Consider the following 144,179-nt stretch of genomic DNA (forward strand, 5'->3'; position numbering starts at 1 on the left):
CTCTGTAACAGACTCCAGGGTCTCTATAATGGGCTACGGGGTCTCTGTAACAGGCTCCGGGGTCTCTGTAACAGACTCCAGGGTCTCTATAATGGGCTACAGAGGCTCCAGGCCTCTGTAACAGCCTCTGGGGTCTATGTAATGAGCTCCGGGGTCTCTGTAACAGGCTCTGGGGTCTCTATAACAGGTTCTGGGATCTCTGTAACGGGCCCCACGATCTCTGTAATGGGCTCTGGGATCTCTGTAATGGGCCCCGCGGTCTCTGTAATAGGCTTCAGGGTCTCTGTAACAGCTTCTGGGGTCTCTGTAACAGGCTCTGGGGTCTCTGTGACAAGACCCGGGATCTCTGTAAAAGACTCCTGGGTCTCTATAACAGACTTTGGGGTCTCTATAACAGACTCCGGGGATTGTATAACAGACTCTGGGGTCTCTGCAACAGACTCCGGGATCTCTGTAACAGGCCCCAGGGTCTCAGTAACAGGCCCCGGGGTCTCTGTAACAGACTCTGGGGTCTCTGTAACAGACTCCTGGCTCTCTGTAACAGGCCCCGGGGTCTCTGTAACTGGCTCAGGGGTCTCTGTAACAGACTCCGGGGTCTCTGTAATGAGCCCCCAGGTCTCTGTAACAGGCCCAGGGGTCTCTGTAACAACTCCAGGGTCTCTGTAACACTCTCCGGAGTCTTTCTAATGGGCCCGGGGTCTCTGTAACAGGCCCCAGGGTCTGTGTAACAGGCTATGTGTTTTTTGTAACAGACTCCGGGCTCTCTATAACAGACTCCGGGGTCTCTGTAACATGCTCCGGGGTCTCAGCAACATGCTCCTGGGGTTACAGTAACATGTTCCGTGGTCTCTGTAACATGTTCCGGGGTCTCTGTAACAGGCTCCGGGGTCTCGGTAACATGCTCCTGGGGTCACAGTAACATGTTCCGGGTTCTCTGTAATGGACTCCAGGGCCTTGATTACGTGTCTCTGCTGCCACCCTCCTGCTACTGCTGCATCCGAACGGGAGCTGTGGACCTGGGGAGGCATGTGTTCCGTCCCTCCTATTCTCTATCCAACGCTCCTCCAGACATTCCTGCCAGTTCAATATCATTCCCTTTCACCAAAGTTCCCAATTGAAGTTCACACAGTTGACGAATCAATAGCCACCTTTGCATTGTAGGTACCATTACTCTCTGGTTCAAGATCTGGAAACCAGCTGACCAGAAAGCCAGTCGGAAGGAAAGATGACAAGAATAACTCTCTCACTCTGAGAGCTGCCATACAGCTATCAAAGGAAACAGATGAATTTCAACTAACTATAAAGTTGAACGATCAACATTTCACCAATCACACCTTCACAGGTTTTATTAGTTCTTATTTAGGGCTGAGATGAGGAAGCAATTCTTTTGGTCCTTCAGGTGCCCGGGCCTAGCTGCCGACCTGAAGCCTTGGCCCAGCCTGTGAGTCCAGGCAGGGGGAATCAGCCCGGGACCCGCTCCTTGCTGGTCAGGAGAGCCTGAGCTGGGGTGGAACCCTATCTGGCTCCTCCTGATATTCCTGCTGTTGGAGGCCTCCTCCACCACCCAATACTCTCCAGGCTTTAAAGAGAAGAAAACAAAGGAAAGAGAGAAACAAAATAGCAGAAGGTGAAAGAAGAAAAGGAGAAAGGATGAGCCCCAAGCTCAGCCCAGGTACTCCACCGCCATCTTGAATTAGTATGAAGGCAGGATGGCAATACGAGATGCAGGGAGGATGTTTCCTTTGGATGGGGGGAGCCTAGAACAAAGGGTTACAGCCTCAGGATAGGGAGTAGGCTATTTAGGACTGAAATGAGGAAGCAATTCTTTCAGACAGAGGGTGGTTAACCTGTAGAATACATGCCACAGGAGACCTTGGAGGCCAGGCCACTGAAAATATTCAAGAAAGAAATGTATAATGTCTTTACATATTGAAGAAGTTTAGAGTATGGAGAGAAATTAGGAATATGGTGTTCAGATAAAGGATCAGCCATGATCATATTGAATGCCAGATCAAGCTTAAAGGGCCGAATGGTCTATTCCTGCTCTTAGTTTCTACGTTTCTGTATTACTCAATGTTTAAAGTGATTCACTGCTTGAACTGGACAGAAGTGCATTGGGAGTGTTTCTGGACTGTTTCTGTCAGGGTTTCCTCAATGATTGTGCAACACTTGACCCTGAACATTTTCTGGAGGTGAAGTATTCCGAAAACAAGCACTGTGCCTTTCTAACCTGCTAGATATCTTGTAGAAGTCGTGATTTGGAGATGCTGGTGTTGGACTGAGGTATACAAAGTTAAAAATCACACAACACCAGGTTATAGTCCAACAGGTTTATTTGGAAGCACTAGCTTTCGCAGCTCTCCTCTTTCATCAGGTGTTTCAGTAAGAGAAAAGGCTTGCTTGATCATTGCTCAGAACTTCTTCTTAGTTTGGCGGAGGATGATGTGAGGTCAGGCAGAGTCATCATCTGTTGCTGTCAGAGAGAAGAACAAGAGGCTGATTGTAAGGCACTTTCTATCCTTACCCTGTACAGTCTAGCCCTCTTCACCTCGGACCTCCAATGCCCATATCTAAGAACATGTGTGCCCTCTTCCTTGTTTCAGTCTGCAGTGTACTACATATCCACCAGAGCAACTCTCACCTTCCACAGTCATTGGTGAGGGGCACTCATGTGCACAGTTACCAAAAAATTTCATTGAGGCAGTACTTGAGTGGTAAACCTGCCAGTTTCTGGGTGAGCACACCCAGGGCAAGGTCAAATCACAGTAATCAGCAATACAGAGCAAAACTGTGTGCTAAATTCAGAATTTCAAATAGGTTTGTCATATTATAGTGCAGTAACATTTAGTGCTTGCTTTCACCCTTTTCTCAAAAGAAATCCCTTAACTTTGTCAGACTTTGAACTGTTCATAAAACATTTAAGACACTTCTGCAAGGAATGTCAGTAAAAGCAGCAGAAAACAGACCGCTGTAATAAACACTGCACTGACACCTATTCAGAATTGATTATGGAGTTGAAGTCTGTGTGATTAATACATGTTCTGGTCAGCAGTCGAGAGTTGAAAGTGCGGACAAGGGATTCAGATTGATTGATTGTGCACTCATTGTGATTTTATTTAATCTATTCTTCTAATCAACCTGTTCGAAGATGTTATTACACACCTCTGGAGCAGCTGGGATTTGGGTCTCTTAGTTCATCGTCTGGGCACCACAAAAGGGCCCCCATACAATTACAGGTACACAATCCGTTATCCGAAATTCCGAAATCCAAAAAGCTCCGAAATTCGAAGATGATTTTGGGAAGGTTTTTTTTCTGCGTAACAAGGTTGTTTGGCGTGCGAACAGGTGACCCAACTCCACACCCACTCGACTCATGTCACTCAGATGTGATGTGGCCCAGCACTGGCAGGCATCAATTGTGTCTCAGTGCTCGTACTAGTCACACGTGGGTATGTTGCTTGGTAAGGCATTTTTAATTCACTGTGAAAATGCTATTTATTCTGAAATCCAAAAAAATTCCAAAATCCGATAAACAACTGGCCCAAGAATTTCAGATAAAGGGTTGTGTACCTGTACAATTTTGGATCCTTGCCATGATTAGAAACTACTTGCTGAAAATGTGTTGCTGGAAAAGCGCAGCAGGTCAGGCAGCATCCAAGGAACAGGAGAATCGACGTTTCGGGCATAAGCCCTTCAGGAATGCTTGCTGTCAATTTGTGTGCATGTATCTGTAATACTTGTGTGTTCTTGTAGGTCTCATTTGTTCTTATTTATTTAATCTCATCTCATTTTCAATAGTTGTTGACTCTCTCATTATATCTCATTAAACTGAAGTCAAGAATGGTCTGCTTGCATTTCTTCTGATGCAAGAGCAAAAGAGTTAATGAGAAATAATACAAACACATCCAATCAGATAACTCTCTATCAGGTAGGTACAGACCCTTGTCCCATATCCAGACAGATACAGTTCAGTGTAGCTCAGTTCAACACAACATTTGGAACTCTGCTCATGTTCCTCAGCCAGATACAATCCAACATATATCACGTGAAATAATTAACTACTTTGGTGGAGATGACTTCAAAAAGGGAGACCTAATTTATCCCTTCCCATTTTTCAATGGACTGTATTGAAGGCAGTAGTCTCATGGTGAATACATGTCATATCACAGGTATGATATTATATATTATACAGACTTTGTTTCAGATTTCCAGCGTTTGCAATATGTTGCTTTTCTCATATATGATTGACTGGGGTTTGCAAAGACTTGAAGCTCGTCTGACGGTAAGAGGGATGTTATAGAGTCATACAACACAGAAACAGACCCTTCAGTCCAACCAACCCATGCCGATCATAATCCCAAAATAAACAAGTCCAACCTGCCTGCTCCTAGCCCATATTCCTCCAAACCATTCCTATTCATGTATGTATCCAAGTGTCTTTTAAACCCACATCCACCATTTCCTCAGGAAGTTCATTCCACACGTGAGCCACCTTCTGTGGAAAGATTTGCCCCCATGTCTTTTTTATATCTAATTTTTGAAAAGACCATAAATGAAAAATAAAGGGGTCATTGTTCTGTTGGCAAGAAAGGTCTATTGTTTGAGAAAGAACAACATATTAGAATTATTGCAACCATGATGAGAGACAGATGGGGAGAAATTATTAATAGAGGAGCATCTTGGGCAAATTGTTCTAATAAATTTACTTAAACATGGAACAAAATGATCAATGAATTGTCTCATGATTAGAGTAAGACTGTGGATCTTAAAACACACTTGGGTGGCTATGATATTGGTCAGCGTGATTTTTAAAATATCTTGGTCGAGTCAACTCATGTCAGGAAGCTCTTCTGCACTATGAGTGTTGTTGGTCCTGTTATAGCAGGTTAATCACGAGGCAGGAGTGTGGGATTAAATCTAATTTTGACTTCACCCAACGATCTCGCAGTGTTTCTTTTCCCTCCTGCAAAGGTCTGTGAATCACAATGAAGGTTGGGTACAGTGCCCGGTTTCCTTATTCTTGAATGAAGCAGCATTTAGATACCAGCCTTGTGAGAAAGATTGATCCCGCACCAAATGCGGAGCTGCTTTTCAGCTGTGCAGTGCAGCTGATGGGATCCGATTTTTGGCAGATCACGGCAAGATTTGCCTCCATAGAGACTGGCATGATCGCCGGCAACTGAAGAGACCGATTCTTGAAGATTCCTTGCATCGGCAGCTTGGCGTCTGTTTTGTTTCAATATTGCGGGTTGCTTCCCTGGTCGTGGTGCATCAGCTCTCTCTGGCAGTTCCCTTCCTGTCGGTCAGAAAAAGACATTTTCTCAACTGGTCCTTAAAGTATTTGAGAAGGAGCTGTAATCTTGCTAATCAGAGCACAATTCACCAGAAACGTTGCTTTTGGCATTCTGGAATCCTTCCTCCGTGACAGGGTCTTGCCCGTTGCGACTGGTATTTTTATAGAATGCATTCAATGCTTGGCACATTGCTCTGATGAAGACTTGACTGTTCACACTGCCAGCTGATGTTTCCAATGGATTAAAGTCAACAATGATGGGAGCACTCCAGCAGTTGCAGTTATTTCTTGCAAAAGACCAAGGATTCAGACCCATATACTGACAACTGTTCTGTATACCTGATGTCTGGCAGAGATTCTTCTCAAATAATTCACTAGACACTCTTCGAAAGCAGCCAAAAGAACTATTGACTTTCATTAGTCAATTGTCAATGTCTTTGTTCATTAGGTAGATAGGTAAACTGTTCATTAAGAAATAATGTGTAAGTGCCACGGGCCACAAACTTTTAATTGAAACTCAATCAAGGTTTCTTTACTGACATGGAGGAGATAAAAACCTGAAAGAACAAGAAGGACAATAGACGTCTTGAAGGCACAATTTATTTTGCTGGGATCTCAGAGATATGGGGCCACATGTTAAGTAGTACAGCTTCTGCTTTGTTGACTTTTACAACAAACACAGCCATTTAAATTTTTAATTTGTTAAGTGTAGTTGGAATCTTTGTTTGCTGTTTGGGGAATTTTAACTTAATCACCTCAGCCTCTAGAAGAAAAATATTTTAAGGGACCACTTTTCAATTCTCAGTGGAAACCTGGCTGAAGGGGGCAAGATGACAGGGTGGGGCTCCTTGTCAGAGCTCTCATGAATGGCTCCAATAGCACGCTAATCACTCTGGGTGGGAAATGTTCACTAACTGTGGGAAATGTTCACATTCAGGTTTGGCAGACCAGAGGACATTGAAACTAAATGTTAAAGGGGAGGTTTTGGCCTGATGAGGCTTTAATTTACCTTGAGGGACACGGAGGAACAATATTAACCTGCTTTCATGATTCCTGGCAGCTTAGCCTGCTTGTTAGCTTCTTTGCTCAGTGGCTTCCTTGATCAGAGATTTGTTAAAATGTTATTAGGAAGTCATGTCTGTTCATTGTTGGTAGACATCTCAAAAGGCTGATGAGAAACCATAGCCAGGTAATTGTTGACAGAGAATTCCAGGAGAGAAGACTGGAATCAAATTTCAAAGTTAGGGAAATAATGGTGTAAAAGGTAAAATCACCATAATCCCATTGGGCTGCTCTCTGTTGTTGGGGGTCAGCGAGAGACAACTAGTGGTAGTTTAACCTGAGGATCAGCACTCCTCAGGTGAAAGGAAAGATTGAGAAGGAGAGCTGCTCATGGTGACCTCAGCCAGTGGTGGGAATTGAGCCAGGTGGTTAGCATCAGTTCATAATCACAAACTGGCCATCCAGTCACTTGAGCTAACAAAGCTAATGTTCTGGTTTGAGCCATGTCATGGCAGATAGTGAAATTATTATTCAATTTAAAAATAAAACTTTACTCACGATGTCCAAACTCAACCATCACCTCCCACTTATCAAAGGGAGGACACATTGCAGAAAGTTGTTTTACAATTTATACTCTTGGTCTCCTTCCTCATGCCCACTTGATGAAAGAGGCTCTAATTCTTCCTCTTTCCCTGAATAAAACAAACTGAGTCTTCTCTCCTTTTCTGCATTCTTTCTATCACCCTCACCCCCTCAGAATAAACTGGTACCTCTCTTCCTCAGCAGCCCCACTAGATCAAAGTGGTTCATTGTTCCCCAGCCCTGTTAGTCACCCACTTTTAATGACTTTCCTTCTCTCTAGCCCCCTAATCGAACCCCTGGCCCCATCTCTCAGTCCTCTCTGATGCAACGCCTCTAGCTCTTACAACCTCCATTGATGTAAATGACCTGGGTGCAGGCACAATCAAAAGTGTTTTTGAGATTTTGGAGAAGATTTGTAGCTCAGGTCATGGTTCAGGTTGTAAGTTTGCTCGCTGAGCTGGTGGATTTTCCTCAGACGTTTTGTCACCATGCAAGGTGAGATAATCAGTGAGCCTCCTTTGAAGCACTTGTATTGTGCCCTGCTTGCTATTTATCTGTCTGAGTCTGTTGTGGTGGGTGATAACAATTCCGGTTCTTTTTCTGACAGGTTGGTAAATGGGGTCCAAATCGATACGTTTATTGATGGAGTTCCGGTTTGAATGCTAGGTCTCTAGGAATTTCCGTGTGTGTCTTTGTTTAGCCTGACCCAGGATGGATGTGTTGTCCCAGTTGAACTGGTGTCCTTCTGTGTCTGTGTGTATGGATACCAGTGATAGTTGGTCATGTCTTTTGGTGGTTAGTTGGTGCTCATGTATCCTGGTGGTTAGTTTCCTGTCTGTTTGTCTAATGTAATGTTTGTTGCAGTCCTTATAGGATATTTTCTTTATGGCATTCGTTCTGCTGGTTGTTAGCACGCAGTCCTTTAAATTCATCAGCAGCTGTTCAGTGAGTGTGGCGGTAGGTTTGTGTACTACCATGATGCCTCGGGGCCGGAGAAGCCTGATCGTCATCCCTGAGATGTCTTGAATGTGTGGCAAGGTGGCTAGAGCCTCTGGGCATATTGTGTCTTCTTGCTTAGATCTGTTGTGTGAGAATTGGCAGACTATGCTTATTGGATACCTGTTGTTCCTGAATACTTCGTATAGGTGTTTTTCCTCAGCTTCTCGTAGTTCCTGGGTACATCAGTGTGTTGGAGCTCATTTAAATAATGTCCTGATGTGGCTCTGTTTGTGGATGTTGGGTTGATTGCTCCTGCAGTTGAGTACCTGGTCAATGTGTGTGTGTGGCTTTCCTAGCCAGTCTCCTTTCCAGTAGACACTGGTCTGCAGTTCTTCATTGGCTTTTGGTTCTGCTGTGACATCTAGGAAGGGGAGTCTGTTAATTATTCTCTTCCTCTTTGGAGGACTTTATACCAGTAAGGATGTTGTTTATGTGTTTGTGGGTTTCTTCGCATTTGTTGTGTTTCGTGATGACAAAGTTTGGGCTGGGTCATGGGAAGGGCTGTTTGTTCTAACCTCCTCATAACTGCTTCTGCTAAAAGTCCTGACATGAGTGATCCCATAGGCATCCCGTTGATTTGCTTGTAGTTCTTGTTGTTGGGGGTGAAGTAGATAGTGAGGCATAGGTCTATTAGTTTGAGGTTGTTGTCCTTGCTGATGGAGCTGGTACTATCAGGTGTTTGTGTCCTTAGTTTGTCTAGCAGTGAGGGCAGTGTTTCTTTGGCCAGGGTGATGTTTATTGATGTAAATAGGGTCATCACATCAGAGGAAACCATGATGGCATTGTCCTCTACCTTGGTGTCTTTGATGATGTTAAGGAATTCCTTGGTGGGTGGATGGAGTGGGTTCAGTCTTCTCCTAGGTGTTTCAGTTTGCATTGCAGTTCCTTTGCTAGTCTGTATGTCAGTGCACCGGAAGTGAGACTCTGCGTTTGAGGGAGGTCCCTTCTTTATGTACCTTTGGTAATCCATAGAAACGGGATGTGTTACGTCCTTCAGGTTTCTTTCTTTGGAGGTCTTGCTAATTTCATCTGTCTTGTGAAGTTTCCTCAGGGCATCCGTAATGCAGGTTTTTTTTAGCTGTGGAGTCAGATCCATCGCCACCTGTTGGTAGGTGTCGGTACCTGCAAGTAGTGTGTTTGCTTTTTCAATGTATTGTGTTCTGTTCAGGATTAATGTCATTTGCCCTTTGTCTGCTGGTAGGATTATGATATTTCTGTCTTTTCTGATTCTAGCCAAAGAAACAATGGCCTCACTGCTAGATGAACCAAGGGCACGAACGCTTGTCTGCACTAATTCCATCAACAAGGACAACATCATCAAACTAGAAGACCTGTGCCTCACCCCCACCTTCATTTACCTATCCCCTTCCAAGCTATATTTCCCCCAGCCCCATCCCCCTCCCGTTTATCTCTCAGCCCTGCCCCCACATTCCTGATGAAGAGCTTATGCCTGAAACATCAACTCTCCTGATCCTCGGATGCTGCCTGGCTGGCTGTGCTTTTCCAGCACCACACTTTTTGACTCTGATACCCAGCATCTGCTGTCCTCACTTTCTCCTGTGCCTCACAACTCACTTTACCTTCAATGAAAAGAACTAGAAACAAATCAATGGGATGCCTATGAGATCATCGAGGTCAGGACTTTCAGCAGAAACAATTATGCAGAGGTTAGAACAAACAGCCCTTCCTATAATCCAGCCCAAACTTTGGGTCTGCTATGTGGATGACAGCTTTGTCATCATGAAATGCAACAAATGAGAAGAAACCCACAAACACATGAACAACATCCTTACTAGTATAAAGTTCTCCAAAGAGGAGGAGAACAGTAACAGACTCCCCTTCCTAGACGCCACAGTCGAATGAAAAGCCAATGAAGAGCTGCAGACCGGAGTCTACAGGAAAGCCATACACACTGACCAGGTACTCAACTACAGGAGCAATTGTCCCAACACCCACAAATGGAGCTGCATCAGGACATTAGTTAAATGAGCCGCACCATATTGCAGCACCCAGGAACTATGAGAAGCCAAGGAAAAGCACCTATATGATGTGATGAAGAACAACAGGTACCCAATAAGGGCAGTCCGTCAATTCCTACACAAAGACCTAAACAAGAAGACACAACACGCCCAGAAACTACCCTGCCATACGTTAAAGACATTTCAGAGATGACGACAAGGCTACTCTGGCCCCTAGGCATCATGGTAGCTCACAAACCTACCACCACACTGAAACAGCTCCTGATGAATTTAAAGGACCCCGTACCAAATCTAGCAGAACAAACTTCATATGCAAAATACCCTCCAAGGACTGCAACAACCATTACATTGGACAAATGGACAGGAAACTAGCCACCAGGATACATGAGTACCAATTAGCCACCAAAAGACATGACCAACTATCATGAGTAACATTACACAGATGAAGAAGGGCACCAGTTCAACTGGGACAATACATCCATCCTGGGTCAGGCTAAACAAAGACATGCATGGGAATTCCTAGAGGCCGGGCGTTCAAACTGGAACCTCATTAACAAACAAATAGATTTGGACAGCATTTACCAACCTCTCAGAAACAGAACTGGGAATGATATCACCCACCACAGCAAACCGAGACAGAGAAATAGTAAGGGGATAGAATACCAACATTTCACCAGAGACTCACTGATGATGTTACTGAGCATGGTGAGGAAATGTCTGAGAACAAATCCACCAGCTCAGCGAGCAAACTTGCGACCTGAAACAAAAGGGTATTGCAATTTGCAGGGATCAAATTAAGGGAGGAGCAACTTACCACAGATGCTGGAATCTGTACTGAAAATAAAAGATGCTGGAAATCACAACAGGTCAGGCAGCATCCATGGAGAGAGAGCAAGCAAATGTTTTGGGTCTCGGTGAGTCTACATCAAACAAAGGGATCTAGCAAATGGTCTGAAAGAGGGAACAGAAGCTGAAGATTATTGAGGAAGCACGAAGGGAAAAGTAATTTTGTTCACACAGGTTTTTGTACTATGGAATACTTTATTTCATTAAGGATACACATGATGTGAATCACCCCAAACCTGTATCCCCATTCTAAGTGATTAAAGACTTAACAGCAATCTAGGTTTGTTCAATACATTGCATCAGTTGTATGACACTTGGATCTTTTCCTATAAATTCAGTGTCCTATGATCCTGCCCCACTAGCTACCTGATGAAGGAGCAGCGCTCCAAAAGCTTGTACTACCAAACAAACCTGTTGGATTATAACCTGTGATTTTTAACTTTATCATTGAGGTACCAATTATAATCTAATTGAAAAGGGAAAATATGAATGATGCACGCTCAACTGAATATTTCTCTAAACCAGCGGAAGTTGAGGGAGAGGTATTGGGGAGGGAGGCAAGTGGGCACAAACTTTACTCCATCTTAATTTTCAACTTTGCTCTCAGCTATGCAGATAGTGCCATCAGAACAGCAAGAGTTGATGTCAAGTGCTAATGATTGATAAGTCTGGAGATATTAAGGGCACAGTGGAACTGCTGGCAATCTTCAACAAAGCTCATTTTAAGTTGCACACAATTGGCACAAAGATGTGACGAAGGATCATTTGTCTTCAAATTTGATCAAAGTATCAGCATGGAATGGAATGCTGGCCCCTTGCCACTAGAGCTGAAAATGTGTTGCTGGAAAAGCGCAGCAGGTCAGGCAGCATCCAAGGAGCAGGAGAATCGACGTTTTGGGCATGAGCCCTTCTTCAGGAAGGGCTCTTCTCCTCTGCCCAGAAGCTCTTCATCCATCATCTCCTCTGCCCAGAAGCTCTTCAGCCATGAGTCCCTCTCTCACTGCACACCCCAGGTCATCTCCTCTGCACAGAAGCTCTCAGCCTGAGTCCCTCTCTCACTGCACACCCCAGGTCATCTCCTCTGCCCAGAAGCTCTTCAGTCATCATCTCCTCTGCCCAGAAGCTCTTCAGCCATGAGTCCCTCTCTCACTACACACCCCAGGTCATCTCTGCCCAGAAGCTCTTCAGCCTGAGTCCCTCTCTCACTGCACATCCCAAGTCATCTCCTCTGCACAGAAGCTCTCAGCCTGAGTCCCTCTCTCACTGCACACCCCAGGTCATCTCGTCTGCCCAGAAGCTCTCAGCCTGAGTCCCTCTCTCACTGCACACCCCAGGTCATCTCCTCTGCACAGAAGCTCTCAGCCTGAGTCCCTCTCTCACTGCACACCCTAGCTCATCTCCTCTGCACAGAAGCTCTCAGCCTGAGTCCCTCTCTCACTGCACACCCCAGGTCATCTCCTCTGCACAGAAGCTCTCAGCCTGAGTCCCTCTCTCACTGCACACCCCAGGTCATCTCCTCTGCCCAGAAGCTCTTCAGCCTGAGTTCCTCTCTCACTGCACACCCCAGGTCATCTCGTCTGCCCAGAAGCTCTTCAGCCCTCGAAGATTTTAACCTACTGCGAATCCTCTTGCAAGGATGCCTTCCTTGAAGAAGCTCTCTTCCTCCCTCTACAAGGATTTCAGTGAGTGCCTCTCTCACTGCACACCCCAGGTCATCTCCTCTGCCCAGAAGCTCTTCAGTCCTTGGATGCTGCCTGACCTGCTGCACTTTTCCAGCAACACATTTTCAGCTCTGATCTCCAGCATCTGCAGTCCTCACTTTCTCCTCTTGCCACTAGAGGCCAGCAGGAATTAAGAACTTACCACATTTCAGGCCTTGAAGACACACATTAATAACAGACATTTGTGTATCAGGAACTAAAGCAAGGAATGCAGCAGTGAGCAAAGCATTTTACCTGATTGTGAAGTCTGAAATGTAAATTTAAGCAAAAAAATTCAATAACACATGTTAAGAAAGAACCTGCTGTTCTATTAGTAGTTTTTAAAGTCTCGTGGCTTTAAAGAGAGATAAGAAAGGGATGATCACCTTATTGTGATTGTATTATAGAACCGCTAATAGTCAGAGGGAAATTGAGAAACAAATTTGTAAGGAGATCTCAGTTATTTGTAAGGATAATAGGGTGGTTATGGTAGGGAAATTTAACTTTCCAAACATAGACAGGGACTGCCATAGTGTTAAGGGTTTAGATGAAGAGGAATTTGTTAAGTGTGTATAAGAACATTTTCTGATTCAGTATGTGGATGTACGTACTGGAGAAGGTGCAAAACTTGACCTACTCTTGGGAAATAAGGCAGGGCAGGTGACTGAGGTGTCAGTGGGGGAGCACTTTGGGGCTATTTGATTTAAAATAGTGATGGAAAAGGATAAACTAGATCTAAAAGTTGAAGTTCTCAATTGGAGAAAGGCCAATTTTGACGGTATTAGGAAAGAACTTTAAAAAGCTGATTGGGGGCAGATGTTCGCAGGTAAAGAGAAGGCTGGAAAATGGGAAGCCTTCAGAAATGAGATAACAAGAGTGCAGAGTCAGTATATTCCTGTTAGGGTGAAAGGGAAAGCTGGATGATGAAAGAAATTGAGGGTTTGGTTAAGAAAAAGAAGGAAACATATGTCAGGTATAGACAGGATAGATCAATTGAATCCTTAGAAGAGTGTAAAGGCAGTAGGAGTATACTTAAGAGGGAAATCAGGAGGGGAAAAAGGAGACATGAGATAGCTTTGTCAAATAGAGTTAAGGAGAATCCAAAGGGTTTTAACAAATATATTAAGAACAAAAGGGTAACTAAGAATAGAACATAGCCCCTCAAAATCAGCAAGGCAGCCTTTGTGTGGAGCCGCAGGACATGGAGGAGATACTAAACGAGTATTTTGTATCAGTATTTACTGTGGGAAAGGATATGGAAGATATAGACTGTAGGGAAATAGATGGTGACATCTAGAAAAATGTACATATTACAGAGAAGGAATTGCTGGATGTCTTGGAACACTTAAAAGTGGATAAATACCCAGGACCTGATCAGATGTACCTGAGAACTCTATGGGAAGCTAGTGAGGTCATTGCTGGGCCTTTGTTGAGATATTTGTATCATCGATAGTCACAAATGAGGTGTTGGAAGACTGGAGGTTTGCTAACGTGGTGCCACTATTTAAAAAGGTGGTAAGGACAAGCCAGAGAACTATAGACCAGTGAGCCTGATGTCAGTGGTGGGCAAGTTGTTGGAGGAATCCTGCAGTACAGGATGTACATGTATTTGGAAATGCAAGGACTGATTATGGATAGTCAACATGGCTTTCTACGTGGGAAATCAGGTCTCAGAAACTTGATTAAGTTTTTTGAAGAAGTAACAAAGAGGATTGATGAGGACAGAGCCGTAGACGTGATTTATATGGACTTCACTAAGGCCTTCGACAAGATCCCCATGGGAGACTGATTAACAAGGTTAGATCTCATGGAATAGAGAGAGAACTAGCCATTTGGATACAGAACTGGCTCAAAGATAGAAGACAGAGGGTGGTGGTGGAGGGTGGTTTTTCAGACTGGAGGCCTGTGACCAGTGGAGTGTCACAAGGATCGATGCTGGGTCCACTACTTTTTGTGATGTATATAAATGATTAGGATGTGAGCTGAAGAGGTATTGTTAGTAAATTTATAGATGACACCAAAATTGGAGATGTAGTGGTTACCTCAGATTACCTCAGATTACATGGGTTCTTGACCAGATGGGCCAATGGGCTGAGGAGTGGCAGATGGAGTTTAATTTTGATAAATGCAAGGTGCTGCATTTTGGGAAAGCAAATCTTAGCAGGACTTATACACTTAATGGTAAGGTCCTAGGGGGTGTTGCTGAACAAAGAGACCTTAGAGTGCAGGTTCATAGCTCCTGGAAAGTGGAGTCGCAGGTAGATAGGATATTGAAGAAGGTGTTTGGTATGCTTTCTTTTATTGGTCAGAGCTTTGAGTACAGGAGTTGGGAGGTCATGTTGCGGCTGTACAGGACATTGGTTAGGCCACTGTTGGAATATTGCGTACAATTCTGGTCTCCTTCCTATCGGAAAGATGTTGTGAAACTTGAAAGGGTTCAGAAAAGATTTACAAGGATGTTGCCAGGGTTGGACGATCTGAGCTATAGGGAGAGGCTTAACAGGCTGGGGCTGTTTTCCCTGGAGCGTCGGATGCTGAGGGGTGACCTTCTAGAGGTTTATAAAATCTTGAGGGGCGTACATAGGGTACATAGACAAAGTCTTTTCCCTGAGTTGGGGAAGTTCAGAACTGGTGGGCACAGGTTTAGGGTGAGAGGGGAAAGATTTAAAAGAGACCTAAGGGGCAACTTTTTCACGCAGAGGGTGGTACCTGTATGGAATGAGCTGCCAGAGGAAGTGGTGGAGGCTAGTATGATTGCAACATTTAAAAGACATCTGGATGGGTATATGAATAGGAAGGGTTTGGAGGGATATGGGCTGGTTGCTGGCAGGTTGGATTGGGATATCTGGTCGACATGGACGGGTTAGACCGAAGGGTCTGTTTCTGTGCTGTACATCTCTATAACTCTATGACAGTTCTCAAAGTGCTCTCAACACACTATATATTCTAAAGCTGAATAACATTTATAATATAGGTGTTCCTCAAAAAGTATTAAAAGCGAAATAAAAATGTAAACAATATTAACAATCCAAGTGCAACTGGTTGCTGCAATGGCAGGTGAATGTGAGGACTGCAGATGCTGGAGATTACAATCAAGGGTGGGGTGCTGGAAAAGCACAGCAGGTCAAGTAGCATCCGAGGAGCAGGAGAATTGTCGTTTTGGACAAAAGCCCTTCATCAAGAATGAGGCTCTGAGCCTTGGGTTGGAGAGATAAATGGAAGTGGGGTAAGGTTGGGAGGAAGGTAGCTGACAGTCAAATAGGTGGAGGGAGGTGGGGGTAAAGGTGATAGGTTGGAGCGGATAGGTGGGAAGGAAGATTGACAGATGAGACAGGTCATGAGGACGGTGCTGAGCTGGAAAGTTGGAACATGGGTAAGATGGGGGGGTGGGAGGGGAAATGAGGAAACTGGTGAAATCCACATTACTGCCTTGGGGTTGGAGGGTCCTGAGGGCGGAAGATGAGGCGTTCTTCCTCTAGGCGTCGGGTAGTGATGGAGTGGCGGTGGAGGAGGCCCAGGCCTGCATGTTCTTGGAGGAGTGGGAGGGGAAGTTGACGTGTTTGGCCATGGGGCGGTGGGTTTGGTTGGTGCGGGTGTCCCGGAGATGATCTCTGAAGCACTCTGCTCACACCCTACTCCCTTACCACCCGACACCTGGAGGAAGAACGCCTCATCTTCCGGCGTCGGGACCCTCCAACCCCAGAGCATCAATGTGGATTTCACCAGTTTCCTCATTTCCCCTCCCCCCACCTTACCCCAGTTCCAACTTTCCAGCTCAGCACTGTCCTCATGACCTCTCCCACCTTCCTTCCCACCTATTCACTCCACCCTCCCCTCTGACCTATCACCATTACCCCAACCTCCATCCACTTATTGCACTCTCAGCTACATTCCCCCCAACCCTTGACCCCTCCCATTTATGTCTCCACCGCTAAGGCTCCCAGCCTCAGTCCTGATGAAGGGTTTTTGCCCGAAACATCGATTCTCCTGCTCCTTGGATGCTGCCTGACTTGCTGTGCTCTTCCAGCACCACACTCTTGGCTACAGTGGGAAGGTATGCTTAGTGATTGATGCTTCAGTAAAGAAGATGGATTTTGTTTTGTACTTGTCCAAGCTTTTCCAGAGACAAGTCATTTAAAATGCTTAACATGATGAAACATTCCAAGGTGCTTCGGGGACCATTATAAAGCACAGCATGAAGCTGAGCCACATAATAAAATATTATGCCAGATAAACAAAAGTTCAGTCGAAGAGGAAAAATAATTGCAGTTGAATGAACTGGTAATACTGGAAAGAGTGGAGCCATAATGGGATTTGAAATCAAGGATAAGCATTTTAAAATCAAGGCATTGCTTGGCCAGGTAATAATTCAGCTTATTGGATACAGGGATAATAAGAGAATAGGGTTTACTGTCAATTAGCAAGCAAAACAATACTTTTTTTCTGTATCCTGGTGCATGTGTCAATAATAAATCAAATCAAATCAGCCTCAGAGTTTTTGATGACCTCAAGTTTCTGGTGGATATAATGTGAGAAATCAGCCAGTGGTCTCTTCAAGTAAGGGTCAGTCTGCAGGTTAAACAAAGGCTTGAGTTAAGGTTTCAGTGGCTGATCAACTGGGGTAGGGGCTAAGACAGACAATCCTCCAGAAGTGGAAATAGGACTCAGTGGTATGATCCCTTCTTGAGCTCCTGGCTTGATGTTTGCTCATGGGACACTAAGGTTGTGAACAGGCTGACTTAAACTTATCCTGTTGCCAGGTGGAGAGAGATAGAGTTTTGAGGAATTTTCTGAAAACAATAGAATATTGCAGAACAATGGGTGGCTCAATGGTTAGCACTGCTGCCTCACAGCACTTGGGTCCTGGGTTTGATTCCAGCCTTGGGTGACTGTCTGTGGAGTTTACATATTCTCTCCATGTCTGCGTTTGCTCTGGTTTCCTCCCACAGTCCAAAGATGTGCAGGTTAGATGAATTGATCATATTAATTTTCCATACTGTTTAGGGATGTGCAGACTAGGTGGATTAGCCATGGGAAATGCAGGGTGCCAGAGGTAGGGTGGGTCTGGGTGTGATGCTCTTCATGGGCTGAATGGCCTGCTTCCACACTGTAGGGATTTTATATTGCAGTCAAAAAACCAATCATTCAGATTTGTCCTTGTAAGCTTGCACTGTTCTGTGATAAACTTAAAAAGTTTCTGAATGAAGTACTTAATTGGTTAAAATGAAAAGAAATGCAAAACCCAGGATAAGTTGTACATATTGCATAAAACATTAATTTGCTGGTTGTCCAGCCGTTCACGCATTATTCATTGTGTAACTGTGTGGCAGTCCTTTTTTTAAAAATGTATCAAAGGCTATTCACTGTGTAGCCAAGCAGTGTTCCTGAATATTCATCAGGGTAAATTTTATTCATTGTGCAGCTTGGAGTTTTTTGTTTATTCAACACTTTATGGAGTTCCTGTTTGTTCACCTGGGTAAGGGTGACAGACTGTGAAGCTGGGTTAAATTCCTGAAAAAGCAAGGTCCAGGACTTGGAACCGTGGCCTAAATCTCAGTTTTCTATCGACATTCTTCAGTTGGATGTTAATGATTTAATTGCACCACTTGAATAACAGGGGCTTGTCCTGATATCTCGACAACATTCCTCTCTCAACCAAAAAGGTGGCGGCTGCCTTATTCATCGCAGGGATACTTGAGGGATTTTGCTCTACATATGGTCAGATTTGTCAAAATTAAAATGAGACAGTGAGCAAAGGAATTCATCATACATGAAGCATTTTAACAAGCTTCAGTGACCTAATAACAGGTTCCAAAAGTGAAGTCTTCCTCTTATCTTGTTTATTTATTAGCGTATGGGTTATTGACTGCATAAAGTGTGCTTTTTATTTGGTTAAAGGTAAATCAAGAGGACAAACCAATTCATACACAAGGCTACTAGAAGGTGAAGTGTACAATCACAGAAGTTGCAGAGTGAACGGAAACAGGTGCTGGTGGGGAAAGGGTGTAGGCATTATCTATACACCAACTGGGTGATCAGCTTGTGGACAAATTTGGAACATGGATTGGGGGAGTTAGATTCAAGTGTGCTGATGCAGTGTGGGCAATGTAGTAATTAATTAGGCCCGTCAAGTGAAATAGCCTACCATTGTTGCTATGCATATTCTCTCCTCTATCACTTAGCATTGATTGTTGATCCTTCATAATCCTGCTTATCAATGAGGTAGCGTCAGATCCTGGTGTGGTAGGCTGGAGTCAGGACTCCTGGCTATCAGTGAGACAGCAGCAGATCCTGGTGTGGTAGGCCGGAGCCAGGACTCCTGGCTATCAGTGAGACAGCAGCAGATCCTGGTGTGGTAGGCCAGAGTCAGGACTCCTGGCTATCAGTGAGACAGCAGCAGATCCTGGTGTGGTAGGCCTGGAGATTGGGACTCCTGGCTATCAGTGTGACAGCAGCTGATCCTAGTGTGGTAGGCCTGGAGTCAGGACTCCTGGCTATCAGTGAGACAGCAGCAGACCATGGTGTGGTAGGCTTGGAGTCAGGGCTCCTGGTTATCGATAAGATGGCAGCAGACCCTGGTGTGGTAGGCTTGGAGTCAGGGCTCCTGGTTATCGGTAAGATGGCAGCAGATCCTGGGAGCAGAGTCGGGGACTCCTGGTTATCGATGAGGCGCTGGTAGCAGCAGAGCAGGGGTGAGTGTGGGTCCAGCATGTGAAGCCACATTGGTGCTGACGTTGGCGAGGTGGGCTCAATGATGAAGAGATGGCACCTAAGGAGTGGCAACTCTGACGTTAGAGGGTCTGGCACAGGCTGCAGTGAAGTTGTGGGGAGAGGTGGAGGCACAGGCGTCATTGGTGAGCCAACTCACGCCTTGGAGGAATGGGGATAGACTCTCTCTCAGTTATATCTCTTGAATCTTAATAGGACCGGATTGTGGTGACAGTTGAAGCTTTTCACTGTATCTTAGTGTGTCATTCCCTGTAACATACAAGTGGCAATAAATCATTCAGTTCAATGATTCTATCAATAAAAGTGCAACAGAGCCTGGAGTTCTGAGTGTAAACAGCCAGTGGCCATTATTATTAATTATCCTGGTGCTATGTAGCTTTATGAGGTTTCATTATTTGTTCATGGGATGTGCGCACCACTGACTAGGCCAGCATTTATTGTCCATCCTTAATAGCTCAGACGGAACTCAGGGAAGCGGTGGAGTACTGGTAGTGTCACTGGTAGTAATTCAAAGTACCAAGCTAATGTTCTGGGAGCCTGCATTTTGAATCCAACCAGGGCAGATAGTCAAACTTAGATTAAAAAAAAAGCAAAAATCAGCCTAATGGTGACCATGTGATTATTGTAGATTGTAACTACGAGCCCATCTGGTCCATTAATATCCTTTAGGGAATAAATAGATCTTAACCAATCCAGCCTACATGTAACTACAGACACATAGCAGTAAGGTTGACTTTTAACTGCTCTCTGGGTAATCAGGAATGACCAATAAATGTTGGCCCAGCTAGTGACACCTAAATTCGATGAACAAACAAAAAGAAGGAAGAGTTAGCCACATTGCTGTGGGTCTGGAGTCACATGTAGGCCAAATCAAATGGACATGCAGATTCATTTCCCTAAAGGTCACTAGAATGTAACCAATATTCATTCCTTGCTTTGCACTGAACTTTTATAAAAGTCCTTTATTGTTTTTGCAATCAGCAAGCCATTCATTCTACTGACGGGTGGATCCGGAGTTGGCACATCCTTTGCCTTTGGAATGGAGTCATTCCAAGCAGTGAAGCTGGGACAATGTCACCAGAACTGCTTTATACAGAGTGAGATGTTACACAAGTTTCTCTGCGACTTCAGTAAGGTTGTCATACAAAGCAAAATAATCCATCAGAGCCTTCCTTTGGTTTTAGAAAACGTGTGCGTGATGCCCTTATCATTTGAACTGAGCAGCCCATGGCACATTACAGAGGAACACACTGAGTCTTCCCCAAACACAAGATGGATCCTTCCAAACCACTTCTCAAGTCTGGGGAGATCACATTGAAACAGCGCCTGCTGTTGCACTAATAAATATTGACCACCAATGGCACACAGACAGCAAGATAAATGACTGGTATTGTTTGTGAGAGGATTCTTGGCCAGGATGATAACACAAACAGCAACAGCTTGCAATTGAGGACAGTCTCTAATGTTGAAAAGAAAAATATCCCAAGACATTGCACAGAAGTGTAATCAGTTTCTAGGTTGTAAGTTTGCTCGCTGAGCTGGTGGATTTGTCCTCAGATTTCCGTCACCATGCTCGGTAACATCATCAGTGAGTCTCCGGTGAAGCGCTGGTGTTCTGCACCGCCTGTTATTTATCTGTCTCGGTTTGCTGTGGTGGGTGATATCATTTCCGGTTCTGTTTCTGAGAGGTTGGTAAATGGGGTCCAAATCAAAATGTTTAATAATGGAGTGCCAGTTTGAATGTCGGGCCTCTAGGAATTCCCATGTATGTCTTTGTTTGCCTGTCCCAGGATGGATGTATTGTCCCAGTTGAACTGGTGTCTCTCTTCATCTGTGTGTATGGATACCAGTGATAGTTGGTCATGTCCTTTGGTGGCTAGTTGGTGCTCATGCATCCTGGTGGCTAGTTTCCTGCCCATTTGTCCAATATAGTGTTGCAGTCCTTGCAAGGTATTTTGTATATCTGTAATCAGTCAACAATCTCCATCAAACCAAGGAAGGAGATTTTAGAGGAGATACTCGGTGGAAGTGACAAGATTTAAAGGAGGCTGTTCTGCTAGAAACAAAAGAGTCCAGGGCCACAAACATCAGGCAGAACTAAAGCCAGACCCAAGGAAGTGGATACTGGAGAAGTTGGAGATTTTCAGAGTTTAGGATTTAAATGTGTTGAAGGGATGTGGTGGGGTATAGAAGTTCAACAAGGTCAACTAGAGGACAGAAGAATATAAAGAAACAGAAGGAGAAGTAACTCATTTGTCCCTCAATCCTGCTCTGTCCTCAGCTCCACATTCCTCACTATCCCTGATTCTTTCAACTTCGACATATTCATTGATGTCTGTCTTGAAGAATTTCAATAACTGAAAGCCCTCCTGGGGCAGAGTATTCTGAAAATTCACAATTCTTGACACAATCAAGTTTCTCCTCATCTTTCTTCTCCTTGGCTGTCACGTGACATCTTAATCTGTGATGGTGATCTGTATATTCCTCAGCTAGGAGAACCATCTCACTGTTGATTAATCAATCTTCATAAAACATGTTAATGTTCAATTACACTGTATCTCATGTCACTGATTTCTCGAATATGTATACCTAGCCAACTTGATTTCTGTGAAAGTGACAAGAAATCAGTCTGGTGAAGCTTCAAACTTCATTGAACTAACACCAAAGCGAGTATATCTGTGTGTACAGATAAGGAGTGAGTGAGTGGGTGAGTGTGTATATGTGTGTGTGCCATCTCCTCCACTGGTGTCCAACTGAAGCATTGGTTGGAAGATCAAGCTGGCTTCCTGCACCTAGTTCATGATCGGACCCATCTTGTGGGAGCAATGATAACTGTCTCAGGGTGAGAGTCGAGCTCCCATCTGGGATGGAAATGAGCTGCTGCCGATCTGTCGACTGCAGGAGTGCTAGACTTGTGTAGTGGCCACTGCTGACATTCCAAGCAGTCTCAAAGAAATAGAGGTGAGTCTGAAAGATCGGAGATGTGACCGAGATGGGGCCTAAATTTGAGAAAGTGGGTGTGGGTACAGAGGCTACGTTTAGAAGGGAGGTGGGTATAAACGTTTGGGGTGTCTATCCACAAAAGGAGATTTGCCTACCTACCTAATTTGCCCAAAATCACTTTGCCTGCCCAGTAAAAGCTGCTTGGCCTGGGCCTTTCCATACAGCAGCTGAAACAGTGACCGGGGACCAAGCGTATGCATCGATGTGGCCACTAATTGACTACTTAATAGATTGAAGGGATCCCTCACCCACCCTAAAATGAGTAAAAGATTGTGGTGGTGGTGGAGGGGGGGGGGGGAGGTGAGGCTAAGTTATACAATAACAAATTCAAAGACGACCAGGCTCCCAATCCTGCCTTTAAACATTTGTTGAAGCATGGGGTTTTGGGAGGCATAAGATCTCCCTGAGTGATGTGCTCAATTCAGCATTTGGACCACCTCCACTGAACCTTTGATCAAGGGTAAGAAGGTACTACCCAGCAGGCACCACCACATAACTGGTCAAGTGGAATTTCAAACTCTCCCCACCCATATTGATTATTAAAGTAATTAATAGCACATCCTGGTTAGAACGTGGAATTGTGGTCAGAAGGTGGAAGTTTTTCTCATCAGGCACAGTTGAGGTGGACAGAAGGGATAGTTTACAGGAAAAGCTGGATAAGGATGTGTAGGAGAAAGGAATCGAAGGAGATGGTGTGAGGCTTAGGTGACACGAGATGTGTTGAGGAGGTTTATGTGAAGCACGAGGGCCAGCATAGTTTATATGGGCTGTTTTAATGCTGCAAATACTATAAAATGAAGAGATTCTGCATCACTGTTTGGTACTGGAATTTTTTCAGGCATGCATTCATGAAGATTGATGTAGAAATTCATTTAACCTGTCTGCAATTTTCTGATCCTCTTTTGATATTTGTAGCAAACAAGTCCATTAAAGATCTCATAATTCAAACCTCTGCCTATACTGAGCAAAGCCAAACCAAAAAGAAGAAAATTCTTTTGATCCCTCGCACTGCTATCTCCAATCACACTTTCTAATTTTCTCCCTTCCTCCCATCTGTGGTGCTGCGTGCAATGTCCCCATTTCACAAATTTACATATTAATTTGCTAAAAATACTCACGCAGCATACTTAAGCTAACAGAACCCAAAGGAAATATTTCCTCAGTTATCATGAAAAATCTTTTGACCACAGTGACGTGTTATTGAAACTGTGCCCCTCTATGTGATTCCAATGAGTGAGGTGAGATCAAACAGCCGCCGATGGCAAATAGAGCTGATATTACTGGTATCACATATTTGTACGTATTTTCCGAAAGTGACACAGCATTGGGTAGAGTATCAGAACCATAGTCAGGTATAGTGATTCATACAATGTGCAGAGAATGAGCAGCACAGATGTACTGATAAATCCCCTCAATCATTCCATGCTATAACAAGTCCTACATGTTAATGACTCTGTGTAAAGGTGTTTCCCTGCCACATTAGCAATAGCAATGCCCTGACCCATTACAGCCTGATCTGAGTTGAATCAGTGAACGAGGAGTGGTAGTTAACAATTCCTGCTCTAGCTCTATGCCCATCATAGTCCAACAAATCAACAACTGCTTTTCAGGCTGTGTAAATTGTTGTTCCTTTTCCAAGTTTGGTTTCTTGCATTCCAGTCCTGAAGAGTGCAAAATGAAAATCTTCAAGTTCCTGTTACTTTTGATTTCCCAATTAAATATATTTATCAATATTACTTATTACCTTAGTATTGTTTGCACCCATAAGTGGAATTGTTTTCTATTTTTATCCTATTTTATTCTATTTTTACCATTTCATTGCCTTGAAAATCTTTAATAAATTGTCCTCTAACAGGAGTTGGGAGGTCATATTGTGGCTGTACAGGATGTTGGGTTAGGTCACTTATAGAACATAGCGTACAATTCTGGTCTCCCTGCTATATTTCTATTGTGAGGATATTGTGAGACTTGAAAGGGTACAGAAAGGATTTACAAGGATGTTGCTAGAGTTGGAGGGTTTGAGCTATAAGGTGAGGCTGAACAGGCTGGGGCTGTTTTCCCTGGAATGTCAGAGGTTGGGGGTGACCTTACCTTATCTTATTTAATAATCTAATATGTGGTAACATAGGCCTTCTGAAAATCCTAATATATTACACCCACTGCTTCCTCTTCAGCTATCTTGCTTTTTACTTGCTCACAAAATTCAAGTATGCTTGTCAGGCCTGATTTCCCCTTTGTGAAGCCATGCTGACTCTGCTTTATCATATTATGTACTTCTAGATGCTCTGCTATTAAATCTTTCATAATATACACTAACACTTTTTCAATAACCAGAGATTAAGCTAACTCGTCTACAGTTACCTTTTTTTGTCTCCTTCCCTTTTCAAATAAAGGCAATATTCCAAAACTCAGGAACTTCTGCAGAATTTAAGGATTCCTGGAAGATTACTATCAGTGCATTCATTGTCTGTGTCACTACTTCCTTCAGTATCTTAAGATGCATCCCCTCAGATCCTGTGAACACATCAGTCTTTAGCCTCATTTGTTTCCCTAGTACCTTTTTCTCTGGTGATACTTATTGTGTTTATTTCCTCTCCTTCTTTTGCTCTTTGATTATCTATTAATATTGGAATGTAATTAATGTCTTCTACTATGAAGACTGATACAACTCCTCTGCCATCTACTTTCCATTATTATTTTCTCAGCCTGTCAGGGTCTATGTTCAATTTGTCTTCTCTCTTCCTTTGTATATATTTAGAGAAGCTCTTGTTGTCCATCTTGATATTACTTACAGAAAAATCCATATTTGATCAGCTCACAGAATTCTTATGGTGGGGATGCAGGTCATTTGGCCCATCAGGATCACGCTGATCCTCTGACACTGTGGGCAATTTAACATGACCAATCTACCCAACTTGCACATCTTTGGACTGTGGGAGGAAACCAGAGCACCTGGAGGAAACCCACACAGACACGGGGAGAATGGACAAACTCCACACAGACAGTCGCCTGAGGGTAGATTCGAACCTGGGTCCCTGGCGCTGTGAAGCAGCAGTGCTAACCACTGAACCACCGTACCAAAAAATGCTTCATAATTTTCGATAGAGAGTAAGTCCACTGACACAAATTAAACTAGGGGTCATCTATTTGTGATAGTCACCGAGAAATGAATTAGAGAATGCAGTAGTAACCTTGGAATTTCTATCTCACTCTGCAGGCAATGGTTGATGTGAATTGTTGAGATGTATTTAAGTGGAAGATAAAGAGGTATGTAAACGGAGAAGGGAGTAGAGATTTATTCTGATAGAATTAAATGATGAAGGATAAGAACAGGTTGAAGTGAACAACAATGTTGCCAAGAACTGCTTGTATGTGCTTCTATGTTGTATATATACATTCAATACAAATCTGTGTATTAATTCCAAATAGGCACAGTAATGCAGGGTAGTATCAGATTGTTTTCCTATTTTAAAATACTGTTCTTAGTGAATTTACTCAGACTTATGGAAGCTGCAGTTACCATCTTTTCAAACCTTAATCTGTCCTACAATTCCTCCATTAGTGCTGTCAGCGCATTTGCTTGTCTTGTAACTACATTAAAGCACCTCGAGTTAAACCTACTATCCGCTGAGCTAGAATGCCTTAAATAAATTGACCTGTCCTTTTATTTTGTGGATGAATTATGAATCGAACACTAAGTCAGAGTCAATCTACAAACTCTACACAGTCAGTGCATGCAAACCAAGCAGGAGGCAAACAGCAGGACACCATAATGCACTTTGAAAAATATAACAAGCAAGTGCCAAGCCATAAAAATTAAAATAATTCACATGCTAATTCACTCACGGTGCACTTTCAAGCTCACAATCTATTGGCATCACTTGCAAAGGCTGATCCAATATACCTGAGACAGAGTGCCAGTCAAGTGACACTTCATCTCCAAAATACACTGTCAATATTTACATGCTGCATTCATTTATTTTAACTGAAATAAGCTATTCCTATAGCAAGCATCAGTCAGCACACAGTCATGGCCACAGATTTCTATCAAACATGCCAATAGTTATAAAGATAGCTGGTTTGCTTGCTTCCGTCTGTAGGAAAATAGGCACTGGCTCTGCTGTGGTTTGGCACTTGCTTATTATATTTTACAAAGTGCATTAAGGTTTCCTGCTGTTTGCCTCCTGCTAATCTTTGAGAATGACAGTGTTGGTACTAATGAACTTTTATTGTGTAACTTCTGATTATGTTTCATCTACGCACTGATATTTAGTAGCATGATACAGTGGAATTTACAAAATGTTTTATTGTAATGTTTTAGGAGTAGTGATGGAGATTTGTTCAGCTTATTTAAGTCAAACGCCAAAACTGACCCAGGAAGGTTAACTGCTGTCGAGTTCATGGATTCAATATTGTAACTGACAAATATAAATGTTGAGATAAAAACACTCTGGCGACCCAATATAACAGAGAGAGGACAGGGATTGCAATCTCATCTATCATAGAGAGATAGGATGGGGTCTGTAGTCTCATTTATATCGAGATAGGATAGTGATTACAATCTCACGTTGTAGAATTTAGACGTAGAATTAAGTTAGGTTCATGATCATAGTCTGGTGTAAAATGAAGAGAGAGCATAGGAGTCATTGGCTTAACATTTTCAAGATCTAAAGCAATAAAATTAGCTTTAATTTACTGTGGAAACCTTGATGTGCACATATAACTGCTGAAATTAGCTGGAAATGCGGATTTGTCTGTCCAAAGCACTACGTAAAGATCACTGACTCTTAGCTCAGATATAAAGGGCTTACTTGCATATTTACCCTGAAAAATGTCACACTGCTTCATACCTGGTCTAACTGAGAACTTAACCTATATAATAGCACTGAGCACTATAGCCAAACCCCTTGCACCATAATAACTGCTCCAATCCAAGCTGACCCTCTCTCCCCCAACAATCCTGATGAAACTAAATCTTAACTCCACTCTCTGAAGCAACTAATCCCCCAAATCGAATCTCGTCTGTCCCAACTAGCAGCTGTGCCGATAACTCCCCCATTACAGCTACTATGCTGACCTGACAAGGACTTTCCCAGCTTAACTACCCCTTGATCCACATTACCACTCCCAAACATTACCTGTCTCGATTATGCAGTCACTATTCAAGGAAACATTGGTTAAAAAGTAGTCACCATAGTCCTGGCGGATCATAGGGCTGCTCTGTCATTGCAGAGGGATGACTAACGGTTTTAACTGGGGTTGCCATGGCTTAGGTGAGGGACCAGGCTGAGGAGGTGGGGCCTTCACATTAACCTCCACCAGAACCTGCACTTCTGGTGTCACTCTACATTGCAAACCTGCCGTCCAGCCAACTGAGCTAACCAACCCCAAGGAGCATTAATAGAAACTGTGTAACAATGCTTTTTAATGTGGTGTATAGTTGGAGTGAAATATGGGATGAAATGAAACTGCACAATGCTGAAAATTTGGCTGGGTAGGAATCACACATGGTAGTTACTTACAAGACTGTCATTCTCACTGGGAGTTGCAGCATCTCTCTCCAGCAACATAACTAAAATAGCAGTCATATTACAAGAGAGTGGAGAATTAGTTGCCTCTCCTTAGGTAGTGTCTATTGTACCTCAGATTGGCAGTCATCGAATGGCTCATATGCCTGTTGATTGTGTTGTACTCCAGTCTGCCACTGGGTATCTATGTTCACGCAATTGATCCATCCCATTGTGTTGGGAGATAAGAAGATCCTATGTGGCCTCCATTACCCACCTTTAACCAGTTTCCTACTGATCCTCATTACTAACCTGCCTAATGAGAGCAGCTACCTCTCATAGGCTTTGAGTCCGTGTTGACAAAAATGAATGAAGTTGGGCACAAGGCCAGGAATCTGGCACATCCGCTGACTCTGTCGTTTTCTGGCCCCCATCGTTTTCGTTTTTATTAGGGGGTGGGGTGGGACAAAGGCACTGAAGAGTTTGTCAGAACTGCTCCAACATTTTCTTAAGTATAAAAGAGATAGCACATTGAGATAAAGGCACATATAGTGAAAGGGAAGTTGACCATTTGGATAAGGAGATGATTATGGGGTGGAAAACAAATGGGCAATGTAAAAAGAAATTTCTTGGACTGGAAAGAGGTGGTGATTGGGTTTCTAAAGGGGTCGCTGTTGGGACATTTTTATTTATGATATATAAGCAAAGACTCTAGCTTAGGAATTCAGGGAATAATATCAAATTGTGCTGAACATAATAAATTGTCGGCAGGTGTATGAAAAATTCTTATGAGAACTGTGAAAGATTACAGAAGGTCATGACTAGACTGGCAAAGGGCAGATAAATGGCAGGTGCGGTGAAATGTAAAAATATGTGAAACACCAGGATGTTATATATAGAAATGAAAGCACTAGAAAGAAACAGCTTAAAGAAGAAAATTGTAACTGGAACCTATAGACCTCGATTTTTGGAAATAGCGTTCATCAAATTTGAAAGTGTAATAAATAGGTGAGCTGAATTTTGTTTGTGGGTGCTCAGAATTCAAAATTACAATGGTTAATGTTGAGAGCTTGTGTTGCCCAGTGTTCTGCTAACCTACAAATCTGGCCTTCTGTGCTATCATTTCCAACCCTTCCGTTTCCAGCTTTGACTGCAATTCCATCCTTCAGCTCCTCTGTCTCTCTACTCTTCTTCAAACTGTCTTTGGAAAGCCATGACTGGAATCTTTGTGCCTCTCCTATGATCAGCCTGGCAGTGCTGAGTTATTCCAATAGGATGGAAGGTGATGATTAAGGATTCCAACTCCAACTCAATTACAGTCATGGTGGGAATGTTTCTGGGTGGCCATCTCATGTTGGCACTGGTTATGGTCCATTGGTTGTAGTTTAAGCCCACTTAAGGACATAACCTTGTGCTGCAGATATTAAGCCAGCACTGGGCAAGTGGGCAGGCATTGTGGATGTGGATAGTGAGGAAATCAACCCCATGTGCAATTAGTTACAAACTCCCAAAAGAGAGAGTCCTTCATCAAGAGGACTGATTGCCTTGACACCTTGACACAGAATGTGATGAATTAGCCCATTGACTGTTTTCTGTCTACAACAGAGGCATATACAATCAAATATGTTTGCAACTAATACGTTTACACTATTTGCATACAGTTTTATTTCAAAGGACCCACATTATTGCTTTACCAGTCTTGTCATATTAGTGCTGGAAAAGCACAGCAGGTCATTCCTGTTAGATGCTCATTCCTGATGAAGGCCCTTTGCCCGAAACATCGATTTTCCTGCTCCTCGGATGCTGCCTGACTCTAGTCTCCAGCATCTGCAGTACTCACTTTCACCTCGTCCTTGTCATATGTCTAACACAGTTCCAGTGAATTGAAAATGTAGCAGATTCAATCTCTCAGATGGGTATTATACAGGCAGCAGTCACTGCTTTCACGGTGGCTCAGCTGTTCAGTAGAATTGCTGCCTTTTGTTATGCCAACTGATTCTCGATGGGTCGAGCGTCCATCCCAAGGGGAAGGTCTGCCTCTGGCCTGTCAAAAATACCTGCTTGTGGTATATGGTGTGCCAGGCTTTCCTGAAAAGGGGTGGCGTCTACTTCCTCCCAACTCTCTGACAGATATCCAAGACCCTCGTCATCTCGAGAAGACATTGGCCCAATTTGGCCAATTGTTGTGATTTCCCTTCCAACACTTACCTCTTCACCTTGATACCCATTTTCTGCTTACTCCTCTCTGAAGAACCTTACACTGTTAATATAGAAATGCAAGTTGTTGTTGTAAGAGCAAATTGCTGCAGATGCTGAAAACTGTAATGAAAACAAAGAGTGCTGGAAATCTCAGTGGGTCAGGCAGCATCCATAAAGAGAAAGCAAGTGAACGTTTCGAGTCTAGATGACTCTTTGTCAGAGCTGATGTGAAGTGTGGAGGGGGCATCATTTATGCAGTAGTAGATGGATGGAGTGCTGGGGGAGGAAGGACGTTGACAGGTCAGATTAAATGTTCAGAATGTGAGAATGGCAGAACAATGGTATGTCTGACTGTCAGACTGGGAAGAACAGGTAGCCTCACTGGAGTGGTGGGGAGGGGACAGAGGACATGGTGAGAGTGAATGCAATAAGTAAAGCTAAAAGAGAGGGAAGGAATGGGAGAGGGTTCTCAACCTGAAGGTGTTAAATTCGATATTAAGTCAAGAAGGTTGTAAAATACTTATCTGAAGATGAGGTGTTGTTCCTCCAGTTTGTGCTGTAGTTCACTGGAGTATTATAGCATGTCAAGGACAGACGAGTGGGTATGCAGGCAAAACAGTTCTAAAATGATCAGCTATGGGAAGGTCCAGGTTGTGCTTGTGCACGGACTGGAGCTGTTCTGCAAAGCGGTCATCCAGTCTGCGTTAGTTTTCTCCAGTGTAGAGTAGGCCACATTGGGTGCAGCGAATGCATTCATTGTTGCTCGTCATAGTTACATGCCATATAATATGTTTGTCGATAATCCCATGATGCAGCAGCAATTTCTATATAAAGGCAACTGTTTGGAATTTGTATCTTTTCTAGAGTTACAAGCACCTCTTAAACATAACTGCTGAAATAGTATTGGTATTCAGTTACCCCCATTTACATCAAGCATTGTCAATATGAATTTCACACTTCTCCATTAGTGATTCATTAGAGTATTTCAGTTGCTTGATAAATCCACGTGGCCACACAGAAAGACGTTGCATTAGTGATTTGTGGGTAATATCAGGGAATCCAAGCTTGTTAAAACGGCAGAAAAAAAAAACCTGATGAACAATTTAGGCCACATTGCCTGAAAGAATTTTCATTATAAATACTGATGAGTTTCTTGACTATGTAAAAAGAGCTCCAAATGATATTACTTGGATTAGTCAAATGAATCGAAAGATGGGATCTAAAGAATAGCAGCACATGCAAACAACAGAATATCGTAAAAAAAATTGTAACTGGAGTAGGGAGTAAAGAAAATAAACTGCAGCCATTTCACAGGCAGGTAGACCAGAGAGATATGGATAGCTCATCATAGAAGATGTAGATAGCATAATCAACAATATATGTATGTGATAGGACATGAACTCGAGATGATTAAGAAATAGTAGTCAACCAGGAAAGAATCTGGTGTATTAGTTATTGCATTATACCAGAGCTGGATGCAATGCTTCTGAAAATACTGTAAGAATTGTTGGAAATAAACAGCTGGTGAAAAGTTATCTGAAAGAGAAGGTTAGCAATCCAAAACTTAAATGTGTCTTTATCTCTGCAGCATTTCACACAATTGAGAGTCTATTTTCCAGCCAAATTATTTGCCTTTTTGTGAGCCAGCATGTACAATGTTGTGCATCTCATCACAAATATCGTCTTCCTTCTGTCTGTTTCTAAATCAATATCCCTGGTCAAAAATAATTCAAATTGCTTGATGTTAGATGGGCTTTACTTGTCTTCACCCCCTCTTGAGACTATTGGTGTACTTCAACAGTTGAGAGGTGGGGAGTGTTTGGGGATTTGAAGCATGTGTCATCATTCTAAAAGACAGTGGTGAGGGTTTCCAATGAACATCAAATTTTAGTGAGTCACAAGTGATCAAAGTGGACTTTTTAAAAAAATGAACATTGGAGACCAAATTGGGTGGAGTGTCTTTATGAACAACTGAGGTAAGGAACAATTGAAGTGAAGTGTGTGTCGAACTGGGGCAGTGAGGTCCCCTTAAACCCTTCCTTTCAAGATGCTTGATTAATTTCTTCCCCAGCATCTACCAATATCCTCCAGCCTTTCTGGACACTCAGAAGAAAAATATTTATCAAACTTACTCTATTACGACATCCTTTCTCTGCTCAGAAAAAGGCAGGATTGAATCCATATCCTTTGAGAGAAAGGCTGATGCACGCTCTGATAGAAATTATTGAATTTTTCTGCTTTTGGAGACATTGTTAATTGGCAAGAAACTACAACAATAGTCCACACCTGACCTAGACCACAGTTGTGAATGAACCAAAGTTTCCCTGAGGTAAAGAAGTAGTATATCATCAATATAAAAGTGAGTGTTTTAGGAAATCCTAATAGAGTCATAGAGTCATAGAGATGTACAGCATGGAAACAGACCCTTCAGTCCAACCTGTCCATGCCGACCAGATATCCCAACCCAATCTAGTCCCACCTGTCAGCACCCAGCCCATATCCCTCCAAACCCTTCCTATTCATATACCCATCCAAATGCCTCTTAAATGTTGCAATTGTACCAGCCTCCACCACTTCCTCTGGCAGCTGATTCCACCCTCTGAGTGAAAAAGTTGCCCCTTAGTTTCTTTTATATCTTTCCTCTCTCACCCTAAACCTATGCCCTCTACATCTGGACTCCCCGACCCCAGGGAAAAGACTTTGCCTACTTACCCTATCTATGCCCCTCATAATTTTGTAAACCTCTATAAGGTCATCCCTCAGCCTCCGACGCTCCAGGAAAACAGCCCCAGCTTGTTCAGCCTCTCCCTATAGCTCAAATCCTCCAACCCTGGCAACATCCTTGTAAATCTTTTCTGAACCCTTTCAAGTTTCACAAACTCCTTCTGATAGGAAGGAGACCAGAATTGCATGCGATATTCCAACAGTGGCCTAACCAATGGCCTGTACAGCTGCAACATGACCTCCCAACTCCTGTACTCAATACTCTGACCAAAAAAGGAAAGCATACCAAACACCTTCTTCACTATCCTATCCACCTGTGACTCCACTTTCAAGGAGCTATGAACCTGCACTCCAAGGTCTCTTTGTTCAGCAACACCCCCTAGGACCTTATCATTAAGTGTATAAGTCCTGATAAGGTTGGCTTTCCTAAAATGCAGCACCTCACATTTATCTGAATTAAACTCCATCTACCACTTCTCAGCCCATTGGCCCATCTGGTCAAGATCTTGTTGTAATCTGAGGTAACCCTCTTCGCTGTTGACTACAGCTCCAATTTTGGTGTCATCTGCAAACTTACCTCTTATGCTCGCATCCAAATAATTTATATAAATAACATAAAGTAGAGGGCCCAGCACTGATCCTTGTGGCACTCCACTGGTCTACCTTTGAGCCAGTTCTCTAACCAAATGGCTAGTTCTCCCTGTATTCCATGAGCTCTAACCTTGCTAATCGGTCTCCCATGGGGAACCTTGTCGAACGCCTTACTAAAATCCATTTATATGACATCAACCACTCTCCCCTCATCAATCCTCTTTGTAACATCCCCAAAAAACTCAACACAAAACCATGTTGACTATCCCCAATCAGTCCTTGTCTTTCCAAGTACATGTACATTCTGTCCCTCAGGATTCTCTCCAACAACTTGCTCACCACCGAGGTCAGGCTCACTGGTCTATAGTTCCCTGGCTTGTCCTTACCACCTTCTTAAACAGTGGCACCACGTTTGCCAACCTCCAGTCTTCCGACACCTCACCTGTGACTATCGATGATACAAAAATCTCAGCAAGAGTCCCAGCAATCACTTCTCTAGCTTCTCACAGAGTTCTAAGGTACACCTGATCAGGTCCTGGGGATTTATCCACCTTTACCCGTTTCAAGACATCCAGCACTTCCTCCTCTGTAATATGGACATTTTGCAAGATGTCACCATCTATTTCCCTACAGTCTATGTCTTCCATATCCTTTTCCACAGTAAATACTGGTGCAAAATACTCATTTGGTATCTCCCCCATTTTCTGCGGCTCCACACAAAGGCCACCTTGCTGATCTTTGAGGGGTTCTGTCCTCTCCCTAGTTACCCTTTTGTCCTTAATGTACTTGTAAAAACTCTTTGGATTCTCCTTAATTCTATTTGCCAAAGCTATCTCATGTCCCCTTTTTGCCCTTCTGATTTCCCTCTTAAGTATAATCCTACTTCCTTTATAGTCTTCTAAGGATTCACTCGATTTATCCTGTCTATACCTGACATATGCTTCCTTCTTTTTCTTAACCAAACCCCCAATTTCTTTAGTCATCCAGCATTCCCTATGCCTACTAGCCTTTTCTTTCACCCTGACAGGAACATACTTTCTCTGGATTCTCGTTATCTCATTTCTGAAGGCTTCCCATTTTCCAGTCATCCCTTTACCTGAACATCTGCGCCCAGTCAGTTTTCAAAAGTTCTTGCCTAATACCATCAAAATTGGCCTTTCTCCAATTTAGGACTTCAACTTTTAGATCTGGTCTATCCTTTTCCATCATTATTTTAAATCTAATAAAATTATGGTCGCTGGCCCCAAAGTGCTCCCCCACTGACACAGGCAATTTCTGTTGCAGTACGTCAGTCTACACAGTCTCTCACTTAGCATTCCTACAGTGTGGAAACAGACCATTCAGCCCATTGATCCCACACAGACCCTTCAAAGAGCATTTCACCCAGAACCACCCCATCCCTGTAACCCTACAGTTCCCAGGGCTAATCCACCTCACGTGCACATCCCTGGACACTATGGGCAACTTAGTATGGCCAAATCACCTAAACTGCTCATCTTTGGACTGTGAGAGGAAACCGGAGCACCTGGAGGTAACCCTTGCAGACATGCGGCAATTGTGTGAACTCCTAGAATTGAACTCGTGTCCCTGACACAGTGAGGCAGCAGTGCCAGCCACTGAGGCACCATGCCACTGATCCTTGTGGCACTCCACTGAGCCAGTTCTCTAACCAAATGGCTAGTTCTCCCTGTATTCCATGAGCTCTAACCTTGCTAATCGGTCTCCCATGAGGAACCTTGTCGAATGCCTTACTGAAATCCATTTATATGACATCAACCACTCTCCCCTCATCAATTCTCTTTGTAACATCCCCAAAAAACTCAACACAAAACCATGTTGACTATCCCTAATTAGTCCTTGTCTTTCCAAGTACATGTACATCCTGAAGGTTGAAGGTTGCTGAAGCACTGAGCTCCATTGTTTGGCAGGGAGCTGAATTTTCCTCACTCTGTCCATCCTCTAATATCCACAATACCTATTTTCTAATGATTGTAATATTCTTCAGGTTTAATTTATAGGCACTCTGTGCATTCTAGGCTCAGGATTAAGTGATCAAAGTGGTGAAACAGTAAACATGGGGAAATGTTTTAATTGGAAAGATACAGAAGGTCAGTGGGAGATGTTTGTTAAATAATTTGAGGTGCTAAGTCAGCGTCATTCCATTTAGAAGAGATTGTGAAAATGCAGCAACAATCCACTCATGTGAGGAATTATAGGGCATTCAGGAATTTTTCAGACCATAATGTGTAGGAGCAGATTAAGCCATTCATCTCATCAACTCGGAATAAGTGAGGACTGCAGATACTGGAGAGTCCGAGTTGAAAAGTGTGGCTCTGGAAAAGCACAGCAGGTCAGGCAGCATTCGAGGAGCAGGAGAGTCGATGTTTCGGACATAAGCCCTTCATCTCATCAAGTCAGCTCTGCTAATTAGAGTCATAGAGTCATGGAGATGTACAGCATGGAAACAGACCCTTCGGTCCAACCCGTCCATGCCGACCAGATATCCCAATCCAATCTAGTTCTACCTGCCAGCACCCAGCCCATATCCCTCCAAACCCTCTTATTCATATACCCATTGGTATTGATTGTTTAAGTTCTATGCTTTCTCTCGCCTCTGATTTAACTGTTCCAATAGGAATGGTCCTACTGTCCTCTAACGTGAAAACTGAGGAAAAGTAATAATTTCGCAGCTCTGCTATTTCAGTATTCCCCCTATTAACTCATCGGCTTCAACTTCCAAGGGACCAACATTTACCTTAGTGACCCTGTCCCGTTCAGCATACTACTGGAAGCTTTTGCTATTCATTTTGATATTTTGTGCTAGGTTTCTTTCGTACTTTACCTTACCTACTCTTATTTATTTTATTAGTATCCCTTTGTTTATGTCTGAAAGTCTCCCAATGTTACTTGATGTGATTATGGCTGATTTGATAATCCTGAACTCCACTTTCCTAAGCCCACAGGACTGAAACAGGAAAACTAGAAAAAGAGATGCTTTACCTTGTGTCATACAGTCATACAACATCGAAACAGATCCTTCGGTCCCACCAGTCCATAATCCCAAACTAAACTAGCTACATCTGCCTGTGCTTGGCCTATAAACCCCCATCGAGTCCATAAAGACCCTCTGAAGAGCATCCCACTCAGACCCACACCTACCCTATCTTTGTAACCCTGCACTTACCATGGCTAATTCACCTAGCCTGCACATCCCCAGACATTATGTGCAATTTAGCACGGCCAATCCACCTAACCTCCACATCTTGGGACGGTGGGAGGAAACCGGAGCACCCAGAGGAAACCCACGCAGACAACATGCAAACTCCGCACAGGTAGTCCCCCAGGGATGGAATTGTACCCTGGTCCCTCGTGCTGTGAGGCAGCAGTGCTAACCACGGAGCCACTGTGGCACATAATGATAATCGTGAAACCATTGTTTAGATTAGATTAGATTACTTACAGTGTGGAAACAGGCCCTTCGGCCCAACAAGTCCACAGCGACCCACTGAAGCGCAACCCACCCAGACCCATTCCCCTACATTTACCCGTCACCTGACACTACGGGCAATTTAGCATGGCCAATTCACCTGACCTGCACATTTTTGGACTGTGGGAGGAAACCGGAGCACCAGGAGGAAACCCACGCAGACACGGGGAGAACGTGCAAACTCCACACAGTCAGCCGCCTGAGGCGGGAATTGAACCCAGGTCTCTGGCGCTGTGAGGCAGCAGTGCTAACCACTGAGCCACTGTGCCGCCCACAACATTGTTGATTGTTGAAAAAAGCTCCTGGTTCACGAAAGCCCATTGGAGAAGGACTTTTGCCATCCTTATCTCGTCTCCCTGCACGTGACTGCAGAACCCACAGCAGTGTGGTTGACCCGTATCTGCCCTTTTGGCAATTAAGGATGGGCAATAATTGCTGGCTGAGCCACATTCTGTGAGTGAATAAGTGAAAAAGAATGATATTGTCGCAGTGGGCAATATTGCCCACAGTGTCCTAGCTACCCCTTCAAACACTTGTACTTTGCAGGTCCATTCAGAATCTTATGAATCTTCAGTCATCTTGTACAGTGCATACAGTCATGCTGATTAGATATCCTAAAGCAATCTAGTCTTATTTGCCAGCAATTGGCCCACATTCCTGAAGAAGGGTTTATGGCCAAAACGTCAACTCTCCTGCTTCTCGGATGCTATTCTGGCCTGCTGTGCTTTTCCAGCGGCACACATTTCGACTCTAGTCTCTGGCATCTGCAGTCCTCACTTTCTTCATGTCCCACTAAACTTTTCCTATTGATGTACTCATCCAGATGCCTTTTCAATGTTGTAATTGTACCAGCCTCCACCACTTCCTCTGGCGGCTCATCCCATGCACGCAACACCCTCTGCATGAAAAGGTTGCCATTTAGATTCCTTTTAAATTTTTCCCCTCTCACCTTAAACCCACCAGTCCTCCAGTTTTGGACTCTTCTACCCTGGAAAAAAGACCTTGTCTATTTACCCTATCCATGCTCCTCATGATTTTATAAACCCCTGTCAGGTCACCCAGCAACCTCCAGCTCTCCAAGGAAAACAACCCTTGCCAATTCAGCCTCTCTATGGCTCAAACTGTCCAACTCTGGCAACATCCTTGTAAATCTTTCATGAATCCTTTCAAGTTTAACAACAGCTTCCTTAGAGTCATAGAGTTATAGAGATGTACAGCACGAAAACAGACCCTTTGGTCCAACTCGTCCATGCCGACCAGATATCCTAACCTAATCTAGTCCCATTTGCCAGCACTTGTCCCATATCCCTCTAAACCCTTCCTATTCATATACCCATCCAGATGCCTTTTAAATGCTGTAATTGTACCAGTCTCCATGACTTCACCTGATAGGTTATTCCATACATGCAACACCCTCTGTATGAAAAAGTTGCCCCTTAGTTACCCTCTCACCCTAAATCTATGCCCCCTAGTTCTGGACTCTCCCACCCCAGGGAAGATACTTTGTCTATTTATCCTATCCACGCCCCTCATAATTCTGTAAACCTCTATAAGGTGACCCCTCAGCCTCCGACACTCCAGGGAAAACAGCCCAGCATGTTCAGCCTCTCCCTGTAACACAAATCCTCCATCCCTGGCACATCCTTGTAAATCTTTTCTGAACCCTTTCAAGTTTCACAACATCCTTCCAATAGCAGGGAGACAAGAATTGAATGCAGTATTCCAAAAGTAGCCTAATCAATGTCCTGTCCAGTCACAATATGACATCCCAACTTGTGTACTCAATGAACTGACCAATAAAGACAAGTGTACCAAGCACCTTCAATAACCTGTCCACCTGTGGCTCCATCTTCAAGGAACTATGAACCTGCACCCCAAGATCTCTTTGTTTGGCAACACCCCCCAGGACCTTACCATTGAGTGTATAAGTCCCTGCCCTGATTTCCTTAGCAAAATGCAACACCTCACATTTATATAAATTTAATCATTTGCCACTCCTCGGCACATTGGTCTATCTGACCAAGGTCCTGTTGTACTCTGAGATAACCACCTTCACTGTCCACTATGCCTTTAATTTTGGTGTCAACCTCTTTGATGCAGCCGTGAGTGGCTGTGATGAAGACAATACGTGGAGATTTCACATGTACACTTGTACATGTCATCCTGTAGCCTACCATCTTGCCCAATTTAGTGGATTCCTTAGCATCCAGCCCATGGAGCGAGTAAGGATTCAGTCCTTTAAAAGTAAACTTGAAGAAATTTTCAAAACAATGCACACATTTTCTGCCTTCGTGAAGACGCTGGTTGCCAGTTGTCAGGGATTGAGAGCAGAGTGCCTTCCTGAATTGATAAAGATTTTTTATTATTTTCTGCCTCTCCCAGAGCTTTCTTTAGCGAGGAGATTAGTGAATTGTGGGCAGTATTACAAAGTGTATCGGCCTGATCAGTCTTTTATTGCTTGTATTCTATGTTTGTAACATGTACAGTGTAACCTTTCTACGCACCATCAATATATGCTAACATAATCACCATCCTCTGAATTTTCAACCCTTGCTCCATCCAGGTTTCAGACAGACCAGTCCACTCACCCTCTCCTGTTCCATGTCCTGAAATTATTTTTCAGTCTCAAAAGATAACTCATCTGCGCACAGCACCTCAGTTCTGCAAATCTCCTTACGTTCATCACTGACTTCCCCACCTGACTGCCTATGGGTTCTCAAAGCACCCTTGGTGTCACTGAAGCAATGATTTATCCCCTCTTTCCTCTGAGGTTTATCAATCCTACATTCTAAGCCTTGAGCCTACAGCTAATTTGGTTGGCTGAGAGGAATCACAAATTTGCATCGAAGGTTAAAGCCAGTGCAGTAGTTAATATTCTTTAATCATGGATTGATGAATATTTTTAATGGACTTTAATTGAAGTATGTGTATTGCCGATTCAAGGGTAGGTTGAAGTTGGAATTCCAATTAGAAATCAAATTGTGCTCCTTAATAACACATCTTCCTCTTTGGCAGAATTTGAAATGCAGTTCTCTAAGGCGAGAAGTATTATTTTTCATTACTTGGTCTCATCTGTTTGACACTCCGGGCAAACAGAGAGAAAGAAAATGCATCAGAAATCTTCATTGGTAAGAAAGCTGTTAGAACCTGAGTTATTGTGTTTGAAATGTGTTGCGGCAGGACTCCATGAGGAGGCTTTGTCTCAGCTGCTTCATTTGCGGGTGATTTTTCATCTTAAATAACTCAATCTACAAAGAAAGCTGAGGTGTAAATTTATGCCATTTTTTATTTCTCAGGACATAAATTTCTCTCTGGCACACTGTGTAAGTGGACTTGTTTCAGCTAATGGGATGTCACACTGTGTGAAATCTGACTCTCAATGTTTGTCATCATCTCATTTTTGCCTCGATCACTCTTTGGGATGAGCCAGGGTTGTCACTGTCCTCAAATGGTCCGATTAATTGACTGGGATTTCAAGCTAGTCAGTCCGTGTGATAACGTGTTTGTTTGCCAGCCTCAAACAGTGTGAGGAAAGAAAAAGCAGCCTGAGCATCAGTTACCTTCGCAATTGTACAAATAGCAAGGCACAGTCCGAGGTGTGACCACACACTGCCCAGTGCAGGCTGTGTTAGCCACCGCTGCTTGACATTACAGCATTCATTCATCCCTCTGTCTGTAAGTTGGATCAAAGTGTCAGTGTAACTTCAGTTGTCTGCTAGTACACTACGTGTGTTAAACTTACTGCATTGGCTTGTTTCATCTATTCTATCACACCGACACTGCCATTACTGTTCTGTGGCACTACGGCCATGTTATTCTTACTGTGCCCTGGATGTACATGACTTCTCCGTTCGATGCTGTTGTCATCTGTGACCCATTAGCTCGCTGGGCAGTCTTTAACTGTGAACACGAAAGCAAACAAAAATATGGCGGTTATTGGAAATCTGAACTGAAAATACAGAACGATGGGAGCACTCAGCAGGTCTGACACACATGTGGATTAATGTTTAGGTTTACCTGTTAATGTGACTTTTCATTTGTTTAGATATTCTGAGCAGGGTCAGAAACCCTGGGCTGAATCTTAGCTAAATGTCAGTATTGTCGAGCTCTGAGGAGGGTTTCTGTCCATGAGGCCAAGTGATTTTTTTGCCCATGTTTTACTAAACCTGTCTCACTAACCACTACCCCACCCTCTAGCCCTATTCTAGCCCCATTCAAATCCATCTTTTCTGGATATTTCCTGAGGGACCAGTATCCCTGGCACCGTGCTATCTCTAAAAAGCCACTGTGCACCTGGATAAACATTGGCAATCTGGCTTTGCCCTTCACTGGCAATGTCATGGCACAGTAGTCACAAAGCCATATTTCTCACGGCACATAACCAGCATGGCTGGCACTCCCTTACACGTACAATGCCAATCTCTCGCTCTAGTTGCTGTTTATCTCCTAGTCCACACAGCTCATTGCTCTTATCTACATCCTGTCTAATCAACCTCTCCGAGTCACCACTATCATGTCTTCAAAGCCCATTGGAGGCCCCACAACTTGTCATTTTCCATTAAGAGAGAGCCACAAATAGGTAAGCAATCAGAAAAAATCCAGTAAGTTCCATAAGCTTTGACTTAAAGTCAACAAAAGCAAACACAAATGATTCTTGCACTGCTTGGCTAGCCCATTTCTACCCATGCAGAAATATACCACATTTAACTTTGCCTCAAACCTTCCTCATTACTCCCAAGCCTTGAAATTACACTTCAATGATGCCCACTCTACCCTCTACTTTCCTGCTGTGGAGACCACTGTAGTAGTTGCACCAAATAAACCCTCGACTAATTAACTATGCCATCCAATGGTATCCAGAATACAGTCCCCCTTTATAACTTCAACTTTCCCTTCTTCAGTATTTTTTGTCTCCAGATCTACACATGCCTCTGCTTCACCCTCAGTTCCTTAGCATTCGACACAACACCTCATCGCCTGCTCCAATCATGCAGAACACAGCATGCCAAAATGTTTTGCACATTTTGTCTAAGTAACACTGGAAGGGCCTCTCTTTTGCTCCAGAAAGTAGAACCACATTTTCAGCAGCCCTCTGGCCTGCTCCACCACAGTTCTGGTCAAAACACAGACAGCATTGCACCTGCACGCTATACCCGTTCAGGTGTCATGAGCAATGGTGAGGGTCAGTTACCAACCCAGCAAGGCTCGTATCCCTCAAACTTGCCAGTTATATCTGAATGCTCCAGGATCTAGGTGTCCTGGCAGCTGCCAGAGTAGTGGGCACACACCTGTGGGAAGTGGGAACAGTGATGACTTACATGTTAATGGAGTGGGACCCCTCCCTATCGATGAACTCACTCAGTGTTGGGATACAACCCACTCAGTTGATGGCCCCCCCAGATACCTGCGGATGGCAATAATATTTCCAAAGGCAAAGGTGAGGACTGCAGATGCTGGAAACCAGAGTTTAGATCAGAGTGGTGCTGGAAAAGCACAGCAGGTCAGGCAGCATCTGAGGAGCAGGAAAATCTGAGGAGCAGCAAAAGCCCTTCATCAGGAATCAATAATATTTCTAAATCCTATTCCCTGGGCTGCAGTACTGGCCTTGTCATTGGGAAGTCAAATGAACCACAGATGGCATTGGTCACTATCCTGATGCAATTGAGTGTGTATGACTGGTCCCTGTTGCTCTCTGGAACGAGACGTTGTTGGAGTGCAGCTGACACCTTCACCAGAAGAGGGTGACCTCCCACTCCTGCAGCCCTCAGGTCCCACTGTAGTGAAGGGCCATTGTTCCGACACAGTGTCCTGGGACACTCACAATCCGCGCAGGCCCTGCACTCGCTCATCCCCAGCAAGTGGATCAGCGGCAAAATGCTGCGGCCCTCCCTGGTACATCATGAGGGACCCAAAAGGCTGCAGTCTCTACCAGGTCTGAGGGCTCTTTGGTCTCCAAAACGGCCCGCTGCTGCTTCTGCCATTGCTGTCAGCTGTGGTCCTCCCACATCTGCCTTCACCTTCCAGGCAAAGCAGGCACAGTGATCCCAAAACTACTCACCGGTGGCTGAGGATTTATATTTCTACAGGGTGCTGCATTGGATGATCATGTTGAATGGCGGAGCAAGCTTGAAGGGCTGAATGGCCTACATCTGCCCTTATTTTCTATGTCTCTATGTTTCTTTGGCAACAAGCCTGATGTACATAAGATCTACATTGGGGATATGGAAAAACACAGGTTCTCAGCTCTGAAAACAGTCAGTGGTGACATTCACTGCAGGTAATTTCTACACACACTTTTCCGTGTAATGAGACAGACAATGCCCCAGTAAACAGAGCCATACCTCCATGATTTATTCAACTTCAGCCTCAGCATGTGCACCAACTTAGTGAGGGTGCTACAATGGTTAAGTGTCCAACCACACTACATCAAAATAGCAGTGCTTGCTGTGCTTTAACCCACGCCTCACCATCCCAGATCAACACCAACCATTAAACTTAATATTGCATGCAGTAGAGTCCCATTGTAATGTACAGTGAAGCAATCATTCCTGCCTCCCACAGCACCCTCATGTCGTCTGTGACCAACATTTTCCTCTTCTTGAGTCATTGCTGCTCCCTGCTACATCACTGAGATACCAATATTCAATTTGCAGGGACCATGACATGGTGCAAATTGATTTTGACCAGCTTAACACATTCATTCTGCCTGTGCTGTGCATTGATGATGAAGTGAATGCAACATAAAAATAGCTGCATTTTGCAAGTACATGCATCATGTCCTTGCCTCTTCAATGTCCTTGTGTCCAGAACCCTGTGTTTTCATCTGTCACAATGATTCTGATCCTGTGCAGCCTGGGCATTGTCCCAGACTTTTCCAATTTTAGTTGTCATTTAGTAAACAGGAAGTGGTGGCAGGGAAAACAGCTCATGGTGGATATCCTCAACACTGGGCACTGTCCTTGCCCCCACTTTAACATGTGCCTCTGCGTTGTCCAAGCCTTGTTTGCTTCACCTCATTTTGGAAATGAGATGCCCCTTTGCTCTGACAGCCACCCACATCTTGTACCATCTCCACCACCTGACAGACTGGCCCCCATGACTGTATTCACTCCAGACTTCTGACTGAATTCAGCTAACAGCTGCAAGACATCATCGACCAGACCCCTGCAGCTCCTCAACTGACGATACATGGTTCTCCTGACTATGTCTGGTGACCTGACAGTACAGACCATTGCCTAATTACCTGAGTGCAGTTGGACTCTGTCTGTGCATTTCCCAAGTAGACAACTGACTGGAGCCAAGCCCTTGAACTCTGTGTGGATTGATTTGGGACCGATGATATTGGGCTTCCGTTATGGATGACAGCCTCCTTTGACTGGACTGAGGACTGGGACCCTGTGTATGCTTCGATGCGGTCATTCGGTTGAATTAACATAACTAGGTTTGCCATGCAGGCAGCTGGCATTTGTTGTGGATACAAGATTAACATCTTGTTGTGCTATACAACAAAATTTTCCTCCTCTGTTAACTGATATATCCCTATTGACAAACAGCTTCTCTGTATGTCTGTGCAAAAGGACTTTAATATGGCAGTATTTAGGCTTTCACTGAAGCACCAATGCACCAACAGGCATGGCATGAGATGGAAAGGCTGTGAGCATATAGGTAGTTACTCGGTGAGCAAGCGCTAAGAGTATAAGCGAGCAGCCCATTGATGCAATCTGGTCCAATCAGTGAGATGGGTGCCTGTCCCTGTCCACAAATGTCCTGACGGCAACCTTCTGATGCTACTTGCCTCTCTGTTCGGAAGTGCTGGGCTCAACTCCCTCCAGGGTCCTGCAGGTGGACCAGAGGTGCCATGAGGGGTTGGCAATTATCAGATGGCACTGGCTGTAGATGAGAGGTATTTGCAGCTGGTGCTCATCTATCATGCCTTGAGATGCTATCCTGCAATGAGCTTTTTGCAGCCAGTGGTGAGCTGAAGTCACCAGGTTCCGCTCTGATTTCCATCTTGAAAATTTTCAGTATCTAGATGCTTATTCAGGATGGGATGATGGAAAGTTGCATATTGATTAGACAAGGTGTGCAGTTTGCAATTTTGATGTCGCACAATAATCCACCTTTAACGGGCAACTTGCCATCCTCCAGTGAAAATCTCAGCCCAATGTCTGGACCTTAGTGAAAAGACCCAGTGAGTTGTCTCTGATGTTGACATAGGACGCAGCAGAATTCTCATGTGATTCTGCCATGTTTCCCACCATAGCCCACAGTGTTCAATGCCCTTCAAGTTTCCAATCCCCATTTCCACCCTGATCTGGTACCCACTTGCCTATCAATGTCATCTGTGTTGCAGACTTTTGTACAGTGGCCTTCTGATATAATCCTGTTCAGAAATCCTCAAATGCAATTGTGACAATCTTCATCGAAACCACACCCCCTTTTATCGCAGTAAGTCTGCCATCTTCTGTGATTTAATTGTCCAACAGCCATCTGACAGTTCCTGTGAAAGGGTAAATGTGTAAGTGGAGTGCCAAGGAGGTGAGAGAGGTAAGGTGTCAGGTGGGTAAGGTCAGCAATAATGCCAGGCAATTGGGTGCCAGAGTACCAGGTAAATGAATTAGTACTTAGGATAGGGAGGTGTCAAGTCCTTCTGCCAAAGGCCTTTTACACACCCTTTAAGGAAAGAAATCTGCCAGAAATGGCTGCTCTGGCCTCCACTTGACTCCAGATCCACAGGTGTGTTGTTGACTACGAACTGGCCTTAAGGATGGCACCAAATATTGGCCTTGTCAGTGATGCCCACATTGCAGGATAGGATAAACTATGATCCTTTCGAGGAGACGTTTTTAATTGAAGCCCTTTTCATACACAAGGACACCAACAGAAATATTCTAGAAGCTGACTACCGTCCTAATGTAATTAATAAATTGTTCTGTGCAATTTTCTGAAGTCATTTACAATTATTTAAAATTGTATTATTTGCACGTAGTTGGCTCGATGTCCTGATTAAAATGCTTATTTTTTTTAATGAATCCATCTTCAGCTGCATGAATAAAACTCTACCAGTTTATCAGTTAAATGCATCATGGGCTCTATATTTCTGCATAATTTAAAAAAAAAGCTTTCTGAAACGCCTTATGATTCTGTTGGCTCAGGATTGATTTTGAGTTGGATGCAATGCAAATGAGTTTGAACATATACTTGAGGAGAAAAAATACACTTCGGAAATGAATGTAATTTTGAGTGTAATTTGCTTACAGATCGCTGATTGTGTCCAAAGTGCAAACTCGTGGCTCATGTCTTTAAGTAAATTGTTTTAACTCCTTTGTGTGCTCGCACAGAGAGGCTAATAGCATGCAGTATCTTTGACAATACTCCTTCTGATATAATTCAACATTGGCTGGGCAGGATAATGGTCAACACGTATTTTAAAACATAGCAGAGGTTAAACCGCTCTATTTTATGCATTTACGTTCTGTACTGAGATGTGACAGCTGACATCCTGAGATAAAATAGGGACCTGCAGGCTTATTACATCCCAGACTTCGAAAGAATTTGCATTTGGCACAGTGTGATACTATGTGTAACTATAGAGAAGTTGATCTGGTGACTTCGAATCAGGAGAGATAAGAAATATTGGAAAGTGAAGAGAAATTGTGTTGTGAGACGACACTATCTAGTCATCTTCACAAATTGCATTCGACGGTTTAAATTTTCCCATTGGTTTGTACATGCACACTAGCTTGGAGAGATACTTGCCTAAGAAGGAGAGGTAGCTGGCTGATTTGTACTCAAGAAAGCTGTGTAAAGCAGAAACCTTTGGATTTGAATATGAATACTACTCGATAAACATCTTTTCCTCAGCTAAGCTATCTTGTTACATTTAGTTGTAAGCTTATCACTTTATTTGGAACATTGAATGTTGAAGAAATGATACTTTCATTTGGGAACATAGTGTCCTATTATTACTGAACAAACTCTCAGAATGTTGTCTGGTTAACAATAGCATAAAACCCAATATATCTTATGCCACATTCTCATCTCGGATCTCTTACAATGTATCATATCAGAAACCATGTCATGCACCAATACTATAATCACACTCATGCTTTCACTGGAAAAAATGCCATACCACATCCATATCACACTCTTATCGATTAAGGCTTGATTTTCTGAGGTTTACATTGCACAGGTAGACAATACAAATGAGGAAAATATGCTACAGCTGGCGCAAGCTTGACGAAGAGTGTATTAGTGTTCAAAAAAAGTCCACCTTAAGGTTTTATAGAAACAAACAAACCTGTTGGCCCACCATGCCCATACTAACGAACAAACATCTAACTACACTAATCCCATGACCTGCACTTGGTCCATCGACTACAAGGCCCTGGCATTTTAAGTGTTCATCCAAATGCTTTTTAAATGTTATGAGAGTACCTGCCTCCACCTCCTAGACAGGGTGTTCCGCATTCTTACCACCCTCTGGATGAAAAAAATTCTTCTCACGTCTCCTCTAAACCATTTAGTCCTCAGATTAAGCTTATTCCCTCTGATCTTAGACATGTCTGCCGTGGGAAAAGGTTCTCACAATTTGCCCTGTCTGTTTCTCTCATAATCAGACCGCACGCCCCATCCCAGCGTCCTCTGCTCCAGGGAAAATAAGTTCAGCTTATGCAGCCTATCCACATGATTGACACTTTTCATCCCAGGCAATATCCTGGTGAATCTCCTTTGCACCCTCTCCAGTCCAATCATGTCCTTCCAATAATGTGGTGCCCTGAATTCATACACTATTCCATCTGTAGCCCAACTGATGTTTTATAAGGTTGTAACAAAGACTTTCTTGCTCCTAAATTCTGTGACTCAGCTAATGAAGGGAAGCATCCCGTATGCCTTTTTCCCCATCCTGTCTACCTGTGCTGATACCTTGTACACCAAGGTCTCTTTATTCCTCAGTACTCCCTCGGGACCTACCGTTCATTATGTATATATCCTTTTCTTATTCAATCTCCCAAAATGTATCACCCTACATATATCAGGATTAAATTCCATCTGCCATTGCTCTGCCCAATTTATCAGTTGATTTAATATCAGACTGCAGCCTGAGACCATCCTCCTCACTATCAACAACACCACCAATTGTCATATCATCTGCAAACTTACAAATTATGTCTTGTGCATTCATATCAAAGTCATTAATATTAATAACAAACATCAATGCCTCCACCCTCACTCTTTGTCTCCCACCTGTAAGCCAATTTTGGATCCTGTTTGCCAACTTACCTTGGATCCAATGGGCTCTTACCTTTTGGACCAGCCTTCCTTGTAGAACTTTCGCAAAGGCCTTACTTAAGTCCATGTTTACAGCATCAATTGCACTCACCAATGCATTTGGTCACCTTTTCAAACAAATCAATTAAATTAGTCAGTCACGATCTCCCTCTGACAAATTTATGCTGACTCTTCCTGATCAATCCCTGCCTTTTCAAGTGTTGATTAATCCTGTCCCTCGGAATTTTTTCCAATACGGTCAGTTCTGCTATAACATAGTAGTTCCATTCTCGTGCAATCTTGTGTTAAACGGAAATCACACAATAGCAGCACCATCTATACTCATGGGGCTGGAATCGCATTATAACCAATACACGCTTTAAAGGTTCTCACCTGAGAAACAGTGTCCCAATCGTGGTATGGCAAATTTTCATTAACGAAATGTACATTATAGCAGAATGATCTATATTTTCCCTACCACTGACATCTGTAGTTACCTGGCCTACCCCATCCTACCTGAAACTTCCATATCCTGGACTACTGAGCTACCAGAGTTGCCTATCCATCAAGAATGCCTCAGCAATTGCAAAGAATATCACATTCCCATGTGCTGATCAATGCTCTAAGTCCATCCATATTCCCGATCAAGCTTTAGTTAAGGCTGTTCCCATAATGTGCCCATACTAAAAGGGTGCACCTCTGGATCTGGCTGCCCCGAAGTAGGTTCTTAAAGAAGTTTGCCTTTCATTAGTTCTACTGGATATTGCTACATTTCATTTTATAGACTTTATTCATGTTTTTACTTTCTTTCATGACTCACCTCTACAACATGGTCTTACTATTGAAGCATATAGCCGACTATGCAGTCACACTGTACTGACACTAAGCACAGTGCACTCGGGACATAAATCAACAGCCAGTTATGCACAGATCTGATTAATTTAAATGTGTAGCAGCTGTGTCAGTTCAAATCAGGTAGCCATCTTAAACAATATGATAAATCTCTGTAAAATTTAGGCCCATGCAAATGCATTCAGGAGCTAAATTGCACTAATTAAGTCAGGATATCTAATTTTTGTTTTTGTGGAATGCATTCGTGCACAACCAGGGCCCTGCGGGCTCCAAATTCAAATTTGATATTCATGTTCCTGTTAATTTGTGTAAATCTCAAATGAATGATTCAAGTTGACTGTTCTTGTCTGAATGAGTTAAAGGAGCCACGGCCAACCTTTACCAACTGCCAAAACCCACAGGACTGAAACATAAAACATAGCAAAGGAGATGCTTTACCTTGGGCTTTCAGCCAATGCTGCTACCTACATTTTGAGATACTGCTCTGGAGTATCTCAGGTTTTGGGTGTCTGCAAATACACTGTCCCTGATCCTTAAAACTAAAGGAAGATTTTCAACTTATTATGGACTGTAATAGTCCATTATTTACATCTATACAGAATAGGTTATTAAATGCAGCAGCTCACGTGTATGGAATGAGCTGCCAGAGGAAGTGGTGGAGGCTGGTACAATTACAACATTTAAAAGGCATTTGGATGGGTATATGAATAGGATGGGTTTGGAGGGATATGGGCTGGGTGCTGGCAGGTGGGACGAGATTGGGTTGGGATATCTGGTCAGCATGGACTGATTGGACCGAAAGGTCTGTTTCCATGCTGCACACCTCTATGACTCTATGACTCAATAACTTGTACAGTGTCTCACACTCACTCCTTCAGACCATTTTAGACTCACCATGATTTATAGGAATCTCATCCATAGATTCACATTGGCATGGAAGGAAAACAGGGATAAAGAACTATACTGCACTTGTCCTTGTCCCTAAACCTAACCCCAAACCTCACTCTAAACCCAATCTTCGGTCTAAACCTAAACTTAATCCTAACCATAATCCTTAAACCATGGACCACAGTTAGTGAAGAAGGCAAGAGGACAAGATTTCTGCTCAATGGTTAACAAAAACTCTGAGTGGCTGATTGGATACTTTATTCAGGAGCATTAGGAACTTACTGGGAGATATCTAATTTATTGCAAAGCTTCTAATTTAAGATGATATATGAGAGCTGAGCATCAGCGAACACCACTATATCAAAGATCCTTTTTCCTTTCACTTAAGTGACTTGACAACCATGTCCGAGTGAAAATTGCTCTGGATCTTTTCAGCAGAAGCATGATAAATGACTCATGGATATTTCCATAGGTTAGTTCACTAATTGTATGAGTTTTATTATTAATGAATGAATTAACTATACATTTTATCTGAGGATAAATGACCTAATATTGAATTGTGAACTCACTCGTGACAGTAAACGGAATGCTTGATAGTCAAGCTGTTCTTTGACAGCAGCACTACGTGATTTCAGAATGCAACCTGTATACATGCCTCGTTTGACATTGAGCATGAAATGTTGGGGACAATATTGTTGGGAAAATTATGTACATAATTATTTCTGTACAAATCAGTTGATGAGTTCAGGAGATTAAGAGCTATGAGGAGTTGTGAATCTTCTGAAATTTTGAATGATTTATGCTGTTCTGCTGTTTCATTTGCATCAAAACAACAACATTTCTCTATCAGTCTCCCATTATTCTTAAGAATTGCTGAGCTCGCATATTAATCAGTCAGAAATTGAAGTCTTTAACTACAGTGTAAGTATCCTTTTAATGACGTGATCATTGTAAATGCAATGCAAATCAACCTTTGGTTGGCCCAAAAGTGCAGAAAGGGAACAACTAATCCACATTTTCTTTTCCCTCATTTTATTTCCCTTTCTGAACTTGATTTCTCATTCACGTTCTTTATGTTCTCTTTTCTCAGTCTCCATCATTAACTTGTGTTGTTTAAATAGATAAATTGTTGATTCTGCCATTCTTCAGAGGGTCCTGCTACACTTGCAATTATCCTTTCTGCAAAAACATTTCAAACTGCCGAAGTTCATCTATTGATGCATGCTCCATGGGAAAAAAATGGTAGTCTCTAATCTTTTTCATTTTCATGCCATATCATATCAATGAGCTGCATTGTGCTTTTTGGGTTCCTTTAGCCTATTCATTTTAAGTCTTGATACTTTTGGTGTCAACAGGCTTGCTGCAATTTCATCCTATGAGCCGCTAAGATATGTTATTCTATTTGTTAGCCCATGTAATAAAAACTACTAAGACTTGAATTCTTATTTAGATAAACATCTAGAAGTTTGTTAAACTCTGACTGTGTACATAAATATGACACGTCAGCCTTACATATGCAGACTGCATTACATCCTTACTTTAACTGCAATTAGATTAGATTCGATTAGAATCCCTACAGTATGGAAACAGGCCCTTCAGCCCAACATGTCCACACCGACCCTCCGAAGAGTATCCCACCCAGACCCATTCCCCCTAACTAATGCACCTAACACTACAGGCAATTTAGCATGGCCAATTCACCTAACCTGCACATCTTTGGACTGTGGGAGGAAACCAGAGCATCGGGAGGAAACCCATGCAGACACGGGGAGAATGTGCAAACTCCATACAGACAGTTGCCTGAGGCAGAAATTGAACCCGGGTCCCTGGCGCTGTGAGGCAGCAGTGCTAACCCCTGAGCCACCGTACCTTACCTACATAGTTGATTAACTGACTAACTGCTGGTTTATTAAATGTACAGAGAGTAAAATAGAGACCTTTATTACCATATGTTATATGTGATAATGTTAGGGTGCAGTACTTTTCTAGATCTGTGCAATAATACATCATCCTAATTTTTCTGTTGAAGACTGAAAAACACCTGTTCTAATACATATATGCAAGAATGCACATTTTAAGTCTCGATACTTTTGGTACATTCAGCTAACATTAGTTAATTAGGCTAAGAAAGCAAGCATATAGCTTGTGACAGATGAGAAAGTTTCACAGAACTTGAAGCCATTCTGTAGAACGGAGTATGGGCAGTGCACTCCCATGTCCCTGATGTCCAATGGTCTTTGGTGGCAGCTGTCTTTGTTCTTCCCTTGGGCTGATGTAGGAGACCTCCTGGTCTTCCTTCACCCCCATGCTTTTGCTTGCACTGCTCTCTGCCCACCTACCCAGATCGATGGACCTTATTCTGGGGCTGGTCATTTCGACTGTGTCAATCACCTGTCTAGATCCTCTGAATTAATGACCATGGGCAGCTACTCACGATGCCAGATCTCCATTATTCCCTTTCCTACTTCCACTTGAAAGCTGGCATTTTTACAATGTCACTGGATCAGGTCCATATACAGTTATTATAGGGAAGATCATGTGGAATAATGATTTTCATAATTCTCAAATTTAAATTATAGACAAAATTCTGAAGGAGGTTCAGGAGCACAATATCCTGTGTGTATATTTATATATACACATAGATCATTGGTATACAGATGGAGATAAACGTAAGCAAAGAGTACAGTATCTTTGGCTTTATTAACAGAATATAAGAGCAAGGAAGTGATGTTGATTTTGTAAAAGACATTTGTTAGACCTCAGCTGGAGTACTGTGTAAAGTTCTGGCTTCAGATGTTAGGAAGGGTGTGAATGCATTGAAGATCGTGCAAAAGCAATTTACAAGAATGTTACTCGGGATGAGAAAATTCCGTTATTAAAGAAGTTCAGATGTTCTCCATGGAGAGAAGAATGCTAAGTGAAGATCCAATATAAAAGTTTTTAAAATCCTGTAAAAGCAACAATGAGAGACCTTAGATTTAAAGAGGCCTGCAAAAGAGGCAAAGATGATAGGAGAATAAAGATTTTCAGGAGAAAGTGAGGACTGCAGATGCTGGAGATCAGAGCTGAAAAATGTGTTGCTGGAAAAGCGCAGCAGATCAGGCAGCATCCAAGGAGCAGGAGAATTGACGTTTTGGCATGAGCCCTTCTTCAGGATAAAGATTTTCACTCAGCCAATCCTTAGGGTATGGAATGCAATGCCGAGAAATGGTGAGGAGGCAGCTTCAATTAGTCATAGAGTCATAGAGATGTACAGCACGGGAACAGACCCTTCGGTCCAACCTGTCAATGCCAACCAGATATCCCAACCCAATCTAGTCCCACCTGCCAGCACTTGGCCCATATCCTTCTAAAATCTTTCTATTCATACACCCATCCAGATGCCTTTTAAATGTTGCAATTGTACCAGCCTCCACCACTTCCTCAGGCAGCTCATTCCATACACATACCACCCTCTGCGTGAAAACATTGCCCCTCAGGTCTCTTTTATATCTTTCCCATCTCACCCTAACCCTATGCCCTCTAGTTCTGGACTCCCTGACCCCAGGGAAAAGATTTTGTCTGTTTATCCTATCCATGTTCCTCATAATTTTGTAAACCTCTATAAGGTCACCCTTCAGCCTCCGATGCTCCAGGGAAAACAGTCCCAGCAAGTTCAGTCTGTCCCTATAGCTCAAATCCTCCAATCCTGGCAACATCTTTGTAAATCTTTTTTGAACCCTTTCAAGTTTCACAACATCTTTCCAATAGGTAGGAGACCAGAATTGCATGCAATATTCCAACAGTGGCCTAACCAATGTCCTGTACAGCTGCAACATGACCTCCCAACTCCTGTACTCAGTACTCTGACCAATAAAGGAAAGCATACCAAACTCCTTCTTCACTATCCTATCTACCTGTGACTCCACTTTCAAGGAGCTATGAACCTGCACTCCAAGGTCTCTTTGTTCAGTAACACTCCCTAGGACCCTACCATTAAGTGCATAAGTCCTGCTAAGATTTGATTTCCCAAAATGCAGCACCTCGCATTTTTCTGAATTAAACTCCATCTGCCACTTGTCAGCCCATTGGCCCATCCAATCAAGATCCTGTTGTAATCTGAGGTAGCCCTCTTCGCTGTCCACTATACCTCTAATTTTGGTGTCAGGGCATTGCCTGTTTATTTGGGTAAAATTAAAGTGCAAGGGTACAGGGATAAAGCAGGACATTGGTAGTAAGTAATGATGCTCATTTGAAGAGCCAGCAGAAGAACAGTGGACTGAATGGCCTTCTTCTGTGCTATAAGATGTCTACGATCGTAACTTGGCTGTGTTACTTTTGCAGGGAGCAAGTGAGGACTGCAGATCAGAATCAAAGAGTGTGGCGCTGGGAAAACACAGCCAGTCAGGCAGCATCCAAGGAGACACTTCGGGCATAAGCCCTTTGTCAGGAATGAGACTTGTGGACCGGGGGGTTGAGAGATAATTGGGAGCAGGGAGGGGCGATGCCACTTTTGGAATATGTGTACAATTCTATTCACCCTGCTAAATGAAGGATATTGTTAAACTTGAAAAGGTGCAGAGAAAAATTACAAGTCTGTTGCTTGGCCTGGAGGGTTTGTTCCTGGAATGTTGGAGGCTGAGTGGTAATACTTCCAAATGGCATAACTTGAGCTGAGACTTGCAAGCGCCTATGATTGTAATGTACATCGGTAAGTACAAGGTACTGCCACAACATTCATTGAATTCTTCAGTATGACATGAGCCATATCTTGTCTTTTTCTTACAGGAGCTAACAGTGTGACAGTGGGAGATCATTAGTATATCATGACTAATCCTGTCTTGGGGGCATATCACATCAATGCATAACTATTCAGGAAAGATTTCATTGCCCATTTGACCTCAAATCATTGAAAATCATTTTTCAAAAACCTCTCAGAAGTGGAACTCATCAAATGCAAGTAGAAATGGGCAAGAAATATTGGTGTTGACAGCAACACCAGATTTCAGATGAAAGAATTTTAAAAATCCCTATGAGTCAATATGCAGGGCTCAGTAAGTCTGCAAAACATTGGCAAAAAAATTAGTTGGCACAAAACAGACTTTACTTGTTCTTCACTTCATGGTTATTGAAAACACTGATTGGAGTTTGCAGTCAGTTCCCTTATCCTTAAAATGTAGTGTGGTTGGAAGGCAGGGAGGACTTAAAAAAATAACAAGAATAGAGCATAACCTTTTGACTCATTGGTCTTATCCTTCCAGAATACCATCCCTGTATCGCAAATGTATTGGCTAAATAGTTGCTATCAGCCCTGTGCAGCCAAAATCAGTGGAAAAAGAATTCAATAATAAAATACAATTTTGTGCCTATAACAGTCATTCAATCTGCAACAATAGGTTCTGTAGTCAATGAGAACGTTAAAATTGAGTTCCTCAATTCAAGTTTTTCCTGACAATGTGACCAGGTTATTGACCACTGTCTCCATTAATTTTTCCCATCTCTATATGAAAAGGTACATTCTGATCCACGAATATAGGCCACTCAGCCCATTAACTCTTCACTGCTATTGATTTAGATCATGGTTAATCATCTACCTCTTTGTCACTTTCTGGCACTACTTTCATATCCTTTGATATAACAATCTCCAGAAATTGATCTGCTTCAGTCTTGAACATGCTCAGTAGTTGAGTTTCTATAGACCTTCGCTAGGGAAGAGAATTCCACAGATCTACCAACCTCCAAATGAAGGAATTCCTCCTCGTCTCAGTCTTACGTTATACTATCTCGCCTGGTGTTGGACTCATCCATTAGGGAAAGCACTTATCTACATACACCCTGCCATACGCTGGAAGAATTTTATGATGAGGTCATCTCATATCCTTCGAAAATCAGGGAAATACAGACCCAGTCTCATTGATCTTTCCTCATAAGACAATCCAGACATCTCAGGTTTCAGTTTGGTGAACTCCTATTGCAAATAGATTCTTTGGCCAAAACAGTATACAGTACTTCAGGAGGGGGCACACAAAGCAGCAAGGCATCTTTATCCATTATCAAATTTACTGGCGATGAAAGCCAGCATATCATTTGTGTGCCTCAGGGTGACATTGTGGCTCAGTGTTTAGCACAGAGCCAGGGACCTGGGTTCGATTGCAGCCTCAGGAAGCTGTCTGTGTGGAGTTTTCAAGCTCTTCTTATGGCTGAGTGGATTTCTGTCACATGCTCTGGTTTTGTCCTATAGTCCAAAGATGTGCGGGTTAGGTGGACTGGCCATGCTAAATTGCCTCATAGTGTATCCTGGGATGTGTACAAGCTAGATGGATTAGTCATGGTAAATGTGGGGTTATGGGGATAGGGTGGGACACTCTTTGGAGGGTCGGTGCAGAGTCGATGGGCCAAATGGCTTCTATCACAGAATCCCTGATCCCTAATAACTTGCTGCACTTGCACACTAACATTCAGGAACTCATGAACAAGGATGCCCAGGTCCCTTTTGAGATCTGCACTTTCCGATGTCTCACTATTTAAGATATATTCTACCTTTCTGACTTTCTATCAAAATGAATGACTTCACACTTATTCACATTATATTCCATCTAATTTGTCCAAGATGTCTTGAAGCTTCCTTGCATCCTCCTGACAAATTACATTTCCACCCAGTTTGATGTCATCAGCAAAATTTGAAATATTGCAATTAGTCCCATATCAGGACCATTTGCCCCTTAGGCCCCTTTTAAATCTTTCCCCCTTCATCTTAAACCTATGCCATCTAGTTTTAGACTCCCATTACCGGGGAATTTTCTGATTCAACATGTGGATGTACCAATGAGTGAAGGTGCAAAACCTTACCTACTCTTGGGAAATAAAGCAGGGCAGGTGACTGAGGTGTCAGTGGGGGAGCACTTTTGGACCAGCGACTATAATCTAATAGTTTTAAAATAGTTATGGAAAAAGATAAACCAGATCTAAAAGTTGAAGTTCTAAATTGGCAGAAGGCTAATTTTGATGGCATTAGGCAAGAACTTTCAAAAGCTGACTGGGGGTAGATGTTCTCAGGTCAAGGAATGGCTCAAAAATGGGAAGACTTTAGAAATGAGATAACAAGAGTCCAGAGACCGTGTATTCCTATTAGGGTGAAAGGAAAGGTTGGTAGGTGCAGGGAATGCTGGATGACGAAAGAAATTGAGGAGTTGGTTAAGGAAAAAAAGGAAGTATACGTCAGTTATAGACAAGACAGTTTGAATGAATCCTTAGAAGAGTATAAAGACAGTGGAAATATACTTAAGAGGGAAATCAGGAGGGCAAAAAAGGGACATGAGGTAACTTTGGCAAATAGAGTTAAGGAAAATCCAAAGGGTTTTCACAAATACACGAAGGACAAAAGATTAACTAGGAAGAGAATAGACCCCCTCAAAGATCAGCAAGGTGGCCTTTGTGTGGAGCCATAGGAGATGGGGGGGATAAGAAATGAGTATTGCATCAGTATTTACTGTGGAAAAGGACATTGAAGATATAGAATGTAGGGAAATAGATGGTAACATCTAGAAAAATATCCATATTACAGAGGAGGAAGTGCTGGATGTTTTGAAACACATCAAAGTGGATAAATCCCCAGGACCTGAACAGATGTACCCGAAAACTCTGTAGGAAGCAAGAGAAGTGTTTGCTGGGTCCCTTGCTGAGATATTTGTATCATCGATAGTCACAGGTGAGGTGCCGGAAGACTGGAGGTTGGCTAACATGGTGCCACTGTTAAAGAAGGGTGGTAAGGATAAGCCAAGGAACTATAGACCAGTGAGCCTGATGTTGGTGGTGGACATGTTGTTGGAGGGAATCCTGAGGGACAGAATGTACATGTATTTGGAAAGGCAAGGACTGATTAGGGATAGTCAACGTGGTTTTGTGCATGGGAAATCATGTCTCACAAACTTGATTGAGTTTTTTGAAGAAATAACAAAGAGGATTGATGAGGACAGAGCAGTAGATGTGATCTATATGGACTTCAGCAAGGCGTTCAACAAAGTTTCTCATGGGAGACTGGTTAGCAATGTTAGATCTCATGGAACACAGGGAGAACTAGCCATTTGGATACAGAACTGGCTCAAAGGTAGAAGACAGACGGTAGTTGTAGAGGGTTGTTTTTCAGCCTGGAGGCCTGTGACCAGTGGAGTACCCCAAGGATTGGTGCCTGTCCATTATGTTTTGTCATATAAGTGATGTGGATGTGAGCATAAGAGGTATTGTTAGTAAGTTTGCAGATGACACCAAAATTGGAGATGCAGTGGACAGCGAAGAAGGTCACCTCAGATTACAATGGGATCTTGATCAGATGGGCCAATGGGCTGAGGAGTGGCAGATGGAGTTTAATTTTGATAAATGAGAGGTGCTGCATTTTGGGAAATCAAATCTTAGCAGGACTTATACACTTAATGGTAAGGTCCTAGGGAGTGCTGCTGAACAAAGAAATCTTGGAGTGCATGTTCATAGCTCCTTGAAAGTGGAGTCACAGGTTGATAGGATAGTGAAGAAGGTGTTTGGTATGCTTTCCTTTATTGGTCAGAGTATTGAGTACAGGAGTTGGGAGTATGATCCTTACTGTCGTACCACCTTCATGAGTGAGCAAGAAGGCAGGTCCCAAATCCAGGTGGAACATGTTGCTGCTGTACAGGACATTGGTTAGGTCACTGTTGGAATATTGCATGCAATTCTGATGTTGCCAGGGACGGAGGATTTGAGCGATAGGGAGAGGTTGAATAGTCTGGGGCTGCTTTCCCTGGACTGTCGGAGGCTGAGGGGTGACCTTATAGAGGTTTATAAAATCATGAGGGGCACGGATAAGATAAATAGACAATGTCTTTTCTTTGGGGTGGGGGAATCCAGAACTAGAGGGAAAAGGTTTAGGGGGAGAGGGGAAAGATATAAAGGAGACGTAAGAGGCAACTTTTTCACACAGAGGGTGGTTCGTGTATGGAATGAGCTGCCAGAGGAAGTGGTGGAGGCTGGTACAATTACAACATTTAAAAGGCACCTAGATTGGTATATGAACGGGAAGGGTTTGGAGAGATATGGGCTGGGTGCTGGCAGATGGGACTAGATTGGGATGGAATATCTGGTCGGCATGGACGGGTTGGACAGAAGGGTTTGTTTCAATGCCGTACATCTCTATGACTCTATGAAAAGACCCTGTCTATTCACCCTATCCATGTCCCTCATGATTTTATAAACCTCTATAAGGTCACATCTCAGCCTCTGACACTCCAGAGAAAATAGCCTCAGCCTATCAGCTTCTCGCTATTGCTCAAACCCTCCAACCATGGCAACATCTTCTCTGCACCATATCAAGTTAAACAATACCTTCCCAGGGAGACTAGAATTCATTCCTGGTTAGCGATGTGCTGGAAAACAAATTGCAACCTTTACCATCACAGTCCATAGCTCCAGACTACAACAGGGACATGAAAGTGCACGTGTTTGCAGCAATTCAGACTTAGCCAGTTGGGTTGTCAGAATGCAAGAAATCGGCACCAAAATCACAGGGGTTGCTCCATGTTCCACCTGGATTTGGGACCTGCCTTCTTGCTCACTCATGAAGGTGGTACGACAGTAAGGATCATACCTATCATTGGATAGAAAACTGATGACTCGTATTGGCTCCTCCTCTTTGTGTGTGGAGCAGTCAGTGAGTGCTGATTACTCACAATGAGATATATTCCTTTCCCTCTGTTCATGACGTGCACGCTGTTGTCTACACACTGTGACTTTCTTTGCTCACCAGCAGCTCTCAATGTGCCAGGAAAGTGGATGGGGTTTACCAGCTCTCTGAAGTTGGGCTGGGAGGCAGCAGGAAGTTATATAATGACATCCGGAAGAGTCTGTCATTTTCCCACTGGTGTGGGATATTCTCAACAGCAGAATTAAAGCCAAGGCAATTGCCAATGCACAAGAAATCTATGGGAAACTAAACAAAATGATGGCCACTTCTCACCATCACTGACATTTTACAAACATTGGGACAGGACCCCTCTGGGTGGGGACAATGTCTGGTAGACCCCATAGAGAGCTCCCAGTAGATTCCTTGTGAAGGGACGGAGGTCAAGGATTGGTGGTGGGTGGGGGAGGGGGGTGGGGGTTGGTGTCCAGAGAGGTAGATGATCCTTCCTTCGTGGTCACTTCATGCCTGAAGGATGGACGTACATTGGCAGTGGCTGACCTCGTGGCTCAGCCTAAAAGAGCAGCTCAGTGAACAGGAAGGTTATACAGCCTTCAAGGGCATCTCAATATGCAGCAGTCACCCAGATGATGGGATGCCTTATTATTGGGACAGTAATTCTGCACTTTAACCAACTGGGAACACGCAATTCTGTACATGATCCCAATGTACTTCAGTCTTTGGAGAATGAGGTGATTCAATTTGTCCAATCCATTGGGCATTATATCTATCCCTCAGCCTAATTTTTGGACTAAATTAGATTAGATTCCCTACAGTGTGGAAACAAGCCCTTCGACCCAACAAGTCCACACCGATCCTCTGAAGAGTAATCCACCCAGACCCATTTCCCTCTGAAAACTATGGTCAATTTAGCATGGCCAATTCACCTGACCCGCATACCTTTGGGTTGTGGGAGGAAACCACAGAAAACCCACGCAGACACGGGGAGAATGTGCAAACTCCACACAGACAGTTACCTGAGGCTGGAATCGAATCTGGGTCACTGGCACTGTGAGGCAGCAGTGCTAACCACAGAGGCACTATGCTGCTGCCTCAATCTACAGAAAGAGATCCTTGTAAAAGTACATGATGCAGACAGTGCAAGTTAATAAGCAAAGAGAACAGGCAATTGAGGATCTTGGTGGGATGTGGAGTCTAATCTGAAAACACAAGCATGGGCTAGATAGCACTAAGAATCCTGATTATTGTATTTTATGTGAGGAGTCGATGAGGGACTTTGAAATTAATGGGAAAAGAAGAAGGCTATTAAGCATGCTGAGTAGAAAACTAAGGAGAGATGGAAGTATTTTGTTAAGAAGAACCTGACTAATAAAAATAAATCAAAAGTAAGGTAAGCTACATATTAGCCTAACAACAGTCGGTGTAGTCACTTTGATCAAAGGAAAGAAACAGGAAATTTGGAGGGTACAAAAGATGTGAAGAATTAGGATAGATGTCAACATGTAAGGAAATGTGCAGGAAAAGAAACAATCAGGGAATCAAAAACTAAAAAAGAAAAATATTGAAGAATGCCGATTTCCATTAAATACAGTTTCAGACCATGACCTCCCTGTCCATTCGACCGGAACCACCTCCCTATCGCTCAGACTGTAACCAGCTCCCATTCCTCAGACTACAATCATTTCCCCATCCTTCAGACTATGAGCACGTCCTTGTCCCTCGAACAGTAACCTCCCTGTCCCTCAGATCATAACCACCCTGTCCCCTCAGACCATAACCTCCCTGTCCCCTCAGCCCATAACCTCCCTGTCCCCTCCGACCATAACCTCCCTGTCCCCTCCGACCATAACCACTCTGTCCCTCCGACCATAACCTCCCTGTCCCCTCCGACCATAACCTCCCTGTCCCCTCCGACCATAACCTCCCTGTCCCCTCAGACCATAACCTCCCTGTCCCCTCCGACCATAACCACTCTGTCCATCCGACCATAACCTCCCTGTCCCCTCCGACCATAACCACTCTGTCCCTCTGACCATAGCCTCCCTGTCCCCTCCGACCATAACCTCCCTGTCCCCTCCGACCATAACCTCCCTGTCCCCTCAGACCATAACCTCCCTGTCCCCTCCGACTGTACCTTCCCTGTCCCTCTGACTGTAATCTCCCTGTCTCTCAGACCATAATCTCCCTGTCCCTCCGACCATAACCTCCCTGTCCCCTCCGACCATAACCACTCTGTCCCTCCAACCATAACCTCCCTGTCCCCTCCGACCATAACCTCCCTGTCCCCTCAGACCATAACCTCCCTGTCCCCTCCGACCATAACCACTCTGTCCCTCTGACCATAACCTCCCTGTTCCCTCCGACTGTACCTTCCCTGTCCCTCTGACTGTAACCTCCCTGTCCCCTCAGACCATAACCTCCCTGTCCCTCAGACTGTAACTTCCCTGTCCCCTCAGACCATAACCTCCCTGTCCCTCAGACTGTAACCTCCCTGTCCCCTCAGACCATAACCTCCCTATTCCTCAGACTATAACCTCCCTGTCCCCTCAGACCATAACCTCTCTGTCCCTCAGACTGTAACATCCCTGTCCCCTCAGACCATAACCTCCCTGTCCCTCAGACTGTAACCTCCTTGTCCCCTCAGACCATAACCTCCCTGTACCTCAGACTGTCGCCATCTCCCTGTCCCTTAGACTGTAACCATCTCCCTGTCCCTCACTCTGTAACATCTCCCTGTCTTTCAGACTGTAACCAGCTCCTATTCCTCAGACGATAATCATTTCCCTGTACCTCAGACGATAATCATTTCCCTGTCCTTCAACTTTAAGCACGTCTCTGTCCCTTAGACCATAGCATCCCTTTTCTTTAGACAGTAACCAACACTTTGTCAATCAGACCACAACCTCCCTGTCCCTCAGACCGTAACCTCCTTGTCTCTCAGAACATAACCACCTCCCTCTCCTTCAGACAGTAACCAACTCTCTGTCCATCACACCGTAACCTCCCTGTCTCTCAGACCATAACCTCCCTGTCTGTCAGACTGTAACCACTACCCTGTCTCTCACACTGTAATCTTCCTGTCCTGCAGACTGTTACCTCCTTGTCCCTCAGACTGTAACCTCCCTGTCCCTCAAACTATAACATTTCCCAGTCCTTCAGACCGTAACCTCCCTGTCCCTCAGACTGTAACATCTCCCTGTCCTTCAGACTGTAACCAGCTCTAGTTCCTCAGACTATAATCATTTCCCTGTCCCTCAGACTACAATCATTTCCCTGTCCATCAGACTATAAGCACGTCCCTGTCCCTCAGACCATAACCTCTCTGGCCCTCCAACTGTAACCTCCCTGCCCCTCAGACCATAACCTCCCTGTCCCTCAGACCATAACCTCTCGTGCCCTCAGACTGTAACCTCCCTGTCCATCAGACCATAAATTCCCTGACCTTCAGATAGTAACCAATTCTCTGTCCATCAGACCACAACCTCCTAGTTCCTCAGACCATAACCACCCTGTGTATCAGACTGTTACCTCCCTATCCCTTCGACCGTAACTTCCCAGTCCCTCAAACTGTAACCTCCCTGTCCCTCAAATCGTAACCATGTCCCTGTCCTTCAGACCATACTATCAACCTGTCTCTCAGACTGTAACCACCTCCCTGTCCCTTCGACTGTAACCATCTCCCTGTCACTCAGACCATACCCTCCCTGTCCCTCAAACTGTAACCACCCTGTCCCTCAAACCAACCATCTGACTGTCCTTCAGACCATAACCATTACTCTAGCCCTCAGACCATAACCACCTCCCTATCCCTCAGACTGTAACTATCTCCCTGTCCATCCGACCATAACCATCTCCCTGTCCCTCAAACCGTAACCATCACCCTGTCCCTCAGACTGTAATCATCTCCCTGTCCCTCAGACCGTAACCATCTCCCTGCCCCTCAAACTGTAACCGTCACCCTGTCCCTCAGACAGTAATCATCTCCCTGACCCTCAGACCATAATCACCTTCCTGTCCTTCAGACCATAACCATCTCCCTGTCCCTCAAACCGTAACCTCTCTGTCCCTCAAACCGTAACCACTTCCCTGTCCCTCAGACCGTAATCTCTCTGTCTCTCAGACCATAACCACCTCCCTGTCCCTCAGACTGTAATTAGTTCCGTCTCTCAGACCGTAATCACCTCCCTGTCCCTTAGACTGTAACCAGCTCCTATCCATCAGGCTGTAACCACTTCCCTGTCCCTCAGACTGTAACCAATTCCTATCAATCAGACTGTGACCACCTCCCTGTCCCTCAGACTGTAACCAGCTCCTATCTATCAGACTGTAACCACCTCCCTATTCCTCAGACTGTAACCATCTCTCTGTCTCTCAGACTGTAACCACCTCCCCATCCCTCAGAATGTAACCATCTCCCTGTCAATCAGACTGTGACCACCTCCCAATCCCTCAGAATGTAACCATCTCCCTGTCAATCAGACTGTGACCACCTCCCCATCCATCAGACTGTAACCGACTCCTGTCCATCAGACTGTAACCAACACCTGGACCTCAGACCGTAACCATCTCCTTCTCCCTCAGACTGTAACCAACTCCTGTCCATCAGACTGTAACCAGCACCTGGTCCTCAGACTGTAACTAGCTCCTGTCCCTCAGACTAATTATATCTCTGTCCCTCTGACCATAACCACCTCATGCAAAGGGCTGAATTATAGTTAAGTCTGAATACCCAGTGTTTGCTGTATACAGAAAGCTAATTGCATAGCATGTTCATTGAGTTATTTAGCAAATATGATAGCCAATCTGATGTGAAGTATAAGAGCAATAATACAATTATGGGAAGTACGACATCAAAAATCAAATAATTGCCTTGTTAAGACATTGGTCAAAATGATAACAAAAGGGGGTATTTTTGGCATAGAAACTGTAACCAGTTTTCAGTGGGGCAGCATGGTGGCTCAGGGTTAGCACTGCAGCCTCACAGTGTCAGGGATCTGGGTTACATTCTACCCTTGGGTGCTCTGGTTTCCTCCCACCATCCAAAGATGTGCAGGTTGAATGGAATGGCCATGGGAAATGCAGGGTCGCAGGGATAGGGTAGGCGATGCGTTAGGGTGGGATGCTCTTCGGAGGGTCAGTGTGGACTCAGTGGGCTGAATGGCCTGCTTCCGCACTGTGGGGGTTCTATGATTCAATGAGGTCACAGGTCGATCTGGACGTACGGTGAGTTTTCAGCAGACATTTTACTAGCGGCAGCTAATGAAGAGGCCATTACTATGGCCAGTATCCAATTGTAGACGGTGGTCCCTCTCTCAGAGCTGCCAATACAGCAGTCATAAACAATTGCTTCTTTCCTGTTTATCTCTCCTCTCAGGATGGTGCCTTGTGAACCTTGAGTCTGGACTAATCTGTTGTGCTCTCACATAATCCTGATAAGTTCAAATGGCACATTTTGCAGTGTCGTTTTCTAATGTCTGCTGCTCTCTCATTCTGCTGTCCTTTATCAATGATGCAGATATTCCTCACATAGCTTATGCATTCTGCTCCTCAGGTTTAAATCAGTAAGTTCAGTTGCAAATCACAATTTCAATTTCTTCTAGTTGATTGAATTTAAGTTTCTCTTTTGCTGGGTTGGGCAACTCTTTCTTTTAGGTGATGGTCCATTTCTTAGATTCAAGCTGAGTTTCATCTTTGCAGGAAAGATCTCACCATTCCGCCTCCATCGTATTATTTAAAAAACAAGCAATGTGCAGTGTTCAATTGGGTGATGGGAAGATTATTCAGTGTTGGTGGGTGCAATCACATGATTCGATGCTTCACCATAGAAAGCAATTTACAACTGAAGTAGAGTAGCAGGACCTTTCTCATTGCATCACCCGAACAAAAGAAAATATTTGGACTTGGATCATTTTCTCTCTTTTCTTCACAGATTGGTTCTCTTCTGCAGATTGTCTGCACACTAACCTTCATTCCTAGTTCTTATTACTCTATCTATTGTGGTTCCTGTTAGAGCTAGACCATTCTGTTGATAAACCTTGAGCACAAAGATTATTGCCAGGTGAACCTATAACTCTGTTTCATGTACTTACAAGGAGGGTAATGCGATGACTGTGGTCTGATGGACAGTTAATAAGATACTCCCCTCATAACAAAGGGAGAGACAGAGAGAAAGAGAGAGGTACAATACCTCTGACGCTAAGCAGCATTAAAGGCTGTTTCTTCTGTTAGCTTTCAGTTCTCTTTCCTCTGCACACATTCCATTCAATTGTTTTTTTTTCCACAGTAACGTGGGTTCAAAGAAAGATGGAAGTATCAGCATAACAATTGAGGCAGTGGGTAACCACATAGAGCTGGATGACCCCGGAAGAGAAGGGAAGTGAGCAAATGAAATAAATCTCCATGTAGTCTTCTTTTTTTCCCCAGGAGTGCAGCATACCTTGGATAAAAGATGTTAATAATCAAGCTACCAATAATTATGCCATTGTGCAAGGAATTTTCCATTGAGAGTCCCTACAGATGTGGCATCATCTTTGAAATGTGTAATAACAGGTTTTTGCAGACTGGGGCTTTTGGCTGGATTTTTGCGAAGGATATTAATGGTAGAGGATCCTAATTATTCCAGTCTCATGAGAAGCCTTGATATCTGCTCATACATATCAAAATGATTTTATAATAAACTTTTCTGAAGACTCCCTCCTGGGAGAAAAGCTTTGAGAACATTAGAATAATACTACAGTAAACTCTGCATTGTCTCATGATGTGAAATGGACAGATACATGCAAGTAACTGTTCTCACACTTTGCTCGTTTTCACATTAAGCCCATTTGTCAGGCGATGGCAGAAGCCCTGGCGTGATTTCACTATTCTTCCAGCTTGCAGCTCTTATTCCCTCAGTGTACATTCAACTCTGAGCTGGAACATTGCAAGTCAACTTCTGCCCCAAGACCAATTTCAGCAGACACTTCAAAGTGTACTCAGGAGTGTGGAAAGCACCCTCTTTTGGCTGAAGCAGTGAACTGATGTCCTGCCTGCCCTCCCAAGTGACAGACACACACCGCTAAGCCCTGGGACTTTACAAGGAAGAGAAAAGATGTTTTCCATGGTATCCTGGTCAATTTTAAATGCACACTCAACAAGGGCAGTTTGGTGGCTCAGTGGTTGGCACTGCTGTCTTATAGTGACCTGGATTCAGTTCCTCCCTCGGTGACTGTGTGGAATTTTCACATTGTCCCCGTGTCTGCATTGGTTTCCTCCAGTTTCCTCCCACAGTCCAAAGATGTGTAGGTTGGGGCGTGGTGGGGGATAAGTGATGGGAAATATAGGATTTCAGGGATTGGGTGGGATGTTCTTTGGAGAGTTGGTGTTGACTCGATGGGCCGAATGGCCCGCTTCCATATTGTAGGAATTCTATGATTAAAGAAAAGGACCTTTCATCATTACTACATTTTCTTGTGTGCCATAGAGATGCCTGGATAAAATAAAAGTTTGGGGGAAGGGTATGGATTGACATTAAAGGGAATGAAAAGGAAGGGGATGGGAGAGAGAAGAGAACATTGGTAATAATGGAATAAGTGGCAAAGGTATGTGGGAAGGAAGACAGTGATCTTAAATGGAGAAGACTGTCAGAAGAATCAAAATCAGAAATTGCTGGAAAACTGGGCAGGTCTGGCAGCATCTGTGCAGAGAAAACAGAGCTAGTGTTGCAGATCCAGTGATCCTTGTTCAGAACTGCTCTCCATAGATGCTGATAGACCTGCTGAGCTTTTCCAGCAATTTTTGTTTGTGTTTCTGTTCTGGCATCTGCATTCTTTGTTGACTGTCAAGAAGATTAATAGCTTAACTAGGTTGGAGATGAAGAAGCTGAATTGGTATGGAGGAAGGTGTTGCGGGCCAATGTGAAGTCATTGGGTGGATGGTCTGTTTAAAATTCAAATTGCGTTTATAGGATGGTGTAAGACTTCTTAAAATTATCTAAGGTGCATCACAGGTAAAATATCTCACCTCCCAAGAGTGTTATGCAATCGACCAAGTAATATAACATCAATTTGAGAGAGCTGGATATACATTTGAAAGTGTTTTTGCAGAGATAGTGCTGGAGAATGGGATCAGGTGAGTAGCTCTTTTGGGAGTCTGTACAGACTCGATAGCTCAAATAGCCTCCTTCTGAATTGTAAAATTCTATGATTCTAGGTATATACGGTCAACATCAGAAATTATCCTGCATTCTTTTGTACACTGGTGACAAATAATAAGGTCTGACAGATTCTGGAAAATCAGAAACAGAAAAATATAAGCTAGTATTGTAAGTCTGCAAGATGTTGTGATAGCTTGACAGCATTTAACAGGAACAATGAAAGGGGAGTGAGAGATTGAAGACAACATCAAGTTATAGCATAAAGCACACTGTGTGCATAGACTTTACAAATGCTGAGCTGCTTTAACTTTGGTGAGCTTTGACTAATTTTTCAGTGTGGATACATTTAATTTCTACTTGTGCTCAATTTGTTTGTCATATTATATTTTGCCAATGGGTACAGCACATTTTATATTCAACAGCACAGAAACAGGCTGTGAGGTAAACTTATCTATATTCCATACAAGTCCTTGCTTGCTTATGCTGTTTTCCCTGACCCAGATCTCTCTTTTTTTTCTTATGCATACATCCTTCTATACGCCTCTTTGATTCATTGATCCTGAACTGCACATTCCCTAATTGATGAACCTGAAGTGTATTTTGTTTAAAAAAAAATCTGAAACTCAACCTTCAGCATCCAAATATACCCATGCGGGACTTTAATAACTATTTAATGGATGAGTCAGACCTGGCTAAAATAGCACCAAAGCATTCCTGAGGTGCACACACAGACAGTAACTGCTGATCATGCAAGCCATTTAATAATTAATCAGGCATACTGATGACCCAATGGGCTAGCAAAATGCCTTTAAATTGGTTTCCAGAGCCTCCAAATGTGCATTTTTGGAAAGTAAACCTGAATACCTAGCAATCCTGAAATAGCTTGTCAAATTACTGAGATGGACAAGTTAAGACAGTGGCTGTTAGGTTGCGCTGGATATCTGTCACACGTTATCAGTATTCATATCACTGATGGGCTCAAGAAAGGCTTATCTTGAATGAGGATGGTTTTACCAAAACCAGTTAATACCACCCCTGATGAATGCATTTATGTGTGGTTGTCAAATCCAGGGCCAATTTGTGCAGGTTATTTGCAAAAGTACTTCAAGTGAGCGAATTGATTGAGGATGCAAATCTCTTGATGGAAATGGCTGGGAGCAGTGGTGCATGGATCTGTATTGACCATGAAACCTCTATCTGCCAGAAGCATGGAGACACGTTCCTAATCTATGAGCTGCATGAATCGTTTATCTTGGTATGGCAGATCTTACTTTCACTGCACAGTCAGAACAAATCCCCTCTCCGTGATGGGAGACCTGACATATAATATGAGAGCTAGTTACTGCAGCGCATCTAATTGATAGGCTTTTGATTGATAAGTATTGCTTTGATTGGACTGCCCTGCCATTGAGATCCAGATTAGAGTCACAGGCTTTAGTTGTCACAAAGTGGACAGTTTGACTAATCAGAAAAAACAAACATTCTGATCATTTTATATTCTTTATAGTTTTGGCCCTTTAGCTGCTCAGTTGAAAAGCACTAATGGCCTTTTTGTGAAATTCACTTTATCAACTTTGACAAATTATATATATTTCATTTGACCGGTTTTGTCAGACTTTTCACAAAACGGATTTTGACCAATATGGGTAATATGTTCATTTTTCCCCTTATAATGCTCTGTTATGTCATTGTCAGTTGGACAGCTGCCTCATTTTACAATGACAACATCTGAACAGTAAAACTTTTCAGGATTTTCAGCTCTCACTCAGCCCCGAAGTAATTTTACACACATACCACACAAAACTCATTGAGGTGTTTCTAAAGCCTATTGTTTGGTTATCATCACCAGCATCCTGTTTGCTCCATCCAAAGACAGGCATTTGGCTCATTCTCTCGTCTTCCTACATCTCTCTATCTTGTGCAGATCTTTTCAGTTGTCAATAACTTGCTTCAATTTTCAAGCCATCCAACATTGGTACTTGCTTTTTTCCCTAAACTCTTCATTGCTTTATATCTTTTACACCCTCTTAAAATGATCCTGATACTGTTTCTCTGTTTTTTCCAAATTGTGTTCAACAAACTTCTTCACTCAATCACTCTCCACAATCTGTCATGACTTGTTAGCGTCTGCACATCTGATCCTTTCCATTCTCCTCCAAACCCACATTTTAAAGCTATTTGGCAAATTGGTCTCCAACTTCCATAAGGCTAATATCCATACAAAAAAAATCCGAATCAAAACTTTTACATCGCTCTTTGAGTTGTTGATTCTGCTATTCAGTGAGAATCCTTCTTCTTGCCAAACATGATAGGTCTCAGCTGGAGGTTTGATCCTCATTTAAAATCATTAATAGATATTCTGAACAGTTGGGACCCCAGTACTCATCCATATGGTACACCAGTACTGATCCTTGCAGTCCTTAGTGTCATAGAGTTGTACAACACAGAAACAAACCCTTCAGTCCAACTCGTCCATGCCAACCTGATATCCTAAATCAACTGGGCAAAAGTGAGGACTGCAGATGCTGGAAATCAGAGTCTAGATTAGAGTGGTGCTGGAAAAGCACAGCAGGTCAGGCAGCATTCGAGGAGCAATCAATCTTATCCCATTTACCAGCATTTTGCCCATGTCTCTCTCAACCTTTTCTATTCACATACTCATCTGGATGCCTTTTAAAAGTTGTAATTGTATCAGCCTGCACCACTTCACAAGTCACAGCCTGTCAATGTGAGAATGATCCAGTTATTCCTACTCTCTGTTTACTGTCAGTTAGCCAATCCTTAATCCATTTGCTATTTTATTCCCCCATTTAATCTTGATAACCACCTTCCTGTGGGAGACATTACCAAAAGCCCTCTGAATATCTAGATGTACTACATCCATCAGCTTACCCCTATTAATTTTGTTAGGACATGCTCAAAAATCTAGTTTGTCAAACACAATTTTTCATTTGTAAATCTATACTGACTTTAATCAGTCAGAACATTTGTATCCAAGTGCCCACTTATCACTACCTTTATGATTGATTCCAGCATTTCCTCCACTACTGAGATGTCTGCAGTTTTCGGCTTTTTATTTTTGTTTTCTTCAATTGTGAGGTAACATTCTTCATTTCCAATCTGCAGGAATCATTCCAGAATCTATGGAATTTTGTAAGATGATCACCAATGCATTGACTATCTTAGCCACCTCCTTCAACACTGTGGGATATGGACAATTATGTACACAGGATTTATCAGCTATCAGCCCCATTAATTTCTCCAATACAGTCCTCTTAACAATACTAATACTTTTAACTCCTCATTCTTCATTGTTACTTGGATCTCTACTTCTAGAACATTTCTTATAAACTCCTAAGTGAAAACAGGCACAAAGTAATCATTTAGCTTCTCTACCATTATAAATTCTATTTCTTCCGTCATAAATTCTCCTGACTCCAACGGACCCCCATATGCCTTAGACAATTTTTTTTTGTGTACCTATAGAAAACTTGCCAGTTCATTTTTCTTTTGCTAGATTATATTCATATTCTATCCGTCTTTTCATTATCTAGTTCTTGGTCCTCTTTTGTTATATTACAAAAGCTTCCAAATCCTTAGACTTATTACTATTTCTGGCCACTTTATAAGCCTTTCCTTTTCATTTTATGTTATTCTTATCTTCCTTTGGCAGGTTGACTGACCTTTTTTTGAGTTTTTGCAACTTGAAGAAATATACAGTTGCTGTAAGCCATGCAATAATTCTTCACTGACTGTTTATTTCTTATGTACAGTCATATCTTTTAAAATAATTTTCCAATCCAGCTCAGCAAGTTATGCCTACGCTTTCATAATTTCCCTGATTCAAACTTAACACCCTTGCTTCATATTGAACTACCTCACTTTCAAATGTAATGTAAGATTCTAATAGATTGTGGTTACTCATCCCTAAATCTTCTTTAGCAACAGAATGATTAATTTTCCCTTTTGTCGTTCTAACTCTAAAATATTCTGCCCTCTAGTTGAGTCTTCAACATGCTGTCCTAGAAAAATCATTCCCAAGACACTCTAGAAATGTGGTCCCCACAATCCTTGCACTCAATTACCAACCCAGTCTGTATTCGGGTTGCCACACATAACTGTGGCCCATACTGCAAGCTTGCCTCATCTCCTGAATAGAACATTCCCCACTCCATCTCTACAATTTGGTGGTTTGTAAATAATCAATATCTGCTGCCTTTTGCTGATTCTAATCTGAGATCACCCTTCACTAACGTATTGACTGTCATCCTTATTATCAGCACAATTCCACTTCCTTTTTCTTCCTGTCTGTCCTTCCTATTGAGTAGTCAATTCTCAGTCCTGGTCATCATACAGCCTTGATTCTGTAATGACAATTAGATTACAGGCATTTCCTCTACTTTTGCTGAGACTGTCTATCTTGTTGGGAATGCTGTTTTTATGCAAGTAACTTTGTCTTCTTGCCACCATTCACTTTCAAGGCATTCTTGATATTCAACTGTAAGAAACAAAACTCACATATTAATAAATTTCAATCCAAATCAAATTCTGAAACAGCGAATATTATTGATACGTACATGCAAGAGCGGGTGCCTAATGAGTAAGCACCCCGATCTGAGGGTTATCTTCTGATTTATGCTGTTCAGCTGCATCTCTCGGTCCTCCCCTTTCACCCCATTGTAGCACGTAACCTATCACAAGCTTTAGTTTCACTCCACCTTTGTCTAACTTCTCTCCGCCTCTGTTTACTTCTCCCATTACTCTAAGGCCTGTCGCCCCTTATTCTTATTTATCTCATTCCTTATATGTGACTATCCTGACATAGTTTGCTGTCTTCGTGTGATCATCCTGCCAAACTAAATTCCATCCGTTTGCCACATCCCTCCTGAGACTGGCACACTATTCTCCTGTTACTGGTACATCCCGCTACACGGTCGCTCTGCCCTATTAGTCATAGATAATTTGGCCTGTTTTCGCTTCTCCTATTCTCCTACGCCTGGTACATCCTGCTCCACGATTGCTCTGCCCTATTAGTCAGAGATAATTCTATCTGTTTTTGCTTCTTTCTGTTTTCCTATGCCTGGTACATCCCGCTCCATGATGGCTCTGCCTTATTAGTCATAGATAATTCTATCTGTTTTTGCTTCTCACTGTTTAGTATTTGCATGCGCAGCCTAATTTTATAATGTAAGCTTTTGCAGAGACACCTGTTCCCTTATTCTGCACAATTTTAACCCTATACCTTACATCAACTCTGTTTCTCACAGCTTCTCTCTTACAGCTTTTCTATTTCCTGTTACCAAATTCACTTCTTTCCAATTTGGATTGTCCTTTAGGTTCCCAACCCCCTAACAAGCCAATTTAAAGCAACCCCAATAGCACTAGCAAATCTCCCTGCAAGGTTATCAACCCCAGTTCTGGTAAGATGCAACCCTTCCATCCTATACAGTTCCTAATTCCTTAGAAATCTGATGCCATCTGTCCAATAGCAGTTCTTCAGCAACATATTCAATTGATCAGTCCTTGTGTTCTTATCCTCACTACCATACGATACAGGGAGGTAATCCTGAGATCACTGCTCTTGAGGCTCTGCTTTTTAAAATTTCCTTCCTGACTTCCTGAAATCTGCCTTCTTGATTTCAATGCTCTTCCTACAATTGGTTTTGGAGCCAATATAGATCACGATTTCTGACTGAGACCCTTCCTCTCGAAGAATACTCTACAAGGCGCTCTGTGGTATTCTAGATCCTGGCCCGAAAAAGGCAACATATCATCCCGGAGACAAGTTTAATGCTACAAAACTGCCTGTCTGATCCTCTGACTATGGACTCCCCTATCATTATTAGCCTTCCATTTTTCTTTCTCCCAGCATTCTCTTCCCATACAGCTGACCTGCTCTTGGTATCAAGAACCTATCTTTTACTGCAGTCCCTTGAAGAACGATAGCCCTTCACTAGTTTATAAAATAGAATACCGATTGGCAACCATGTTAAACATGGGACTTTAGCACTACATGCTTGATTTTCTTAGACTGCCAAGTATTCACCCATTCTCTCTGTGCCTGGAGCATCACCGGGTGCTGCGGTTTCCTCCCACAGTCTAAAGATGTGCAGGTTAGGTGGATTGGCCATGTTAAATTGCTCACAGTGTCAAGGGATGTGCAGGTTAGGTGGGCTGGCCATGGGAAATGCAAGGTTACAGGGATAGTGTTGGGGGTCTGGGTGAAATGCCGTGTTGGTGCAGACTTGATCGACCAAATGGTCTCTTTCTGCACTGTAGGGATTCTATACAATAAGTATGAAATCTATTTATGAAGAGCATGCATAGGACTGGATTAGTTTTCTCCTGATAAATGGTGACAAAAGCTGAAATATCTCTCAAATCGTAGGGGTTGCTGGGTTAACAGTGTGCTAGGATCACAAAGGTTTTTATTGTGGAGGTGATGGAGTGTTTTTTTTTGGAGTGGTGGAGGGTTTGGCTAGTATGGTGTGATGTATGGTGGCATAGGGTAAGTCTGGGCTCACTGACGTTGGAAGCAGATGCTTGTATGTCTTGTGAGGACAATGATGATTGTGGAGTCAGGGCTGAAACTCACCTTTACTCTAAGTACAGCTACTGAGCATCTGCTTAAGGAGTTACATCATCATGGAGTCAGAATATATGGAACTGGAGCCTGAGTCTATAGGATTTCAGAGATGCCTTCTCTTATCAAGCCTATATTTTGTGCTCAATTGTGTTCAGTAAAAGGTATGATCCATAATCTTCTAATGTTCACTCACCTGAGTGGAGACCTATCCTTACTACAATGGGCTGGTTGGGAGCCTCACTCCCCACTCCCACCATTCTCAGGTACTTTGTGGGCGGCACGGTGGCACATTGGTTAGTACTGCTGCCTCACAGCGCCAGAGACCCGGGTTCAATTCCCGCCTCAGGCGACTGACTGCGTGGAGTTTGCACGTTCTCCCCGTGTCTGCATGGGTTTCCTCCGGGTGCTCCGGTTTCCTCCCACAGTCCAAAGATGTGCAGGTCAGGTGAACTGGCCATGCTAAATTGCCCGTAGTGTTAGGTAAGGGGTAAATGTAGGGGTATGGGTGGGTTGCGCTTCGGTGGGTCGGTGTGAACTTGTTGGGCCGAAGGGCCTGTTTCCACACTGTAATGTAATCTAATCTAATCTAAAACATGTTTCACACTGAAGCAATGAAATGAAAGTCATGAATATTTTAATCAAAAGTATTTTTAAATTTTATAACTAACTTTTATACAGTGTATTATGTTGTGTTATGGGGTGCAGGGAATTTGTAAAATATGGGAGCAGACTTCAGAAGCAAAACATTTGTGAATTCCTGTGTTGTATTGTACAGCGACCTTATACAATCAGTGGTTTGTTTAATACAGGAGCTTTACACAAGGGGTATATGATGAAGTGTTACATTATAATGGAACATTACACTGAGGTACCTCACAGTATGATAAGCCACAGCACAGCCATTGCTTCTGACAGGTAACTGTAAACAAGGGTGAGCCAAGTGATATGTTGAGTTTGAAACAGTGTGTGCCTTGCTGTTTGATTGTGTTGCTACCAGCTTCACCTCCATCATCTTTTCATCAGCAGATAGAGTATGTCATGATTAAATCCTTGATGTCACTAAACCCCTAAAATGTAAAGACTATAAATGACATCAAGCAAATATCAAAAATTAATATATTAGCATATTAAAAATTAACTAAGATATATCAAGTGCAGTATATATTTTAATGAGATGCTTAAAATAACAGCTCCTAAGAACTTAATGTTAGGAAGCAATCATAGCAATAATTACCTTACATGAAAGCAGAGAATGCTGGAAATCAATGGGTCAGACAGCAACTGTGGATTGAGAGCAAGCTAACATTTCAAGTCTCGATGACTCTACATCAGAGCATGACTCAAAACTTTAGCTTGCTGTCTTTCTCCATGGATGCTGCCTGACTGGCTGTGATTTCCAGCATTTTCTTGTTTTGAGTACAGATTCCAGCATTTGCAGCAATTTGCTCATATCACATAGTTGCTCAAGAGATACACAGCACGGTTTAGATCAATTCATTGGGGTTTGCCCCATGTTCCCGAAAACTCTTACAAAGCAAACATTTTAGTTTTACTGTATGGTTATTTGGAAGTTTAATGTGAGTTTGGTCCCTGCCCACCATTGCAGCCACTGTCAGTTAATGGTGAAGCCACCTTGCTCACCATTCTGTTAGTCAGACTTTTGACTGCATCCTTTTTGGAGCTTGAGTTGATGGTGGCACAACAAGGGAAATAGAGTATCTAATACCTCAGTAAACATGAGACCAATAGTCTGTCACCATTTCTGATGAGATTTAAAGGTTCAGAAAGGAATAAGAGTAATGGGGGAGAAAAGGTGAATTGAAGTCAAATTGTGTACAAAAAAAAAGAGAGGAAAATGAGAGGACTTCTGAGAGAGAAAAAGAGAAATTACTAATGAGGAATAAGACAACATTCAGAATTTAAATGTTTGCAATCTTGAACAATTTATTATATCCAGAATATTTTTCCTTTTCTTGGCTGGTGAATTGGCACTGCATTAACAATTATAATGCTCAAGTTGATGTTAATACACAAGTCTTGATGATAAAAGACATATTTTGTTGAAAATCTTTGTCTTGCCCTTAACTAAGATAATTTGCAAGAAATGCTAACGTAAAGGGAAAACAAAATGATACTGTAAAGAGGAGAGTTCTAATTGTATCAAATTGCCTCCATACAAAACCCAAACACAATGCCCAACATTAGAATTAATTTTTTGATTGGCAAGTGATTGCTGAATAACTCCGAATGTACAAATAACTGTGCTGTCAACCAATTTAGAATTATCAGTCAGGCTTACAATATGGCACACTCCCAATTACTGGAAGCTATCAAGTTACTGACTTCCCCTCATATTCTTGGGATAATATAATTTACTATCTGTATTCAGTGTCTGTCACATGATCAAGACTTCTATTTTCCACCGAGAATGATTTAGTTTGAAGTCTTTGCCATATTGTGGAGTGTGGGTGGTAGTAGCTCCCCAACTACTTCTGATTTGATTGTCTTCTTTACAGCTGACATTGTTCTGAAGAGACAATAGAGTCATAGTCAGAGAAGTCTACAGCGTGTAGACCCAGTTTTCTCAATTAACCTAGTCCTATTTTCCTATATTTGGACCATATCCCTGCATACCTGAGTACGTGACTAAATTTTTTCATAAATGACAAAATTGACCTCATTTCCACCACTACCTCTGGTAGCCTGTTCCAGACACTCACCATTCTCTGTGTGCAAAAATTGCCTCTCTGGACACCTTTGTATCTCTCCCCTCTCACCTTAAACCTATGCCCTCTACCATGGGGAAAAGCTGTTGGTTATCCACCTTATCTATGCCTCTCATGATTTTATAGACTGATATAAGGTTACTCCAGAGTCACCTACACTTCAGGGAAAAAAAAGGTCCCAGCCTATCCAACCTCGCCTTATAATTCAAACTTTCCAGTCCAGGTAGCATCCTAGAAAATATTTTCTACACTCTTTCTAGTTTAGCAATCTCCTTTCTATAGTAGGACACCCAGAACTGCACACAGTACTCCAAACGTGGCCTTACCAATGTCATCCCAACTCATGTACTCAATGCTCTGACCAATGAAAGCAAGCATGCTGAATGCATTCTTCACCACCCTGTCTACCTATGACTCCACTTACAGGACCTTTGAACCAGTACCCTGAGAACTCTTTGTATTATAACACTCCCCAGGCCCTTTCATTGACTGTGTAAATCCTGCCCTGGTCTGTCTTACCAAAGTGCAACACCTTGCATTTAACTAAATTAAACTCCATCCACCATTCCTCAGTCCACTGGCCCAGTTGATCAAGATCTTGCTGCATTCCCAGATAAACCTCTTCACAGCCCACTATACCACCAATCTTGGTGTCATCGGCAAAATTGCTAACTATACCTCCTAACCTCTTATCCAAATCATTTATATAAATGACAAATAACAGTGGATCCAGCATTGATTCCTGTGGCACACTGCTGGCCATAAAGTCTAAAAAGCAGCCCTCTACAACCATCTTCTGTCTTCTACTGCCGAGCCAATTTTATATCCAATCGGCTAGCTCTCCCTGGATCCCATGAGATTTCCTGATTAAGGGCTTTTACCCGAAGCGTCAATTTTCCTGATCCTCGGATGCTGCCTGACCTGCTGTGCTTTCCCAGCACCACTTTAATCTTGACTCTAATCTCCAGCATCTGCAGTCCTCACTTCCGTCCCATGAGATTTAATCTTACTCAACATCCTACCATGAGGTACCTTGTCAAAGGCCTTGCTAAAGTCCGTGTTGACAACGTCTACCATACTGCCCTCATCCACGTCCTTAGTTATCCCTTCAAAACACTCAAATTTGTGAGATATGATTTCCCACGCACAAAGCCAATGTGATTATCCCAAATGAGTCGTTGCCTCTCCAAATCCTGCAGATCGTATCTTTCAGAATCTCTTCTAACAATTTACCCATCACAGACATTAGCTCATCGGTCTGTAGTTTGCTGGCATTTCTCTGCTGCCTTTCTTAAGCAATGGCACAATGTTAGCCACTCTTCAATATTTGGATACTTCACAATATCTATACAAAAACCTGTGCTAGCGGCCCTGCAATTTCCCCCCTAGCCTCCACAAAGTCCTGGGATACACTTCATCAGGAATTCTTAAAACCCTTAATGGGTTTTAAGAATTCCAGCAACTCTTGTTTGGTACTGTAAACTCTCTTCAGTACCACTGTTTATTTCCCCAAGTTCCCTCCAATCCATGCCTTTCTCGACGGCAAAATCTAATGAGACATATTCATTTATGATCTCACCTATCTCTTTTAGCTCTACACATAGATGACCTTGTTGATCTTCAAGAAGCCGTATTCTCTCCTTAGTTACTCCTTTACCTTTCATGTACTTGTAGGTCTGATGTAGGTCTTGAAACCATTGAAATTGAGCTTGTGCCAATCAATACAAGGTGTGAATCTCACTGATGACTTTTGGCTTGGTTTGGTCAATTCATGGCTACTCATTTTTGATCAACAATGATCTTTTCAGGAATATATTAGGACCTGAGTTAATCCTTTGTTCATTGTAGAAATCACAGACTGCCACCTGACCCCTATGGCTAACTTGGACAAAAATAAGTTGTCTATGTGCCATGTTCTTTTATTATTTAAATTTTTTTAATGTCCATTTTCTCCATACACAGCACAGCAAGCTTTAGGTATGAATCCACGTATGCTGGAATTTCATAAATATTGCAAAGTTCAGATCCAGAAAGGCCCTAAAATTACCTGAGAAGCTAACGATGTAAATTGGTTGTGTTGGGAACATGACAAAATGGTGTAAATCGACTATAATTGTATTGGTTTTCAATTTGTGGTGCATCCCTTAATTTTATCCTCTATTCTCTCTATTAATCTGTCTATTAATTGCACTGTAGGAACAGAGTGGACAATAAGTTAGTAATTAAGATTAAATGTTCACACAGTGGGGGAGTCTGATTCAATTGTCAATGCATTTGAGATCATTCAACTCTTCCATATACATAATGACTTTGAAAATGATGAGTACATTCTCTCATTTCCATGTTTTACTTGCTGTGCTATGAGTGTTCCTTTAGAATATTTTTGTCATATTTATCTTTCATGGCTGGATTTTACTAGATATCTAACTGATACACACAGGGCAAACTTTTTCAAGACCACTTGCCATTTGAGAGACCTTAGAAATAGTCAACAGCCTGTTGTAAAATTGCCCATGCACTAACTCTGATTCTTGCCTCAGGCTATAGTTCTGGAAGGATTATTGTTGGAAACTGCATTTAGTTGCACACATTCTATAAAATTTCATATATTCTTGGGTGGGGAGATGAGGAGAATAGCTTTGAATCGACAGATGTGTCATCTATTGGCAAGTCAAATAATCTTAGGAACAATGACCAACTATCTAATATGACATTTACTTAATTGCTATTCTGCAATAAACTATATCATTAAGACAAGAGACCCTCGATGTTATAGTTGTTGTTCCTCTACAACTGTCAATCAAAGAGCTCTTGTGGTGCATAGGTAGTATCCCTATCCCTGAGTCAGGAGGTCTGGGTTCACATCTTACCTGCTCCAGAGGTGTGTCGTATCATCTCTGAGGAGGTTGATGAGGAAAATATATCACTGTTAACCAAGTAAGTCCTTTGTACCAATTGATGAAAGAAGAATGGTGATAACATTTTCCAGTGTGCAATGCTACATGGTGATCAGTAGTAGGTATTGGTGTTTACAGAACAACCTTGGTTATCTGAACATAGATTATCTGAACAAGATCTCAAGGTCCTGTAAATGCTTCAGTTGTTTACGATCAGGTCAGTTATCCAAACAATTAATTATCCGAACTAAATACTCCTCACCCACCTCATTCGGGTAATCGAGGTTGTTCTGTAATCGTTCAAGGTACAGAAAGAATCGATTGGATCAGTGGAATAAATTTGCATGAAGTTATAGCTTTAAAGACTTTACTGATTTATGAATTACTCATGTAGACAGTCAGGAGCTGCAAACGTCTGGCAAACAAGCAGTCAGCGTGAATTCCTGGGAAGACCGGCAACAGAGAAAAGGCACTGTAGGCGAAAACCTTCACTTCAGACCTGGCGAGGTGCACAGAACACGCTGCGTGGGTAGAAAAGAGCCTAAAACTCATCGCAACTAGGCAGTTGCAGATTTCATCAGGAAGTGAAGATCTATAGGAATTTTTCCATTTAAAGATTTGAAGAGAAGGGAGATATATTGGACCTCTGTGAACAAAGTTAAAAATTATTGTTGGAAATGGGGAAAAAAAACCTTTAAATTTACTGTGCCAAAAAAAGCAGACTAAGCAAGTTAGCAGTAAATAAAGGAATACTTAAGAGTCCACAATGATACTTCAGCTCTGTAAGTCAAATTGACACTTGGTCACAGTCAAAGAGAGATGATTGATGGCAGCATCCACAGTGCCACCATTCTCTCTCCAATGATGGAGGCAAATCCATACAGTGATTTTAGTTAAACTGCATGCTGCATGCAAGAGCTTGATGGGGGCCCAAGGTTTCCAAAAAGGGTATCCTATGCAAAACATTGATGATGTGATATTGAGCTTTCAATCATTTCGTAGCTAAGCTGCACTGGTGTGCCTTCAAACTTTATCTCCAACATTTTTTATATTAGTTAGCATTGTGGGGTAAGATTTTTCTTTAACTTTTCAAGAGAGGGTTGATTGAAAATGCAGATGAGCCTCTGATGCGTACTGTGCTGTAACTGTGACATCCATAGTCATATGAGAGAAAATTATCAAAAAGGCTGGAACTGTACGCCAGAGGGACGGATGGCATTGCAAGATCCTCAACTACATGGTGTAAGTAAATATTACTTGAAAAAGCATCTTGAGATCTGACTTGAGCTTGTGATTTGAAAGATGAACCCCTAATTGTTTAGCAACGTTTATATATAGAATCAGATGTAGGCTATTCAGTCCCTTTTGTCATTCAATTAAATCATAGCTTATATGTATCCAAACCCCATCTATCCACTTACATTGCCTAAAGATATCTACTCAACTGTTTTAAATTTGTAATACCGAAGTTACTTCACATCAATTTGTTGCAATGTCACTGATTTTCAATTGAAACCTGTTTTTTGTTTAAAAGTTAAATAGCCACTTATTTCTTAATAATTCAGGTATCTCACCTCTCTCAATCCCTCCTTCCCCACATTGTTGCTTTCCAGATCCTTTGTCCACTCTTTCTCAGCAACCAGAAGATGAATCTCAATTGCCATTATGTCCTTCTTGCATTCTCTGTGTCAGGTCATCATTGGCTAAAGGTCCACTTGAGCACACAATCTAGCCCGACACTGGTGAGGGAACTCTGCACTGTCAGAACTGATGTCTTCCAGACTAGATGTTAATTTAGGATAACATCTGTATTTTATAAAATACATACGTGACAATTTGAAAAAGAGCAAAGCACCTCTCTCTTGGTGTCTTGGTCAAGCGTTTTTTTAATCAGCAATGTCATATTAAATATGTGGCCATTATCATGTCACTATTTGTTGAATGTTGCAATATGCAAATTATCTGCATTTTGAGGTCATGAATGTTAGCTGGATTAAAAGGGCTAAATAATAGGAGTAGGTAGCATAGATCAGGCTTGTTCTCACTTGATTATTAATCGGTGATCTAATTGCCGTCTTTAACTGCATTAGGGCATTTCATTGAGCAGAAGAAGAGAAACATTTTCTCCAGTCATGAGTGGATGAGTCAAGAGCAAGAATATCTTAAAATTTGAGCTAGGAATTTCAGGGGGGTTATCTATTTTATTGAAAACACAAAGTGCTAGAGAAACCCAAGCAGGTATAACAATATCAATGGAGAGAGAAACAGCAAGCCCTGAACCCATCAGGATCTCACTGTACATTCAGGAAAATAAATACATTCACGTTTACCACCATTCCACCTCCCCCTCAAATCCCTGATTTCACAAATTTAGATGATCTGAAAAATTAACAATTTCCAGATAACATTTTCTTTGATTTTGGGAAATTGATAAGTTTTAGGCTGAAGAACTGTTGATCTGCATGGGAGATGCACAAAGCAAGATTAACATTAGGAAAATCAACATTATTTGAACTTTGAGAGGACCATTCGGCAGTGTAATAACAGCAGGGAAGAAGCTGTTCTTGAACCTGTTGGTGCGTGTGTTGTTCAGTTTCCCAGGAGCCAATCAGATAGTTGTTGTCAGGCTGATGGCCTTTTGCATTCACGGCTAGTCTCAACTCCCACAAACAATCAGTAATCTGTTACCAGCCGAATCCCACTTTGTACACAAACTATTGGAGCCAGACCATTTACAACGCGTTTCCTACTTCTTGAACAAATTGGCAGTAGAAACACAACATACAGTAAGTTTCAATTGCTTGCTTTTTAAAAGTGGAGTAATTCTTTTCTCAGTCCTTTTCTCAAAAGCAGTAATTTTCCCAATTCAGTCCCAATCAAAAAAAAACAAAATGTATTTGTAGTCTTAAGAGGAGGATGGTCTTCCTCATAAATCCAATTATTGGCCCATTATTTAATTGGGAGAACCTAATCTTCTGAATTTCCTTTGCAGAGAAACGCTTTCATGCTAGTTCATCTGGTTTTCCCAGAACATCATCGGGAGAAACCTTTAATCACATGAATATCCATCATGGAAGATGCTCCTCCATGGAAACAAGAACGTTCTCTTTCCAGAATCCCATGTTTTTGAGCAACTTGATTTACTCTTAACTGTGTTCAAATCCGTAGACAATGTCCTGGTTTCATGGAATCCTATGAAGTTCATTTTCATTTTGTCCAAGCAAATCTTCATTCTCAAAATGCTGTCACATCTCTCTTGAAGCATGAAATTGCTTCACTTCATTGTGTTGAATAGATCAGATATCTTCATTTTCTCTCTGTGGATGCCTTCCTAGTGAATTGGACATTTTTGCATCTTTGGTCATGTTTCTGCTAGATGGCTGTTGCATATCAATATCTCAACCACAGGCACTGGTAGCTCTTCTTTGGGAGAAGGAAGTTTGAAATTTGTTTTTTTAACTTGTGTCACCTCATCCCAATATACCAAAGTTAAATCTGCAGTTTTAATTTGTTCACCATACTGTCACGCTGTCAGAACAACTTTAGTTGAAGATTGGGGATCCGTTCATTGAGTTGTTGGACAGTTGGTTTGCAATAAAGTGTAGCACCAACAACATGGGTCCAATTCCCATCACTGGCTGGGGTTGCCACAAAAGACTCTTCTTCTCAACCTCTCCCCTCACCTGAGATGTGGTGACCCTCAGGTCAAATCACCACCAATCATCTCTCTCTAATGAGAGAACATATGTTTGGTAAAACTATGGCAACTTTACCTATAGTTAAAGATTCTTCAGTGCCCTCAAATGAGTTTTCATTCTTGGTCTCATTTTCTTGAATTGCTGATGTATATTTTATATTCTCTGATCTCTCTTCAGTGAGGCGAACACTATATTACAGTTCTGACAATACAGTGTCATTATTAGATCGGTGCTGGAAAAGCACAGCAGGTCAGGTAGCATCTGTGGAGCAGGAAAATCCACATTCCGGGCAAAAGCCCTTCATCAGAATGAGGAAGGGAGCCTCCGAGGTGGAGAGATAAATGAGAGGCGGATGGGGCTGGGGAGAAGGTAGAAAGAGTGCAATTGGTGGATGCAGGTGGGGATGAAGGTGATAGGTCGGAGAGGAGGGTGGAGTGGGTAGATGGGAAGAAAGATTGGCAGGTAGGACACGTCATGGGGATAGTGCTGAGCTGGGAGGTTGGAACTGGGGTTAGGTGGGGGAAGGGGAAATGAGGAAACTGGTGAAGTCATTACAGTGTCATTACAAACTACACAACAAGGTATGGAAACTCCAATCTCTTTTGAGATCTCTGAATACTACACTGCTGACTGAGTCCTGGTAGTACATTTGGCAATGCATAAGTGTTGCTGATGTGCACTTTCGAAGACTTTTTCCCAAAGGGAACCCAGAATAACAAGTCATTGGTTATATACCAGTAAGGCATCTATAATTTTAGAATGCTATTGGTGTTCAAGGTATATGTTCTCAGCCAACCTGCTAGAACTTTGGTCTGGCCATTCTTCAATGGGATACCTGTGAATGGTAGCACAGTCTTTGCCATTCTTTTGTTTTTGTCGAAGGTGCCGGAGCTTGTTTGAATTACCAACTACTAGTTCTTCTTTGCCGTATGAAACATTTCTTTACAGAGATCATAGGTCATCTCAAAAGGTTCTTTCTTATTTTTGGGTTCCTTTATGTGTCTGCAAAGCCCAAATTAAATCTTCAGCCAGTTGTTCCGTAACTGATTGGGCAATAATTGGTTGTTCCTGGATCAGTTGTTGTTGATGAAGTTGAAGTCCTTTTACTGCCTTAAGGATTTTAAGATCAAAACAGGCTCACAATGAGGATTCTGATTGTGAATTGGGCTTACATTCTTAATCTCTTGTGTTTTTGCATTGCAATGTTATTTGCACTAAACTTAGAATGTTTTGTGTTCTATTGTCGAGACATTGTTGTTTCATCTCTATAGATGGGAATTTCTGTTTCTTCAGCCATAGTGTTTGATCTCATAGGACAGTGACCTTTACCCCTGCAATCAAACTTAAAATGAGTGTCCATTGACATGAAAGAGATCTATCAAACTCAATCTAGTTGAATCAAAATGGTCAATCACACCTTCTGTGAATGAAATCAAGGACTTCTTTCCTCACATTTTGCAGACGAAATTAAGGTTTTCCGACATTACACAGGAGAAAACGGACAATTTCCTGATATTGATGCCCCAATAAAGACTGCATATCTACCTCCACAAATTTAAAACAAAATTAAAGTTTAATTTACTAATGCCTCATTCCTCTGACAGTCTTAGAGGCTTTCCAATAGTTTTCTTCTGTCAGACCCTGTCGCCTTATCTTTTCAACTGACCCTTTCCTCACGTTAACTCTCCCCCATCACATTCCTGTTGCATCCACTTTGGAATAAGTTAAATCTATGGCCATTGAACACCACTGATGCTATGTTTCCCAGTGTGCTGACCATGGTAGTGACACTTGTTGTGAATAGTAAATACCTACTTTCTTAATTTCGATCTTTTCTACTATGGTGCCACTAATTTAAATGTTCCTTCTTCCATAAGAGAGATTTTCAATGATATTCAGAAATCTCTGAACTGTTGCTGCCTACCTGGGTCATGAATTGGGATTTTCCACAGATCCTTCTTCTCTAAGGACTCAGGACTGTCAATTGTCAGTAGTTTTTTTTTAAAGCTTTTACCTGGTCACACCTCTCTTCCTGTGTTCCTTACCATGTGTGAAATTCAGATTTTAGCCTAGAGGGCTATTTCTGCCTTGCTGTTACACCTATGAGTTCTACTGATTGTTGGTTTAGGCATAACTTGTTGTTGATTGACTGAATATCCTAAAAACAATAAAGAAATAATGGCATTAAATTTACTTATCTGCTGATTCTTTTTTCCCTCTCACACGATCAGTAGAATTTTTCTGATAAAAGTATTCAGGCAAAGATGCCCCCTGTCGATCACCATGCTGAATGTGCTGTGGAACCAACCTCAACCAGCTGATAATTGGACTAGAATACACTGGGTAACAGTGGTAGTGAATGGTTGAGAATCTTAATGAGATGTCGTTAATTGCTTAATAGGAATATGTACTAGTTACATCGTTAGAGTCTCCTGTTAATCTTAATTATTTTGTCTATCAGGAGAAACGTCTATCTCCATCATGGTCTAAGCTAGACGTCCCCATCTAAGACTGTATAACATCATCAGATTGAATGCAGCTAAATTCATTTTCCAACATTAATGGTTTTGTAACTATTAAAGATATCAGAAAGCATTCTCCCCACAAAAGGGTGAAGGGATTCAGTCTCAATCCCCTGCAGCATACTGTTATGGGTAAGAGTTCATTGAAGCCCTCAAAACTGAAACCAATTGATTTTTTGTTATGTGTGTGAAATTACTTTTCTCATAATTAAAAAAGTAAATCAATGATGATCTCATTCAAGGGTAGAAAGGACTTGAGGGGCGAAATGATTAATTTTAATCTTTTCTGAAAAAAAAAGTGTTCACAAACAGTAGCTATAGTAGACCTGAGTTGAACTTTTGAGGTCTACCACAAAGAAACTCTGCCTTTCCCTGTCCAGGTAAATATCCAGTGATTTGTGTCTTCTAGACACAGAGGTTTCCTCTAACCTGGGATTTCCAGAACCCATGTTTAGTTCTCTACTTTTCTCATCTCATTCAGGAGATTGTGTGACTGCTAGGTGAGAGTTGGAAGGGGAATGGGGCTGGATTGCATGGACATGCTGGTGTGTGAAAGTTGGACCATAACAGTGAAGCTGAAAATGTGTTGCTGGAAAAGCGCAGCAGGTCAGGCAGCATCCAAGGAACAGGAGAATCGACGTTTCAGGCATAAGCCTTTCTTCATGCCCCGAAACGTCGATTCTCCTGTTCCTTGGATGCTGCCTGACCTGCTGCGCTTTTCCAGCAACACATTTTCAGCTCTGATCTCCAGCATCTGCAGCCCTCACTTTCTCCGATAACAGTGAAGGACAAGTTTAAAGGAGCACTCATTCTTCAGCAGGTCTCTCATTTTCAAGTGTTCATATCTAAAAATCAGACACATTTGACATTTTTCCAGATCAAAGGAAATTGACAGTTGGCATTTCTTACACTTGTAGAGAGTGATTATGAATTGTCAGCATCAATTTCAGACACTTCTTTCACCATCAATTGAAAGGGTTAAGAGACTTGAACGATAAGTCAGTGAATCTCCATAATGCAGGCATTTTATTATCTGCCCCATATTTAACTGTTGCTAATGACAGACTTAAACCATTTCAATTCCATTTCATTACCAAACAGTTTATTGTAGAGATTAGATATATTGTCAAATAATCTGTGACAAAATATCCATGGGCAGAAAATGTATCATTCATGGACACTCTTTATAACAATAAATATTTTCCCAATGTTTCATTCTTACTTGTAAAGTATTTCTACAAATGAGCCCCATCGAAACTTTTAGGTAATTTTGCAAGCTGTTGTAATGGACATTATTTTTGCTGCAGGTGTTAGGGACTATTGGCTTTCCCAAGCAATAACAAGGCTTTAATATTGAGGTCGGAACCAATTGAACTGCAGGCCAACATGCTTTATTATGACTAATCTCTTCTCCCTTGGAATGATAACAGCTAATTCGTGTCATTTGGGTGCTCGACTGACAGGATTTTTTCTGTTCACCCTCACTGAATATGAAATTCATTACTCACTTAATTCATTGCTGCAGTCCAGGTTCCTTATCAACTACTGTAACTTACAGAGGCGACACAAGAATACTCCAGATTGTATGTTTTATGAATTTAATGTGACTAATTAAAGAAAAGATATTTTATATTTCAGTCCTTTGGAAAATTAGCAGTGTCAGAATAAGCCAATAGATATGACTTATGTCATGGATTCCCCTGGGGATGTTCTGATTGTGAGTTGAGACTTCTCCGCACTTGTAAACCAAAGTATTATTTAGTTTTGTAATGTGTTAATCACTTTGCATCATGGAGCTGGTTTTTTTTTCCCCTTGTTAATAAATGTAAGCTGGTTGTCTTTGAGCAGAGTTTGTCACTTGGTGGTGAAATTGATGAAGAAATGATGCCCTGGGTGAAGAATTACAATTTGGAGTTTGGAACAGCAGGACAGAATGGAAAATTCAATCAATGCAAAGGTTCACTATGATGAGCACATGACTGCAAATTGACATTTAAACTGAGGTGGATCTGTGAGAGAAATGTGGCCTCATGTGTGCAGCCTCAAAAAGAGCTGTAAATTGATAAGAGTGTTAGAGATAATACCATAAACAGTTACCCGTGTTTGCTCAAGACAGATCTTAAGATTGAAGTCCTGAGGAAGAGTGTGGCTTCCAACAGGACAGTCATGTTACTAAAAACCTACAAATGGGCCAAATGCAGGTCTATCTCATGTGGTACAACAAGGACCGCAGAAAAAAGAGGCATAATGGAAGCTGTCAAGTAAGGATTTGTTGCAATTGTTTCAGTGAGTCGCTCTGATGCAACTGGAGATCTGTCGAACAGTAATTGGGGTGCAGTGTTGAATGCGTTGCTTGTAAATCTGTGGATGCTACTGGAAGTTCTGCACTTGACCTTTTTTTTGGCAGCAGATGCATTCTGTACGGTTCCCAAGAGTCCTTAGTACTCGTACCTGATTAGTAACATAAGTTGTACTTATTGCAATAAGTCATCTTGATGATTAAGACAAATACCTGCATTGTTTAAACTCGGCGGCACGGTGGCACAGTGGTTAGCACTGTTACCTCACAGCACCAGAGACCTGGGTTCAATTCCCGACTCAGGCTGTGTGGAGTTTGCACATTTGCCCCGTGTCTGTGTGGGTTTCCTTCGAGTGCTCCGGTTTCCTCCCACAGTCCAAAAATGGGCAGGTTAGGTGAATTGGCCATGCTAAATTGCCCATAGTGTTAGGTGAAGGGGTGAAATGTAGGGGAATGGGTCTGGGTGGGTTGTGCTTCGGTGTGGACTCGTTGGGCTGAAGGGCCTGTTTCCACGCTGTAAGTGATCTAATCATCGGTGGTTTACCTCTACTGATGTTCCTGTTGAAGAGCTGATGCTTGAAGTGTCGACTCTCCTGCTCCTCAGATGCTGCCTGACTGGTTGTGCCTTTCCAGCACCACACGTTTTGACTCTGATCTCCAGCATCTGCAGTCTTGATAAAGAGCTTATGCTTGAAACATTGACTGTCCTGCTCCTCAGATGCTGCCTGACTGGCTGTGCTTTTCCACCACCAGACCTTTTGACTCTTGTCTATCCTCTACATTGGATAGGCCCTATGGTATAGACAAAGGGGGATTGCTTGATGGTTGTCCAGTACCACAGGCAATCTTAATTTAGTGTTAGGTCCTGGGAGAGCTGGTAGATATAATAAAGTAACAATCTGAGGAAAAGAATAAACTACAGATGCAATAATGGATTTTCCTTTGTTGGCTTTTCACACACTGAATTCAGAAGTCCTGCAGGCATTGCAGGAACTCCATTTTCTTATTCGCTTTAACAATTTTTTTCCATCCAGTTTTAAGGCAGCTAAAATCCCTCATGCTGATTGGTCAATGTTTCCACGTGTAAATAAAACAGTAACTTTTTCTCGGGCTATAATGGAGACAAATAGGTTCTGATTTAAAAGTATAAAAACTAGTTTAACAGAATCTGCACAGCTTTGGCAGGTATCTGTCAATTGAAAATAACTGCATGAATTGGTGTTGATTACTGTAACAGGAAGATGAATTAGCAGTTGCAGCACATGCTTTTTCAGTCAGAAATATCTGTTGACTGGTCGAAAACACTATAATGAGGTGAACAATCCAGTGTTTGATTGGTGATTTTTCCGATGTATCCCTCTGAGTGGGGTAAATAGTTTAAATTGAAGGTGGAGATATAAATACTGCTTTGAATTTAGAGTTTAACTCATTAAACTACTTGATATAACTGCAGATAATATGAGAGCTCAGGTAATATTTCTAAGCTTGAAATTTAATTTGTTAAATAAACACAAGAAAGATTGTAGCTGTAGCATGTGATCCATGCATTAGGCTTGCTGGTCTAGGGATTAGAATCATAGAGCACCAACAGTCTGGAAGCAGTCCATCCACTGACCCTCCAACTCACACCCCTACCTTATCCCTCTAATCCTGCATTTCCCAAGGCTAATCCACCTAGCCTGTACATCCCTAGACACTACAGGCAATTTAGCATGGCCAATCCACCCTAACCTGCACACGGTTGGGCTGTGGGAGAAAATTGGAGCACTTGGTAGAAATTTGCACAGACGCAGGGAGAATGGGCGATCTCCACACAGACAGTTGCCCAAGGCAGAATCAAGGCTGAAAATGTGTTGCTGGCAGAATCAAACCCGGGACTCTAGCACTGTGAGGCAGTAGTGCTAACCACTGAGCTACAGTGTTGTGCAATGATATTCAAGATGCTGCAGCTTCAAATCCCAGATGAGCCCTCATTCACGGCCCAATTGTTGTGCAAGTCGTCGGCAGCTATTTCAGAGATGGCTAAAAAAAAATTCAGTTGTGTGTGAAAGCACTTCTGGAACGTATGAGAGACAAAACAAGAAATTAACATTACGATGTGGAGCAACCACATTTGCAGTAAATGATTGTAGCTGAAGGAGCTTAGGCTCCTAGTTGCTGAGCTGAAGTTTGAGCTTCAGACACAGTGACTCAACAGAGAGGAGAAATGCTTTATTCCAGGAGACATTCAGACCTAACCCTTACATATTTCACATTTGGCTCGTGCTCAGTGATCAGAGGATGTGAGTATAAATGAGGCATCTATGGGGATCCAGAAGGTTATAAGGGAGGATTACCTTCTCTGCAACTGCTGCACACAGTTCAAGAATCATGATGCTTGTATGAATCAGTGCATGGACTTCAGACTGGATAAACAAATGGAGCATGGCATTATAGTGATGGGAACCACTCAAGTGAAGGATTAGAAAGGGAATGTAGTTTTACTTGGGAAGAGTATCCTTAATAGGAAATATACTGTCCTGTGTAGCTGACAGTAAGACTCCTGAAGGGTGTAATACATAGCTGGTCTGTGTATAAAGGATATTTTCGCAGGGCTGTAGAGGAAAGTGTAGTTTTTTTTTTAATCCACCCATTGGAATGACCATGCAACATTTGTTGCCTATCCTGAACTTGAGCACTTGGTGGTGAGCTGCCTTCTTGAACCTCTGCAGTCCATGTGCTCTTGATGGACCCACAATGCCCTTGGGGAGAGAATTCCAGGATTTTGACCCAAAAACAGTGAAGGAATGTTGATATATTTTCAAGTCAAGATGGTGAGTGGCTTGAAGGGGAATTTGCAAGTGGTGATGTTCCCATGTGCTGCCTTTGTCCTTTAAACCATGATGTGGAGACGCTGATGTTGGACCAGGGTGAATAAGGTCAGAAGTCAGGCAACACCAGATTATAGGCCAACAGGAATGAGCTGCCAGAGGATGTGGTGGAGGCTGGTACAATTGCAACATTTAAGAGGCATTTGGATGGGTATATGAATAGGAAGTGTTTGGAGGGATATGGGCTGGGTGCTGGCAGATGGGATTAGATTGGGTTGGGATATCTGGTCGGTATGGACGGGTTGGACCGAAGGGTCTGTTTCCATGCTGTACATCTCCATGACTCTATGACTCTATGACAGGTTATAGTTCAAAAGGTTTATTTGAGATCACAAGCTCTTGTCACCTGATGCTCCAAAAGCTTGTGATCTCAAATAAACCTTTTGAACTATAACCTGTCATAGAGTCATAGAGTCATGGAGATGTACAGCATGGAAACAGACCCTTCGGTCCAACCCGTCCATGCTGACCAGATATCCCAACCCAATCTAATCCCATCTGCCAGCACCCAGCCCATATCCCTCCAAACCCTTTCTATTCATATACCCATCCAAATGTCTCTTAAATGTTGCAATTGTACCAGCCTCCACCACATCCTCTGGCAGCTCATTCCATACACATACCACTCTCTGAGTGAAAAAGTTGCCCCTTAGGTCTCTTTTATATCTTTCCCCTCTCACCTAAACCTATGCCCTCTAGTTCTGGACTCCTTGACCCTAGGGAAAAGACTTTGCCTATTTATCCTATCCATGCCCCTCATAATTTTGTAAACCTCTATAAGGTCACCCCTCAGCCTCTTACCCTCCAGGGAAAACAGCCCCAGCCTGTTCAGCCTCTCCCTGTAGCTCAGATCCTCCAACCTTGGCAACATCCTTGTAAATCTTTTCTGAACCCTTTCAAGTTTCACAACATCTTTCCGATAGGAAGGAGACCAGAATTGCATGCAATATTCCAACAGTGGCCTAACCAATGTCCTTCTAGATGGAACTGTATGTGGGTTTGGAAGGTGCTGTCCAAAGATCTTTGGTGAATTTTTGTAGTGCATCTTGTATATATTACACACTGCTACTGACCATTGGTGGGTGGAAGGAGTGAATGCTTGTGAATATCGTGCCAATCAAGCAAGCTGCTTTGTCTTGGATGGTACCAAGCTTCTTGAGTGTTGTTTGAGCTGCACTCATCCAGACAACTAGGGAGTATCCCATTACACTCCTGACTGGTGGAAAGGCTTTCTGCGGCAAGTAACCCACTGCAGGATTCCTAGCCTCTGACCTGCTCTTGTAACCACAGTATTTATGTGGCAAGCTCACTTCAATTCAATGGTATATTGATAATGGGGGTTCAGTGATAGTAATGCCAATGAATGTTGTGAGATTGTCTCTTATTGGAAATAGTGGTTGTCTGGCATTTTATGGTGTGAATATTGTTTAATTGGCATCAGGATGATGGGCTGTTAATCTCTCAAAATCTCATTGTTAAGTTCAACAATGACTTTTTATAAGGTTAAGAAGAAGCATGTGATGATTGGTTGTTTGAACACCCCTATATATTAAAAAAAACCTATGGAATTTGATGTGGCTGAGAGAGATAAGACTGAAGAAGTCAATAAACTCTTTCCACAACAAGAAAATGAAAATGTACTGTGATTTCAATCTCTCCCACTGGCCTAAGTTATTTTACCATGAGCTGTGGGAACCTAGCTTCTGTATTATGAGTGCCAAGTTGCTGTGTGATGGGAAGACTTGGGATATTCCACATACTCTTCACAACCAAATACTTGACCAGCAGGGGTCATGAAATTCAACCCTATATTTTTTTGGCCCTAGTTAAACTTGCTGTCTGAGTTTAGAGAAAATAAGACAAAACGCTCTCCAGGCAATTACTTATGTCCTTGCCTACTTACTCCTTCTGAACATCAGCTTTTGGGTATCAATGTCTGATTCCATCTCCCAACAGTCATTGTTGTATAAAGGACCAGAGCAATGTCTCATCATTGACTGTGCCGAGTTCCTTCATTCACCAAATCAGCGGATTAATTACCCTGCAGAAGGAGTGCACTGTCAAGCTTGACTTTGTGATCCTTATTAAACAGGATAGAGAAAGGATGAAAAGATGCAAAATGAAGAATAAACTGATAACGAAGCTGCTGACATTAGATTTGCTAGATCACCTGAGTATTTAACATCTTTCAGAAACATTTTTTTGTTTTTTGTTCCTGATTTTCATATAGTGTATATATTCATGTATATTCAATGGAATTTCAAACCAAACATGTTTGTCTAAATCAAGCAATGCTTATTCTGTGAAACGTGGTCATGCATTTCTTCCATAACTCTTCATCTGATATTACAGTTGATATTTGATACGTTGTCTTCCTGATTTGATGTACAATTATGACTACATCGGTATATTTAAATAAACAAGAATAGAAATTGCTGGTGAAACTCAGCAGGTCTGGCAGCATTTGTGGAGGGAAAGCAGAGTTAACATTTTGAGTCCAGTGACCATTCTTCGGAAGGGTCTTCTTTCATACATATAAGTTGCCTTATTCATGAGAAAACCAGAGACATTCCTATTCGATTTCAATTGGATGAATTGTTATTGTCAGCATGAACCTAAACATGCTATTTGTCAAAATTTGCACTGTGTCCATATTTGGATGGTGAAGGTAGGGAAATGCTCAAAACAACCAAATTTACTTCTGTACACCAAAGCCAGGAAATCAATCCAAATTGTGCCCCTAGAGTTTCATTTGCTGGTGCCTAGAGGTTTTATACTGAGCTGAAGAATTTGTGCAGAATTAAAGCATTAATCACAGCACATTAGAGTGGTTTTAATTATTTATATTTTTCTTTTACAGCAGATTATTGCAAGTTAAGTATCCATTAAATGGAAGTTTGTCTGTCTCTTAAACTTTAACCACTAATGTTATTAATATTGTCAAGGGTGTTGTGCCTAAACATTAATGAACCTTCTTGCTTTGAAGCTGAACAATTATAACAAGCGCTAATCTCTCGCCTCATGCCAACAGCACTCACGAGCAAACAATTCCCAAACGAGACAATGAATAATCACTTCACAATGTCAAGACTCTCTTCAGCAGCACAGTCATATTGCAGTTAGGTCTGCCTGAACCAAGCAAGTGTGGTGGCTTCTGGAAAACAAGTCTGTCTTCTCTGAAATAAACCAACAAGGAGAGACATACTTAAATTAATATCATGAAACCATAAACCAAAGTGTTCCCTTTTTGAAAAACACAGCTGTAATCACTGAATGATAAAACTGCAGCACAGAAGGAGGCCATTTGGCTCATTGCCCCCTCTCAGATAATCTCCACATCCTTTTCCTGTCTCCTTGCAGACACTTTCACTTGAAATGCTTGTCAAAATTCAGATTGTACTCCACCCCAACCCATTTTATCTAACCCTGTCACTGGGTAGCAAAGATTTACCTCAAGTCATTGAATCCCTACAAGTGTGGAAACAGGCCATTAGGTCCGACAAGTCCACACCGAACCTCCTAAGAGTAACCCACCCAGACCCATTCCCCTCCCCTACATTTACCCCTGACTAATGCACCTAACCTATACATCCCTGAACACTATGGGCAGTTTAGCACAGCCAATTCAACTAACCTGAACATCCTTGGACTGTGGGAGGAAGCCAGAACACCTGGAGGAAACCCACACAGGCACGGGGAAAATGTGCAAACTCCACACAGACAGTTACCTGAGGTTGGAATTGAACCTGGGTTCCTGGCGCTGTGAGGTAGCAGTGCTAACCACTGAGCCACGGTGCCACCCTGAAGTCCTTTACACTTGTAATCTTAATCAATTGTGGTTTATAGATAATAATTTCTTTCAGAGTTTGGGTTGCAACCTAATACAGTAGTTCTCCTACAACACCATAGTTGCTTTCCCCGTGCAAACAAAAACCACACAATAGAAATAATGGGGACTATGGGAAAAACAGGGTTGGGGCGATCCATCAAAAATACCAGTAGAAATCGCAACAAAAATAGTAGTTACCCTAACATAAATGATAGCACAGTCAAAGTGAATTTTTAATCATATATTTTAATGAAATAATACAATAATACACTAAAATCATTGCCTAAAGCACCGTACCTTTCACGAAGTTGTTCATAAGAAAATATACAAGCTGACTGATCACGTGATGCCAATGCGGACGTCCAGTCCTCTGCACACCGCTACACCTCGTGCCAGGGATGAGAATCAGGTAACAGTGAACGGGAGTTCGCCTTGTGAAGCAAAGTCCACAATTCACAAATCGTGTCACAGCTAAATAGCGTTTAGTAACGCGCGTTATCGGAGATTAATAGAAATTAATTATATCAGTCTTTCCCCAGCCGTGATTTTAAGTCAGTACGTCCCTCCTGGAGTGTTTGTTTGAAAGACAGAAAAAAAGTAGGTGCAGGAGTAGGCCATTCAGCCCTTTGAGCCTGCACTACCATTCAAAATGGTGGAGGTTTATGACCACAAAGATAAAAGGTTTTGAAAGGCATCAACTTGTTTTTGGAGTTAGAATAAGCAAAGATTGATAACAGTTTTGAAATCAGCCCAGAGATTGGAAAGCTTTTGGACAGTTTCAAGGAGGCCCGACAAGAGTCAGATGCAGGGATAGCTCCTCTGTAAAAGAAGATTATTCAGTTAACTCAAGAAAAGAGTTTATTTTATGAAATTTACAGACTGGAAATGTTTGGTTAGAGGCCTGCAGATTATCAATTGACTAAGAAAGACCTCAGTTGTTTGAACATTCTCTGAAAATGGCCATACAACTCATCAAATAGGAACTGAGAAGATGCAGTTAGGTTAAACTGAAGATTTATTAGGAAAGGGAATCTTCTCTGGTTTTTGAATATTTGTAATGTGATGGTATAGGGGAATAGATGGAATATTGAGTTCCTGTGTGTTTTGAAATCTTTCAAACCTATATTTAGTGAGTTTTAATTTTTTTAAAAATATGTTGTGCATGTGTTTTATTGTTAAAACCAAAGCAGAGACCTAAGAAATAGAATGTAAAGAGTCTGTCAGGATGGATACACCATTGATAGGGCAAAGGGATGGGTCCAAGTGTGTCTGTTTCAATGCATGATTTGTAGGTGTCGGTGTTGGACTGGGGTGTACACAGTTAAAAATCACACAACACCAGGTTATAGTCCAACAGGTTTACTTGGAAGCACTAGTTTTCGGAGTGCTGCTCCTTCATCAGGTGTTTCAATGCAAGGATTGTCAGGAATAAGAGTGATGAACTTAGAGCATGGATCATTCAGTACTTGGAACTACGATGTTGTGGCCATAACAGAGACTTGAATTTCACAGGGGCAGGAATAGTTGCTGGATATTCCAGCGTTTAGACCTTTTAAAAATAATAGGGAGGGGGGTAAAAGAGGAGGGGGCGTAGTATTGTTAATTAGAGAGTGCATCACAGCTGCAGAAAAGGATGTTGTTGAGGAGGGTTTGTTTACTGAGTCAGTATGGGTGGAAGTCAGGAACAGGCAAGGAGCAGTCACTTTATTGGGTGTTTTCTATAGACCCCTCCAATAGCAGCAGCGAGATGGAAGAGCAGATTGGACAGCAGATCTTGGAAAGGTGCAGACATAACAGAGTTGTTACTATGGGTGACTTCAACTTCCCCAATATTGATTGGAACATCCTTTGTGCAGGTGGTCTGGATGGAGCCGATTTTGTCAGGTCTGTCCAGAAAGGATTCCTGCCTCAATTCCAGGCCAACGAGGAGAGAGGTTTGGTGCTAGGCAACGAGCCAGGCCAGGTGTCAAATCTGTCAGTGGGAGAGCATTTTCGGTGACAGTGACCACAACTGCCTTGGAGAGGGATAGGAGCAGACATTATGGAAAGGTATTTAATTAGGGGAGGGGAAATTATACTGCTATTAGACAGGTGCTGTGGAGTAGAAATTGGGAACAATTGTTCTATGGGAAATGCACAACAGAAATGTGGAGGCTGTTTAAGGGGCACTTGTGAGTGTTGGCTAACTTTGTCCCACTGAGACAGGCAAGGAATGGTAAGGTGAAGGAACCTTGGATGACAAGAGCAGAGGAGCTTCTCGTCAAGAAGCCTACTTAAGGTTGAGGAAGCAAGGATCTGGTGCAGCTTTCGAGGATTACAGGGTAGCTAGGAAAGAACTCAAAAATGGACTGAGAAGAGTGGGGTGGGGGGATGGGACATGTAAAATCCTTGGCGGGAAGGATTAGCAAAAGCCCAGAAGTGTTCTACACGTATGGAAGAACGATCAGAGAGGGTTAGGGCCGATCAGGGTTAGTGGAGGGAACTTGCGCCTGGAGTCTGAAGAGGTAGGGGAGGCCCTAAATGAATTTTTTGCTTCAGTATTCACTAGAGTGAGGGCCCTTGTTGATAATGAGAACACTGTGGGTCAGGTTAATAGGCTTGAACAGATTGATATGAAGGAAGTGGATGGGCTCGTAATTCTGGGAAGCATCAAGATGGATAAGTCCCCAGGGCCGGAACAGATATATCCAAGGTTACTATGGGAAGCGAGGACAGAGATTGCTGCGTCTCTGGCGATGATCTTTGCATCCTCACTCTCCATGGAAATAGTACTGGATGATTGAAGGGAGGCAAATATTGTTCCTCTGTTCAAGAAAGGGAATAAGGAAATCCCTGGGAATTACAGAGCAGTCAGTCTTACGTCTGTGATAAGCAAAGGTACTGGAAAGGATTCTGAGAGATAGCATTTATGATTATTTGGATAAACATAGTATGATTAAAGGTACTCAGCATGGCTTTGTGAGGGGCAGGTCATGTCTCACAAGCCTTATTGAGGTATCTGAGGATGTGACGAGACAAGTTGACGAAGGTTGAGCAGTGGTTGTGGTGTATATGGATTTCAGTAAGGCATTTGATAAGGCTCCCCAACGGTAAGCTTATTCAGGAAGCTAGAAGGTATGGGATATAGGGAAATTTAGCTGTCTGGATACAGGATTGGCTGGCCGAAAGAAGACAGTGAGTGGTAGTGGATGGAAAGTTTTCTGCCTGGAGGTCAGTGAGCAGTGGTGTCCCTCAGGGATCTGTTCTTCGGTCTTTATAACTGACTTGGATGAAGACGTAGAAGGGTGGTTAGTAAGTTTGCCGATGACATAAAGGTCAAGGGCTATTGCAGGTTACACCATGACATTGACAGGATGCAGAGCTGGGCTAAGAAGTGGCAGATGGATAAATGCGAAGTGATTAACTTTGAAAGGTCGAGTTTGAATGCTGAATACAGGGTTAAAGAGCAGGATTTTGGGGTCCGCGTACATGGATCCCTCAAAGTTGCCACCCAAATTGATAGGGTTGTTAAGAAGGTGTATAGTGTTTTGGCTTTCATTAACAGGGGGATTGCATTGAAGAGCTGCAAGGTTTTGCTGCAGCTCTATAAAACCCTGGTTAGACACTTGAAATATTGTGTCCAATTCTGGTCGCCTCATTGTAGGAAGGATGTAGATGCTTTAGAGAGGCTGCAGAGGAGATTTACCAGGATGCTACCTGGATTGGAGGGCTTGACTTATAAACAAAGGCTGAGTGAGCTGGGGCTTTTCACACTGGAGAGAAGAAGGAAGAGAGGTGACTTGATAGAGGTGTACAAAATAATGACAGGTATAGATAGAGTGGATAGTCAGAGACTTTTCCCAAGGGCAGAAATGGCTGTCATGAGGGGAACATAATTTTAAGGTATGGGGAGATGTCAGAGGTAGGTTCTTTACACAGAGAGTGGTGGGTGTGTAGAATGCACTGCCAGCAGTGGTAGTAGAGTCAAAGACATTAGGGACATTTAAGCGACTGCTGGACAAGCACATGGACAGCAGTAAATTGAGGAGTGTGCAGATTAGGTTGATCTTAGATTAAGACAAATGCTCAGCACAACATCTTGGGCTGAAGGGCCTGTACTGTGCTGTGCTGTTCTATGTTTTATGCAGATTTCTTCAACATATCTGGATAACTGAAATCCCTCATCCCTGAAACCTTCCTTGTAAATAATTTTTTAACTAATATTAATGGGCAGAATTGAACATTATGGGCTGAATTTTCCCAATATGTGGTTATTAGTGAACAGTCACCCACATGCCTCTGTGGCTGGTTGTGAAAGAAATTGAAATTCAAAGGACTAATGGAGAACGGGTTCCTGTTCAGCCCAGCCATTAGCTGACCACCAACCCCCTCCAGCACCCCTCAACCCCACCCATGTGATTTGTCACTAATGCCTTTGTCCACATGCACAAACAGTCACAGGAATAGCATATGTATGTACTTTCAAGCGTCATGTGTCTGATTGACTGTAAGTTTAGCTGAAAGAGCTCAATACATGGCTATCATGTCAGAGCTAAGCAGGGTCTTCATAAATTCCAAGGATAGACATTACATCGGTGAAATATTGCTCATTTCTGTGAAGCATTTTGGATCTCAACAGGTTTTAGGGATCTTTTAACCATTGTGTTCATGAATGTGGCAAAGACTTTGCTTTTTAACGAGGAGAGCATGAGGTCAAAAGTAACACGATAGGATAGATCGTTCCCTCCACTCACATTCCATACTTACGAGATCATTCATGAAGACTTATGTGTCTGAAGATAAAGATTTCATTCTGTCCATGCACTTAACAAGGGAGGTCACACTCATTCAAGGATGGGTGATGACTGAGCTCAGCCTCCATCAGAAGTCAGCCCCACAGAACCAACAAGGCCACCTCACTCTGCAGACCAAAGCAAGACAAAGGCACGCTCCATCCACTGTGAGTGGCTTGGCAGTCCATTCTCTTCTCCATTGCGCATCGTTCAAGATGGCAGGCAAGCCAGGTCGTACTCCTCTAACTGAGTTCCAGGCTCTGCCTGACAATCCACCTTCCTTCATTTGCCGTTTAGTGTTTCTGTCCCTGTCAGTTTTCAGGCTTCCCACATTTCTATCTAGCCCCTCTATTTAGCTGCAACCTCCCCACCTCAGCCCTTCACTTACTGCTTTGCCAAACACTGTCAATCCATTGAAGCCAGGTTGGTAATGAATTGTCAAAACCTCTGCTCCCGCATTACACCTCGCTCTCCTATGTTACTGGATCCTACTCTTATACTTAGAGTGGCTCCCTTTTACTGCATAAATCCCTCTATGTGTGAGCATACTTCCTCCCATCCCATCTCCCACTTTCCACTGCACTTCATAGACCAGCTTCATGAACTCCCTTGATGATTCATGTTCAAAGCCCCAGACCAACCTCTGAGGTCAGGGTCAACTGAGTTCAGCCCAGCTCTTAGACTGATGTCTTGATGGCTCCCTGACTGACTTCCCTCTGATCCTTGGAGTTGACCTGTAGGATTGACCATGGCACAATGAATGAACTGCAAGGACATGGATCTGAGTAGCTCAGTTGCAACAAGACACAAACTGAACATGGCCTACACCATAGACTGATGTTGGGTAGTTTACTGACTGACTGCTGTGGTAACTGCTGACTGTATATTGTGCCCCTTCTCTCTCTTGCACTTTTTAGAAGTGGTCATTTTGTTGAAGCATATACAGTGTGTTTGCTGCATAAACTGATGACACATGCTGTCAGCGTGACATTGATGGAGTACAGCACTGTACAGCAGCATAGTCACTTCCTTGGCTATTCAGCACAGGAAACCATGTTAAGGCACCTGCCTTTCTGTCTATAAAAGCAAGTCAAGCCAAAGATGCTTTGACCCTGTAAATTTTCAATGAAACAGCAATATGCTAAACAACAAGACAACCCAAGGAATCCGTAAGTGCCCAGGTAAATGCAAATTGAGAGAGCTCTAAGGGAACAAAGTAGTAGCCCTGAGACGCACCCTCTGCAGATGCATAGGATGCATATATCACCTTGCATGCAGAGAGGCCTGGCAGGAATATTGTAATGTGGGGTGATCATGAGCTGTACAGTGCAGTGATGATGTGCTGAAGTAAATTATAAGTTAGCCAGAGGTTAACCATGCTGATATGGTAAGGCTGATGCTTTTCCATTGTCGCCCATTGTGAATGAAAGATGGAAGTGTAGTCTATGGAGTTTGCAAAGAGATGCTGGCAAATGGATACCTAGATGGCAGCCCAGAGAAGCATGAGAAAGTTGTATCTGCCAGGTAATCCATTTGATTTTCAAGTCAGGGATTGGTACGATCCATTTTTTTTTCAACAGTGCATTGGAGAATCACAAACTGCATTTGGATAAGGTGAGATAAGCTAATAATGAGAGACACATGCATGGAAATAAGATGTGAGATTCTTATCTATCTGTTTAAACCTTATGGGGACATTCAAAGTTTCTTTCCTTGACGTTGAATATCCATTTTTTTTTACTCTCATTATTAAGCTCCTGTATTCCTCTCCACTATCTATGCTGCTGGGAAATTCTGCTCAATACTTAAATCTATGTGCATTCATCATCACTTCCCTGTTTTTTGTATTTTCAGTCTCCATTTATAACACCCAGGTCCTGAAAGCATTTTTAATCACTTTCTTAACTTGTTGTGCCACCTTCAATGAATTATAAGCGTATGCCATAGTCCTGTAATTCTGTACGTCCTTAAGATTGGTACCCATTGTTTTATATTGCATTTCCACATTCTTCCTACCAAGATGTGCCACATCCATAATAAATTTCCTCTGCCATTACCCTGACTATGTCCTCTTGAAGTCAATTTCATTGGAAAGCTCAATTGAAGGTAGTTTATCAAATGTGTTTTGGAAATGTGGAAGCAGGCCATTCAGTCCATCGAGTCCACACCAACCTTCCAAAGAGCATCCCACCTCATCTCTGTTTCCCCATATTTCCCATGGCTAATCCACCTAGTCTGCACATCCCTGGATACACTGGGAAATTTAGCATGGTCAATCCACCTAACCTGCACACCTTTGGACTGTGGGTGGAAACCGGAGCTCCTGGAGGAAACCCACGCAGACACAAGGAGAATGTACAAATTCCACACAGAGAGTTGCCTGAGGAAAGAATCAAACCCGGGCCCCTGGCGCTGTGAGGCATCAGAGATAACCACTGAGCCATCGAGCCACCTCCATGTCTACCATCTCAATTGCATTGCTCTTATTGATCCTGTTTGCTACTTCATGAAACAAATTCAATGATTTACCCATAAAAACACCATGTTGGTGTTCCCTAACTGCACTGCAATTGTCCAAGTGACTGTTACTTTAACACAGATTGTCATCTTTAAAAGCTTTCCCATTGCTGAGGTTAAAAAACTGGCCTATACTGACTGGGTTTATTTTCACGCCTTTTTTTAGAGCACAGGTATATTATTTGCTGCTTCCTAGATCTGGAATGTGGAAATTTTGAAGACTGTGATCAACATCTCCCCAGTTTCCACTTGCACTTCTCTCAGCATCCCTGGTGACTTAGCAACTTCCAATATCTCCTCCATTGTAAAGGCCTTAACTGCTGGTGAGTTCAGTGGTCCATTAATTCCAATTTAGAGGCCTCAACTCTGCATTGCCTTCACAGCAAGTGGCAAAAGTGGCTGGTTTGTTGACGAGTAAATGGAAGTGATCAGACTGCTGGGTTGGTAGCAGGAGTCTTAATTTACTTCAGTCTGGGGCTAGTTAGAGGAGAGATATGAAGCAAGGGGGATACTAAACATACCCTCTGCCTTTGCCTCCTTACCCCACACTCCCCTCTTGGTGATATTTGGAAGTAAGTCAGCAATGATCTCGAAAACCCAAAAGTTACTTTGCAAGATGGTCAGCTCACCAGTCAGCTCTTGAATTGGCTAGATCTCAATTTGACAAACTTTAACAATGCAAATATTGCACCCACACTTTAGCATTAGAAAATATAACCTATACTTGTACAACTACAGTCTACAGTCACTGCATTAATTACTGCTTGTGATTACTGTAAATAATCACATTCTTTAATTAATGTTTGTAGTTCATGTTTATCATTCCTATGTGTGAAATGCCATCTGTCATTACTTGTTATAATTACTGTATAATTACAGTTCGAAGTATTGTTCATAACTTCTATCTAAGCTTACGCTTCATAAATTACTGTCCATGATAAATGTTCATAATTACTGATGTTTGTGATAGCACTCATACTTGCCGTCTATGGTTACAATCTGACTTGCTGACTGTGACTACGGTGTGCAGTTAGTGTTTATTATTACTGTATGATTAATGCTGTGATTACTGGTTATGTTTACTATCTTTGGTTAGTGTTTTTGAATATAGTTCACAATTATTGTCTGTGATTATAAATTCATTTGTGGATTTTGGTCATAATTACTGTTTGTGATTACTGGTTTATAGTTACTATTGTCGATAAAAGTCTGTGATTCCTGTTTATAATTATTGCCTGTGACTTCTGTTTGTGATTATTTTTCATTGTTACTGTCTGATTAATCTTTATAATTAATGTCGGTGAATACCACTCATAACCTGTTTGTGATTACTGTATATAATTATTCTTGTTTACTGTCAGTGATTGCTGGTTATAATTACACTGGTTAATGACTATGTGATTATTCTTTATAATTACACTCTATGATTGCTTCTTATCTGAGGGCATTGCTGCCTCACTGTGCCAGGGCTCTGGGTTCGATTTCACCCTTTGGCATCTCTCTGTGTGGAGTTTGCACATTGTCTCTGTAGATTTCCACCAGGTGCTGTAGTTTCCTCCCACAGTCCAATGAAATGCAGGTTTTGAGAATTGGCCGTGGTAGAGTGTGCAGACTAGGTGGGTTTTCCATCGGAAATGCAGGGTTATAGGGATGGGGTGGGATGCACTTTGGAGGGTTAGTGTGGGCTTGATAGGCCAACCGACCTGCTTCCATACTATCGGGATTTTATGAGATTACTGTCTCTGATTGTTACTTATATGTAATGTCTGTGATTCCTGTTTTTAATGACTTCTCTCTATGATCCTTGTTTATAAATGTTTCTTTGAGTATTTCCTACCTGAGAATGTTGTCTATAATTCCTATAACTCACTTGCTGTGAATTTTCTCCATGATTAATGGTTATATGTTCTGCATTGAAGGTAATACTAGATAATTCACCCAGTGTGAAACTTGGTTTGGTAGATCATAAGTTTGATTTCTGTCGTTTGTTTACCATAGTGCTCAGTCATTGTGCACATGCACGAGTCAGCCAGTGTTCTCTTAACAAGAGAACACAAGATCATTACACATTTCCTATTTGATCTTTACGACTTCTTACTCAACTGACCATTCCAATGGATTAAAATTTTCTCTCCAACTCTCATAGCCTGAATCCTTCTTTCCAGATCTGATGGCCTTGTCACCTTTAATTCTGACAGCCGCAAGATTTTTTAACCAACTTTTATGTGGTGGAGATCTTTACAAATTCTCACAGCCTCCTGCTAATATTGAATTGTTCATCTGAGCTGAATCTTGATTCTGGCCTCTGAGATCTGTGTTTCCAAATCATGAAAGTCCCACTGCGTAAACGTTCAGCAACTAGCTGTCTGAGTCAAATAACTCCTCGAAGGCTGGTATCCCATCATTAAGTCACCCTTTATTTACACATAATAAATGACACTGACCCAGCTAGCACAGAGTCGGTTCCTGGAGAGAGCAGGAACCCCAAGACTTACGTTTATTCTTTTTTTTTAAGGAGGGGAGTCCTTGCACATACGCACTCACACTCACACTGATCCAACTCTCAAGATAGGCAAACACCCAAGTGGCCAATGACAAGCTGTGCCCTTAACATTGCTGTTTATTTTTTTCTCTTTCTTTTTAAAATATTTCTTTTTCTTTTTTTTATTAACCCCCACAATGCCGTCTAACTGCGGTAGTGCTTATTTTTCCCCAGCACCCATGGTGTGTGTGTGTAGGTGTGAGACACAGTGAAAGACACAAAGTCCATGAATCTTTATTCAATTTCCACCCCCAGGAAGATAGGAAAACACCCGGGTGGCCAGTGACAAGCACTGCCCTTCACATCAAAGGGCAATGCTGTATGATAAAAACAGTGAAGGGGAGGGTAGGGACTAAATCAAAATAGAGTTGGAGGGGGAAATAATGCACTCCACTCCCAGCGGCGCTCACCTCTCCCTGAACAACTCCAGGGTGTTGGTGGACACCGCGTGCTCCTTCTCCAAGGACACCCGGGCCCTAACGTAACCGCGGAAGAGGGGCAGGCAGTCGGCCCTAACGACCCCCTGCACGGCCCGCTGCCTCGACCTGTTGATGGCCAGTTTGGCCAGGCCCAGGAGTAGTCCCACGAGGAGGTCTTCAGACCTGCCCTCCCTCCTCCGTACTGGGTGCCCGAAGATCAGGAGCGTGGGACTGAAGTGCAGCCAAAAACAGAGGGGGAGGTTTTTAAGAAAATCAAAAAGGGAGTGCAAACGCCCACACCCAATATATACATGGTTCACAGACTCCACAGCGCCACAGAACAAGCAGTTGGGCTGGGAATCCGTGAACCATCGCAATCTGCGGTTGCAGGGGACTGCTGCGTGCAGCACCCTCCACCCCAGATCCCCGAGAGAAAGGGGGAGGACTCCCACGTAGAGAGCCCTTCACTGGGGATCCCCACCGCCCGGTGGAAGACTTATGTTTATTTTATTTTTTTTATTTTTTTTTGTTTTTTTTTCTTTTTGTGTGATCAAAACAGTGAAGGGAAGGGGAGACACTCCTGTTTATTATTTGTTTATTTATTTTTTCTCTTTTCTTTCTTTTGTTAACCCCAACACTACCGCCTAAGTGCTGTAGTGCTTATTATTTCCCCAGCAACCATGGTGTGTGTGTGCAGGTGTGAGACACAGTGAAAGACACTAAGTGCACCAATCTTTATTCAAATTCCACCACCAGGAAGAAAGGAAAACACCTGGGTGGCCAGTGACAAACACTGCCCTTCACATCAGAGGGCAGTGCTGTGTGATCAAAAACAGTGAAGGGGAGGGTAGGGACTAAATCAAAATAGAATTGGAGGGAGAAATGATGCACTCCACTCCCAGCGGCGCCCACCTCTCCCTGAACAACTCCAGGGTATTGGTCGACACCGCGTGCTCCTTCTCCAAGGACACCCGGGCTCTAACGTAACCGCGGAAGAGGGGCAGGCAGTCGGCCCTAACGACCCCCTCCACGGCCCGCTGCCTGGACCTGTTGATGGACAGTTTGGCCAGGCCCAGGAGCAGACCCACGAGGAGGTCTTCAGACCTGCCCTCCTTCCTCCGTACCGGGTGCCCAAAGATCAGGAGCGTGGGACTGAAGTGCAGCCAAAAACAGAGGAGAAGGTTTTTAAGGAAATCAAAAAGGGAGTGCAAACGCCCACACCCAATATATACATGGTCCACGGACTCCACAGCGCCACAGAACAAGCAGTTGGGCTGGGAGTCCGTGAACCACTGCAATCTGCGGTTGCAGGGGACTGCTGCATGCAGCACCCTCCACCCCAGATCCCCGAGAGAAAGGGGGAGGACTCCCACGTAGAGAGCCCTTCACTGGGGATCACCACCGCCCGGTGGAAGACTTATGTTTAGAACTGTCAGGTAGGACTCTCTGATTGGGGCTGTTAACCTAGTCCACTCAAGGAACTCCTACTCAATGAGATCCACCTGGCTGACCCTGTTACAATCACGACACCGGGTATCTGATTAAAGCGTTTAACTTCAATCGCATCATTTCTTGGAAGTAATGCCATTAGTTCACTGTTCTAAAACTGACTTCCTGTCCTCTTTGATATAAAGATATCTTCACAGAATCAAAATCAGAAGAGCATTTCCTCTATTTCCAAAAGCCAAATTTCTGAATGGTTATAATATATTATATATTTATAATCAAATGTCTGTTGCTACTGTTTATATTTACTTTCTGTGATTCTTGTTTATTGGCGATTTTGTCTATGATTCCTGTTTATATTAGCTGTCTGTGACTGAGTCATATCATTGCCTCCTAAACATGCTCACCTAACTTGCACCAAGTCCCTTCCATCAAATAATTTTGTGTTTGGTGATCTGCAATCTCATCTGCCAATGTCTCAAATTAAAATCCTTCTTCTTGTGTTAAAATCCCTCAATGATTCCCACACCTCCCTATCTCTGTGATCTCCTCCAGTATGTTAAGATTTCTCTGCTTCACTAATTCCACTTGTGTAAATCTAAATCCTCCTCTCTCCTCCACTTTAGAATACGTCTTCAGCTACTGACATTTCTTTCATTCCTTTTATAAAGTTTTTTTTTCTGAAGCTGATCTATTTCACTTGGTATAATATCTCATTCTGCAGCCTCTGTGTCAATTTCTAGTTGATAATACCGTTGTGAAATATCTTGGGATCTTTTACTATATTAAAGTTAATATATAAATGCAAATTTCTGTTGGTGCGTGATTGCATTCCACGATTGCTGTACTCAATTACAGTCAGTAATTACTTTTTATGATTATTATTTCTGATGGTGTCTATGATCTTGCATTGATTATGTTTCCAAATCTGGTAGGAACCTGCCACTAACTAGAGGGTGTAATACAGACTTGTCAGATATTGCAAACACCCCGGGTAAGAATAAGAGAGACAAAAATGCTGGCAATTCATATAAAGAAATGAATATGCCCTGATAGTGGGATGATCATGAAAGATAGAGAGACTGAGTTAATCTGTCTCTTCTAAGAAAAGTTTACAAGTAAGTGATAGTTTGTAGCAGTTGCTTTAAGAATAGCTGGCGTTCAAAGGCTGCCCAATATGCAGATGGTATCCCTCAGCGTCATCTCAGCATCTGTTCTTTAAGAGCAGCCAGCTCTGTGTGACTTTGAGTATTGTCCTCCTGGGTAACAGCAATCCTTGCAGACGTTTGCAGGGCTTCCATAGACTCCTACCGCTTAGATTTCTCAGCTGCAAGTGCATTTGCCTTTGGTGAAACTGTATAAAAAAAAAATTGAATTAAAATGAAATTACAAAACAGTTTGAAGCTCAGCAGGCCTTGTTAACTGTTCGATTAACATAGGCTTTTTGGGGCTGTGCTGATGCACAGTGCAGTCTGGAGCTCTCTGCTACCTTGGGAAATCAACCATTTCGTTTTGCCTCCAGACTGCAGACAAAAAGTTGCTGAATTCTTCGATTAGAAATGTTAATTTCTAGTTAGTTTTCTGTATCTTGTTACTGACATTCCTGGAGATACAACAACATATTGAGTCAGCTTGTATGGGCTGATTCCATTTGTATTATGCACTTTGCATATTCTAATTGTGCTGAAATGAGTATTAATAAGAAATGCTAATCCAATTCCACTAATTCACGCACTGGTCCTTTCAACACTTTGCACTGCCTGTGTATCAGCGAATCTTGGATTAGGCAAAAAAATAGTCAGAGCTACCTACTTTCAATCTGCAGTGGATTTTCATTTGCTTTAAGCGTTGTCACTATGTTCGACTTGTCTCAGAAAGTGCTACCTCTTGCCAGGGGCTTGTGTTCGTGGATGTTCGTCAGCGTTTCGCGGGTGGTTTATGATTCACTGTTTCAGAAGGGGATGATGCTGAGAGAAAATTCCCGTGGGCGATTGACTCATTGATTCACTGCTGCTTGCCTGTGTATGATGTGAGAGCCACAATTCACCTTTCTTTCTCAGTTAAGGGCCTGGATGACCGAATTTTGGACAGATAAAGTTTGACATGACATTGAACATGTATTTCCAAAATAAAAATCTACGTATAAACAATAAAATAATCATTCTGAGAAAAGGAATAATGAATGAAAATGTTCAGTAAAAAGTAGCAAGCAGCTGGACTTACCAATAAAATCGATTTGCCCATTATCATTTAAGAAACAGAGCTGGGGAGAGAGAGAGAGGGAGAGAAGTCCTCATCACCAGAGATGGGGTTGAGGTAGTGATCTGTGCTTAAATAATACTGAACTTAATATTTGCCTCTGATGGCTTGCATTCCCAGGTGACCTTGGTGAAACGCATGTCAAAGTGAGTGTCGGAAACAGGTTACCTTTCAGTCTGGCTTTCCCACCTGTCCAGCCTGTGTTGTGTGTAGGTGTCTGGCCTCTGTATTCAGAGGATCATCTTCTGTCTTTTCGATCACCTCCAAACACAGCTTCCCCTTGTCCATACTCTCTACCCATAGTATATCACCATCTCTGACATGTCTCATACAATTACAGCAAATATAATACATGCTCTTTTGCTTCCTCCCTCCTTACGGTCCAGTGACACAGTGAAGCTGCTTCCAGGTGGAGGAACAATTTCTATTCACAACTCATAGTGAGCTCCTTTTTACACTGGGAATACTGAATGCAGACTGGGTGATTGTTTTGCAGAACACCTTTGATCAGATCCTAAGCATGACCTGATTTTCCAGTTGCTTGTCATTTCAATACACTGTCATACTCTTATGCTCATATTTCTGTCCTGTGCCTTGCTAAACTATTCCAGTGAATCCCAATGCTAGTTGGAGAAACAATACCACATTTTCTGCGTAAGAGTTTATCGATCTTTTTAGACTCAATATGGTCCATGATGAAGTCTGTCCTCCATGATGTTTGTACATTTCACTGTTTATCTTGCTTTCATGGTTTTGCTTTCAGTCAGAGCTAAGCTATATTCTTTTATTAATAGCTACTATTAAAACCTTCCCTGTTCCTATGCTTTGTCCTTTCTATGAAACCATTATCACTCCATTTGCCTTTTCTTCTGTGATACATTTGTTCTCTACTTTCCCTTCTCTTTTATCCCACTTTGTTTTCTTTGTTGAATGTGCACTTTCTTTTAAGAGAGATTTCCTTTAGAGATTCCTTGTGCTGTGTGTGTACACTGTTGCAACTTTGCCCAATAGTTAGTCTGCATTATGTCTGCAAATTGCACACACAGAGATCAGTTAATTTTCTGTAATGTCTGATTCATAACTTGTAATGTGCTTTACCGTTTCAAATAAACGAACCCACGGATGATTATTGGACTACTTTCACTAACATATTTATTACACAAGGCTTATCGTGCTTGTGCAGGCAAATTAATCTATTAGTTGTTCACGTGGGCCACAGTCTTAGATCACGTTGAAGAGCTTGAGACAACCCCTTGATATCTTTATTTGATATAACATCACAGTGTTAAAGATATAGCTTATCCCAAAGCAGATATATCGTCAGTGAGACTCCAGTTTAGTTTGATTGAGAAAAACAAGTGATCAGGCTGTTTGCTGGATTACAGATTTGTTATTTCCTACAGCAATGGTTTGAGCTCATGCTGGTGTTTTAGTAGCTGCTCCTGCTGAGCCTGATTTGTTTTATATGTGAGTAGCTCCAGATATTCCTTTCACCTGATAATATCTTCATTGGATTGATGACCCAAAACTTGTTCATCTTGCTTCCTTTATTTCTTTTTCAGCTCTTTGTGAGCTGAACAGAGGCATCCCATAAAGACGTAATCAATTCAGAGATGCTATTCTCAAGTTGGGATTTTTTCTACAGCAGTAGTTCAGTCTTTTCCAACTTGAACATTTATCTTTCTCCCCATGGCAGATCCACCAATTCAGAACAATGTCATGCTCCATTTTTTATTCATAATCAGTTTTGCAAGTTTCACTTGAATAGATTGCTGCAGTTTCTGATGCTATCATGCTACTTTAAAACAAAACTAACTCACAGAGTTAATCAACCCTTGATGAGTTATTGATTGTTAGACCTTTATCATTAACAATCCTCACTTCTTTCTATGGAACAAAACTCATCCTATTTCCATATCTCTTCAGTTCTGATGAGGAAACGTATTGGATTTGAAATGTTTCTCTGTTTTTCTCTCTCGTAGCTGCCAGACCTGCTGAGCTTCTTCTGCAGTTTTCGATTTTATTTCAGACCTACAGGATCCACTTTTATTCCACTGACACCTTATTCCTTGCAATTTGATCCCTATGGTCATATATTTTCATCTGCCTTTGACCCTCTCAAAGAATGACCCTGCCTCTGTGCTTACTTTGAAGTCTGTTTGATCTCTGATTTTTAGTCCTGAAAAAGGCCATTGACCTGAAAGTTTGATCGTGTTTCTCTACTCAGAGATGTTGCATGCAATGCTGAGTACTTGCAGCATTTCCAGTTTTTATTTCAAAGTAGTACTGATTGCTTTTGGTTTAATCTCAATCTAGTTGACTCTCAAGTCTCTAAAATAACACTGGTGGTTTTATTGGAGCAGGAATACTGCTTATTAGCTTGAGACTTTGTCCTTAATTGGAATTCATGGAGCTGTCTTTCATCACCTTCCTATCTAGTAATCTTTGATATTGTTCACTAAAAAGGATTTAATGTAGCCAGACGATGAATGATTTAATCTCAGTCAGCCAGTGCTGATTTGTTAAAGGCAATAGGTAAGTTTGATGGGAATTCACTATTTACTAGTTGCGTAGCTAAAGAAACTGTCATCGGTGTTTTTCATGCATCTTCATAACTTTTCATAAGGTGTTCGTTTTGGTGTCTTGTAAAATCGTTGATGGAAAAATCACCAGGGATATGGTATAAGTCAAAATGCTGCACTGTGGTGTGGTTAGAAAGTTGATTAAAAAAGAAGAGTTTAAGAGTTAAGGCCAATTGATGGTGCTTAGTTTGTGATGGGATCTGCACTATGTTTATTCAAGCTAGGGCATGAGGTCAAAAATCTCCAAGTTTGTTGCGGAAGCAAGGTAGAGTTTGTTTTTGTCAGTTAGAAGGACTGCAAAGGTTTTAAGAAGACAGATAGGTCAGTAGAGTGAGAAATCAGGTGGCAGTTGCAATTTAGTATGAAGAAATATGATCTCCTACAAATCGAATCTTTATAGTTTGGAAGCAGGCCACTCAGCTCATTGAGTCCACACAGACCCTCTGAAGAGCATCCCACCCAGGAGCAGAAATTAGTCCATTCAGCCCATTGAGTCTGCTCTGCCATTCAATCATGGCTGATAAGTTTCTCAACCCTATTCTCTTGCTTTCTCCCTGTAACCCTTGATCCCCATTGACACTCAAGAACCTATCTATCTCAGTCGTAATATACTCAATGAAACACACGCCTATCCCCATTTTTCCCATGGTTAATCCATGTAGCCTGAACACTATGGGCAATTTAGCCTGGCCAATCCACCTAGCCTGCACATCTTTGGACTGTGGGAGGAAACCAGAGCACCCGGAGGAAACCTATTCAGACACTGGGGTAATATGCAAACTCCACACAGACAGTCACCCAAAGATGAGATCGACCCCAGGTCCCTGGCACGATGAGGCAGCATTGCTATCCACTGAGCCACAGGGTTTGCCCTATACTCATATAGAAATAAAGAATGAGAGTGCAAATGAATGCAAAGCAATGGAAAGAGTCTGAAGAGTGTGGATGAATAGAGTGACCTGAAGGTTTGGATGGAGGCAGATGTCATAAAAACAGTATTTGGGGTGTTTTAAATACAGGCACAGAGTAGAAAAATGAGAAAGCAATTATTAGCTTTTACTAATTGATCAGCTTATAGCTGGGACATACTCTACATTGGTAGACACTTCATTATAGTCTTCATTATTGCCCATCCCAAATTTTTTTAAATCAGACAATGAACTTCGTCACTGACAAATGTTCCCGCATTTGATCTAGAGACAATGAAGATCCAAGGATATATTCCCAAGTTATGATGAGGTGTGATTTGAAGGTGGTTGTGGTCCCATGCATCACTGACTTTGTTCTTCCTTTTGTAAAGGCTGCAGATATGGGGAATGTCATCACAACATATTGGTGGAAGTTTACCCTCACAAGACCTTTCACATGAAATGAGTTTGCTTGAATTGCATTCAATTTAATATAAGATATTGGATGGAACATGAAATACTCATCGTATGAAGCTGAGATTCATGTGTTTATGTTGTGATAGCACTCAGTTTTAAATATTATAGGTCACAAAATAATTCAACTCATTTTCAGCCTCCAAAAATATTGGTTAAAAAGGCACATATGTAATGTGGCTTTATGTTTCGAGGTGCGTCTAATGATGGTGAAAATAACCCAGCCAAGTTAACATCAAGACACAAGTAGAAAAATAGCAGTACTATGAACATTGCAGAGAGGAACATGGCACCATTTTCTTACTGATGTTATTGCCAGTTCAGTGACAGTGAATGAAGGTTGGTGATGATGAATGATGTTGCATTTATAGAAATTGATAGATATCTGCAGGCAGTTGACAGAAATAGAAGAGTAGGCATTTTGACTTTAATTCTTAATATTATTCAGTCTACATCCAATCAATATGGAGAGAAGCTACAAGAGAAGATTTAACAGATATTTTTATTTACAAAGTGTGACTAGGGACAAGACTGTATGGTGTACTTGAAGAATCAGTGATAAGACTCATCAATGTCACTACAATGAGATGATTCAGACACCACTAACTGCTGGCTTAAAGTGGAGAGGATCTCCAAGAAGATTGCACATATCGACACAGACATCAAGTTTCTACAGGAATGCAGACAAGCAGGAAAGATCCCGAAAGGATTACGGATCACGAACCCACTTAGGTCGACCTACAACACAGACTACACAGCGAGACTTTGCCAGCGCACCTCTCGTAAACTTCTCAATCATCTCGTGCACCAACTCTACAGCAGGCGCCCAACCTTGACATTCAGATGGAGTCCACACTCACAGCCCGCACACAGGATACATCAGTACAATTACGTGACATTGCCAAACAGACAAGGCGTCAAAACTACACCACGTACATGCACGCCAAGAACAAAAAACTGGAGAAGCTTGGCATTCTTACCAGTAATAGCAAAGCCCACCTTGGAACCACAGTAGACAACATTATCACTGCGGGGAAGTCTATTGTCAACTTATTGGACCACACCCTTCGACCGGAAGAGATTGAAGTCCTGAGTAGGGGTCTCAACTTCTGCCCCACCACCAAAATGGACCCGTTGGTTCTGGCAGCAGACACGGAGGAGTTCATCAGACGAATGAGACTCCGGGAATTCTTTCAAGGTGCCGGCAGTGATCCCACTGAGCCCACTGATGAACTAGAACAGTCATCACAGGGATCTGTAGAGGAGCGACCAAAGAAGGTGTCAACATGGACCCCACCGGAGAGCCACTGCCCTGGGCTGGACATGTATGCTCAAACTGTCAGGAAATATATAAATGCCAGATTCATCAGCCGTATCCACAAGGTAGAGCAAAACATCACCCGTTCCCAACGCAATGCCATCCAGGCTCTCAAAACCAATCACAACATTGTCATCAAACCAGCAGATAAAGGAGAGGCCATTGTCATTCAGAATAGAACAGATTACTGCAAGGAAGTGTGCCGAAAACTGAACAACCAGGAACACTACAGGCAACTACCAGCTGATCCGACCAAAGAACATTCCCGAGAATTAAACATACTGATCAGAACTTTGAATCCAGCCCTTCAGAGCTCCCCACGCACCCTCATCCCACGTACTTCTCGTGTTGGCGACTTCTACTGCCTTCCAAAGGTACACAAAGCCAACACACCAGGACATCCCATCGTGTCAGGAAATGGGACCCTACGTGAGAATCTCTCTGGCTATGTGGAAGGCATCTTGAAACCTATTGTACAGGGGATCCCCAGCTTCTGTCACGACACTACGGATTTCTTACAGAAACTCAGGACCCACGGACCAGTCGAACCGGGAACATTCCTCTTCACAATGGACATTTCCGCACTCTACACCAGCATCCCTCACAAGGATGGCATCGTAGCAACAGCCTCAGTATTCAACACCAACAACTGCCAGTCTCCAAACACCATCCTACAACTCATCCGCTTTATCCTCGATCATAACATCTTCACCTTTGACAACCAGTTCTTCATCCAGACACACGGGACAGCCATGGGGACCAAATTTGCACCCCAATATGCCAACATTTTATGCACAGGTTCGAAGAAGATTTCTTCTCTATGCAGGATCTTCAACCGACATTGTACACCAGGTACATTGATGACATTTTCTTCCTCTGGACCCATGGCGAGGAGTCACTGATAAAACTACACAGTGACATCAACAAGTTTCATCCCACCATCAAACTCACCATGGACTACTCTCGACTGTCTGTCTCATTCTTGGACACGTGTGTCTCCATCAAGGATGGACACCTCAGCACCACACTCTACCGCAAACCCACAGACAACCTCACAATGCTACACTTCTCCAGCATCCACCCAAAACATATTAAAACAGCCATTCCCTATGGACAAGCCCTACGCATACACTGGATCTGCTCAGATGAGGAGGAACGTGACGGACACCTGGAAGTACTCAAGGATGCCTTCACAAGAACGGGGTACGATGTTCAACTGATCGACCGCCAGTCCCGACGTGTCACAGCAAGGAACCGTAATGACTTCCTCAGGAGACAGACACGGGCTGCAACTGACAGGGTACCTTTCGTTGTTCAGTACTTCCCAGGGGCTGAAAAATTACGCCATGTTCTTCGTGACCTGCAACACATTATCAATGAGGATGAGCATCTCACCAAGACCTTCCCCACACCTCCACTAGTTGTCTTTAAACAACCACCAAACCTCAAACAGATCATTGTTCGTAGCAAACTGCCCGGCTCTCAGGACAACTCCATACAACCCTGTCATGGTGGATGCTGCAAAATGTGTCAGAGTGTGGACATAGATACCACCATTATGCATGGAAACACCTCCCACCGTGTACATGGTAGGTACTCATGCAACTCAGCCAACGTTGTCTATCTTATACGTTGCAGGCAGGGATGCCCGGAGGCATGGTACATTGGGGAAACTGAGCAAAGGCTACGAAAATGGATGAATGGGCACCACACAACAATCAACAGACAGGATGGTTCCCTCCCAGTTGGGGAACATTTCAGTGGTCCAGGACATTCAGCCTCGGACCTTCGGGTGACCATCCTCCAAGGTGGACTTCGGGACAGGCAGCAGCGGAACGTGGCCGAGCAGAGGCTGATAGCTAAGTTCGGTACCCATAGGGAGGGCCTCAACTGGGACCTTGGGTTCATGTCACATTACAGGTGATCACCATTGCACTACACACACACACACTCTAAATCAATCTAAACATCAGGTCATAGACAGAGAACACAGGGGGCTAACACCTTCAACATATTGTCTAGCTATCACCATTGTTAACAGCTAACCTGAGAATGCAACTTTAAAAAAAAGGGTTTTGTGATTTACACATGAAAGAAGTGAAACTATCACTGTATTCTAACTGATGAAAGTCTTAACAGACAATCAATTCTTCAATGTATAATTTCCGTTATATCACACTGCAAATTTTTGCTATAAATTCTGTGTTACGATCGAGCCCTCCACTATCACCAGATGAAGGAGCGTCGCTCCGAAAGCTAGTGTGCTTCCAATTAAACCTGTTGGACTATAACCTGGTGTTGTGTGATTTTTAACTTACTACAATGAGAGACAGTTTGGGACAATCATAGAGTTATAGAGATGTACAGCACGGAAACAGATCCTTTGGTCCAACTTGTTCATGCCCCCTGTGTTCTCTGTCTATGACCTGATGTTTAGATTGATTCCAATCTAAAAAGTGAGATAACAGAGTTTTACATAAATTCATGCAGTTTGTGAGCTCAGAGTTCTACATGAATATATGTGGTTTTTGAGCAAAGTGCAATGTAAAGTGCAATGGACCAGATATCCTAAACTAATCGAGTCACATTTGCCAGCACTTTGCCCCTATCCCTCTAAACTCTTCCTAATCATATACCCATCCGGTTACCATTTAAATGCTGTAATTTTACCAGCCTCCACCACTTCCTCCACCCTCTGTGTGAAAAAGTTGTCCTTTAGGTCACTTTTAATTTTTTCGCCTCTCACCCTAAACATATGCCCCAGTTTGGGATGAGCATCATTTCCTTTGCTGCATGAACAACTGAGGTGGAGACCGTTGTGTCTTTTAAGGGACAGTTGTAGAAGTATGTGAAGCTATGGAGGATTTAGGCAGTGATTATGGGAGAGAAGAGAACTGTAAGATTAGCTTTGGACAGTTACATGGTCAACATTAAGTTATTTGAATTATGACAATTGAATATAATTTCACACAATCTGACCAATCATAAACAGGAAAAAAATATTCATTGTTATTAATCATTTAAAAGGACTGTTAATACAATGATATAATCTTACACTCTCTTCTAAGTCAAAAGTTTTATTGCACTGTGCTGTTACTGACAAACCACAGTGAATAAATTTCTGTTTTTATTCAACATTCACACATTACACTGAAAATCATGGGCATCATGTTTGCTTTATCTACATAAACTATTCAGCCATGTGTTAACAAGTAATGAAACACGAGACAAGAGAAAGCAAAACACTCTGACTTGTTTTGTTTTACCAGCTCTTTATTCCTAAAATTAAAATTGTGATTTTTATTGAAAGAATTTAAATGAATGAATGTTCTAATTCAATCTAGGATTTGAGCCTCTCCTCCACAGAATGTAAGTGTGACTGAGTATTGGATATTAAATAAACATGACAGATCTGACTATACAAGGATGTAAGGTTGCTTTGCAGATACTGGAATATATATGAATTGTTTTTCCTTTTTTGGACTTGATCAATAATCCTGAAACTATTGGGGAAGAGATGAATTGTGCTAAATGGTTAGGACTAGACTTAGAATGTCAAATATGTTGGTTAAGATCTACATCATGAAAGCCATTTGGAATCCTCAGTGATAACGGCAAGATACGTGGGCAGAAGATGCGTTGTGCAAACCTCTTGGTGTCACACTGAAATAATGCCTGAGTTGCAAATTGCTTTCTTCTGGCTCTAGAATATCAGAATACTGAATACTCATCTATCCAACTATTCAAATTTTAAATGAGGATGAAATAATGGCACTGCAGACATTTTGTAACATATATAGTCTGAAAGGACAGTGATTGCAATTCTCTCTCCTGTGGAGCAAATGACAGTTATTGGTAACCACATTTGTTTCAGCTGAAATTCTGTTCTATGCTATCAGTTGTTTTGGTGCGGCACCATCCGTTAGCTCGAGGCTTCTTCAGTCTGACTGAATTGGCAATTACCTCAATGGCAAAAAACTAGATTTTTCCTCTGTGCTTTCCTGCAGAGCCTAATTGGGCACTGACTGTTGTGGTATTTAGTTTCCTGGCTAACTCTTCCTTGCACAACCTCACAACACAATGTCTGGAACATAATCTGCACTGTTCTACGTGAATTGTTTTTAATTCTTTTTGTTGCAATCCAAAGAAGTTGCATTGGCTTATTGCAATAAATCTCTATAAACTGAGCTCTATCAGAACAAAAATGAACGAATTGTAGCTTCATACAATGGATAATTCATACTTTGTTTAATATCTTTAACGTCCTATATTTCAGTCATTATTGTTCAAAATAATTTGTGTTTCTCCGGAATGGGATTAGATCGCATTTACATTTTCTAAGTCACAATGCCTTGCTTATAGAAAGCAACATGAATTAATTCTGAACTCAGTTTCCTTGGACACTGTTGGTTCCCAGAATCATTGTTTTTGCATTGTTAAAAATCATACAACACCAGGTTATTAGTCCAACAGGTTTATTTGGAAGCACAAGTTTTCAGAGCGATGCTCCTTCATCAGGTGGTTGTGAGGAAGCTCGTGCTTCCAAATAAATCTATTGGACTATAACCTGGTGTTGTGTGATTTTTAACGTTGGGCACCCCAGTCCAACACCGGCACCTCCATATCATGTTTTTGCACCAACCGAAACTTCTTTGAACAGCAGGGTCAAAGTAGCTATCAGTGTAGTGTCAGCTTTGGCTTGGATTAACATTATTTATGTTATGTCAGAAGTTGTGAATTTAAGCCTCATTCTGACATTTTGGACACAGATTGAGGAGATCTTCCAGTGCAGTGCTGAGGGTGTGCTATCCTGTCAGAAGTGCTGCCTTTGCAGGAGACATTAAACTGGTATTCTTATCTCGGTAGGATGTAAACAGTCCACTGATACTACACAAGAATCATGTTCTCAGGATTCTGCCTTTAAATTTGTATCGCAACAATGTGCAAAAAAGATTGACTTGTTATTTATCTCATGGGTGTTTGTGACACATTACCATCTGAGAACAAGTTGCTGTATTTTCCTGCAAACTGGTCGTTACATTTCCAAAGTGCCTCACTAGGAAAGCCTGAGCATATCGAAGGCACTGAGTAAGATGCAAAGACTTCAATTCTTTCTTCTCACCTCTAATACTTACCAGTTGGAACGCTAATGTGTAAGATGCAAATATATTGTTTGTCTATCATCTCCAGGCAGCTTTTTTTTGTTAAGTCCCCAAAATGATTGAAGGATTGTAATTAAGTCAAATGTAAGCTGTAGTAGCCATCTTGAGTTGTTTGGGCCAAGTTAACATTGATGTTAATGGGGCAGCAGCTTGCCACAACACTATGAAGGATACTTAGTTGATTGATCATAGAGGTCTCTATGTCTTCACATGAGTGGTTGCCCTCTCCTAGACCCAAATCCTGAATTTTATCCGTATGTTGAGTGGAGAGCCTAATGTTCACCATCCCTCCCAACCCGCCCCAAATCTTGGCCACCTTAGCTGGCCTATGACAAAATCTTTCCTGCAATACAGCCGAGGGAAAGATTGAGTAGGGTGGAAATGGATGGGAGCGATGACAGCGGGGATGCAGACTGGAGAAGTGGTTAGATGCCTTCAGTAAGTGAATAGAAAGCACAGAGAGCAGGAAGGGTGAGTAATTTGGGGGGATGAGATCAGGAGAACCATTGAGTGCACGTTGCATGCAGTGAGAGTCATAGTCCATCAGACTTAGTACGAGGCATGTGCAGTGGCAGAGTTAGAGTGAGTGCTGGTGGCCCTGTGTGTTGTGGTAGCAGAGAGAAGATCACTTAACCTTGCAGAGCTCAGCAGATAATTCACTTTCTTTTCCGACTTCTAGACGTTTCTTTTCACCCTGGACACCAACCCGATTCAGACATCGATCGCTATCTAGGCTGCATCTGGTCACGTGGTCTCCTTTGATGGTCTGGAGGAAACAGCACTGCCCTTCTCCTGCCCACTCTATCCACCAGGCATTCAGACAATCTTTTTTGCACATTGTTGCGATACAAATGATGGGCAGAATCCTGAGAACATGATTCTTGTGTAGTATCAGTGGACTGTTTACATCCTGCCAGCAAAGTGAGGAGACATCCCGCCTTTCTGGGCCATACTGTTCAGGAATCCATCAGACTCCAGCTGTTTCTCTCTGCACAGATGCTGCCAGACCTGCTGAGTTTCTCTAGCAATTTTCTGTTTTTTTTTTAATTTCATGTTTCCAGGAGCATAAGCATTTTGCCTTTATCAGATTTAAAGTAGAGCTGGGGTGGAGGGCATTGATGTTTTCCTGAGGTTTGATTCTCTCTAAATTTGTTTGTTACGGGTTAAAGGGTTGAATCTTTATTGCTATTATTCATGAGAAGATAATTTCAATCCATTATTGTTCAGCATAAATGTTTTTGTTGCTGTTTGTATGTGATAACCTTTGGTTGTTTGGTAAAAATTATTTTGATGGACTCTTGTGAATATTTTCAGTGACTGAACACCATGGTAAACAAATTGTAAAAATATAATTTGTGGCGTTTGAGGAGCAGGAGAATTTACATTTTGGACATAAGCCCTTTATCAGGAATGTGGGGGTGGGAAGGGGGCTGAGACATAAATAGGAGGATGGGGGTGGGGCAGGGGTAGGTAGCTGGGAAGGCAATAAGTAGATGCAGGTGGGGGGTGATGGTGATAGGTCGGAGGGGAGAGTGGAACAGATAGCTGGGAAGGAAGATGGACAGGTGGGACAGTTCAAAAGGGCAGTGTTGAGTTGGAGGGTTGGATCTGGGATGAGGGAAGATGAGCAAACTGATCAAATCCACGTTGATGCCGTGTGGTTGGAGGGTTCCAAGGTGGAAGATGAGGCATTCTTCCTCCAAGTCTCGGGTGGCTAGGATTTGGCAGTGAAGGAAGCCCAAGACTTGCATGTCCTTGGAGGAAATGGCGGGGGAGTTAAAGTGGTCGGCCATAGGGCAGTGCGGTTGTTTGGTCCATGTGTCTCAGAGATGTTCTCTGAAACATTCCACGAGTTGGTGTCCTGTCTCCCCAATGTAGAGGAGACCACATTGAGAGCAACGGACACAGTAGATGAAGTGCTTGGATGTGCAGGAAAATCTTTGCCAGATGTGGAAGGACCCTTTAGAGCGTTGGATTGAGTGTGGATGCAGGTTTTACACCTTGTGCGGTGGCAGGGGAAGGTGCCAAGAGTGGAGGATGGGTTGTTGGTGGGTGTGGACCGAACGAGGGAGTTGTGGAGTGAATGGTCTCTGCGGAATGCTGATAAGGGTGAGGAGGGAAATATATCTCTGGTGGTGGGGCTTAACTGTAGGTGGCAGAAATGGCAGAGGATGATGAGCTGTATCTAGAGGTTAGTGAGGTGGAAGGTGAGGACCGAAGGGTTCTATCCTTGATGTGGTTGGAGGGGTGGGGTTCAAGGGCAGAGCTGTGGGAAGTGGAGGAGATGTGCTGGATGGTATTGTTGACCACATGGGATGAGAAATTGTGGTCCTTGAAGTAGGAGGTCATCTGGGATGTTCTGGAGTGGAATTACTCCTCCTGGGAGCAGATATGGTGAGGCAGAGGAATTAGGATTAAGGGATACTGGAGGGGGGTGTGGGAGGTGGTGCATTTCAAGTAGTCGTGGGAATCGGTGGGTTTGAAGTAAATGTCCATGTTGAGTTGGTCATCGGAAATGAGGTCAGAGAGGTCAAGGAGGAGGAGAGAAGTGTCCAAGATGGACATCTCCCCTCCCCTCACCTCACCTCATCCCAGATCCAACCCTTCAATTCAGCACCACCCTCTTAAACTCTTGAACGGTCCCATCTATCCATCTTCCTTCCCACCTTCGACCTCCTCTACCCTCTACCCTCCCTTTCGACCTATCACCTTCACACCCCACCCACATCTACCTATCGCATTCCCAGCTACCTTCCCCCAGCACCTCCTCCTACCTCATCCAACATTTATCTCTCACCACAACATTCCTGATGCCCGAAATATCAATTCGCCTACTCCTCGGATGCTGTCTGACCTGCTGTGCTTTTCAGGTGCCACACTTTCAACTCTGATCTCCAACATCTGCAGTCCTCACTTGCTCTTAAAATATAATTTGTGGCCTATCAAACCAAGTTTCATCCTGGGCTCTGACTTTGTCCAGTATTGCTATCACCTGGGATTATAAACAAGGTTAAGAACTTTTCACTTGATGGGTCTTTCCCATCATTTGTGTCCCAGTGATATTAAGGTAGATATTAAGTGGGCTAGAGACATGGAGCGGAGTGGAGTGACTGAAGGGTGGATCTGAGCGGTCTGGAGACATGGAGCGGAGTGGCTGAGGGGTGGATCGGAGTGTGCTGGAGACATGGAGCGGAGTGGCTGATGGGTGGATCGGAGTGTGCTGGAGACATGGAGCGGAGTGGCTGAGGGGTGGATCGAAGTGTGCTGGAGACATGGAGCAGAGTGGCTGAGGGGTGGATCTGAGCGGTCTGGAGACATGGAGTGGAGTGGCTGAGGGGTGGATCGGAGTGTGCTGGAGACATGGAGCGGAGTGGCTGAGGGGTGGATTGGAGTGGGCTGAAGACATGGAGCGGAGTGCCTGAGGGGTGGATCGGAGTGGGCTGGAGACATGGAGTGGAGTGGCTGAGGAGTGGATCGGAGTGAGCTGGTGACATGGAGCGGAGTGGCTGAGGGGTGGATCGGAGTGGGCTGGAGACATGGAGCGGAGTAGCTGAGGGGTGGATCAGAGTGGGTTGGTGACATGGAGTGGAGTGGCTGAGGGGTGAATCGGAGTGAGCTGGTGTCATGGAGCGGAGTGGCTGAGGGGTGAATCGGAGTGAGCTGGTGAAATGGAGCGGAGTGGCTGAGGGGTGAATCAGAGTGAGCTGGTGAAATGGAGCGGAGTGGCTGAGGGGTGAATCAGAGTGAGCTGGTGAAATGGAGTGGAGTGGCTAAGGAGTGGATCAGAGTGGGCTGGTGACATGGAGCGGAGTCGCTGAGGAGTGGATCAGGGTGGGCTGGTGACATGGAGCGGAGTAGCTGAGGGGTGGATCAGAGTGGGCTGGTGACATGGAGCGGAGTAGCTGAGGGGTGGATCAGAGTGGGCTGGAGAAATGGAGTGGAGTAGCTGAGGGGTGGATCGGAGTGGGCTGGTGACATGGAGCGGAGTAGCTGAGGGATGGATCGGAGTGAGCTGGTGACATGGAGCAGAGTAGCTGAGGGATGGATCGGAGTGGGCTGGTGACATGGAGCGGAGTGGCTGAGGGGTGAATCGGAGTGGGCTGGTGACATGGAGCGGAGTAGCTGAGGGATGGATCGGAGTGGGCTGGAGACATGGAGCGGAGTAGCTGAGGGATGGATCGGAGTGGGCTGGAGACATGGAGCGGAGTGGGGATGGTTATTGACTAGCAACTGATGTGGGCTGTCAGCAGCTTGCAAGCCTGGTCAGACCATAGGTAGAAACCCCCTGGGCTGATCTACAGCAATTTAATGTTTATTTGTCTGCAATATTTATCCTTTCAACTTAGTTTCTTATTTTCTAATTGAGATCATGCATCACTGTAAGGCAAGGTAACTTTTTTTTCTTCATTTCTCTATTTTGTATCTAAGATTTGCACCTAAGTATTTTGTTCCAAAGATGGCGCCATGAGGAGCAACATTGTAAACTTTTCACAGTACCACTGTACTTGAGTACATGTGACAATAAATCTAATTCAAATTTCTAGAATAAGTCCCCAACTATTAGCGCCCTATTGCTTTTGCACCCAGAAATTTGCTGATGTATTTGCTCTTCTATCTCCCTTTTAATATTTTGGAGTCTATAGTCCACTCCCAGCAGTAGGACTGCCACCTTTCTATTCCTGACCTCAACCTAAATGCTGAAAATGTGTTGCTGGAAAAGCACAGCAGGTCAGGCAGCATCCAAGGAACAGGCAAATCGACGTTTCGGGCATAAGCCCTTCTGCTCATTTCGAAGAACCCTGTTTTTTATAATCATCCTCTCTACCTTGCCTGAAAACTCTCTCATGGGATATTGAGCTGACCTCTTCACCCCTCTTTAAGCCAAGTTTCCCGTAATGATATCACTCTGCCGAGTATTCACTTGTACCATTTCAGTCTTAGTGTGTAATTTTGATGGAATGCTGTATGTTAAAAACTGCTACCTTGATGAAATTCAAACTGTTATTCTGTTGGGGTCCTCTCAGACATTCAGTCTGATTGAAGTATTGTATTTTTTTTTCTGTTTCCTTTCAATGTGCTGATTAACTCTGTTACTGTAAAGTTATTTTAAATCTGTATTTAGTTCAATAGGTATTCAAATCCACCACCCTTTAAGCTTATATTCACTATTACTGTTTTAATCTGAAAGATGCAGCGCCTGCTAAGCACTGTATTTCAGCAATGTTGCATTACTTCTTTATTTACCAGTCTTTTTAATTCTGTTTTTCTGTTACCCTGTATTGAATTCTTCAAATAAGCTTTAAATTGTTTTAGTGACTTTGCAGTAAAACTCAACACTAACTTACTGCTATCAACATTTTACATTAGCTTCTTTGCAATACTGTATGCATATGCTGTTTATTGGATTTCTGTCATTTTCAGGATTTTCCCACCTTTTAAAACTATCAAGATGGTAGCTACCCATTCCGTCCACAGGTTTTCCCACATTTTGCTGCCAGAGTTTTTCCATTTCTTCCAGGGTAAACTGGATGCTTCTCAACTGTCATTATTTAATACATCAAGCACTGCATCCTGCATAAATCTTTAAAATAGAAGTTCTCCAGCTGTGACCTTTGCTAAAACTGCAGCTCAATGACTAAGTCCCAATCCTTTTAAATAGACTAAAAAGCAAATATCAAAGAAGAATACAGCAGAGGAACAGACCATTCAGCCCACCAAGACTGTGCCAACACAGGATTCCTTTATAAACTAAAAACATTTTGTCCATATCTCTCTATTCCCTGTCTATTCATGTCTCTATCAAGGTGCCTCTTCAACATTGCTGTTGTATTCGCCTCCACCACTTCCTTTGGGCAGCGCATTCCAGGCACTTACCACCCTCAGCGTAAAAAACCTGCTTCTCACATCTCCTTTAAGCTTAGCCCATTCCACCTTAAACCTGTGTCCCTTTGTAAGTTTAACATTTCTACCCTGGGAAAAAGACTCTGACTTCCAATTTTTCCATGTCCTGCATAATTTTGTGAACTTCTATCAGTTCCCCCCTCATCCTTTGACATTCGAGTGAAAACGAATCAAGATGGTCCAATGTCTCTTCATAGTTCATGCCCTCCAAATCAGGCAACATTCTGATAAACGTTTTCTGCACGCTCTCTGAAGCTTACACATCCTACTGCGAGTGTGGCAAATGGAGCTATACGCAATACTGTAAATGTGTCCTAGCTAAACTTCTATACAGCTGCAACATGACTTGTGAATTTTTATTGTTGAGAGTGTGGTGCTGGAAATGCACAGCAGGTCAGGCAGCATCCGAGGAGCAGGAGAATCGACATTCCGGGCAAAAGCCCTTCATCAGGAATGAGGTGCTCATTCTCCTGCTCCTTGGATGCTGCCTGACCTGCTGTGCTTTTCCACCACCACATTCTCGACTCTAAATGCCAACATCTGCAGTCCTCACCTCCTCCTTGCTAATTTTTATGTTTAGAGAGTGGCACAGAAGCTCAGTGGCTCACACTGCTGTCCCCCAGCACTGGCAGGCAACTGTCTGTGTGGAGTTTGCACGTTCTCCCCATGAATGTATGGGTTTCCTCGCGGTTTCCTCCCATATCCAAAGATGTGCAAGTTAGGTGGATAGACCATGCTAAATTGTTCTAAAGTGTCCAGGATGTGGTGGCTAGGTGGATTAGCCTTTGTAAATGCTAGTTACAGGGATGGGGTGGAATGCTTTTCGGAGGATTGGTGTGTACTCAGTGGGCTGAATGGCCTGCTTCCACACTATAGGAATCCATATACTTTATGCCCAAATCAATGAAGGCAAGCATGCGATATGCCTTCTTGACCAACTTTTCCACGTTTGTTGTCACTTTTAGGTAACTGAGGACCTGTGCGCCTAGATCCTTCTTTAAGTTGATGTCACTGACGGTTCTGCTATTTACTGTATATTTTTCTCCTGCTTTAAGTCATCCAAATGTATCATTTCACATTTATCCAAATTAAATTGTATCTAACATTTCTCTGTCCAAGTCTCCAGCCTATTTAGAACCTGCTCTACCCTTGAGAAATCCTCCTCACTATCTGCCATCCCCAATTTTTGTGTCATCCATAAACTTACTAATCAGGCCAACTGCATTCTTCTCCAAGTCATCTATGTGTATTACAAACCTTGTCATGATCCTTGTGGAACACCACTGGTAACACCCTTCCACTGCGACACTCTGTCTTCTATGACTAAGCCAGCTCTGTATCCATCTTACCAGCTCAGTGTGGATACCATATGACTTCATCTTTTGTATCAGCTTTCCATGAGGGACCTTGTCCAAGATCTGGCTAAAGACCATATAGAAAACCTCTAACAGCCTACCCTCATCAGTCACCTTTGTGACTTCCTCAAAAACCTCAGGTTTGTGAGACACAACTTTCCCTGCACAAAGCCATGTTGCCTATTGCTTATAGGCCCATATTTTTCCAAATGTGACTAAATCCTATCCCTAAAAATCTTCTATCATTTCCCTACCATTGATGTAAGGCTCACCAGCCTGTAATTTTCTCGATTATTCCTGTTTCCCTTCTTAAACAAAGGAACAACATTCTGTATTCTCCAGTTCTCTGAAACCTCTCCTTGAGTTGTTCCTCACTACAGCCGTGATAGTCTCCCTTATCCGTATCATAACTCCCTCACCTCTTTAGCATCTCTCTATCTCTTCTAAAACATATAAATCCCAGAAATTTAAGCTGCCAGAGTTATCGCTCTCTCAACCGAGTCTCTGTAATAACTACAAGACCATAGTTGGATGTACTAATCGAAGCTCTAAATTCATCTGCCTTACCTGTCATACTCATCCCCATCATTGTGAACATTCAGGCCTTACTGTTTCTTTGTCTGTGTGCAAGAGATGTGAGGATATAGGGAAGAAAATGATTGATCAACTGCTTGTCAATGACATTGAAGCAGGAAATCTTAGTTCTCTATGTACCTCAACATTCGAAAACTGCCACAGGCAAAAAAAAAATTCTGATATTCAGGCATTTTGTCACTGAAGGCAACGCTGAATGGCAGACAATTTTCAACCATCCTTTCCAGAGCCCTTCCAATTTCCTCTCAATAGCACTGGTAACCCCCTGAAGACTAGTTAAATCAACTGGCTCCTTCATGGATGACATAGTGACTTTTATCCTGGCAGATATTCCACATGATAGACACTTCACTTAGCCTGGTGTCAGTCCATGGACTTGGACTGATACAATTGTATTGTCATAAATCTGTGACACAACGAGTGGTCAACCGAGATGGAGAGACAGAAAATGAGAGATAAAGAAAATGAACAGCTCTGAATCGTTAAGAAGAAAGAGCATATTTCAATGCTGTACCTAATTATAATAATTGTTTCTCAAGAGACTATACTACATGTTTGCTGTCAAATTCTATCAGATAATCTTCACAAAAATATTTTGTATCAGAGCTGCCCCTTTGAAGTGCGTTGAGTAAAACATTTCTTTGCAGCTATAGGTAAAAGGCAAAAAAAACTTGCATCTTCATAGTGTCTGATTCCTTTCCTCAGAAGTGACTCAAAACACACACATAGTCTGTAGATTCTGACACTTCAGAACTTTACCATTTCAAATGGGACAGGGAGAAGTCAATTGCTTTTCAGTACTGGAGTCAAGTAAATTTATGTTACATGCTCTATTCTCCAGATTTGGTTTTTAAGTTGACGTCAACTAAAGTTGAAAAGAAATTATAAAAAGAAAAAAGAGGGGGCAGTGGTGAGTTGAGGATAATTTATTTTTAAAAATGTTAAAGGATTTACAATGTTTTCATTGCTCTGAGGAATGCTGTATATTTCTGCTTTGAAAGCAAATTCTTATAAAGATTACAAAGAGTAAAGATTATTGTGTGCAGTTTTGGTCCCCATACTATAGGAAGGATGTGGAGGCACTGGAACGGGTGCAGAGGAGGTTTACCAGGATGTTGCCTGGTATGGTAGGAAGATCGTATAAGGAAAGGCTGAGGCACTTGGGGCTGTTTTCATTGGAGAAAAGAAGGTTTAGGGGTGACTTGATAGACGTGTACAAGATGATTAGGGGTTTAGATAGGGTCGACAGTGAGAATCTTTTTCCACGTATGGAGTCAGCTATTACAAGGGGGCATAGCTTTAAATTAAGGGGGGGTAGGTATAGGACAGATGTTAGGGGTAGATTCTTTACTCAGCGAGTCGTGAGTTCATGGAATGCCCTGCCAGTAGCAGTGGTGGACTCTCCTTCATTATGGGCATTTAAACGTGCATTGGATAGGCATATGGAGGATAGTGGGCTAGTGTAGGTTAGGTGGGCTTGGATCGGCGCAACATCGAGGGCCAAAGGGCCTGTACTGCTCTGTATTCTTCTATGTTCTATGTTCGATGTTCTATTACTCTGAATGTCTCAAGTAAAAGCAACAAGTCTCACTGTCATAGAGTCATAGAGATGTACAGCACGGAAACCGACCCTTCAGTTCAACCTGTCCATGCTGACCAGATATTCCAACCCAATCTAGTCCCACCTGCCAGCACCCGGCCCATATCCCTCTAAACCCTTTCTATTCATATACCCATCCAAATGCCTTTTAAGTGTTGCAATTGTACTAGCCTCCACTACTTTCTCTGGCAGTTCATTCCATACACGCACCACCCTCTATGTGAAAATGTTGCCCCTCAGGTTTCTTTTATATCTTTCCTTTCTCACCCTAAACCTATGCCCTCTAGTTCTGGACTCCCCCACCCCCAAAGGAAAAGGCTTTGGTCTATTTATCCTATACATGCCCCTCATGATTTTATAAACCTCTGTAAGGTCACATCTCAGCCTCTGACCCTCCAGGGAAAACAGCCCTAGCCTATTCAACCTCTCACTGTAGCTCAAATCCTCCCACCCTGGCAACATCCTTGTAAATCTTTTAAGAACCCTTTCAAGTTTCACAACATCCTTCTGATAGGAAGGAGACCAGAATTGCACGCAATATTCCAACAGTGGCCTGACCAATGCCCTGTACAACTTCAGCATGACCTCCCAATTCGTGTACTCAATACTCTGACCAATAATGGAAAGCATACCAAACACCTTCTTCACTATCCTATCTACCTGTGATTCCACTTTCAAGGAGCTATGAACCTGCACTCCAAGGTCTCTTTGTTCAGTGACACTCCCTAGGACCTTACCATTAAGTTTTTAAGTCCTGCTAAGATTTGCTATCCCAAAATGCAACACCTCGCATTTATCTCAATTAAACTCCATCTGCCACTCCTCAGCCCATTGGCCCATCTGATCAAGATCCCATTGTAATCTGAGGTAACCTTCTTCGCTGTCCACTACACCTCCAATTTTGGTGTCATCTGCAAACTTACTAACTAAACCTCCTACGCTCACATCCAAATCATTTTTATAAATGATGAAAAGTAGTGGACCCCCCACCGATCCTTGTGGCACTCCACTGGTCACAGGCCTCCAATCTGAAAAACAACCCTCCACCACCATCCTCTGTCTTCTACCCAGTGTCAGCAGTTGGTTTGTCAAGATAAAATTTCATCAGACCTTGTGAAAAGCCAAACGAATATAAGCATGGGGACTTTCATATCCACTTCTTTTTCAGTGGTCTGTTGCGTATTTGGAAAATTTTTGAATGAACAGGAATATGTTAATGAAATAATGGAGAAATCACTGAATCAACTTAGACTGGGGAAAGGCGCTCGCTTCCTGATTCAATGATATCCCCAGCTGAATCCTGTGTTAATTCAGCCTCCTTACACTGTTAGGTCTGATAATACCCCTAACTTTTTACCATTATTAATTAAATCAGAGGTTTCTGTACTGACCTTGTATCATAATTATGGGTCACCAATGGATACACAGGACTTAAATTCCAATGTGTGCTTTTTAAAAAGGTGATTGGTATCGCCAAAATAGGCTTGTGGATGTAAATTGGATCACTGTCCTGAAAGAAAACCTTGAAAAACACCTGACCTTGTGAAAGATGCTTCAAAGGAATTAATGCACTTTAAACTGAACTGTGATCCCCTTTGAGTATCTCAAATTGTGAAACAAATATGAGAGCAGTCTTGATGAGAGATATATTTGCATTTTCCCCTTTTAAGAAGACACAGGGGCAGGGGGTTAAATGCAAGCCTTAGCACTGGGCTATGTGTGTTAGCACAGTCCTCACTTTCTCCTATGTGTGTTAGTAGCCTGATAATCTAATATGTGGACTAATGTTTTGCAAAGTCACAGATTCCAGAGCGGCCATTGAACACCTCAGTAACACAGGTACAGAAAGGGAAAATATCTTGTTTACTGTAAATGTTGCAAACTAGCTACTATTGAAAGGAACCAGGACAAAAGAGTTTCGACTGACCTGCGAAGTAAAGTATTTCGAAATTGACTGTTTAACTGCCAACAGTAAAGCTATCAGTACTATCCACTGTAATGGCTGCATTGTTCAACTCTTTACTTATCATGAATAACCCAGAGACTGATCTGTATACCTTTTTGCATTTGTGCTTTACTATGGACCAGGCCGACCCCCTCAAAATATTTTAAGAAGGTCGCCTAGGCCTTAGCTTCTCTTATTTTAAAGGTGGATGTGAAGTGAATACTTCAGGTGTGTTGCAGCTGGTCAAACCAGTTGGCTTTAAGCAAAACCAAATTTATTTAAATACTACAGTTGAAACGCAAGTAAAAGAAAACAGAATCTAGAATGATTTAATTATAGGAAAACTCAACTGACCCAACACTGCAACTTTATTAAGGAGCGTGTTGTGGACAAGGTCAGACCTGCCTCAAAGCATTTCAAGAAGTTAGCCCAGACTCTAACTTTTCTAGTTTTTTTTAAGCAGGTATATAAGTGGATATTCCAGGAGTGATGCAGCTGGCCCAACCACTTGGTTTTAAAGAAAATAGAATTTATTTAAACAAAAACAAACCAAAACTGAATTTATGATAACATAATTACAGAGAAACCTCGATTATCCGAACGAGGTAGGTAGGCACTGTTTCATTCGGATAATTGATTATTTGGATAATCGATTTTACCTTAATCAAGGGAAGCCATTAAACAAGGTCCTGAACAGCCTCTATAATTGCAAGAGCATTCATCACTCCCCTGCCTTTGTTAAACTACACATTTCCAGACGTTTCAGCACCTCAGCCTTTACAGCCTCTCTTAAAAAAACCCAAGGACAAAATAGCCTTGTTAAAGTGACAGCATAATCACAGCTTTTTTTTTGTGAATCATTTCTCATTCTAATCTGTGTTTATATGTGTTGCATTGTTGTTTCTTCTTCCATTTAGTAAGTAATAAGCTCACACTTCTGTTAAATTCAAGAGAGCCCAGTTAAATTGAAGCTTTTCAGACATTTGGGTTTGAGAGAAAGCTATCCACAAGGGAGGAGTCTGTTTGTAAATTTACGTTATTATGATCAACTGAGGGGATTGGTGAATAAAGAAAGGGAAGTCAGGTCATCCTTCCTCATCAGGAATTGGTGACAGCTTGGGGGTATCATGTCTAGAACTGTAATAAGGTGGTGAAACTGACATCGAGTCTGGTTGTATCACTTCTCAAAGTCCACTGTAGCTGCTCAGCTTTAATGTTTTCCAGCACCTAGAACAAACATTTACCATTCACGAAATACATCTTAAACACTGTATTAACTTACACTTGTTGTCATCATTCTTTTTGCTTCAGAGAGGTTTGAGTAAGAGAAAGCAGTGTAAGAGAAAGCAAAGAAGGAGATATCAGGAGGGGTAATTAAAAGCCTGTTCAAAGCAATGGGCTTTGAAAGGGTACTAAAGAGATCGAGGGAGATTGGAAAGCTATGGTGTGGTTTTGGGAGGAATTCCAGAGTTTGTGATCCTGGTAATTTTAAGATGGGAAGAAATTACCTAACAAATGCATAGCTTGAAATTGGCCAAGTTTGGCAGCGTGTATCGGGAGGCTCAGGACAGTGGTAAAAAGAAACTATCTGTGTAAAATTGTCATTGATTCATGATGTTCTGAATCTAAGGATAACTTTGTTTTTGAACTAGTTGATTGAAGCAGGTACTGGTTTCAGTGAGAAAGCAGGCCACAATTCTATGTCTGTTTCAAATGAATAGACGGACCTTGGAGTTCTATAAACTCAAATATAAATGAACTGACCTTGATATTTAACAGTAGGCCTGGAACAAATTGGAAAGAATGCCAATTCAGCTGACTTAAGTGGCAGAAATAAAGGGAATGCACCCATGACAGTTAGATTGTTATACAGGTTTGTTTAACTTTGGGTTTAATGTTTTACATTTACTTGAAAAATCCAAGAAGCTGACACAAGCTGATATTGATTGATGATGTCTGGGTTTGCCTGTTTTTGAAGTATACAGAAGGACGTGGACTTTCCAGTATCAGAACTGACTCTTTCTTTTAAATATAATTCAGCAGCAACTTGAAAAGAGTCAATAATTAAAAGGTCTCTGAATGTTTAATTATCTTGGTAGTCTTGAAATGTGTGACCAGGAAAAGAAGAAATGCAGGATTACTCTGCAGCTGTATGTTACAACGATCTGAAGACATTAACTTTGTTCACAGGAGTTTAAGGAAGTTAAACAATATTGAGTGCCAGAGGAGAAAGTGAGGTCTGCAGATGCTGGAGATCAAAGTTGAAACTTTATTGCTGGAACAGCACAGCAGGTCAGGCAGCATCCAGGGAACAGGAGATTCGACGTTTCGGGCACAGGCCCTTCTTCAGGAATGAGCAGAGAGTGTTCAGCAGGAGAAGATAAAAGGTAGGGAGGAGGGACTTGGAGGAGGGGCGTTGGAAATGTGATAGGTGGAAAGAGGTCAAGGTGAGGGTGATAGGTCGGAGTAGGATGGAGGCGGAGAGGTCAAGAAGAAGACTGCAGGTCAGGAAGGCGGTGCCGGGCTGGAGGGATTCGGCTGAGACAAGGTGGGGGGAGGGGGGATGAAGAAACTGGTGAAGTCCAAGTTCATCCCCTGTGGTTGGAGGGTTCCCAGTCGGAAGATAAGACGCTCCTCCTCCGACCGTCGCGTTGTTGTGGTTTGGCGGTGGATGAGTCCAATGACCTGCATATCCTCAGTGGAGTGGGAGGGGGAGTTGAAATGCTGTGCTACAGGGTGGTTGAGTGCCAGAGATATAGGAGAGTAAGGCAAGGGTATCTAGTAGTTTTAAATAAGAAACTCAAGATTTCATCAGATCAACACAAATGTAAAATATCGCAGATGCTGAAATAATTAAGCAGATAATACTGGAGAAACTCAACAAATCTGATAACACCTGTGGAGAGAAATAGAGAGAGTAAAACAGAGTGAATGCTTCAAGTCCAATATGGCTCCTCTTTGGGACTATTGTACTATTGAACATTGTAGTCTAAGTTGAATTGTCACAGGAAAAGGAGGCTCTACTTTTACATTCCACCACAGATAGGATAGTAGAAAGGTTGTCACGAAAGGATCATTATTGCAGTGTTATCAATGGTAAGAATGACCTGGTCAGTCACTGGTGAAACTCTGATTGACCTGGAGAGACTACTAGTGGGTGATTGTTTGGATAATTCCTTGTGCCATATCTTGAATATTTTACTGCAGGCTTTAAGTAGTCCATAGCAACTGTTGTAGTGTATGTTGTTACGATGTTTGAGTAGGTTAGTATGAATATCTATCTAGCCTGATGGAGGAGGGAGATGAGGATGTGAGGAGGCCACTGAGGGATTGTAAGACAAAGGTAAGAATATTAATCTGAGGCAATGAGCAATTGGGAGCCGATGAAGGGCAACAAGGTTTGAGATGATGAGCAAGCAAAATAGCAAGGGGGCAACAGGAGGTTTCCTATCTTTTCAGTGAAAAATTGAGAAAAATATTCCAATCAAAATAAAATTTAGAAGTGACCCCAGATAACAAATATTCTCTGTAAGGCCTTGTGTGTCAAGGAGTTAAAATAGATTTGTGTTTCCAAACAACTCCAATCCTCCATCGAAAAACCTGTAGCAATAATGTTATGTATGTTATTCTGTCTCCAGGGGAATCTGGTGGCTGGACAATTTGTTTGGTGTCACCATTCATTCAGTGCCAGGCTTGCCTTAAAAGGTTGCACCAGCTTAGTATAAAGTCATAGAGTCATAGAGATGTATACCATGGAAACAGGCCCTTTGGTCCAACCCGTCCATGCCAACCAGATATCCCAACCCAATCTAGTCTCGCCTGCCAGCACCTGGCCCATATCCCTCCAAATCCTTCCTATTCATATACCCATCCAAATGCCTCTTAAATGTTGCAATTGTACCAGCCTCCACCACTTCCTCTGGCAGCTTATTCCATACACGTACCACCCTCTGTGCGAAAACGTTGCCCCGTAGGTCTCTTATTTATCTTTCCCCTCTCACCCTAAACCTGTGCCTATTAGTTCTGGACTCTCTGACCCCAGGGAAAAGACTTTGCCTATTTACCCTTTCCATGTCCCTCATAATTTTGTAAACCTCTATAATGTCACCCCTCAGCCTCCGATGCTCCAGGAAAAACAGCCCCAGCCTGTTCAGCCTCTCCCGATAGCTCAAATCCTCCAACCCTGGCAACATCCTTGTAAACCTTTTCTGAACCCTTTCAAGTTTCACAACATCTTTCCGATAGGAAGGAGACCAGAATTGCATGCGATATTCCAACAGTGACCTAACCAATGTCCTGTACAGCCGCAACATGACCTCCCAACTCCTGTACTCAATATTCTGACCAATAAAGAAAAGCATAACAAACACCTCCTTCACTATCCTATCTACCTGCGACCCCACTTTCAAGGAGCTATGAACCTGCACTCCAAGGTCTCTTTGTTCAGCAACATTCCCTTGGACCTTACCATTAAGTGTATAAGTCCTGCTAAGATTTGCTTTCCCAAAATGCAGCACCTCACATTTATCTGAATTAAACTCCATCTGCCACTTCTCAGCCCATTGGCCCATCTGATCAAGATCCTGTTGTAATCTGAGGTAACCCTCTTCGCTGTCCACTACACCTCCAGTTTCGGTGTCATCTGCAAACTTACTAACTGTACCTCTTATGCTCGCATCCAAATCATTTATGTAAATGACAAAAGTAGAGGACCCAGCACCGATCCTTGTGGCACTCCACTGGTCACAGGCCTCCAGTCTGAAAAACAACCCTCCACCACCACTCTCTGTCTTCTACCTTTGAGCCACTTCTGTATCCAAATGGCTAGTTCTCCCTGTATTCCGTGAGATCTAACCTTGCTAATCAGTCTCCCATGGGGAACCTTGTCGTATGCCTTACTGAAGGCCATATAGATCACATCTACCGCTCTGCCCTCATCAATCCTCTTTGTTGCTTCTTCAAAAAACTCAATCAAGTTTGTGAGACAAGATTTCCCAGGCATAAAGCCATGTTGACTATGCCTAATCAGTCCTTGCCTTTCCAAATACATGTACATCCTGTCCCTCAGGATTCCCTCCAACAACTTGCCCATCACCAACGTCAGGCTCACTGGTCTATAGTTCCCTGGCTTGTCCTTACCACCCTTCTTAAACAGTGGCACCAAGTTAGTCAACCTCCAGTCTTCTGGCATCTTACCTGTGACTATCGATGATACAAATATCTCAGCAAGAGGCCCAGCAATCACTTCTCTAGCTTCCCACAGAGTTCTAGGGTACACCTGATCAGGTCCTGGGGATTTATCCACCTTTACCCGTTTCAAGACATCCAGCACTCCCTCCTCTGTCATATGGACATTTTGCAAGATGACACCATCTATTTCCCTACAGTCTATATCTTCCATATCCTTTTCCACAGTAAATACTGATGCAAAATACTCATTTAGTATCAGGCAGCTCTGTCAGTTTGTTGCTATGGCAGCAACAGACAAGAATGTAGGCTTCAGCACAGAAGGTAGTTTAACAGGGAGAGAGGGCAGTGAGTGCTTGCAGATGTCTGCAGTCACCTTTGGTATTGTACAACCTGTCCCTGAGGGGCTCTTGTGGTGCAGAGGTAGAGTCTGTACCAGGTGGCATGGGTTCAAAACCTACCTACTCCAGAGGTGTATCATAGTATCTTTGCAAATGTTGGTTAGAAGGATTGGTTAAATTAAAAAAAAGGGAAATTACAGCATGCCCATAGGAGGACCTTGTAATTTTGGGGTTCCACATTTAAAATGCTGACAGGATCCATAAACTTGGCTATTAGACTCTAAATGCTAGATTTGTGTTCCCTTCAATATAGAAAATTAAGGGGTGATCTAATTAAGGCATGTAAGATGATTAAAGGCTTTAATATGGTAGAAAAAAATCATTACTCTTGTTAAGAAGTCCAGAACAAATTGGCATAGCCTTAAAATTTACGCAAGTCCATTCAAGTTAATGCTGGAACTTCAATGTTGTAAATGGTCTCGTGCCACTTCACAGGTACATTATCTAAACAGTTTTGACATAACCAAAAAGGCATCCAACAGACATGAATGGTAAGGAGGTTTAGGAAGGCAATCCTAGGTCTTAGGGAATAGACAGCTGGAGACATGGCCAGCAACGATTAATTGATAGAGTCTGGGAATGGTTGGCCAGGATTGAAGAATGCAGAGATTTTGTTGTCCTGCAGCTTGAGGACCTCAAAGCTGAGTGACTCTCACTTTTCCCAAAGTTAACTTCCTGCTAAAACCTACAGCTGTTTGAAATCCCAGCTTTGGTGTTAATGAATTTTGGCCGTGGAAAACGCAGGGACTGGGTGGATTGCGCTTTGTAGGGTCAGTGTCGACTCGATGGGCTGACTGGCCTGCTTCCACTTTCATTTCTCAAATTTTGTCACCTATCTTTTCAACTTTGGGAAATTTCCTGGATTGAAGAATTGACCCATCACCTGGGTCTCTCCTTATGATGTCTTTGTGCAATACTCAGCCCAACAGAGGTGGGGCTAGTTTACCAGATGTAACCAGCTTAAATTGAGTAATCTCTACATTTGTTTTGTGAGAACAGATGCTTCTTTTTGCAAGCAGGTTGTGTGTGGGGACAAAGTTTCAGATTTATTGTCTTGGGATTCTGTATTTAAATATCATGGCCCTTTTCATGCTACAACTCATTTCACTTTAATTCTCTGAGATTATTTACTTGTGCATCATTCATAGTCATTAACTTCTCAGACGCTACATTGAATACTGGCATAGAAGCAGAGAAAAAGCAAGTAGGAGTAAGCCATTCAGCTATTCTATATGATCATGGCTAATCATTCAAGTTTGTTTCCTGTTTCCTCCTTCTCCTAGCTCAACGCAGACAACTACCAAACATTTACACCAGATCACTTAAACACAAAGGTAAGCCATTCCAAACTTGTAAGCAGAGTACCAATTCTAAAACCCTATTCAGTCATCACTAGTAGTTGCATCAGCATATAATCACCCTTGTACCAGCTAAGATTGTTATGGGAAACAAGGTGTTTAGGATGTAAATAGCCAAAATTTATGTGCATGATGAGTGGTACAGTGGCTCAATGCTGCCTCACAGCATTGGGACCTGGGTTCAATTCCACCCTTGGGCGACTGTGTGGAGTTTACATATTCTCCCTGTGTCTTTGTGGGTTTCCTCCCACAGTTCAAAGATGTGCAAGTTAGTTGGATTGCCTGTGATGCCCAGGGATGTGCAGGCTAGGTGGATTGGTCATGATAAATATAGAGTAGAGTAGTGGGTCTGGGTGTGATGCTCTTCAGAGGATCAGTGTGCTGTTGATAGGCTGAATGGTCTGCTTCCAGACTGCAGGGTTTCTATGAATTTAATTGTGTGATAGATCAGGTTCATGGAGTTGAATGCCTTACTCATTATCCTATGTACACATAGGAATCTTGCAGTGGATGATGGTAACATTTCTGAACTCATGTTAGTAACTTTAAGATGTCACTTATTTAACACCTTGTACTTTATTGCTGTGAATTCTTTTGCATTCAATATGAAACTGGGATATTTTTGGATTTGGTATTTGACACTAAGAATACATTTTAACTTCCAGCATGGATTGCGGTGTGGTGCATATGTTTGGGATAATTGCTGTCTTAGTAAGGGGATAGTATGTGTACATTAAGCAGCCTCTGGAAATCTGCAGAGGAGAAGGTTCGTGATGCTAGTCACCACACAACTCTCAATTTGATTCCAACGCTGACATTTCAGAGCTCAACATGTTAGCTAATGCACTCACTTAAGTGTGTACAGTTAAACATTTGTTCAGCAGCAGCAAAGACTCCCAACCAGCATTTAAAAGCATCATAAACTTCCTACAGGATAATTGCTTATTGTTTTTATTGCCCCTCAGGCTGTTATAAGAAGTCTACAAGCATCCATTGTGTTGAGTAACTGTTTAAAGTTGCATAGGTCTGTGAAAAATGGTGTGGCAGGTGGTGAAAAAAGATGTTTCTGACTTCAAGCTTTCAGTAGAAGCCAGCCACTGTGAGAGAAAGAGGCACTGGCAGGCATTTCCATTGGAAATCTATTTGAGAATGAGAAGAAACAGGAGGAAAACAATATTGAAAGAAAGTGGTGAGGAAGAAAGACTCTGAGCAGGAGGCCACGTCCAGCTAGGATCATCAGAGAGCAAATGTCCTATTTGAATCTCAGTGAGGGGAGTATGGAATAGATGTATTGAATGCATTACACAAGGCACTGGTGAGATAGCTGCTGGAGTATTATGCACTGTATTGGTTATCTTATTTCAGGGGGAGTGTAATTCTTGGAAAAAGTTCAAAGTTTACTGGACTAATGCCGGGAAGGGTGGGGGGCTTGTCTTATGAGGAAAGGGATTTACTTGCGCTTCAGTAACAAGTTCCTTGCTGAAACCTTCTACTTGCTGCAGCCACAATTCCAAGAGAGCACGAATCACATTGTAAAGATGACTATTGTTCTAAACTGGCATGTTCTGGCTCCTTCTAAACCACAGTCAAAGATGTTAGCTGCATCCCCGCTGTTTGCTGTCCGAGGTTGTATCAGAGAGATCACTGATACTCCCTACTCATTTCAAGCTAACACTGTTTCATTCTGCATACAAGTAGTTTTGCTAGGATTGTGAGGTTGACACATATCACTCTGTACATCCTACATGACAATGCTGCCCTCTCCCATATTGAAATACACTCTCTGAATGCCCAGGAGCTGTCTGACTATAGACAATGAATCAACCAGGAGTGAATGCCAACTGAACTGGCAACAATCACTTGAAGTTTCAGTGAGAAACACCTCTGCAATTCCTCTGCTGTGTTCATAGAAATTCGTAGAATCCATATGACATGGAAGCAAGCCAGATGGCCCATCAAATCCAGACCAACCCTCCGAAGATCGTCCCACCCAAACCCATCCCACTCCTGTAGTTCTTCATTTCCCACAGTTAACCCACCTAGTCTGCATATCCATGGACACTATAGTTAATTTAGCATGGCAGATCCACCCAACCTGCACATGACTGTGAGATGAAACCACAGAACCCAAAGGAAACCCACGCAGATACAGGAAGGATGTGCAAAAGCCACACAGCCAGTCATCCAAAGTTGAAATTGAACTGAGGTCCCGATGCTGTGAGGGTAGCAGTGCTAAGAACTGAGCCTCCATGCCACTCACAGTGTGTTGTAGCACAGACTGCAATAACCTGAACTCATTGCACTGTGTCACCCCCACAGCCAGAATGACAGCAGTCAGAGCTTGCAAGGCTGCAGGTTTGACACTTTGACAAAGTGTGATTGCTGCTGGAGACAGTAACTGTAGTATTAGAGTTGGATCTACAAGTGGAGGAGCTGGTCACTATTTCCACACAGGAAAGGATGGGCTGGTCAGAGTCAAATTGGGGCATTGGCCTGCACCAATACCTGTAACATTGACCATAGGTTTTCTGGCAAGCCACCTAAAGTGTTTTGCTACGTATAATCATCAGTGTTCTTCTCTACATTGAGCGCTCAAAGGGTTCATCCATATCCTCTTCATCCACAATATTAGGAAGATAGGCACAAGCTATTCAGCCCCTCAAGCCTGTTCTGCCATTCAATAAAATCATGGCTGATCTGTGATCCTGGTGCTAGTCTTGCTTCCCATCCTGACTGTGGGCCACTCACGCCCAATGTCTCAGCACTGCCATGGCTATGCAATTCCCTCAATTACACGCAGCTCGCAGTGACTGCCTGACTGTTTGTGTTTTCATCATCACTGGCTTTTTGTTGTTCCTCCACACTATGACCATATTGGACTCCTTGGGTGTCTAAAAGGGGATAGGCACAACGGTAGCACTGTGGTGAGGGTGATGTGTGTTTGATTACATAATGCGCATTTGGAAAACCCGACAAGAGTGTGAGGTGAGGGCAAAGTGGGATGTGTGGAGGAGGATTAGGAATGAGAATATCCTTACTTTCAATAGTTTCAGCTCGAACACTGGCCAAGGCACCAGCAATAGCATTCAAATAATGGCCAACACTGTGGAGGGTAGGATAATGCATGCGCCTCTGTCTCCTTCCACTTTGGTTCTACTCCTACCAAAAGAGAAAATGCTAGAAAATCTTAGCAAGTCTGGCAGCATCTGTAAGGAGAAAAAAGAGCTGACTTTTCGAATCTAACTGACCCTTTGTCAAAGCAGTCAGTTAGACTCGAAACCTCAGCTCTTTTCTCTCCTTACAGATGCTGCCAGATCTGCTGAGATTTTCTAGCATTTTCTCTTTTGGTTTCAGATTCCGCAGTAAATTGCTTTTATCTTAGGTTCTACTTCTATTTGTTTTGCACCACATTGTCTTATAAGGAACAGGAAAGGTGTGTTAATTGAATGCTATTTAATGTGTTTGGATGAGGTAACTGCCATGGTTGAATAGCTAGCAATGTGTCCCCAAGCTGAGAGCTCTGGATTGTGTATGGGTAGATGGTGGTAAATGTTTGAGGGTGTAGTGGAGCAAATGAATGTCAGTTTTAAGTGCATTTCTTTTTTGAACATATGTCGAAAGGCATCCTAAACTCTTTATGTGTACAAAACTATGTCTTCTCTTTTCCACTGTTTCACCAAGACCTCCCAATCTAGCAGCTCAAATCATTGAAGTCCATTTTCTTCCAGCTTTGTTTTACAACTGTTAATCCCTGCTCCAGCCAGAATGCACCTCACCTTGAAGCAGGGGACATTTGCTTTAAATGGCAAAGCCTACATGCAAATGGACATTGATACTCAGGACACTGGCTCTCTCCTCTTGCCTCATGGTGCTCTTAGTTTTGGCCGGATGCTGAAATCATTGAAACCAGCAGTTATCCAAAGATGGCTTGCTGCTGACTTCGCAATTAAGTAACGTGTGTTAATTGTGAATTGCGACCCACAAATATCTTTGCAGGGGCATGTCAGACTGGAACTTGTGCCTCTTCTGTCATCACAAAGTGAGTACACTTCATCAGCGCAATTATGGCTGGAAAGCATTTTGTGACATCTGGTGTTGAAAAAGTGTTCCAAAACTGCAATTAAGTCTTTCTTTTCTCCCCCCTTTTCCCATTGCCACATAACTGCAAACTGTTCCGATGGGTTTATTTTATGTTTTCCAGTCAAAACTCATCCAATACCAGGTTATTGTTCAACAGATTTATTTGAAGTTTCAAACTTTCGGAGCTCAGTTCCTTCCCCAGATGTGGTATGATAGAGAGGTATAAGACACAGTATTTATAAGCAAACAGTTAACAATTTTAAAATTAGCTTTCCTTGTTTAATCCTTTAATCAGTTAGGAGGTAGGCTGCTGGTCAAAATGCAAAATCCAGATTCCTTTCAAGTCTTTGTCCTGAGATAATTAAAGGTTTTATCAATGTACCTCACGTTAGACAATGTACTCTATGAACTCGATTGGGGTGGCATGGTGGCTCAGTGGTTAGCACTGCTGCCTCACGGTCCCAGGTTCGATTCCAGCCTTGGGCGACTGTCTGTGTGGAGTTTGCACATTCTCCCCGTGTCTGCGTGGGTTTCCTCTAGGTGCTCCGGTTTCCTCCCACAGTCCAAAGTTGTGCAGGTCAGGTGAATTGGCAGTGCTAAATTGCCCGTAGTGTTAGGTGCTTAGTCAGAGGGAAATGGGTCTGGGTGGGTTACTCTTCGGAGGGTCGGAGTGGACTTGTTGGGCCGGAGGCCCTGTTTCCACACTGTAAGGAATCTGAACAACGGTGTGCTTAAGGTTTGGCAGTTGTTTGAAGGCAAGAAGTGGAGGTGTAGGGAAGATCGTGGTGAGGTATTCATCGTTGTTGATGATGTATTGAAGACTGCGAAGAATGTGGAGTAGTTTCCCCACTCCAAGTAGGTACTGTTTTTAAACTAACTCCTCAATAAGTAATCACACTGCTTTCATACATAAAATATTGGAGTCAGACAACCTGGAAACCCTAAGGTCCAATTAGTCCATGCGAAAAATAATCCTAAAGTAAACTAGTCCCACTTGCCTGCTCACGGTCCATATCCCTCCAAACCTTTCCTACTCATGTCCTTATCCAAATATCTTTTAAACCTCGATTTGTACCCACATCCACCACTTCCTCAGGAAGTTCATTCCACACGAGTAAAACATTTGCCCATCATGTCATTTTTCAAATCTCTCTCTTCTCTCACCTCCAAAATGTGCCCCCTAGCCTTGAAATCCCCATTCTAGAGAAAAAAAGACAACTACCATTAACCTTATCTATACCCCTCATGATTTTATAAGTTTCTAAAAGATCACCTCTCAACCTCGTATGCTCCAGTGAAAGAAGTCCCAGCCTATCCATATTGATCGGACTATACGTTGAAAAATAATAGTCAAACTAACATTCAGCCCTGTGGGACATGTAACTTATATGTGGGATAGAAAGTTGGTTCTGTGATTGGGAATTCAACTTACTTGCCTGAACATGCTTCTCTGAATTTTACAGGCAACCTCTGTGACTGACTATGATAAGTCAACTCTTGCTCTGCTCATCGTTTGCCTCTATCCGACTGTTTCTTAGGTGAATAATCCCACAAGTGGCCTGTTAAATGCTTACTGGTTGGTAGCCATGAAGGATGGTTCTGTGAATTGCATACTTACTCCACTTGCTACTGGTGCCATGGGAGATCCCTTACGTAGTCCCATAGCTAACTGCAGGTAGCCGTGCACATTGCAATTTAGTCAGTGTTAAGTGGAGAAGCCATAAGGAAATGGATTCAATTCAGATAGGCAGCACACTTACACTGTTACTGTAAAATTAATTTTAGGTTACTTACTAGGTAAGGTACAAGACTGTGTAGATAAAAAAACATTTTGATCAGAGAAATTGCATGGCTAATGAAGCGCCAGACGGATTTAATGAAATAAGAATGCCTCACGGATAACTTGAAATGGATAAAGTTAATATGTACATTTAATCCTCTACCACATTCCTTCAAGCCTTTCTTCGCTCCTGGTGCTTGATTTACAATTGTTTCTCAAACTGTAATTAGTTGAGGAAGATTCATCAGTGTTCTGTTTTCCCCATCATTTACATCCTTCCCTGCTGATTATTGCTGCTCTGGGAGTATTATCAGTAGGATGCCTGGCTCCGAGTCCTTGTCTAGTCACATAACAGCTTTCATTGCAGTAGAACACACTCAACCATATCTGAGGAGCTCAGTGCTTCCAATATCTAATTTCAGACATTAATTTGTCCTCATCACAATGCAATCTTTTTATTCAATTCTGAAACTTGGGAGCATTAAAACTTTACACATCGCCTTCTGTCATGTTTAACAGGAGGCATGAAAACATAAAGGGATCTCAAAGCTTCCCCTTAATCCTGACCTATATTAACAAGCCACTGCGTGATTTTCTTAAAAAAAAATCTCCCTGTGCCGTAATCTATTAGTGTGAAGTTCCCGCATTAATTATCAAGTGCTTCAATTTTACTAAAATAGAAAGTGCAGGAATTTGATGTTAAAAATAGTATTCAGA

General features: G+C 42.6%; 1 long non-coding RNA gene and 1 pseudogene across 1 annotated transcript; one reads left to right on the forward strand and one right to left on the reverse strand.

Annotated features, from left to right (window-relative positions):
- Positions 1-2,323: 2,323 nt before the first annotated feature.
- Positions 2,324-72,101, reverse strand: LOC148149188 (uncharacterized). Its single transcript, XR_015758202.1, has 4 exons — positions 72,013-72,101; positions 47,947-48,040; positions 10,670-10,806; positions 2,324-2,473 (listed from the first exon to the last, which is right to left on the reverse strand). It is a non-coding gene; the product is annotated as an uncharacterized LOC148149188 (long non-coding RNA).
- Positions 72,102-95,208: 23,107 nt separating this feature from the next.
- On the forward strand, positions 95,209-120,330 carry LOC148149189 (uncharacterized; annotated as a pseudogene).
- Positions 120,331-144,179: the final 23,849 nt, after the last annotated feature.

The sequence above is a fragment of the Chiloscyllium plagiosum genome, unplaced genomic scaffold (genome assembly GCF_037043375.1).
Source record: "Chiloscyllium plagiosum isolate Xiang-an unplaced genomic scaffold, Cpla_swu_hap1 HiC_scaffold_9, whole genome shotgun sequence".
In the NCBI taxonomy this organism is placed as follows: domain Eukaryota; kingdom Metazoa; phylum Chordata; class Chondrichthyes; order Orectolobiformes; family Hemiscylliidae; genus Chiloscyllium; species Chiloscyllium plagiosum.